General features: G+C 36.5%; 5 protein-coding genes across 5 annotated transcripts in view; 3 read left to right on the forward strand and 2 right to left on the reverse strand.

The window, feature by feature from the left end:
- Nucleotides 1–19844: 19844 nt before the first annotated feature.
- On the forward strand, nucleotides 19845–58374 carry LOC129280665 (uncharacterized). Its single transcript, XM_054916686.2, has 12 exons — nucleotides 19845–20062; nucleotides 27233–27357; nucleotides 27907–28029; nucleotides 28853–29491; nucleotides 36404–36941; nucleotides 38924–38986; nucleotides 41222–41406; nucleotides 46816–46952; nucleotides 48497–48660; nucleotides 51571–51837; nucleotides 52282–52509; nucleotides 53397–58374. The coding sequence occupies exons 3-12, from the start codon at nucleotides 27907–27909 to the stop codon at nucleotides 53501–53503; spliced, it is 2451 nt and encodes an 816-aa protein (XP_054772661.2). The 5' UTR covers nucleotides 19845–20062; nucleotides 27233–27357; the 3' UTR covers nucleotides 53504–58374.
- On the forward strand, nucleotides 37154–38919 carry LOC135157207 (uncharacterized; the record flags this gene model as incomplete). Its single annotated transcript, XM_064112129.1, has 1 exon — nucleotides 37154–38919. A coding segment is annotated over exon 1 (1680 nt), but the record flags the coding sequence as incomplete, so codon positions are not given.
- A 4989-nt stretch (nucleotides 58375–63363) lies between the features above and the next one.
- On the forward strand, nucleotides 63364–77126 carry LOC129279819 (mitochondrial fission regulator 1-like). The gene is made up of 9 exons (XM_054915874.2): nucleotides 63364–63527; nucleotides 66751–66930; nucleotides 67721–67831; nucleotides 69360–69493; nucleotides 69908–70230; nucleotides 70753–70952; nucleotides 71716–71828; nucleotides 72621–72822; nucleotides 73638–77126. The coding sequence occupies exons 2-9, from the start codon at nucleotides 66856–66858 to the stop codon at nucleotides 73719–73721; spliced, it is 1242 nt and encodes a 413-aa protein (XP_054771849.2). The 5' UTR covers nucleotides 63364–63527; nucleotides 66751–66855; the 3' UTR covers nucleotides 73722–77126.
- Nucleotides 77127–78490: 1364 nt separating this feature from the next.
- LOC129280857 (dual specificity calcium/calmodulin-dependent 3',5'-cyclic nucleotide phosphodiesterase 1C-like) lies at nucleotides 78491–96355 on the reverse strand. The gene is made up of 10 exons (XM_064112320.1): nucleotides 96264–96355; nucleotides 95955–96061; nucleotides 93159–93290; nucleotides 92436–92527; nucleotides 91737–91818; nucleotides 91091–91153; nucleotides 90016–90112; nucleotides 89026–89106; nucleotides 86153–87601; nucleotides 78491–84668 (listed from the first exon to the last, which is right to left on the reverse strand). Exons 1-10 carry the CDS (start codon nucleotides 96343–96345, stop codon nucleotides 84313–84315), a joined length of 2541 nt encoding a protein of 846 aa, XP_063968390.1. The 5' UTR covers nucleotides 96346–96355; the 3' UTR covers nucleotides 78491–84312.
- A 14541-nt stretch (nucleotides 96356–110896) lies between these two features.
- The window catches only part of LOC129279919 (3',5'-cyclic-AMP phosphodiesterase 7B-like), a 40556-nt gene continuing 7273 nt past the window's right edge, over nucleotides 110897–144179 (reverse strand). The window contains exons 3-7 of the mRNA XM_064111933.1: nucleotides 137665–137725; nucleotides 128560–128652; nucleotides 123880–124085; nucleotides 118411–118758; nucleotides 110897–115782 (exon numbers count right to left, since the gene is read on the reverse strand). Of these exons, the coding sequence (XP_063968003.1) occupies nucleotides 118657–118758; nucleotides 123880–124085; nucleotides 128560–128652; nucleotides 137665–137725 (462 nt within the window). The 3' untranslated portion in view covers nucleotides 110897–115782; nucleotides 118411–118656. The remainder of the gene's footprint in view (nucleotides 115783–118410; nucleotides 118759–123879; nucleotides 124086–128559; nucleotides 128653–137664; nucleotides 137726–144179) is intronic.

The following is a 144179-nucleotide window of genomic DNA, read 5'->3' on the forward strand; positions in this document are numbered from 1 at the left end:
ATAAACTATATATGCTAGCCAAGTACCATGAAAGTACCATAGAGCAGGGGCGGATCCAGCCTTTGCCAATAGGGGGCCCGGGGGGGGGGAGGGTTAGCCACATTTTCCCAGATCGGCCGCTCGAAGTTGATTTTTGTTTGTTTCTTTAAAGGGGACAAGGGGTGGTCCTAATAGTCACTTCTAAACTTTATCATTATAAATCAACATAAATGTATAATAATCTCATAAGCCTTATTTAGATAATGCGAGCGCGACGTGCGAGCTATTTTTTTTAATAATTTCATGTATTTTCCTAGAATTTAAACATTCTGGGTAAAGTTTGTGATCCTATAAACGCGATGTGTATCTAACTAAATAATTACTGCGAAGGCGAAGCGCGAGCAGAAATTTTTGATATACGTTCCAATGTGATCAAAGAAGGATCTGTTAACGGCTGCTTGTAGTTAGCCATGACGACATTACAATTTTTCCAACAATCAAATAGAGCGAACGCGAAGCGCGAGCTAAACATTTTGATACTTCTACCTGAAGAATGGAAATTCTAAGCACTTTTTGTAATCGTGGAAAGGATAAGTACATAACTAAAACTTTGATGCAAGCGCGAGCGGAAAAATTCGAGATTTACACCTAAAATGGGACATTCTTTTCATGTTTTAAAAATAATGATTAGGATGTAATTGGAAACCTTCCTACATTAATAATGCGAGCGCATATCGCGAGCAGAAATTTGTTTATATTGTGATCTGGAATTGGATGATTGAAATAGAGAGTAAGCTCCCTATCTGAATAAACATGCGCGCGCGTGTTTCAGATTTCTGAATCTGGGCATTCTAAATACCTTTTTTATCATGAAAATCAATAAAGTGAGGGCGAAGCGTGAGCTTAAAATATCTGATATTCCGATCTGAAAAGGGGTCAATATTTAAGCTCTGTATTTCAAGCACTTTGTAGGCCCTTGTGAGGTGGATGTGGATCACACTTAAAAAAGAGCTGATCATGCATGTTTCAATATTATTACATTCTGGGTAAAGTTTTGACATAGGACCGGGATATGCAGTGGCGGATCCAGGTAAGGGAACATCTGGCCCTTGCCCCCCCCCCCCCCCTTTGAGAGGCACCCCTTAGTGGAATATGTCATGCATTCGCAAGTGAGCTAGGGACTTTTTTTTGGGGGGGGGGCGGGCTTGTCATATTTTTGCTGGAACAAAAAAGTAGTAGTAGCAGAAGAAGTAGTAGTAGTAATATATCAATAAAAAATAATTACAATAATGATACTATAAGCACTACTACTAATAATATTAATGATAACAATAACTGATAGTAATATGAATAAAATAACAGAAAATGGGAAAAATGCACATGTGTTCAAATACCTTGAAATCCCCACTAAAAAAATAACAATAATAATAATAAATAAATAAATAAATAAAATAAGCAAAAAAAAAAAAATCCTCCAAAGTCATTAGGGACCAATCGACAACTCCGTAAGTTTGGTAATGACCCGGGGTAATGAAATTAATTGGCTCCTAGCTTTAAAAAGACACCATAAATGACTAAAGAACAAAACATTAACTAGATAAGTTACTCGATCATTCATTTATTTCTTTAAAGGCCCAATCCCTAGGCGCAGGCCGGGCCTGAAGTTTTGGCAGAATGCAGAACTAACTTTAGAACCCGTCTTTACCCCCCCCCCCTCCCCCCCCCCCCCCCCCCCGCCTATTGTGCTAGCTAGGACTAGACTCGTGACGTAGGATATACGATAGGAGCGAGTAGGTAACGGTATCAAATTCAATTTATGCTGCGCTGTCGTCCCACTGCAATCGGCATCGCACCGCCACTGCCAGGTCTATCTCTGGGCTGAATAAATTCGTGTTAATAAATCTTTCCAGCTCACATGTTTTGCCAAGCTTCTTATCTACAACCGAAGGCTGAGCTGAGGTAAGTATTTGATTAAAACAACGGCTTGTAATATTTATAAATCACTGCCCATGTCATAGTCAGTCTCCAATAATTGTCCGTGCGCCTCTCAACGGAGCTGGAGGCTCCTGGCCTGGGTTCATTACCATCCTGCCTGTGGCTGTGGGGAATCATGCCAATGCTGCACACAATTTAAAAAAATCATTAAAATATCACTTTTGTGACCAAAAATACTAATTTCCATACAGTTGCAGTTTAATTTTCATTAGTAACTTGGGGGTAATTTTTGTATTCACCAGAACGCTCGAAAACTTGAATTTTTGGCATATTTTTGTCATGTTTGTGTACGCCCTCTATTGGTGGAAAGTAATATGGCAAGACAATTGTCATTTTTTAATCTCTATTTTTAATAAAGAAAATATAATTCAAAGAATCAAATTTACTTAAGAACCAAGTTATATGATGAATAGCTGTAATGGAAACTGACAGTGTCAAAAAATCAAGCATTTGTCCAAAAGAAAAAGAGAAAATAAGCCAAACATTGCCAACCTTATTTCACCACACAGGGAGTAGTACTAACAGAGAACAAGGTTATATCATAACCTTGTTCATAGAATGAGTGGGTTATATCATAACCTTGTTCATAGAATGAGTGGGTTATATCATAACCTTGTTCATAGAATGAGTGGGCCTGGAGCATAAAAGTCATTTACTGAGGTAGGCTTACTCTCCATTGAGCCTTGGGCGGGATAGACCAATAGCTTCGGTCTCTGTTATTTTGGTTGTTCCGCTGAACTCTGTTGGCTCCACTCACCAAATACAGAGACCAAAGTTCTAGCTCGATCTGTACAGGGACTCAATGGCCATATGTTAATGTATTCAGTTCGGATAAAACAGGGAAGTGAAGCTGCGCGACAGCCGAAATAAGTCACTGTTTTTTCCCCGTTTTGGTGCATTTTAGGCCAATACGGAATAATAATCTTTATTTTGGTACAGTTCTTTGTATATATTTTTATGAAATAAAGACAAAAATCGATGAGCCCCGTTGGGGGATTATGCATTGTTAACCCCCTAATGGTGGCTGCACGATAGCGAGCCTTCTGTGTACAAGGAGAAATACAAAATAAAAAAAATGTTAAAAAACTCCTCGAAACAGACGGCTGCCAGCTGTTTAGGAGCGGGATTGCATTGGCCCACACAAACCGTGTATTTTGGAGACAGCAATATTACTCCAAAAATACTTGTTTTCTTTGGCCTTGTGAGCCCAAACTTATGTAAATGGGCTGCAATAATAGGTTGCAACTTTTAGCCTACATTGATTTGTTTTTATGTTACAATAAGTGAAAATATGAAAAGTAGAGGAGCGTTTTACTTACAGATGTTATTGTCGCCATCTTGTCTTCTTTGTGATTGCATCCTAGCGACGCGTCTATAGAGGGCGGCAAAATCATGAGCAGTGCCAACTTAGATTTTTAAAAATACTTGCATCGGCGGATAAATTTCATGAATCGTACAATACTTGCATCGGAATCGTATATCATATTTATCAGCCGATGCAAGTATTGTACGATTCATTAAAGGGGAATCCAACCCAAATAAAAACTTGTTTTAATAAGGAAAAGAAAAATCAGACAAGTTGATAGGTCAAAGTTTGAACAATATTGGACAAACAACAAGAAAGTTATGAAATTTTAACAGTTGTAAATATTGGTAATCACTATACCCATTGAGACTTCAAATTGGCCGCATATGGGATATCATAGTGATGTAAGGCAAGGACTACTCTTCCATGTACTCCAATACATATTTTGGCTAAAATGTCATTTTTCCCAAAAGTTTTATTTCAAATTATATTTTTCTTTTATGAGGACATAAAACAATAAACTACCTGGGTTATATTTAGATTACTGCCCCAGGGGAATGGGTACTTAGGAGAAAACCACAAATCCCTGATAATAAAGTACATGGCCTATGCGAAAGTTGACCTTGCCCCTTGTCATAATTTACTTACCCAGTTGCCAATTTGAAATCTACATAGTATTAGTGATCTCAATTTTAAAGCAGCTATAACTTTCTTATTGCTTGTCGGATTTCTTTCAAACTTTCACCATTCTGTTTAATTTATTTTTCTACTTCCCAACACAACATTATATGGCCAAGGCTGGATTCCCCTTTAATTAGATTTATCCACCGATGCAAGTATTTTTTTTAAATTCTAAATTGGCACTGCTCATTATTTTGCCATCCTCTATAGACGTGTTGCATCGCTAGGATGCAACCCCCCCCCCTCCCCCCCCCCCCCCCCCCCCCCGGGGACTACATTTTTGTATTTCATTTTATCCACAATGCAGTTCCAGTTTTTCTCGCAGTGAACTGACCAAAATTGGTTAGTCTTATTTCAGGCCATTTAACTTTTGTTTGAGATGGACAAGTACCCGATTAATATCTAGTTTTGCTGTACTGTTCATTGTGACTAGTCAGTCTGTCAGTGAATCAAAGCAAAATCTTTATAGGGATTGATTTTTGATGATTTTTTGATGAGTTATGATTTTAACATGTGAGTGAATGGGGGTCTGTAATACCCATGTGTGCCCTAATGTAAAAGGGTGTTTCTACCTTTATGATGACAGTGTGTTGTGATTTCTAGTTAGCTACAGGGCGCCATCGTGTGGTGAACGGCAATGCAGTCTACATGATTGTACAGTATGCATGTTGGCATGCAAATACAATATGCACCATAGCATATAAACTTGTGATCTACCCAAATACCATACTTGACTATTAAAGACTGGTATCAATTTTCATGTCTAGGGATTAGCAGATATGTAGGCACTTTCATTGAGATAGTACAGTTTACATGTCTGTTGATATAAGGTCAGTGCATCATTAGACACACTATTCTCTGGGCAATACCACATACATGGTCACGACCAACCAAGCAACAGACTTAAATTTTCCATTCCTATGGGTGTTTGTGATAGTTTTCCCCCTCTTTTGTTATTCTCTATATGGGGGATGTACTGTATCACGACACCCCTGCCCCCATTGTAAGTTTCCCCAAGATCTTCATAGAACTTTTACAATAAATGTTTCCAGATTTTTTTTTCTTTTTTTCTTTCTGTGCAGTGTTGACTTTCTGTGCAAAGTCTGTAGGGTCATGCATGAGTTAGTGCAGTTCATTACAGTATTTCATTTTGTAAAACTTTTTGAATTTTGTTTTAATATACTCTGTACTTTGTCTCGCTCTTTTTTAAATTGAATTGAATTGAATTGAATGGTGCATTTATTTCAAATATTCACTGAAAATAGCAGCCAAAGGCTGAATTACATTCAGTTTACAAATGTATATATACAGACATTAAAAAAAATATACAACTTATAATAAAATAGGCAAATATATTAAAATGAAATTGTTCTACGAAATAATTATACATAGGGAATTAATTGAAATACCCAGCATATGAAAAGAAAGCCTCAGAGGTAGAATAAAGTACACGTAGTGAGAACATGTTAGAAGGAAAGACAGAATGAAATAAGAGGAAGAGAGGGAGACAGGATTCACAAAAACAACGTAAAAGAGACCTGTTGGGTATTTAACAAAGATGGAAAAAAAACATATCGGATATAGTAATAATGAAACAAATGGAGAATTGAGGAAGAAACGAGACCAGTATATCATTGGATAATATATTATCATTCACAAGTAACAATTGCGGAAAATGATATCTTTAATAACATTAATTAGCATTGTTTTTACATTCAAGAGCTGTTTATGCAGGAAATAAGTATGAAATTATCCAGGTAGGTATGATTTGTCATAATGAAATAGTATTTTGTTATAAAGGAGTATTTGGATTAAAAAAGAAGTACATGAGTAGTTTTATTTAAAGTATACATCCAAAGAATCAAAAGTATTTTATAATGACTTTATGTGGTCATCATTGTAAAGGGGAAGTATTACTAATCAGATATATAACTTCAATTTTTCAAAATAGTGATCAGAGATTGCAGAAATCAGCTCTCAAAAATGATTTATTTTCATGCCATATTTCTGCCTTCCACCGGTCCTCTTGCGAGCTCCAGCTGAGTGACGTCACACAATGAGCAGTGAGCAGCTGAGCTGACAGCAGCCCATTGGAGACGATCTTTCCAATCAGCGTTTTTTGCTCTTAGAATTGTTTATTCCTCTTAAGATTGGTCTTGTTATATAGATAAAAGTTTGAATTTACTGAACAGTGAAAAAAAGTGCACATTTAACGTATTTTGGTAACCGATATTTAGCTTAGAATTTTTTTTTTTTTTTCAAGAAATATATGTGAATAAACAAAGCATATTTTCACGTAGAAATCACACTTGCGTCACATTAATGTTATAGTCAATATAAAGCATAGACATTCTTCTTTATGACTGAACAAAAATTATGAAATTTCATTAAGTAGCAAAGTCAGGAACCACAAAAAAACATGGCAATATCCATCGCGAAATGACTGAAATTGCAGTTGAATTGCCGAAGCATTATTAGGAAACAGCGGCGAGCGGACTTTCTTTCATATATCTTAAAAATGCCTTCCCGTTAGGTCGATGGTCTGTGGCCAAATGCGTTGGCCATTGTTTTGTCATGTGCGAGGACCCTGGTTCGAAACTCAGATTTTTTTGCTGGGTATTTTTTTTTTTATTCCTTCCCCGTCCCTACCCATCTTTTTTTTCTCTTTTTATTTTCTTGTGAAATTCTATTCAGACCTGTATTTATCAAATCTTGCTTCTTAATTGCTGCTTTTGATTTTCAAGTTCTTGATTAGATTATTTCTACTCTTATTTGGGATGGGAGGGGTAGAGTTAAAAGTCAAGTCCACATCAACTAAAAATTATTTGAATAGAGTAATTTCCCTTGTTGTTTTTACTCAAAACAGTCATATACACAAAACAATGATATGCAAATTAGAGTTGTCACATCACATTCGTTTCTATTTTTTGTGGCATTTTGTTTTTAATTCTTTGCAGATTTGACGATAGGAAACTCTTCATCTGATCACAATAGGTTATATTTACGGAACTGTTAAAATAGTAATTATATAAATTTGAATCAAAGTTTTTATGAAACTTCCTGCAATATCTTGTTATTTTTCTTTAAATTCAAATGAATTTTTGATTGCGTGGACTTCTCCTTTACTCTTAATGTAGGGAATGCATAGCAAAATTTATCCAGAAACAAAATTGTCTTAGAATATGCAAATCAGTAATTGGACACATGTTCACTTTTCTTTCATCCAGGCCACTTCCTCACATCCACCAGGCTTTCAGTCTTATAACAAAAATGATGAACCATCACACAACATTCAAAGTGCTTCACAATAAATATTTCACTTCTGTTCATACATGCAATAAATATTGTGGAAAACAAATAAAAGGCGTACCCATATTCAAATACCGTTTAAAAGGACAAATATATTATACCTTTCGAGAAAAATCAGCACGTTAAATATCTGATAACAAAACATAATTATGGGGCACTGCAAGAAACTTATGTTCAATTGCAAATCAAGCGTAAGTCTTAAATTCAAATTCAAGCGTAATAAGGTCGAGTTGCAATCGCAATTCAACTACATGTTTAATCAAAGGACTTACCCTTGATTTGGGACGTGTGATTGAGTATAACATTTCTCGCAAAATGCCCTAGTAACATTAAAATTGTTCTTTCGTTTAAATTGTGTGTTATTATTTTTGACAAGCTGTATTCCTGTCCAAGTCAAATTTCTTAGTTCTCTCCAAAACTGTGCTCAAAATTGTTTCCAAGATTGATAAAGAAACATTTTCTTTTGTATCATTATCAGTCCACAACTTGCAAACCGTAGGTCCTGGAAAGAGTGAAGAAAAAAATGGCTATACCCAAATCATAGTAAAAGGACATGATGGAATCTCCCAGATTGAGGTAGCAAGCAGAGACCAGAAGTCACCAGAGTCAGCAAGTGTGCAGATCTGTGTGTAGAAGAGAGAAAAAAAAGAAATAATCAAATCAAAGTGTGAATTTAATTATCGTGATGATTGATGACGTGCGGTGGCATGTAATTCCCGGTCAACAACAAATGATGGTAGGTTTAGACAACTGAAAAGTTCCACTCAGAACACTGGTGCTCTACCTCAAGTGATGTTTGTGTAGGCCCCACTCCACTTCACTACCGCTACACTACCGTACATGTACGCCACACCTACCCGGGTAGGTGTGTAGCGTAGTGTAGGCTGTAGCAGTACTCCAGTAGTGAAGTGGAGACTACACGAACATCACTTGAGGTACGGTGCTCTCTGAGTCTCTGTGTCATTACAAAGATTGCATTTATCTTCATTGTTGAAGGCATTACGCATACATATATGCAGCAACACTCTAATCAGAAAGAAACACCAGACTCTAATTTTGGCCCACCCAAGGGTTCATTACATGCTGCCGCGCACAGAAAATTCAAGCCATAGAAGTCGTGGACCCAAGAAGTGAGATCCCAGCACGCGCGACCCACTAGTTAGAAATCCACTGCCAAACGCGGTTCGTGGTTAGTATACTAATACTAACCTCGCAATACGTACTAGTAGTATACTAATACTAACCACTCAATACGTGTGAGTGATTTTGGCCAGGAATCAGGGTAATCACTGCTGAAAATTTGTCTGGCTTCATGACATCGGCATCATGGTGATATAATTCTGTGTATAATAAAAACTTAAACATTCCTCTGAAACAGCAGATTTTCAGCCATGGTCCATACCACTCAGTGCTCCTAAATAATTTAATCGCCTGCCTGAGTCCTGACCAGTTTTAGAAATCTGAAGAAAAAATCTGCTGGAATTGTGCCACTCACACGTATTAAGTATACTAACCTCGCACCACGAACCGCGTTGGGCAGTGGATTTCTAACTAGTGGGTCGCGCGTGCTTAGCCTGGAGGCGTCTGGGATCTCACTTCTTGGGTCCACAACACACGACTTCTATGGCTTGATTTTTCTGTGCGTGGCGGCATGTAATGAACCCTTGGGTGGAATTGTGCAAAAACATTATTTCAAAAATAAAAACTTTTTAATTTTAATAGTAGTTATGCCAAAATGCATGATTCTAAACTTATATCAGATCTGTATCTGTCATCTGACCTGAATGCATCGTCAGAACAAGTACAGTTTCCAAACATGCTTACCTTGACTTTTGACTGGATCAAACAGCGTAGCCTGCAACATGCATCGGGAGCAAGTGAATGGGACCGTGCAGCTTGGAGTTTTTCAATAGTTAGTAGAGCAACACAACGAAGACTGTCGAGTGGACAAAATCGATCTTTCCAGTTCACAATTCAATAAAAAACGGGCAAAATAACACAGTTCTGGTTCCCTTATAGTCTGAAGTTGTCGAAAACAGAATTCGGATGTCACATTACATGAAGAAAACGGTAAATTCGGAAGATATTGAAGAGGTCAGTAAGGTGATTCAGTGTATTACGCACAGAGGGATAATGAGCTCGATTATTGTGTGACGTCATTATTCTCGACTGTTTTCACTGCGTGAACTGTCGGTCTGGGGGCGGCTGGGGGGGCTGAGAAGGGTCTCTAATAATTTCATTTCTTGCATTTCCACGACATCAATAAGACTTTTTAGTGACATATTTGTGTATAAAAAGACAAGACCTTTCCATTCATATATAATTTGTCTATAATCATCACTTGCGTGAATTTTCTTTGGATGTATACTTTAAAATAGCAGATGAGTTCTTGAAAATAACTACCGTACTTGTATTTACCTATGTATAAATCAAAATAAACAAAATATGAATTTCAAATGTTTGTTACAATAGAAAAATTTGGGAACATTCTGTGGAAACATTCCTTTGGGTGTGTAAATGATTATGAATTATTCAATAGATTTACAAGATATGGGATTGCACTGACTCTTTGTCCTGAATATGAATAGTCAGTGCGTATGGTCTAGAATGCCTTTTTCTGGTTTACGAATACATGCTGCACTGGTCATTTTACTTGTTATTGCTATCTAGAACGATCAATTGTTATCTGTGATCCTGGGCTAATGAATACAATTTGATGGGAAATTTTCTGTACCAGTATTAATTTCGATTTGCCAGTCCATCAAGATAGCTGAAGAAATGAATACCCCCGGTATTCAAATTGATGTTGTGTGTGCAAAATATGCAATGAAGAATCTACTCTAGAGTCTGAATTCTTGGTATTTGCTGAATAGGCTCAGTTCCACTTGACTTGATGTTGCCCCTGCCTTAAAGGGATGGTCCAGACTGGATTTATTTATATCTCAATGAATAGAGTAAAATTGGATTGACAACTGGTTGTGCATTAGTTTATTTATTGCCGCAACTAATTTCATCATAATGGAAACACATCATTTACACATTTATGAAAAACAAGTGTTTTTTTTTCATTACATTTTTCATTCAAACATGGTTGTTTCATTACGTGAAACAACCATGATTTCATGGAATAACATTTAAAAAAAAAGGAAAGTGGGGACATGACATCAGCTCAAATAATGAATTTTCATGACGATGTGCATATAACTGTTTTCTCAAAATATTGATAAACTTTAAAATTCAATAACTTTGTTTATTTGTTATCCGATTTGGATGAAATTTTCAGCATTTTGCTCTGTGAATTTTACTCTGTTTATTTAGATATAAATATTTTCAGCCTGGACCATCCCTTTAAAAGCCCAACAAATACAATGTACATTTACCTGATTAGGATAAAATGCCTGTGGTATTATAGGGAAAGCTTTTTTGCTGATTCACTTTGTAAACTGGTACATACCGTATTTAAAGGGGAAGTTCACCTTGGAGTTCACCCTGACATGAAATGTTAAAAAATTGTTTGAAAATAATGAAAATCCATTGATCAAAGAATAACAATGTAATGTATAAACTTTTTTTTAAATAAGAAACGAAACTTTAAAATGTCATAACTCATAACTTTCCTATTTCACTTGCGATTTTGATGAATTTTTCAGTACTTATATATGTACAACATGTAAATGCTTGAGTGATTTTTTTTCTTCTTTTATTCAAGACAAGTTTTTGTTTGGGTAAAGGTCTCAAATTTCCAGTAAATGTATGGTCTCAATATAAATGTACATAAGCCTACTATTAAAAACGAAAGGAGAGTACAAATGTCACAATTTCTTCCCCAACTTTGTGGAAAGACATATACATGTATTATGGTAGGAGCAGATCAAACCTAGTCCATGTGTATTGAAGCTCTCTTTCCTAAGGCTGACATAGAGGGCCTTCTGACTCTCAAGACTATCCCAGCGAATCCCCCTCATCTCCTCTCCTCATCAGGGGATCGAGGTGTGAAATCTGGACTACATGCACGTTAAGCCAACTTATGGGGGGAAAATAAATACGAGAATGACCCTTGGAATAAGTTAGCATACAAGTGTGAATAATTTAAAAAATAAAAAAGATCAAAGAAACAAGTCAATTAAATTTTGAGGGGGGGGGGGTGAAATAATAGTTATGAGCATTTGAACATTGTTGTATCATGAACAAAGAATTTATGATTTCATTACAATGGGCAAAAAATAGATTTTTGTTTTTCTTGGGCATATTTCCAATGTACAGAGGGGAGATTTGTACTCTTGTGACATTACAAATTATGTTGGTCACATTGCCAATGGGATGGTCTCCAGAGCATTAGCGATCTCAACATTCAAATGCTCATAAATTTCTTATCGTTTGCTCTTGTTTTCAGATTTTATCGATCTTATTCTTTTCTTTTTTTTTTCATGGAAGAGGCCTTTATACACGTATTATGTAACTGATGTCAAGTGAACATTTTACTGAAAAGAATGCACAAGAATGTGCATGCATACATGTAAATGCACTAAGTCACTATGAAGGCGCGATAGCTCAGTCAGTAGAGCGGGGGTTTCGGATTCCGTTGACCCGGGTTCGATTCCCAAGTGGTGCGCTAGTGCCCTTTGGTAAGGCATTTATCCTCATTACCAGGTCCCTCGGAGAGGACCTTAAGCCGTTGGTCCCCTGGTTGCTTGCTCACAGGCATTTGTGCTTTCTTAGCAGTCAGGTAAAACACCTCGGTATAACAAGGCCTAAGTATTTATAGTGTATGTGAAAAGCAATTCACATTCACCTTTTTCTGCTTTCTACTTTAGACTGCATCTACAGTGTGAAAGGGGTATAATTTGAGTGATTCACATCCTCTCTGCATTGCTTCTGTATCGTCTGGAGCATGGAGCTACTAGTTTCCTGAACTAATTTCCAATCTTCTGTCAAGTTTAATTCTACACTCTTTGTTATGCCTCAAGTCAGAATAATAGCCTTTCTTCAAACATATACTTAATAATTTATTCAATAAGTTCTTTGTCTTGGAAATATTCCACCTCAAGTACAAACTCTCCAAAATTGAATGATGAGGATCTCTGTGCGCACATTGAATTCAGTGTTGCCGTAGTGTCTTGTTTTTTTTATTTCTGTGTGTAGTAGGCCTTTTATAATATCCAAATGGGACTCTTATGGACATTGTTCAATTATCAATATTCATATTGACTCAAAAATATATAAAACATATAATCTGGGCTAAAAACATAGTTTCAACTTGGGCAAATATTTGACCCTGGGAAGTTCAATTTCACCTGTATAATTGACAGATTTAAGGTTGAAGGTAAACTGCCAAATCTGTGTAACTAACCTGGATAGAAATGAAATATTGAAAGTGTGAAAATAAAATAATGATAGAGTCTTGAACTAAAACTAGTAGCAGAGATTGTCGAGATCTTTGTTCCTTACAAGTGCAAATTATTTTATCCGAATAGGGTGTCTTAAAACTGGAAGTTAAAATTGAAAGTGACAACTCAGAGGCTTTGAACAGCTTGTGATTATGTCATATTCAGTCAATGTTTCTTATTTGCAAAAAAAGATGAAGCTTGGGCATGTACATGTACATAGATGTTTATTTTTGATAGTACATGTTTACCAATTTGAAATGTCACAAAACATTTAAAGCTCTGTGTTTGGACAGAAAGGGAGAATAAGCAAGTATGTCTATATTGAAAGGAGTTAAATCATGTGTACATTCATCGATAATGTAGCTTGTAAGAAATTGTATTTGAAATGTGTACAGTTTGATAGGGTAGTTTCCTGGTCAATATTCTCATGAATACGCAAAATAAGAAGAAAAAAAAAATAATGTGAATCGTTAAAATATTTGTACATAACATGTAGGTGATTTGGAGATAGGTACTTTACCTACTCTACATGTATTGTATCGTGAATGAATGCTGCACAATATTGTATAGGAATACAATGATCACATTCACAGGTTGTAAAGTCCTTTATTGGTAATTTCTCTTCACTAAACACAAACCAGGTGAAATAAATGGAGAAAAAAGTAGGTTATCATTAGGGAAACTTGTGCAGGAAAATACAGGGTACTAAATAGGAAGAAGGTTTTGATTTGTATGTTTTTGATCTGATATGTTGCAGTTTCATGTGAGGCAACCCCCCCCCCCCCCTATCCCATTTTTGTAAACAATATTGTGAGAAGTACATGTAATGTGGTGTGTTTAAATTTCATGATATTTGTTATTAAACATAATGTAATATCACTTTGTTCAGTCCAATACTGTGAAGAATACCATTTAACTTGTTAATGTACATCAGGGGGCCGCAGAACAGTGAGGGGGTAGGCGGTCAATAAAAGTGTACAAAACCATGACCATCTGATTGGCTTTTTGCATCGCCACCCCCCCCCCCCCACCCCACGTTTTAAACAGTTCTGCAGCCCATGTATGTAGCTCATGTCCAACGCAGTCATACACCCCAGGCCAATCGTAGAAGTGTGAATAAAATATTAGTAATTTATGTTTACCGATGGAGTTGTACTGTCAGATACAATACACTGCAAATAGTAATAGCTTCACTCAGTGGACGAGGCTGTTAGGCTACTCAGTCCATTGTCATATTACCTAGCCTAGATAACTCATCTTCTTACGTCTACTCCTCGGTCTATGAATTCCAGTCTGCTATCACTGATCTTAAACAAACCGTGTTCACAAATTAGTTTTACATGTCCAAGTGGGGGCACCGCGGTCTAGTGGTTACGACTCGTCTTTCAATCGGAGGGACGTGGGTTTGAATCCCAGCCGTGGCGTGTTTTCCTTCGGCAAGAAATTTGCCCACACTGTGCAGCACTCGACCCAGGTGAGGTGAATGGGTACCCGGTAGGATTTATTCTGAATCCTTGATGCTTTTATAGTGCCTACATGTATATGCTGGCTCACCTACAGCTGGGGTTATTTCAAGCGCAGTAGAGTATATGCAATGAGTAGCTGCGCTATACAAATGGAACATATTATCATTAATGGGGCTTGGGGCAAATTAGCCCTTGAAACGCCCTTTAGAACCCTGGAAAACTTATACAGAGCCCCTGAAATTCCCCGCATACATTCGTATTTCCGAAGCTTCGTTATTCCGAAGGTTCGGATAATCCGGATGGTTCGTTATTCCGAAGGTTCGTATTTCCGAAGGTTCGTAATTCCGAAGGTTCAATAGTCCGAAAACAAAGTGAGGTTCGTAATTCCGAAGGTTCGTTAATCCGAAAAAGAAATGAGGTTCGTAATTCCAAAGGTTCGTTAGTCCGAAAACTAAATGATGAACTAACCTTATTTCGTTTTCGGACGAACGAACCTTCGGAAAAACAACGAAACTTATTTCGTTTTCGGATTAACGAACCTTCGGAACATCGAACCTCATTTCGTTTTCGGATTATCGAACCTTCGGAATAACGCCACAAATGTTCGGATTAACGAACCCTTTTACGTTTTCGGATTAACTAACATCGAGGTATAGGCAATTTGCGTGTTTCGGAATTACGAACCTTCGGAATAAACAACCTTCGGAATTACGAAGTGTAACCGAAATTCCCATAGGGTCTAACATGATAAACTGTAACAGAATGTACTAGCATGATTGAGCTTACATAGGTGAGGGGGGGGCGATAATTTTGAGTGGAAGAAAATTGGTAAATGTGTGGAATCTGCAAATTGTTCAATGAGGTTTTGCTTTTCAATAGCTCTCCAGGGTTCATTTTTTAATCGGGGGGGGGGGGGGGGGGTTGCTGCATAAATACTGCTATCTACAGTAATATTAGAAACAGAGTTACCTACCTTTATACTGATGCAGACTGATCCATACATGTATGTGAAATTGATGAGTATAGACCTATATTTAACTTTCTCAGGTTTAGCATAGAGATATACAGTATGTAAACACAGATCTTCATGATTTAAGATCTCATCTGAACACTGCTACATCTGCTCCTGTCTCGAACCCACTCGCCATCCGCCAATGACATTAACATTCTGACAGAGGTTTTCAAACATAAACACAATTTTCCTCCCCTCTCGTCCAAGTTGGACAATGCGGCTCTTTTCAAGCAAATGATTTAGCTGTCCACACTTCTGTTGGTCAATCAGGCTTGCCCACACTGAAATAGCAGTCAATACAGTTAAAATTGATTGTTGTGGTGTTTTAAGTTCTTTATCTTTTTGTGGACAAACATAAAAACTTATCAATAATTAAAATGATATTGATGATTAGAACAGAATCATTGGGGTTTATTCTTATTTGAAGGTATTTCACACTGATCATTGTTTCAAATCAATGCTTTGACTTTTAGACCAAAATCTTTTAAAGGACAAGTCCACCCCAACTAAAAAGTTGATTTGAGTAAAAAGAGAAAAATCAAACAAGCATAACACTGAAAATTTCATCAAAATCGGATGTGAAATAAGAAAGTTATGACATTTTAAAGTTTCGCTTAATTTCACAAAACAGTTATATTCACATCCTGGTCGGTATGCAAATGAGGAGACTGATCACGTCATTCACTCACTATTTCTTTTGTATTTTATTATATGAAATATTCGAATTTTCTCCACATTGTCAAGTGAAACAACGGGTATTTCCTCCATGAACATGTGGAATTAGCATTGTTTAATACTATGTGGTTCAGTCAAGTCCTTATTTTCAAATCTGCAAAAAATGAAATATTGTATAATTCAAACAATAGAAAACAAAAGAAATAGTGAGTGAGGGACATCATCGACAGTCTCATTTGCATGTCACCGAGTTGTGCATATCACTGTTTTGTGAAAATAAGCGAAACTTTGAAATGTCATAACTTTCTTATTTTACATCCGATTTTGATGAAATTTTCAGCGTTATGCTAGTTTGATTTTTCTCTATTTATTCAAATCAACATTTTACTGGGGTGGACTTGACCTTTAAATACTGATTTTGACTAGTTCAAAATGGAAAAAAAATCATTAATTCAATTTTTTTTCTTTTACACATTCCTTCAGAAGGTAAAGAAATAGCATAATTTCTTTTCTCTTTATTTCTGACCATATACTCTATTTTGATTTTTTTTTTATACCGAGGTTTTTTTACCTGACTGCTAAGAAAGCACGAATGCCTGTGAGCAAGCAACCAGGGGACCAACGGCTTAAGATCCTCTCCAAGGGACCTGGTAATGAGGATAAATGACTTACCAAAGGGCACTAGCGCACCACTTGGGAAACGAACCCGGGTCACCAGAATCCGAAACCCCCGCTCTACCGACTGAGCTATCGTGCCTGATGAAAATAAACAATTTATATATATACTCTTGAGTGCAATAATTGTCTATAGTTGTCTATCTAAGTGCTTTGATATGGATTTCATGAAAATCGCTTTATACGACTAAGTTATCATTATTATTATCTTCTTTTTTTTTCAACAAAATATCAATATCGGAATGAATATTTCATACGAAATTCAGTTTACAGTTCAGCTTGGTGACAGCCACAATTTGGAGGAAGCATGGAAGTACAATCTTTGTATGTCATGAGTTCACTTATAGTTGAGTTTGTTTTCCTGTATATATATATAGAATGAAGGATACATGCTTTGTTTGTCAGATTGTATTCTTTTCAAGAATAACAAGAGGAAGTAACAGTGAATGATAATTCATTTGAATTGCAAAATAACAACTTCCTTTTATTTTTAAAAGACTCTTTACAATTGAATGCAGAATTATCCATACTTGTTAAAGTTTTTGTTTGTGGGTTGCGTGGGGTATATGAAGTGCAGTTCATTATCCCTTTAAAGTCGGTTCCATTCAATGAGTTCGCAGAAAAAATGGAATATTATCCGTCTAGTATACTGTGAGTCAGGAAGCGCAATGTCTTCCCATTTTGAAATGAACTGCAGAAGTAACAGTACTTGTCTATGTACTTTCTCATAGTACGATCTATGGGTTGTTTAGCTACTGGGGGGAAGATGACATCATGCTCTATGAATGACATCATTGTATATCCTACCCATCAGCCCCCATATAGACTCCACAGCCAGGCTTTTTATTGAAGCTGGATACGCTGTATTTTAATCGACATGAATGTTTCATTTGTCCATTTCTTTTTCTCCATGTAGGATTGAAGCTCACAATTTTTAGCCCAAATTATTTTGACATGGGATATTTGGATGACGACTTTCACTTTCAATTGTTCATGTTTACCGTACTTGTAATTCTGGTTAAATGTGTTCTGTCCACAAAAGAAGGTCACTTTTTCCATTTACATGTAGTTATTGCAGTAGGAATATAGGGCCTTTTAGTTTTAAGTGAAGAAATAGTCCTAGTATTGTATTTGAAATGCATCCTATAGTATTTCTGTTTTAGGGGAATATAATATTGAGGGATATATATGTGCCCAAGTCAGCTTCTTGCTAGTATGTTTATAGCTACAATTACCAAATCTGGTGATGTACATATATTTCATGTAATTGTATTAACTGACAGTGAGATTTGGTAATGAATTCAATTCTTTCAATAAATAATTTGAATTGCTCCCACCCCTCACTCATCGTGATAAATCAAGCTTTACCTTTTTATTGATGAGGGGGGGAGGAGGGATTTTCTAGAATTATGGTCAAAAGGCGGTTTCAAACCGCCTCGATCACAAGAATCCCCCGTTAACTTACGAGAACATTTTTAGGCTAAAAAATACCCATTAATTATTCCTGCATTCACACCGCCCCGAAACATACCCTTCGGGATAAATTCCTGAAGTTAGGAGCATGCGCAGTATGTTCTAATAAGCAGGCAAGGCGCGAGATTCAAAACCACTAGCCCAGCAGCCACCCACGGCGCCCGCGCCCAACGGCACGCTGGGCTAAAAGTTCCCGTAAATTGCTTTCACATTGCCAAAATACCTGCGACCTTGGAAAAATCCCAGCGAAAGTTCTCGTAATTTCGCCAAGTACCTACTATTTAGCGGGTATTTTCTTTCGGGGGAAATTACGCGTAGTTTGCTTTCACATTACCAAAATACCTGGTATTTTCTGATCGGGGTAAATTTCCCGATCAGAGAATACCTGGAACTGACGAACTTCGAGGCGGTCTGAAACCACCTAATGAGCACTTTCCCTATCTGCCCCTATACCCTGGAATTATCTACCGTAAAATATAGAACTGCCCCATCCTTCTTCATATTTTAAATCTATTCTTAAAATTTACATTTTTTCAAAATAATTTTTTATAATGTTCAATATAGTAATTAGTATGTTGTTATTAATTATTGTTAGTATTTTTTTTATTTATTAATTTTTATGTTTTGATTTAATTTGTTCTAATTTGTATAACATATTTTAGGTTTAAGGTTTAGGTTTATTATGGATAATTGAAATTAGGTTTAATGTATTATGTATAAGTTAGTAATTTGATATATTTTGTAAACCGCATAGGGAGTCTTTTGACTATTATAGGATATAAGTTTCAAATATTATTTATTTTAATATTAATATCGAAATTCATGCTTCAAAACAATTTTAAATGTCAGTTGGAGAGTCAAGAAGTTTGCCACTCATCATCATTTGTAAAAATAAACTACCGGTATGCTGAAATACATGTCTAGATTCAAACACATTATTTTTTCCAGTTCGAAATAATATTTTTTTTTATCTACAGGCTGGCAAAATCATGCTTAAAGATAAAGGTCAAGTCCACCCCAGAAAAATGTTGATTTGAATCAATAGAGAAAAATCAAACAAGAATAACGTTGAAAATTTTATCAAAATCGGATGTACATGTAAAATAAGAAAGTTATGACATTTTAAAGTTTCACTTTATTTTCACAAAACAGTTTTATGCACAACTCGGCAACACGCAAATGAGAGAGTCAATGATCTCCCTCACTCACTATTTCTTTTGTTTTTATTGTTTGAATTATACAATATTTCCATTTCTACAGATTTGACAATAAGGACCAGTTTTACTGAACCATAACATGTTGTCATGGAGGAAGAAAACTTATTTCACCTTTCAATGAGGAGAAAATTAACATATTTCATATAATAGAATACAAAAGAAATAGTGAGTGAGTGACGTCATCAGTCCCCTCATTTGCATACCGACAAGGATGTGCATATAAATGTTTTGTGAAATTTAGCAAAACTTTAAAATGTCTTAACTTTCCTATTTTACATCCGATTTTGATGAAATTTTCAGTGTTATGATTCTTGGATTTTTCTCTATTTGTTCAAATCAACTTTTTGTTGGGGTGGACTTGAATAATCAGTGTTAGGTCCCAAGTTTTTTTTTAATATAGCATACAATTTTGATTTCACAGGGAAAGTTTATTTTTCTTTTATTCACTATCCCCCTTTTTTTAATCATGTCAGATGTCTTGTAACTTGAAGACCCTCATGTAGAATAGTATTTTTGTCAGAATTCAAAACCAAAACAACTCCTAACTACTTGAGTCATTGGAATTCATCTTGTGATCAACTGGTAAAGGAGTCTAGCACCCCCAAGTGTTAACTGACTGACAGCTGCAATAGATGGGTCATATCATATACAGTCCTCATATACCATAACATCTACATAGAAAGCAGTGCACTGAACAGAAGAGATGATAGAACGACAGTGGGCCTGTCTGTTCATAACAGGGATATAGTCAGGGAATACTTTACAGTGGAAAGGGATCTTGTGAGATAGACGGCAAAGACTTGGAAGTACAAAATAGACGCCTGGCAGCAGTCCTCATAATCACTTGGATAATTTGGATTGTAATCAATTATTGTATTTTCTGAAAGGTAGGCTTTCTTCTAATGTTATTAAAGTGCATGAATTATGTAATTATACTTTGACTGTTGAGAAGATATTTTGACAACTTCATGAATGCATGAATGCACTTGGGAAGTTTCAAACTATTAAGCTACATGTAGGCTTCATATTTTCAAGTTTATCATTTTGGGAAATGTAGGCCTAATGAAAAATTAATTTGTAGGGCCTATATACATGTATATCAAGAGCTATGTCAAGAAAATACAAATTTTGTTTATAACAAACAAGAATGAACAAAATTGGTAAATCAATAATATTTTTAATAATTGAATGGAAATATCAAGGGGCATGTCATATATTTATATAAATGCAAATACAGTATTTTAATACTTGGTTTTTGTTGTCATTCTTTTAATAATCTAAAGACATTTAACTTTGATGTTCATACAGTGATAAAATAAAAACAAAAATGTAGGGTGTATTTACAAATCTTTGTTTGGTGTTATGACAGATAATTATAATCTGCTGGTGAGTTTCATCATAATGGCGACAAATCATTTACACACATGTATGAAAAAATGAAACAATCATGATTTCATTTAATAACATAAGAAAAATGAAAGTGGGGATATGATATCATCAGCCCACCTAATGAATATTCATGACGATGTGCATATAACTGTTTGCACAAAATATTGATAAAGTTTAAAATTCAATAACTTCATTATTTGTTATCCGATTTTGATGAAATTTTTAGCATTTTGCTCTGTGAATTTTACTTTATTTATTCAGATGTAATATTTTCAGCCTGGACCATCCCTTTAATTCTTTCTCTCACCCACCCTTTCTATATGTTCCTTCTACATACTTTTCTGTTCTCCTATTATCTCATAAACTTATGACATATTCTTGCCAAAGTTATGATATTTATGTTATGATATTTGATATGATATTTACATGTAGGTATGATAAACTTGCCTGAGAGAGAGAGCTTTATGTTCTGTTAAATCTCATTTTAAAAAAAGTTGTATTGAAACAGAAAGTCAATCAAAAAAATACATCTTGATAACAATTGATCATAATGTATATTTAGCCATACAGAGCTATACAGAAATCACAATACCTTTCACATAGTGTATATATGCATAGATTGTGGGTGGATGTACATACATTGTACAGACATGCAAGGCCTATTTTTCTATCGTTTCAATTGTTGATGCATAGGTTGAATGCTTCCTTGTCTATTGTTCATGGTTTAAAGGGCTCTTTAAAATATGCACCATGTTTGGAGTGCTTTCAAGTGTACAAGGAGGAACAGAACACTCAGGGTAGACATGTTAGGCCTACATGTATACTGGTATCATTGGTATGTTTTGCTACCTTGTACAAAACGTACCTCTAACACCTGGCCTCATGGACCCTCCCCATAATCATGAACCTAATCATTTTTCTGAATGAAACTAGTTTATGTCATATTTTCCATTGAATCTTTAATTATTTTGAGTATAATTACAACAGTATGATTCAAGAAGTTTCATATTATAATCATTTTTTGTGGAACTGGGACACAGTGTACTGTACATTGTATTGGCACCAATCCCTCACACTCATGAAAGTTCTGTTTAAAGCCTGGCTAAAGTTTTGGTGTATTAGGGTAGATATTATGAATTAAGCCTACAGTATATACTATAATTATACAAATTATCATCTACATTTGTAGTATTCCAATCTTACCATGTTCAGTGCTGTGCATCTTTTTTTTTCTTCAGCCATTACAATTCAAATCTGGCATTGTTACATATAATGCCCTCTCTCCACAATGTTTATTGTTATATCTATTAAAAGGGCTCCTCTATACTACAATGTATGAGCAGTTGGATATCAGAAAAGTATAGACAAAGATAATGGTCTTCTTCAATTTTCAGCCTATACCATACTATGTAATAATACGAGTAATAGCTTAAATTGGTTTTATATCCAAATAAAAAAAATCAGTCATAGTTCATACACATTTATGGATAATATCTTTAATAACGAATTGGAATAGCGATGAACACATTGGGGGATTATTAAAAGGCTATTAAAGAAAAACAAGCTTTGAAAAAAAATTCAGTTAGATTTCCTCACAATTAAACTGGTCAGTACAAGCAAGAAGATGAGTACATGTACCTTTAACTAACATCGTTTAGATGCTAGCAATGCTCACATTTGTATCTGTTAGAAGGGGGAAGTTCAAGTAAATGTCATTTAACTCCCTGTAGATTCAAGTAGCCAGAGTGAGCCCCCTCGTAAGTAGTCTATCTCACAGACCCTAGTGGGGAGATACTGTCTTACATCTTGTATTCGTCCGTGCTAATTGATTACTGATAATACAATTATTTGTATTCCAATCATTTCAAAACATTGTTTTATCTACAGTACATATTGAATCATGGCAAGACTTTTATTTTTAATTAGGCCTAGGGCTCTAGGCCCCGGGGGGCCACTTCCATTGACGAGTGGATACCATGCGCGACCACGGGGTCTTGAAAAGCACCCTAAACACGTATTTTCCATACTCTGAAAATGCACCCCTTAACAAGTATTGGCGTGTGAAACCCTACCCTTAACAAGTATTGGAAACAAATACTATTGGCAAGTATTCCCAGAACTGAGCCCCTAAACAAGTACAGCGATGTATTTTCCATATTCTGAAAATGCACCCCTTAACAAGTATTGGAAACAAAACGATACTCTTAGCAAGTATTCCCTGAAATGAACCCCTAAACAAGTGCAGAGGTATTTTGTTATGTCACGCGTCCGTCGGCTCTAAACACGTAGTGTTGGGGCAAAAAGGACATCCTTTATAAAACATTTTGACTTTGTTTTATCATCCCCGCATATTTGACCCTAAACACGTTTATTTTTCCGAGCGAAATAGATACCCTTTTTTCAATATTTTGTGTTTTTGAGACCCTTATCACGTTACGTACGTAACGTGCCCTATCTTGAAAAAGACATCCTTTTTACGTGTTTTTGGGGTCGCGCATGGTATCCACTCGTCAATGTAAGTGGCCCCCCCGGGGCCCTAGGCTACATGTATGTTCTAAACTTTCATTGCTTTTGAAAAGGTTTGGTGTCAGTTATTTTGCAATCCTACACTGGCTCCCTATAAAACAATACATCAATTTAATTTTTACATGTAATATTTTTTGTTGTTAACTTTGCAATGTGTGTGCATGGCTCTTCTCCATGCATATAATACCTAATCTCATTAATTTAAAGCTACACCCCTTCAAGATCCTTACATTCCTCCACGTCCAGTACTCGTCTTACAAATAAAACCTGGGGAAAAAATCCACTCATCCTCTAAGTTATGGAACAACCTTCCTGAAGTCATTAAAAGATTCACTTCTGAAACTGAAAAATACCACATTACTATTCAATTCTTTTTTTTTCCTAATCAAAATTCCTTAAAAGCGCCTTGAGCACTCCACATACTGGATTTGGCACAATTAAGGGAAAAGTCGATAGGAACCGATCATTTATGTTATTATTAAGTTGATTTCATAAAAACATAGTGGCAACATGTACATGCAGGCCCTGTATTTATAGCTCGTTGTTTTTTCCATGTGTTCCAAGCAGTGTGTACCTCTATCAAATTGTACCTCTTCCACAAAATGAAATACATTTTTTTTTATTTTACTTTTAATAACATGTACATATATAAGAAGAGAGAACTAGGCATTAAAAAGTATGAAGCAAATCTATGCATCTACATGTACATGTATGTTCCATGGATTTGTATCTATGCTGCAACAAAATGAAGTAAAGGATATTTCTCATAAGAAGTTTTTGGTGAACATTTTAGAGCACCCACAGGTCTAAAAATCAAGACTAACAATATCAACCCAAGGGAAAGTGAATTCCTGAGATTTGAGGATAGTTTAGAAAGAAAAAGAAGATATGTACTGTAGCCTGTTCCCAGCCTTCTTGAACCATATCTATTATCCTGTAAAGATTTGTGATCAATAAATTAGGAATTCTTATATTTGTTCTGTGGTCTAGATTTGCATTTTCTGAAATAATGTTGTCTTTACAAGTAATTATAAGATTAGGTACATGTTTAATCTCTGTAGAATAACTCATAAGAGAAAAATGTATTTTTTTAATGCAGTTTCATAGAACTTCTAAACTTTCAGTCCAATTGAATTTTGATATGATATTTATGTACATGTATAATGCAATATTGTGAAGACTAGATATGCAATCAATTATGCATGGAGAAATAGGAGTAATATTCATTTTACTTTTCTACAATTTATAACATGGTAAAAATTAAGTTATTAATACTGAAGGCTTATACATGTAGGTGTAAGTTGTTACAATAGTAAATTCATCATATCTGGAGTTGTTGATATGAACATGGACTTTGAATAGACTACATTTTTGCAGTTGTAACCTTAGCTGACCTCTCCTCTCTCGATGACCTCTTGATTCTTTGAAATATGTGAGGTCAAGTCCAGATTTGACATTTGTTCAAGTATGCATGGATAATACTTCAGAGAATTGTGATTATATATACATGTACTCTCAGTGAGAAGGGGTGAAGTTGAGTGTTGACAATATTATTTGTGTAATATTGGCCCTTACTAGTGAGATGTTTCTGGTATTTCATAAAATAAGCCATTCAATCATTATCATCTATACCTACATGTACAATGTACCCATCCCCCTTCTCCCCCCCAAAAAAAAATTAATTGAGCAAATGGTATGTACACATGTACATAAGACACTGTTCTCAATACCTTCCTAAAACTAGTAAACTAGAAACTAGTTTAACGTGTAATGAGAATGGTGGAAGCGATCTTCCAAACTGGTTCATAATCATAAATCCACCTCGCGGTGCAGTTTTCAAGATCGCTTTCCCTCGTTAAACTGGTTTTAGCGTAAGTGACGACACAACCGTTCTTCGGGAAGCGATCTTTGCACATTTTGAGCGCGCTACTCCACACACTGTGTGTAGAATGCCTACGCTGCGGTTTCAGATTTCGCGTGAAACGTGTCACCCCACTGATAGCGTTCCCGTAGCAACAAGATCGCTTTACGTCAAGTGATTTTGAAAACCACTTTCGGGTGATCAAATGGGAACGCTAGCAAAGCGATCCTCCAAACTGGTTTCCTGAACCGGTTTCCAGTAAACTAGTTTTAGAAAGCGTAATGAGAATGGAGTCTATGTCACATCACACAGAAGGGCCTGGCTTCAAAAATCATTTTGATCACAGAATGTAACTTTTGATCTTTAAAGGACAAGTTCACCCCAACAAAAAGTTGATTTGAATAAAAAGAGAAAAATCCAACAAGCATAACACTGAAGATTTTATCAAAATCGGATGTAAAATAAGAAAGTTATGACATTTTAAAGTTTTGCTTAATTTCACAAAACAGTTATATGCACATCCTGGCTGGTATGCAAATGAGGAGACTATGACGTCATCCACTCACTATTTCTTTTGTATTTTGTTATATGAAATATGTAATATTCGAATTTTCTCCTCATTGTCAAGTGACACAACAATTAATTCCTCCGTGAACATGTGGAATTAGCATTGTTTAATACTGTATGGTTCAGTCAAGTTGGTACATATCGTCAAATCTATAAAAAATGAAATATTGTATAATTCAAACAATAAAAAACAAAAGAAATAGTGAGTGATGGACATCATCGACTGACTCACCAAGTTGTGCATATCACTGTTTTGTGAAAAATAAGAGAAACTTTAAAATGTCATAACTTTTTTATTTTACATCCGATTTTGATGACATTTTCAGCACTATGCTAGTTTGATTTTTCTCTATTTATTCAAGTCAGCATTTTCCTGGGGTGGACTTGACCTTTAAACATCATTTAGTATTAATGCATTGCATAGCATTGCGCACGAGTTTAACACGCTTTTGCACATGTATGTAACGGTAGTACAGCACCATATTGAACACCAAGTTTTTTACATGAGCCTATGGGATATTTCAAATATCCCATAGGCTCATGTAAAAAAGATTTTGGTGCTTCGTGTAATACCTTTCACAAGTATTATAGGCAAATCTTATGAACAAAATACACATTTTTAAATGCATGGTTTTAAATGTAAGCCTAATTAATCATTGAGTGGGTTTGATTGTTGCACCGAGATCTGCCTAACGAGAGGTCTCAGTACAAGTACATGTACATACAGTAATATACTCCCTACTATAGGCTACATGATTCACAAATAAACATTGAATGACATGAGGTGATGCTGTTATGAGGCATCTTTGATTACAGCATTCCTCATCCCTGTCTGGGCTCCACCGTCATCTACAATGTATCTCCTCGGTATAGGGGGAGGCCAGCGGGTTCCGTCAGTATTCTCTGTCTCATCTGGGTATGATTACATTAGATGTACAAGGAGATTGGCTTGAAGATTGGATCAGACATGCATAGTGAGCTTTCTAAACAAGTCACACACAGAGGGTGGGGAGAGAGAGGGGGGGATGGAGGGGGGGGGGAGGGAGAGGGAGGGTGGGGAGAGGGGGATGGAGGGAGGGGAGAGGGGGAGGGAGGGGAGAGGGGGACTGGATGGGGGAGTGGGAGGTTATTTTGAAGTATAGCTTGATAGGCCATGGAGGTAAAATAAGGAATGAGTACATGTATGTTTGTGTACATTGTACTGTCTGTAGGCCTATTCATACAGTACAGAGAAAGAGAGGGAGAGGTGGGATTAGGTAGGGGGTCAGGATGGGGAAAGGGGCAAGGGTATTTCAAAATGTGATATCTACAAACTGTGTACTGTATGTAAATCGTCATTCATGATTTAGATAGGTTTTTATAGACTATTGTTTCCAATCAGTATGTACATGAACTCCCTCTTAGCCTACTTGTATATTGTAGCATCCCTGAAATGGAGGATGGCAAAAATATTAATGTATTGCCTGAGGGTTCTGGTGCCATGTCAGGAAATAAATTCTTGGGCTGCTGAAAAATATTCTTACAACTGTGGTAACTCTGCCTTATTATTATACTATGGAAACAGAATGTTTTTGGGTGCTGAGCACTGATACCTTAAACCAGGTTACCAGAGTTGTTTATGAAATGGCCCCCAGACTTTGTGGATCACAGCATGGGACCTACATCCAGTGATCAACACTGTTCTTGTTAAGAGTGTTTTAACTTGTCTTTCCAGATATCCCAATGTGTGTAACATTGTATAAAGAGCATCTCAAGCAATGAGTGGGAGGGGTGATCTGAGGACCTGCCAGCTGCCTATCTTCTTCTCTTCTCTTCTATTTATAGACATCCATCTTTCAGGTGAGACATAATATTTCAGAAGATAGGTACAGTAGTAGTAGTTATGGTCTTAGGAGCAATAGCATCGGTGGTAGTATTAGTAGTCGGCAGTATTGTAGTCAAGGCTCAAACCCTCAAGGATAAGGCTTCAATATCCAAGACCAAGGCTTCAATACCCAAGGCCAAGGCATGGAAAGTCAGGCACAGATCCAGGATTTCTTTGAAGGGAAAGCTATTTGTCCAAACTAATTGGACAAGCCAAACAAGGTCATCTTACAAATGCAATGTATTTGGTCTGCAGAAAAATTTGGTAAGCCCCTCCCCCCCCCCCCCCCATGGATCACCAGTCCAAAATGAAGGCCGTTTTGTCTCAAAAGAAAAGATCATCCCATATGAAGTCATTTTATTGGGTGTGCCATTCTTTATTCTAAATTTTACTTGGTGCGCCTGCACCTTTTGCCCCCCCCCCCCCACACCCCCGATCCATAGTACATACATGTAGTAGTCGTCTGATATGAAACAAATGGATGTGTAAAGCCTGGAACCCTGTTTTCCGTTTGAACTTTGCAGATGTCCCAGGCAGTTGGTCGGATGTACCAGCACCCATCCACATCTTTACGTCGTGCCGGTGATATACCACATATTCATCCAGCTAACGCACACCGTTATCATAATTATAATAATGCTGTCCAGGTGAGTTTGAATCTTTACCGATGATGATTGTGATGATGGTGATGATGATGGCGACAGTGATGATGGTCAATGATGATGATGGTCAATGATGATGATGATGATGATAGTGAAAGTGATGACGATGAATTATTAGGATGATGATTGTGATGATGATGATGATGGTGATGATGATGATGATGATGATGATGGTGATGATGATAATGATTTTGTTGGTGATGATGATGATGAGGAGAAGGAGGATGATGATGATGATGCTGATGGTGATAATGCTGATGATGATGCTGATGATGAAGATGATGTTGATGAGGAGGAGGATGATGACAACGGAAATGATGTTGATGATTGTGACAGTGATGAGGATGATGGTGATGATGATGATCATGACATTTTTTTTAAATGTATTTGACACATATTTTACCAATAATTGCTCACAAGTTGTGCCCTTATGACATAATTACTTCTTTACGTTAATCCCTAGAGTTTGATCGACAACAGTTTGCTTGGCACGTTAAATCACATTCTTTTCCTTCGATATCATAATCACATGCAAGCCTCTAAGGATTTCACTATAACAGTAGTCTACCAATTAATCCTGATTGTTTTCTGTGATTTGTTCAGTTTATTTTTCATCTTGAAAAAGTTGGCAACCCACAAAGAGAAGTACATATAGGCCTGTTGATGACGAATGTTGTTGGCACTTGTATTGTGAAAGACAGGAGTTCATTTAGGTCAAATGGTGATGAAATATACCCCAATGCACTACCAAATAAATACAGTGTAATTTGTTTGTATATTATTTTCATTGGATGTTTCATCTATTCAGGTCTACACTGTAACAACAAGAAATAGCAGTCCTCCACATCATCGTCCTTTCCACAGCGGAGGAGGGGGTTACGGGGGTGGTCCCCCACCTAGCCCCCCTCATCACAACCCAAGGGGCCGACGAGGTGGTCGCTACCCTCCCAACAGCTACTACAACTCTCCTCCTCAGCAACAACCCTACCATCATCCACATCAACAACAACAACAACCCTACCACCATCCCCACCACCACCATCAGCAACACGTCCAGCAACAGCATCATCCACAGAGGCAGTCTCCACCACCACCACCGCCTCAATCCCAACAACACCACCATCACCACCACAACTCCAGCAACCCCTCATCTTATTACCCCAAGAATCAGAACCAGACCGGGTATAGCCAGACCCAGCGGGGGTCTCGGGGATCCGGTTACTACGACGATTTAGAGTGGGATAACTACGATCTTGGATCGGACAAAGAGAAGAAGGCAGCGCAGCAACGGAAGCGCAACGAACGGCAGGATGGATGGAGGAGATCTGGGAATGGTTTGATGGGAAATGATTTTGATCTTGAGTGGGATGATTATGATCTCAGACCTAAGATTGAGGAGACGGATGATGGTGTAGAATTAGTCTTACCAGAAAACTATCTTCCATTGGTAAGTAAATAGGGGTTGAATACATGGAAAATAAGACAACATCACAATTTAGATTTCAAGTGAAGTTCAAGTTGTTGTGGTGAATCTAATGGGGCAGGGCAAGACATATTCATTTAAAAATCAATCACAAGTCCTTTGATTGAATGCAGGTTTGTAGTTGATTAGTATTCAGTCACAACTCAAATTTCCCACAATCCCACATTATGCTTGATTTTTTGGACTTGCGTTTGACAGGAAATGCCCCATAAAGATTAAACATGATTAGGGCCCATTTTCATGAAATTTTTTTCTCCAATAAATGTAGTACCAAATTTGCTCCTGGCCATTCACATTCCCAGTTTTCTGTAGCTTATAACATTAGATGTGCTATTAACAATTACCTGGTTTTTTGAATATCAGATATTTGATCTTGTACATAAATGACAACAATGAAGCTTTTGATTAAATCCTTTAAAAAGATAAAACTCCCCCTTATTTGTATACAGCCTGTGGTGTGCATATACATGCAATAGAGTACCGAAGTGTGACATCATCAATTTTACATTTTTTTGCATGTCAGCATTTTTTATACCATATTTTGGTAGAGCATGATGAAAAACCCCTACAACCCAAATTTGGTGGGAATCGGTCCATGGGGCTCCAAGATATGACCTCATGAATAAATGATTAGCCCCATTGAGGTCAAATGTTCTAAATGTTAGGAACCAGGCCAATATTACATTTACTTCAATGGGGCTAATTATGTATTCATGAGGTCATATCTTCGGGTCCCATGGGCTATTTCCCACCAAATTTGGGTTGTGGGGTTTTTCATCATGCTCTATAAAAATACTATCAGAAATGCTGAAATGCAAAAAGTTTTTTTTGTGACGTCATCACTTCGGTACTCTATTGTTAAATTGCAAAATTAAGCAAAATTTAATACTAGTTCGATTCTTCTCTTTATTCAAATTTACTCTCCATATTGATGGATTTGGACTTTAAGGACCATGTAACAATGTGAACTTAGTATCATAACATAACAACAGAGAAATTGACAAAATCTTGATACATGTATGTGTGCATGCTTATATAGTATGGCCCTTTGACTATCAATATGTATTCAAAACAAATGACTCCCCATAGGCCTTTCAAAAACACCAGAATACTGTCAAAATTAAACACTTGTTATTGGTGAGTAATTCCCTGTGAATTAAGTGATCATATCCTTTTTACCTAAATGTCCTGTCTTGTTTATGACTGTGGGTTTGGGGGGCGTGTTGTGATAAGGTTGTGTTAATTGCATTAGCTTGGGTGACATTGGAAACCGTAGGCTTTGCTTGTAGGGGCATCTCCATTAGCCAGGTTTGAGATCCTAGAATGAATCAGCCCGAGTTAAGAAAAAAGAAAACCCCTGATTTGTAAACTTGTACACAACAATGTAGTGACCAAGCTTGAGATTCTAGCATGGATCAGCACAAAATAGAAAAAAAGTAATAACATTGTATTAAATATTCCTTTTCCTCTCAAAGTAATTCAGACTCTTTTTATTGTGGGGGGGGGTTAGAGTTTAATAAGGTAAGGGTTTAATTAGTGCCTCGGGCTCCTTGTTGGGAATATAGCAAATAGTTCATTATTTATATGAATACTAATGAATAGAGCCAAATCTTTTTGAGTTTGTCTTTCTGAATTAGCATGATGTTTTACACAATCATATTTCATTTGTGTTCCTCCCCCCCCCCTAAAAAAAAACGGGCTTCAAATTTGATTTTTACTACGTGTACATGTAGGTGATGCGGTATATGAAACCCCCTAACAGCCCAGTTATCTTCTTTCCATGTTAGCTACAGCTAGCTCAGGGGAGCATTTCATGAAACAACTGGTCAGTGATTTTCACTGAATATTTGTTATAAGCTACTGAAATCCTTGCATCTGATTGGCTCTGTTGAGAACTCCGGGCTAATGATGCCAGGTCTGATGCCACACGCGGGTCTGGTTGCTCCAAGTGACGGGACAACCAGATGTTTTATTGTTAACCTCTGGAGAATACACATTGCTGATCACATCCATGTTAGTCTTGATTAGTTTAAATGAAAATGTGATATCACTGATGACTCCCTGTCATATGTTGTGGTCAGGAGGTTATTTTTCACGTTTATTGTTGATAATAATCATAATACTGGCTTCCTATTTCACGCAAGCCTGTCAAATTGACACTCCTAGGTTTCTCGTAGTATTACTTGGGCTATATAAGCACAGCTGTTAAACACCATGCTCTCATCAATTGAAAATGAACTTTTCAGCAATTTCATATCAATTTCCCTCACCTGGAGAATGTTAAACAAAGCCATTTAACAAAATTACACATGACTTTATAAACAACTGGAATGGCCATATCAGTATTGTCGCCAGAGGTATGATGTTTTCGGGTTGTCCATCCATTGATCCGCCCTGCTTTCATTTGACAGATCCCTTGGCAGATCAACTTTAAAGGAAACCAAAACCCAAGAAGAGAAGCAATCTTATTGGAAAGAGTAAAATGAGAGGAACAATTCAAAAAAAGTTTCATCAAAATCGGTTATGAAATAAGCAAGTTATGGACGATTAAAATGTCTCGTTGTACTCACTATGGGCATCCTCAAATTGGCAAACGTGCTTCAAAATAACTGATTTTGTGGACAACTCTCCATTGGTTTTGTACACATATTTTCAGATTTTCCCCTTTATTTTACATATTTCACATTATCTCCTCCTGACCTTGACATATATGGTGGGGATTATATTTTCCCATGACATATGTTGTGCTCAGAAGGAGGCAAGATGCAATTTGAAAGATAATGAGGAAAATCTGAAAATTTGTGTACAAAACAAATGGAGAGTTGTCCACAAAATCAGCCATTTTGAAGCACGTTTGCCAATTTGAGGATGCCCATACAAAGTAGAACAAGAGTTTTCAAACTCCCATAACTTGCTTATTCCATAACCGATTTTGATGAAACTTTTTTTGAATTGTTCCTCTCATTTTACTCTTTCCAATAAGATTACTTCTCTTCTTGGGTTTTGGTTTCCTTTAAACTTGATTCGTAGGCATTGGGAATGATGGTGATCTCTTTAGATTTGGGGTCAGAGGGCTAAAAATTACAGAGGTCATTATATACCCCCCAAATATCTTGTGGCAATATCTAAAGAACTGTTTAAATATGGATTCACTTTCAAACAGAATCCATGTCTGTATACACATACGATGTATGTGACTGACAATGTGATTAGATTTGGGGGTCACAGAGGTCATTATTGGAAAATTTAAGATATTGTGTGCGTAAAATTTGTCCTTGTCTGGCATTGGCGGAGGCATAGGTTTCAACTGCTTCCAGTTGAGAATCCATCTAGTTAGGAATGTCACAAGGTGTACAGAGATCAAAGGCCTATTCACTAATACGTGAGGTCATTTACTCTAAGATAATCTGACCTTTATAATTGTGTGCACTCCCTGCCGATATACCGTAGATAAATGGGTTACCCCATACATGTAGGTCTAAATATGTAAGGGTGAACTGTATCTTCAATATTATCAAGCAACTTGCTGTGATACCTTACATCTATTGAAGGGAGTGTAGATCAGTGTACTAAAACTATAGGCTATGTTTATTTATTTTCATGATTGTTTGTACATCGTATTCAATGCAATCAATCATCGAAAAATGTTGTACGATCATTGCTAAGCTTTGTGTTACGGGCCCATGTACCATAACCGTTCCCCCTCCCCCCCCAAAAAAAAAAGCGCTATACGAACAAGGTTAATTATTATTATTATTATTATTAAAACAAAACAAACAAACCTACAGCATCAACCAAGATTACCAAACAAGAAAATAATTGCAAATAATGGATGGAACAAGGTTTCATGTATAAATTTTAGTTTTTAAAGGAGAATGAAACTCTTGGAGCAAGTTAGATTTTGTGAAAGCAGAAAAATCAAAGAATAAGATCAACAAAAGTTTGAGTAAAATAGGACTAGCAATAAAAGAGTTATGAGCATTTGAATGTCGAGATCACTAATGCTATGGAGATCCTCCCATTGGCAATGCGACCAAGATCTATGATGTCACAGATGAACAACTCTCCCCTTTTGGACACTGAAAATATACCCCAAAACATCTCTTTTTGCTCATTTTAATCATATGACAAACGATTCATCAATGATATAATGTTATGAAACATCTGTACTTGTCCTCTCATAAAGAGAACACCTCACCTTGTGATAGACTCTATAAAAGTGAGAATATAAGTGAAATAAGTACTAAAGTAATGAGGGAGTTGTACGTGTGTGACATCACAGATCTTGGTCGCATTGCCAATGGGAGGATCTACATGGCATTAGCGATCTCAATATTCAAATGCTCATAAATTTCTTATTATTCATTCAATCTTCCTCAAACTTTCAACAATATGTTTCTTTGATTTTTCTCTTTGATATGGATTCAGCTGGTTTCAAGGGTTTCATTCTCCTTTAATATTACTTGAAATGTGAAAGAAATTTTCTCAAAGAAGAATGCACCTCAGAACTAGTATTTTTTGTCAATTATTAAATTCACCAAATTATGGTAATTAATACTTATCACAATTTTGCCAGCAGGAGTCAGATGCACCGTTTACAATAAATGATATCACACATAACTTGTTGGCAGGGGCGTATCCAGGATTTTCCAAAAGGCGGGGGGGGGGGCACATTTTCCCGTAAAAAAGAGTTTCTTAAGTGGCAAATTTACATTCACAAATTTTGATTATGCCTCTCAAAGGGGGGGAGGCACAGGCCGGTTGTGCCCCCCCCCCCTAGATCCGCCTGAGCTTGTTGGCCTGTCCATGTTGCAAACATCCATATCCATAATGTTTTTTTCTGTGTGAAGCGAGGTCTTGATCAACAATCCACCCTTCCCTCTACACATAGCCTTGCCTTCGTTCATTCTTCAGATAGCTAGCCAGCTAGCCAGCCGGAAGCCTGTGACTCACTGTATGATAAAGGGTGATGACCAGAGGCTTAAGCTTTACATGGTCTGCTATCTGACTATGAAATTGAAAAAATACAATCGGGTTTGACCATGCACTATTTGTTTTCCATGGTCATTTCAATGATTCTCCATTGAGAGTTTGAGACTATTTTATACACAGCAGATTTGTCAGATACATAGATCCAATTTGGCTATCAGCCATTATTGATAATTTTCAGTCACTGGGCAAGTCCAGGGGGGTGTTTCACAAAGATTTGAGTATGACTTAAATTGCACTTAAATGCCAACGCATACATGATATGCAACGCGTGATCTTATTGATAGATACACATTAGTGCGTGTCCTCATTACACGATCTGACCAATGCAGTCAAGCCTTTCATACCGTACGCAACTCGCTATTTAAGTGCGACTCTAAGTCATACTTAAATCTTAGTGAAACACCCCCCAGGACATTGAGATTTTCAACCTCTGAAAAAGATTTGAAAAGCATTTTGATTTTTTTGTGTTTTTATAGTATGATGGATGAAAAGAATATTGTTCTTCAGTTTGATGAGATTTGACCTCAACCTGCATTTCAATTCATTATGTATTGTCTATTACTGGCAGACAGATACTCGATGGGCAGGGTAATAGATCACATAGGCCCGTATTCTGAAGTCAGGTTTAACTTAGACCATGGTCTAACTCTGTGCTAAAATTATGGGAAGCCAAAAGTGTAAAAAATTTTATGAAGCTGTATGTTTCTTATGTTTACTGTGCTCTTTCCTGATTCATCGATGGTGAAGACAATCTATTTATACTTCCTAGACAATTATGAATGATTTGAGAGCCAAATGAGCTGAAGTATGATATCTCTACTCTTAGTGATTTATGTATAAACAATTGGCTATCCATACTTAAACCACAACTTTTAACCTGAGTTTAAGTTAAACCCGACTTCGGAATACGGGCCATAGTAATTAGAGAGAACAGGAAACAAACATTCAGTTCATACTGGCCATGACACACTGGTGCAATCTGCCCTTTCCAATGATAAGACTGAGTAAAGATGGCCTCCTGATGAATGTAAACACTGATAATGTCATCGTGTTCCATCTTATTTCCTCATCCTACAGCCTTTTCCATGCATAAACTATAGAAACTGGATGAAGAAAAATCGATCGGTTATACTGACATCCCAACCTTGGCATGGGGGGGGTCTACATTTTGCAATAGTACAGGGGCTATTTATCTTGCTTCTGGTAGTTATGGGGGGAGTACGACTATTTTGTTGATGTGGAGAATGGGGTAGGCTCTAAATAGCCACTCTCTTCATTCAAGTATCAATCTCAACCTCTCCAAGCAAATATTTATGTCTATTCCATCTTCTTTCTACCTTCTATTTCCACTCTCCAGCAAAGGCCTTACATGCACAACTGACAGTGTTGACTATCTCTGTCAGCTTTTTTCTTTTTCATCCAACTTTTTTGCCTTTCTTTCCCCATCTGTTTTGTCCCTTCTTTTTTCTTGCTTCTCTCCAGCGATCCAATCTGTTTTTACATGTACACTTTAGTACTTCTGTACTGTTACTGCGTTTGGCAAAAAAAGAAGTGACAAATGCAATATTACGTGTGAAAGAGAAACACCATGTCAAATAATTTTCCTATGCCACAGCAGACCCCCTTATACATATTACACAACTCTTTCCAGTCCCGCACCTTGTATTGGTTCCCTGCCTAAAATCTGTCTGGCCTTACAACTACACGTCTTTGTCAAAACTAACTTCATTAGAAGTTTGTACTAAAAACCCTGACTTGTATTGTCTATACATGGATGTTTAACCATGCACTCCATACTTGTAGTAATATTGTAGAAGGTAAAGAAATGATAATTTAATTGACATGTGTGTCATAAATGTTCTTTTTTCCCCCTTATGATTTTAGCTGAAAGCTTCCAACAAAGCCACACTGTCTAGAGGCCAAATACCAATCAGTGCTATCCAGGTCCGAAGACTTCCCCACAGGACTTTCCTGTCAGCCAAGACCCTAGGCTTCAACAAGGACCTTTTGGTTCTCACAACAGACTTCCCAGGTCTAGGTGATGCTAACGAGACCAAAGAACTCTTGGAGGACGCTCTGGTTGATGAGCGTGAGGCTTTCCTTCTTTCTCAGAACAACAACGGTCCAGAGGTTTGCAAGCTCAACGGTAGCAGTGACAAAGGCAGCGTCAGCGGCTCAATATCCGACATTCCAAGCCGCATCGAGGGATCTGTGACAGATAGCGACAGCATCCGTGATCGCAGCCAGGACTTGACAGATTCGGACGACCAGACTACAAACGATTTCTTGGACGACGAGTATGAACTTCCGTGCCATGATCGGCTGGCTGATGTTAACCTGTATGCTCTCTCACCCCATGACTTTGACTCGCCCGATTCTATATTCAGCCGTTCGCTTGCGGATTTGACTGACCTGAGCCTATGTAAGTTTTGGAACGTTAAAGAATGCTTTGCCCTGGCTGCATGAGAGAGAACTAATCCATTATTTAAGACATATCATTTATGAGGAGTTGGAAATAACTGCATGAATTGTTTTGGGAAATGTTAATCCAATCATTCATATGGCATTCATAGAAGGATTCCTGGAGCCTAGGTAGAAGCATTCTAACATTTGCTTGTATAGGCATCACCTCACCATCATTTCATCATACCTCAGTTACTCTTCACCTATTAACTAACAATTGCTTGCAGTGGAAAGCACCTGCTAACAAACGCTGCATCATGTCTAACCAGCTTGCTAAAAATGCCAAAGGCTCAAGCCGCAAGCGTAAATTTGATACTAGAGGATCATCCAGAGAAGCTACATTGTCCACTGAGACTCTATCCGCCTCAACAAGTCCTCTGAGATCAGATTCGGATGAAGATGCAATTGTAGAACTTGATTTTCAAAGTGGAAATGTTTCATTTCACGCAAAACGCCACAAACTATTCATACCACCCTCTGAAAAAACTGCTGTGACTAAAGACCTTGTGTCTGTCATTCCAAGTGAAGAAACTCATGGAGATGATAATTCTACCAGAATGCAGTGCAGACCTCCACTAACATACCTGTCATGTGATAATCTTTCACCCATTAAAAACCCAAGTGCATCATTGCCAGCTATATTAACACTATCTTCAAGTATGCTAATGCCTGCAGACAATCAACTAACATGTTTAGAGAATCAGGATGGGGATCGTTTGCCTGGTGTACTAAAACAATCGCTTAGCTCATCTAGCCAAGAAATACCTCTAGCAACTTCTCATCAAAGTATAGTATGTCATCCTAGCTTACTTTCACCCAGTTATAGTACTAGCCAGTCATCAGGTGAAAAGAAACTTATTTGCAGCGGTGAAGGAAATGTCAAAGAAGCTGTATCTAGTCTTATATTTGTTGATGATTATTACTCGGCAATGGATGTTTGTAATACCGGGGAAGACCTTGTTGGGGATATGCCAAAGGAATCTTTGGGAGAGATGGAATGTGAGCAACTACAGTCTTATAAGACTTCAAATTATGTCCCAAATCCCCTAGAACAGTCGCGTCTTGTTAGGGTTGTTGGAAGTAAGGAGGAAGAACTTTGCGAGGGTTTGAAAATGCATTGTGATGAGATAAAAGCCAAAGACATTGAACTTTATAAAAGTAATGTTAGGAAGGTTAAAGAAGTAACTGATACTGGAGGGTCAAGTGACAATTCTGTCAAAGACATTCCAAATGAACCATTAGTAACTAAGAAAATATCTTATCAACAATGTGAGAACGAGGCTATGATTAGAACCGATGACAGCATACATGTAAGGACTGTTTCTGAAACAAAGACTTCACCAAGAGCTACAAGTTCAAAGGATCACTCTCAGTCTCTTGTAAAACAAACTTTGAAGGGGAGTTCCACTTCAGAATTTGGGAAAATGTTACCAAGAAGTGTTGCATTACATGTACAGAGTGGAAACATTGGGCCAAGTCAAATGAGAAGAGCCATAGCTAGGGACAAAGCCCAGAAAGAACCCAGACAACCTTCTTTGAAATCTGGAAAAGCTCTGAAGGGTTGTAAATTGGGCACGAGTAGCAAAGTCAAAGGACAATCAGTCCCTGTACTAGAGGATAGTGCGACATGTATACCATTGGCGGGTGAAGAGGAGATGGAAGATTCTGACAGTTTATCTTCTAAAGAATTGACAGACAGGACAGGACAAACTATGTCAGAAGAAGATAAAATGGAAACGGATGATAAATGTAGGGTTGATCATGTGCATGGCCATGAGCATGATGTTATAGATTCTTTAGTTACACAAGATGAGATGATGGAAAATGAAGGGAAGAAGGATGAAAGTTTTGATGGGGAAGGGTCATCGATACCAAGGTTACCAGAGTCCTACTCTGATCTTCAAGAATCTGGTCTAGCAGCTATTGATCTCTTTTCTACAGATGAAGAGTTTGGTGTTGAGACTATCAGACGAAGGAGAGCTCTCTTGGGCGGTGACAAGGAGGGTAAGTAGATGGAAATAAATCTTCCCTTGTCTTCACTCACTGGTCTGATTGGCTTCCTGTTGGGATCTGGTGTCCTCATTTGCTAGAGCTCCTGTGAGTAGTGAGCTGACTGGGCTTGTCCCTTGTTGGTGAACCAAGCTGCAAGCAGGAGGGCACCAGGCCCCATCAGGATGCACATGTAGCTAAGACTTCCAGTGAGTGATGCAATATTTCTGGAGTACTAATTAACACTGACGTAATTAGGCTTGCGATTAAACTTAATGGAGGTTTCTTCCCTTGGAACCTTGTAATGACACATTCCTTTACACAGGTAGTAATGCATCTACAATAAATGGAATTCAGTTTGCATACTTGTTGCTATGACACGCAAGCCTCTGGCAATAATTCCCAAATCCACTTCCATCAAAATGCTTGTTTAAGTTGTTCAGCTATTCATAGAATTACAAGTACATATATTCTCCCTAATTATGTGTGACTTTGTCACGTAGGATCAAGTACTCTGTTTGCTTTTAGAATTTCAATTTCAGATGCACTTTGAAAGTCCAACCCAACCAATTGGGGATTTGGTTGTGAGTTTTATCAGTGATTGTCATTTACAAATTTGCTCTCTGCCAATCAGATCCCAGGGTTTTCAGTAGCTTACAACAGCTGTCGGTGAAAATCACTGACAGAACTTTTCATGTAATGCCTTCCTGATCATTCAAATGTCAACTTTCCTGTAAAGACTACTTCCTGATGCACTGAGACCCCAAGACCCCATTTGTGTATTAAAGGATTTGGTAGGGTGGTTCAGAAGGCTTTAGGTTGGTAATCTCTTGTGGTCCTTTGGCATGGTTTCAGCTCTCCATACGTTTGACAGGGGCATTCCATATACATGATGTGTCACTATTTCTGTGACTAACTGCGTGGATTTTTATTGAGAAAGGGGTTGCTTTATAGACTACCCTTATAGGAACACTCTCGAAAGTCTACAGGGAGGGGGAGGGGGGCACCTGTCATTACCAGAGCCGTCCGCACAGTAACGTTGTTAGCGCTAACAGTGAGCCCAGTCGCATCTTTTTGGATTGCGAAGTCAAAACATTAAATTTCAATGTGTAAGTAATCGCTGCCTCATTACAGGTTGTAACAGGGCTTCTGTTGGTGCTAACAACGTTTCTGTGCGGTCAGTACAGATTGTCCAGGGATTTTCTAAGAAGACCCTAACAAGTAATTTTGGTTCAATCTCAAGTACCCTAAACAAGTTTTCTTCACCCTAAATGACGCCTCAAATATTCAGTTTTCATAATCGGGTGAAATATAAACCCTTTCCATACACCATGCCCACAGGGCTGTTAAAAAGTGGGGATTTTTTTCATGATTTTATCACTTTTGATACCCCCTTTTTGTACGCACCTACATTGCCAAAACATGAAAATCTGAACAGTCTTTTGTGCGCAAGCATGGTCGTTACCTTGTAACAACAGTGGCCCTTGGGATTAAGGCACACATAATAGATTATGGTAGAAAGCAGTCCAATAGCAGTGTGTAAATATATATGGGTGATTTTCGTTAATTTGATTCATTATGTTTGCTTTGTTTCGATTGCTAGTCACTTTTTAATTCTTTATAGTCTAAATAAAGCCATTTCCTTTTTTAATAGACACCCTGCATTAAACCCTTATACAAAAAGCAGAAGAGGCCTCCAAATTGATTTATTGTGATGGCTATTTTTAACTTTGAACAGAAATTTGGCTATTGTGTGATGTCATTTCAAATATGTCAAATTACATTGAATGAAATTGCTCTTTCGAGTTTTAATGCATGTGTCATCTCTTTTAATATAGTGCTAAATATATTTTTTAAGTGTTTAGCAGGCATACAGATTTTAAAGTATTTTATATGATAGTGGAGCTGAAGCCATCTCTGCTGTCTGTTGCAGAAGAAAGATTAAAATTTCAACAGAATTGAGGGGTGAGGCATTTCCCTGCTTCTATGCAGTTTTATAGAACTTTATATACATGTACCAGATAAGGAAAATATGAAGTTTTATAGGTAATTGTTTTATATTTATAAGGTAATTTTTTCTTTCTTTCTAGAAAGACATTTAACAACTTTTTAAAGGTACTGTACATGTACAAATGTGGTATGCAATATATATGTATCTAGAACATTTATTTGTGAATATGCATTGCTAGTGGTCTTCATCTTATGATACAGGTATAATATATACATGAATAACCACTTTGTTGACCCCAGGAAGGGATAGTCTCCTGAAAGAAGCGACCCGGAAGCTATCACTCAAAGCAAAGAAGAGGAAGCGCAGAACAGACAAGTCTGGTGATGGGTCGGTGATCGGTGGAGGCTTAGACGACGGAGATGATAAAAAACAGAAGAGAGTCGCTCCAAACTATTTTGTTGCTATCCAAGTATGCAGTCCAGAGGTAAGCATTCTTTACTACACTTTATTGGGCTTGTGACGATAGTCTGGATTTGTGGAGCGGAGGTGGAGTGGGGGTGGCCGCACCTATTTAAACAATGGGGGCTTTTCTCGAAACGGTTGGTTGAGGGAGAGGTTTCAGTTTATTAAACGCACCCTTGTGAATCAATGGGAGAGGGGGGGCATTTCATGAACGGCTGCACTGAGTAGTACCATTTGTTTTTGTGACAGAGGGTAAAGATTGTTGGGGGTGGGTCTAGAATTATGAACATCATCAATTATACAGATTAATACAAATGTACTTGAATTAAAAAAAAAATGCAACCTCTCCTCTTTTCTTGTAATACTGTTATCATTATTTGATACATAATTTTTATAGTAACGACTGATTCATAAAACTTCTAAACGCAGCCTTTCCTGAAAAGTCCACCTTTTAATTCTATTGCAAGCAATTGATTTTAAATTTGAATCAATTGCAGAACTTTATTTTAGAAATAAAATTATCTTGCAAATGATTACTGAGGTGATTGTGCATTCACTCTTCTATAAAAGACTTGCTGACAAAATTCAATCGCACTTTGAAAAGGAAGTGAATTTTTGCCTCAAAGCTGAAAGTGATACCTCCAATATCATATTATTCTCTCTTCAAACTTATGACTCTACTGAAATCGATATAATGACTAAATTTAGCTGCTTTTAATTATAATGTGTGGAACTGGACTGCCAAATGTAGTTATATATCACTGGAAACATCTCCATTTAAAGTGATTGAGGCAAGGCCGTGAACCTGATCATAAAGTTTGTCCCAACACTATTTATTCCATGTGCTCTAGTAGCAGGAAGCTCTAGGAATTCCCAATTAAGGGACAATTTAGCTTGACACTTCTTTCTGTCTTCATTAAAGGCCATAGGAAAGTCACTTTTATTATTTCTATCCTATTTGCAAACAATGCACAAGTTTACGACATAATTAAAGAAAAAAAAAAGATTTGATTTGGAGATTGTATACATTCCTTTAAACCAATGCAATTAATAAAAATTGACCTTTAGTTCCTAATACGCACATTTGTTTGGTTAAAAATCAATATTTGATTTTGATGTTGTGTTTGATTGCAGATATTTCTGCAATTCAAAATTACCAATATTGTTCAAGTTTTGACCAAAATAGATTTTCTTTGTCATCATCACCATCATTATCATTATGATCATCATCATTACCATCATCATATCATTGTCATCATCATCATATCATCATTCATCATCACCATCATCATCACCATCGTCATCCTCATCACCATTATCATCACCATCCAAGTTTTTCATTGTCATCATCAGCATTATACCATCATCAGCATATACCATCATCAGCATTATACCATCATCAGCATATACCATCATCAGCATTATACCATCATCAGCATATACCATCATCATTTTCATTTTCTAAGCTTCCTTTGGGAAAAATAATTCCAGAAAGGATCATTGTTAAGAATTCATTTGACATTCCAGTATCCATATAAAGCTTGGTAATTGAAAGGTTTTCATTTACAAAGACCTGTCAGATTGAGTGCTAGCCAAACTATAGCTGTATAATAGCAGGTGGATTAACATACACAGCCACCTAGGTCTCTCACACAGTGCCCTTTACCCTAACACACTCGGTACTTTCACACCAGCTAAAAAACAAAAATACCACATAACTGTTTCATAAAACTTAAAGCAAATTTGTTTTAAAAGTCTAAAGCTACTGACATCCTTCAATCTGATTGGCTGATAGTTAACTTGTTATAGAAATTGTGCATTTGTTGCTGATAACAAGTCTGTATGAATCGGGACCATAGGGTATTCTCATATCAGAAAATTTACTCTCAATTACCTTGATCAGAAAAATACTATGTATTTTTGGCAGTGTGAATGCAGATTACTCATAATATTCCTGAGAGAAGATACCTGGTATTAATAGAAAGTACAGTAATTTGAAAATTACAAGAACTTTCGCGGAGATTTTCCTAAGGTTGCGGGTATTCATGCAGTGTGACATAAAATTACGAGAGGTTTCCCATCCAGCATGGTTTGCTGTTTGTGAGCGCTCTATAGCGTAGACAGTGTGCCTCGTCTGCTACTTAGTATTGAGCATGCTCGAAATGTTCGAGAATTTGACCAAAAAGTTTTCGGTTCAGGCTGGTATGAACGTGGAACATAATCATGGTATTTGTAAGCCTGAAGTTCTAGGGGTATTCTGGTTATGGAGTTGGGTTTGAAAGCGTCAACATCGATGGCTTTGAAACGTATCTTGAAACGTTAATCTGGTATTTCCTGAGTAGGGGACAAAGCTATCAAGCCCTTAACCACAGAATGATAGAGCCTGGCTTCCTGGCAAACGACCCTTCAAATTATCACAAAATCACTATATTCCCTCAATTGGCAGCAAGGCTTTAATTTTCTCTCCTCTTTAGAAATGTGATATTATACATTAGATACATGTAGGAACACTACAGTGATTCAAAAAAATTGCCTTTTCTGTTTCTGATTTTCAAACTTGATCTAAAATGGAATACTGTTTTGTAACAGAAAATATACAAAGCAAAAATATGAATCCTGCTTTGCAAAGGAAAATTCAATTAATTTTCACATGAAAAGTAAAGAACAAAGACAGATTTTGCATTTTGATTAACCAGTAAATAGAAACTCACGATTCCTGAAATGAACGTTTATACTGAAAGTGTAACTATAATCGCATCTATACAACTAACAGGTTGGCCATGCGTATTTATGTACATGTATTAAGAGTCAAGGATTGAAAAGTTTGTAGTATTTTCATATATGATCAGAACTGTACTCCAATTAATATTTTCCCTACCCAAGTTATTCGTTGGACCATGAGAGGTTGAAGGGGTGGGTAATACTCTACAACATTTGTATAATAACATGGACAAATTGAATATTGCTGATGCTGACAAAAAAATGAAATGCAGGAGTTAATTTAAACTATTTGATAAAAGTAAAAAGTTGTTCACATCGTATGCATTAGCTGCAACTTAAACTTTATAACATAGAGTGCAATCTATACCGTAAAGTTTGTGTTATCTTGTTATTTGGCTGTGTGTATTAAAACAGTCTGTTACAGCTCTTCCAAGGAGTGGTTATTTGGCCTAGCCCACATATAAGTTTATACGTGGGCCTACATGTATAGACTTCACACTGTGTTGGCTAGTAAGGGAACCCGTAAGGGGGTGTGTTTATATATGGTAGTGACTAAGAGTCGATGATCTAGATCAAATGACACAAGGGATTTCAGGTTACATCGAGGGAGATAAATGGCAAGCTAGCGACTCAAGATGGTAATTTGTTTGCATTAGGCTAATGGGCTAATAAGGTTCGATCGCGAACCCCTTTCGCTTTCCCGAACTTGTATCCTGTATTTGTAATCGTGAATTAATACACGATTGTGTCAGGTTACTGGGAAGTGAAGGAAATTGTGTACATGTACTCCATACATGTTTATTTATCAGTGAAACTTGGCAACATGTATTAACCCTAACTTAGGCCGGGCTTTTTTGGCTATTCTGTGGCCGGGGGGGTTGATTCAACCCCCCCCCCCCCTGAGATCTCGGCCGCCGATCGCGCGAGCGCCGCAAAAATTTGCACGCTGGTAGTGTGCGATGTAATCTACAAGGCTGTATGGTAAAATTTTCCAAAATAATGAGATTTGATTTTATATGAATTAATTATGCTAATTTATGCATAAATCATACTTTTTGCTCTAATTCACTAAATAAAGCTCCTAGAATGCTATTTTTTGGTTAAAATTATTTCTTGTAGCATTCTTAACAATCGCAATTGAAAAAAACTTCAGTTTGGAAATCAATTTCTTATGTATTTTATTGTTTTATGAATTTCTTATATATTTCTTTGTTTTTCAACCTTTTGTTTTTCTTTGTTTTTTTCACCAGATTTATTGCACAACCTTTTTGAAGCATAATTATGCTAAAATCAATTGATTTCAGCTGTTTAAAGCAAAAATAATCATATCTTTATGAATAAGATGAGAAAACTCAATTTGCATTGACTTTGTACACAAAATCACGTTTTGGAACAATTTTTGGTCTGACATGCACTTACGAAATGTTGCGTAATTTCTGAACCGCCTACCCAGGTGTCGCAAATTTGGTCTCAAAAGATGCGCAAGACTTGAAAGTATAAACTCTGTGAGTGGCGCGGTAAAACAATTTTGCACGGCAAAATGATCGCAGAAAATGTTGAGGGGGGGTTGATTCAACCTTATAATCAAATCAAGATCCTTATAATCAAATGAAATCTTTTTTTTTTTATGGCCCTAGATTAGAGTATGGTAGCCAGTTTTCTGTGATACAGAAAACGGGATGATTTCATGGAATACGGGAAGAAGAGTGAATTCATCTGCAGAGTTTCAAAGTTCTAAAACATGATTTTCAAGACCCTCAAAAATGAATTATTGTTATTAGAAAACTTAATAATAACCAAGACTCCACATCTGAAGTAAATCCCCCCCCAAAAAAAAAAAAAAAAAAAAAAAAAAAGTTGATTTCAAAGATATTCAAACCTGCATTACATTAAAAATTTCATGAAAATTGGATGTAAAATAATTTTAAGAATTGACATTTTGAAGTTATATTTATACCAAAATTGTTATACATGTATGCACAACACAGTGATATGCAAATGAGAGAGATTTCATTATTATAATTTTTTATAAAATGATTAATTGTTTCTGCATATTTGACAAAAATGAGACTCCACCCAATCACAAGAGTTTACAAAAACAAATTATTCCACATGTTCGGGGGAATCAAGCTTTCTTTCTTCATAGTGTAATGAGGTGAAAATTAAAATATTTTGTATAAGAGAATACAAAAAAAATAATATATGGATGATGTCATTGTTCCCTCATTTGCACATTGACTATGATGTGCATATAACTGTTTTATGAAATTCATAAATTTCTATAATTTTGATAAATTTTCTGAATAATTGGGCTTATTTGATTTTTCTCAATAGTCAAATCAACTTTTTCTTGAGGTGGACTTACCCTGTAAACATATAATGCACATTATATTTCTTGGGTATTAGAATAATAACTCATGCTTGTCACCTTTGAAACTCACAAATGCTGTCCAAACTTTGAAACAGTGTTAGAACTGTTCCCAAGAATCATACCTCATGCGTGTTATTCTCAGGGGCCGCGGAACAGTTTTCAAAGTGGGGGGGGGGGGCCGAGTCAAAGGTGGGGGGGGGGGCTGACCATGCAAAAAATCACAATTGTATGGTCATTTTTACGTTTTTGTACATCCCCAACCCCCCACTTCCGTGGCCCCCGGTTCTTACTAATGTCCTCGATGATGTATTGGTAATTTTTACCGGTATTCTCACCTAGATTCATCAAGCCCTTCACAATGTCCAGCAGACTGTGATGGCCGGGGATGAAAAACTCAAGGATGCTATGGTTCCTATACCAACGCTACATCTTACTATCATGGTCATGCATCTAGCTACAGATGAAGACGTTGAAAGGTATCTGTTCATTTGCCTGTATCTGATTCAGCCCCCCTCCCCCCTCCCCTCAATTTTTCACACTAAATCTGCCACGCAAAATTTTTTCACCATCTTTTTTCAAAGCCTTTATGTATATTTCTAATTGTTTGATGAAATTCACTGAGTTTAAAATTCAGTTTTTCTTTGATACTTGTTTTTGTTTTAGTTGACACAAAGGACAATATTAAACACTTTTAGGTGATGTTATCCTTTCTTTTTTTTTAATGAATTGAAAAACAGAGACAATGGTGTCAGCTGCCGTGCTTCATACTACATTAAAACTAAAATTTGATTGCTCATCTGCTGTTTGGTAAAACTTGTTTGTAAAAACATCTGTTTTGGTTTTTATGTTGAACTGGTGCCTCTTTCCCCCTTCTTTTTATTTTGGTTATTGTTCCCCCATTTGTCAACCAGAAGCCCTCTCTTAATTTCCTTTTCTTATGAAACCCATTTCCTCTGATCTTTACCCCTTCCTTTACCCCTTTTGGACTAGTTGTGTTCAAATGGTCATATTCAACCCACAATCCAGCTTTTCAAGGACGTTTTAGGGTTTTAAAGACAGCTGCAGTCAAGCTGTTGTTGGTTGCTCCTGAATATGAAAAGCAAACTGGATTATTAGCTAAATATGGTGTAGTTTGTTCTTTCTGTAATATTGCTGATGTCAAGTTTATATCATTTAGTTTTATAGTGCCCTTCAATGGAATAAGGCAACAAATGACACATCAGCCAATAATATATTTTCACATTGAATTTTGCAAGTAACGTATTTACAATCAATCACAAATTTCACTTGCAAATTTTCTTCTTTTTTTTTAATACAAAAATCAATCATATTTCTAGTTGTAAGAAACGAACCATCTGTCAATTTCAAAATATTAATCATTAGATTATGATTGATTTGGTTGTCTAGCTTTGACTTGCAATTGATTTTAACATTTTTGTAATATCATCATTGTGTCCTTTTCCTCTGGGTCAAATTTTATTGTGTCACTTATCATTTTTTTTACCATATAAGGAGAGAATATACAATCTTCTTTTCAGACCAATACTACATGTACATGTAGTTATAACACATTAAAGCAAATAACTTAACTAACAAAACCAAGATGAATGAAATTGATTTTATTTGAAATATCATATTATCTCAACTGTTTTTCAATCAACATCAGTTCAAATCAACTTAACTCGATTGAGCCCACACAGCAAGCCTACAGGAAGGCAAAATGTTTTTAAAAAAATTACCAGGGAACTTCTGTCAGTAATGGAGATGTTTTAATGCAAGCCCTGACTAAAAGAATAAAAAGAAATTAAAGTGGATCAAACATGAAGGAACATTCTGTGCGATATAATTGTCTTCTCTTCTTCTTCCAGAGTAAGTGCTGCTTCAAGGTGATGAAGATAAACACACTGGTTGTGTGTGTAACTTTTCACATACTGTCATTTCACAATAGATAAAGCTCTTGTAGTGCAGGTGCAAATATATACATGTGTAAGTAAAAACATTCTCTTCTCTTCTCTTTCAGAGCCAAACTAGCCTTGATGGAGTGCCACAGGTTACTAGGCCCAGAGATCACTCGCAAGAAACTCAATATATGGTTCCATGGCTTAGGACACTTTAACAATCAGGTTATGTTTGCTAAGATCAAAGACATCGATGGAATCTTAGACACTCTATATAATGTAGCAGGTAAGAAACTGAAATATTAAAGGAAAAGTTCACTCTGATGTCATTTTTTAAATTTTTACTCAAAACAGGAAAATGAAAGTTTCTTATGTTGTCATTTTATTGTCTCTATCAGTATGTCATTTATGACCTACTACCCCCAAAGCAACAATGAGCTGCCATGGAAGTGTTTCTGCAAATAGCCAAAATAATAAATTGATCTTTAAAGAGTAAACATTAAAAGATTAGATTATCTCAAAGGGTCATTCTTCATTTTCATTCTGTCGAAACTGGAGTCGTAAAGTTAAATAAAAGACAAAATGCAAGTCATTTCTTAGACATCGTTTTTTACAGACTGCTTGGAAGGTTCATCAAGATTGCAAAGCGTGCACATCTCATGCTTGAGTGAACCCCAAACTTCACACCTTTTTTTTCTAAAGCTCTTGCTCAATTTTCTCTCTATTCAACCAAGTACTTGTCAGGGTTATTGTTGATCAATTTGACAAGTTATGTGTTATTTCAATGCTTAAAGGTCAAGTCCACCCCAGAAAATGTTGATTTGAATAAATAGAGAAAAATCAAACTAGCATAATGTTGAAAATTATTTCCACCACCACCACCACCGTCACCACTATCATCATCATCATCTTCATCATCTTCATCATCTTCATTTGTCATTATCATTATTATTATTATTTTTTTTTACTTGATTATATATATTATAGCAAGTTTTGGCTTGTTAGATTTTGTTCTTCTCTTTTTTATATTATACTTAATTGATACTTTAATAATTTGTTATTGTCCATTCTGCTCATAATATGATTATATGGTTAAAATATGTTTCGGTTTGTTATATTTTTCAAGCATTTTTTCGCTTACTATGGCAATCCATCTTCTGCTATTAATTTTATGCTAAATGATTTATACCTGATTTATTGTCAATATATGTTTGTTACATTTATGTTATATTATATTGTTATGTAGAAGAAAAATAAATTCAAATAAAAAATTTAAAAAATTCATCGAAATCGGATGTAAAATAAGAGAGTTATGTCATTTTAAAGTTTCGCTTATTCTTCACAAAAGAGTGATCTGCACATCTGCATGATATGGAAATGAGACAGGCGATGATGTCCCTCACTCACTATTTCTTTTGTTTTTTATTGTTTGAATTATACAATATTTCATTTTTTGCAGATTTGACAATAATGACCAACTTGACTGAGCCATATAGTATTAAACAATGCTAATTCCACATGTTCAGGGAGGAATTAAACAATGTTTCACATGACAGTGAGGAGAAAATTTGGATACTTCATATTTCATATAATAAATTACAAAAGAAATAGTGAGTGGATGATGTCATCAGTCTACTCATTTGCATACCGACCAGGATGTGCATTAACTGTTTTGTGAAATTTAAAAAAAAATCAAAATGTCATATTTTTCTTATTTTTCCTCCGATTTTGATGAAATTTTCAGTGTTATGCTTGTTGGAATTTTCTCTTTTTATTTAAATCAACTTTTTGTTGGGGTGGACTTGTCCTTTAAGATGTGCTTTTTCAAACTAATTGAAAATCTCAAAAATTATTTTTTGTGGCTTATTGTTGATTCGGAGGTGGGCTTCAAAAAAAAAGAAATTAATTTGTGGTTAAATCCATACATATCTAGACTTGGTTTATGTTAGGCTTCAAATTTCTTTGGTCTAGTTTTGATAATAGATGCGTAACTTTAAGTCTTCCTTATGCAAGAAAGATTGAGAATTAACTTTTTAGTTGTTTGGCATGTATTTTTTTCAAATTGTTCTTACTTGCATACTAGGTTGTAGAGACTGGAAGCAGAGCTTATTAATTTGTCCCTTTTTACTGTTCCATGATTTCTATCCCATCTAAGGTATGGGTCAATGGTGATTGGATAATATCTCTGATACCTTTCTAGGGATGACTTGGTGGCAGCATTGACTACTTGTTTTTGTAGAGCATTCCAATGATTTACACTCCTTACTGAAAGAAGCATTCAGTCTGAGTCTAGTGTTGAAACATAGTTTGACAATTGTTAAAGTTGTGACCACTCATTATCACAATTATTGTAACCATACTGTTATTATTTTTTTATTATTATTATTACTATTATCACTTATTCTAATTTGTGTTACTCTTTCGTTACCTTTGATATTTTGTATAGCCTCCTTTTCCCTCCTTTTAAACTGTCTCCCGTCTCTCCTTTATATTATAATTTTGTAATATACGTACTGAAACTAAGTTACGGGGGCTTGCCTCTCATACAAGCTTTGCTTTTCTTGGCAAGCCCCTCCGTTCTGTTTTATATAGTCATTATAGTCAAAGTTACTTTAGTTCGCATTAGTTCTCATTGTTTATACCTTACTCCGATTGATGTTGTACTTCAAATTTGACTATGTATTGTTTGATTTTGTTGTGCTTTGTGAACGGAAAATGAATAAATCTAAATCTAAATTGTTATTGAGCCTGTACTGTAGCCAGTAGGAAGCACTTGGAGGGAGTACAATCTACTAGTATCGAAGCCTCTCAGGATTTTGAATATTTGTACCATGTCTGGGGTCCGTTGCAGAAAGAGTTGCATTTAAACGCAAGTCAAAAAATCAATCGCAAGTCCCAAATGCGCGCTGTTGATTGGTAGGAAATCAAGTTGCGCATGATTTAAGAGTTGCAATCGATTGTAACTCTTTCTGCAACGGGCCCCTGCCCTTTGTCTTCTTTAAGCCTACGTAGGTAGCTGTAATTCTCAGTCTTTCAGGACGTGCTTTCTGTTTCAGCTCAGGTTTGATTGCCCTACTTGATGGTTTCATAAGTGGTGCTGCTATTGGGAACAAAGCACTCTAATTTTAAAATCAACTTTTATTAGAAAAGGAACCAACATTGAATCTTTATTTTTAAACTTTCCCCTTTTTCGCAGAAACCGTTGAGAACTGTTACCGACGTCACGGCATCCACTCCACCGGGGAGCGAGGGTTCAAGCCCCATCTCACCGTCATGAAGCTGTCTCGTGCCCCTAGTCTGCGCAAGAAGGGCGTACGTCGTATCAAGTCTGAGCTCTACCGTGCTCATAGCGCAACGCTCTTCGGTAATCAACCAGTGAGCGGTTTTCAGCTCTGCTCTATCAACAAACCTAAGAGTGAGGACGGGTACTACTACAAAGCACATGAAGTCCTCTTTAATCAAGGTAATGTACTATGTATATTAGAAAAGGTAAATTCTATATCTGTTTAATGAGAAATTAGTGACAAAACTGCAATTTCAAGAAACAATAAACCTTTTTTGATATATCCTTGAAATAATCCACCTTTTTTTGTAAGTGCTACCCCATTTTCTCCATTAATTCTTACTTGACTTCGTGCACTGTCAAGTCATCACCATTTGAGAGCTCCAATGGCATGACCAACTTCAACCCTGAATATCCTAAACCTAGCATAAAACCCTATTGCAACCCTAACCCTATATCTTAGACAAAATAAAGCCCTGATCAAATGTCGTCACCGATATTGGAGCTACTGATTATTCTTTCCTATTTTTGAGCAAAATCATTGCCATGTAAGAGTATCGTATTAAAAAAGTAGGTTTGCTCTCTTAACAAAATCCCTTTTTGTGCCCCCCCCTTTTTTTTTAGATGTTTCTCCGATCCCTGACCCATTTGACATGACAGGGATGGATGATGGGTCTAAGGAACCAATCACAGAACCTGTCTCATCCACAGTCATAGAGGAAGAACCTCAAGAACCAATCAAAGAGCCCCATCCATCCAGCAACATTGAAGAAGTGCCTAAAGAACCAATCACAGAGCCTGTTTCATCTCCAGTAGAGTCCTCTGAATGTCAAGCAGCAAATCAGACATCTGGTATGAGCATTATTCAAGATTCTTGACATTGCCCAAAAAAGATTTGATTTTTTTTCTCTCAATTTTGTCTGAACTGGAGTAAATTAAAAATAATCAGTTGTGGAATACATTTGTGACCAACCACACCAAAACCAACAGTAATTTGACGGAAGGTTATCTGTAATTAGCCAAAATAGTAATTTGTTTCTTCAAAAAGTAAAAACTTGAAAATTAGTTATGAGGTAATAATTCTTCTTCTTTATTCTGTCAAAATTTGAAGTTTTAAAATTAAATAAAAGACGAGATCAGAGTTTCTTCAACAACACCTTTTTTACTTACTGCTTGGAACTCTACCATCCTTGAGTGGACCCCTAACTTAAAAAATTGTTTTTTCCTTGTTCTCTTAAGCTTTTATTGATTTTTTCATACATTCAATCAAGTACTCGTGTGGGTTATTGTTTGACAAGTTTTTACAATTTTAAAACTTAGGATGTACTTTTTCACGTTCAGTAATAATCTCTCTGGGTTTGAGGTTGTTGATTACATTAAGACACATATATTTCGCTTGGTTGTGTGATGATCTTTAGAATCAAACAATTTCATGTGTCACCTGGGAGGATATCTTGAGATTTGTTTTATCTCTGGGGAGGGGTGGGTTCAATCTTTATTTACTCATGCATGACCCAACCGATCAATCTCATTTTCCCCCAGGAGTTGCTTAATGAGTGTAGAAAACCACCTACGAAATAACATATCTCAAAATAATTCTGTTCAAAAGTTACAGCAATATGATTTAGGGGGGACTTACTTTTTTTGTTGTGTATAGATGAGATTTTTATTTAGTTTTTTTTTCCATTTTTATTGATTTACAAACTTCAATCCACTTTCTTCCATTCATGCCCCTTCAGATTCAAAAGAAGCCAAAGAAGTATCAAAGTCTCCAGACACCGAGCCTCAAACATCACCCAATGCAAACACAGAGGGCGACACACCATCTGAATCCGCACCCACTTGAATACCCTTTCAGATGACGTCTGTGAAAGATACAAAGTGCCTTGGATGCAGCTCAAAGCTTTCAGCTATGTGTTTATTTATATGCAACTGCACAGAAATGAATGAAGTTAATGAGTTGTACTATAAGTATTTTTTAAACGTTTACAAATATTTCCCTATGGAGGGAATGTGTTTGAAGGTCTAACCTAGGTGATGATGTAATCTGTACAGGTCTATGGTATGCTGTCTGTGACAAATATATTATGAAATATGACATGTATGGAATGATAGTGGTGGTGATAATAATGGGGATGATAATGCCATTGCTATACAGGGAACAATAATTAATAATAATAATTGGCATTTATATAGCGCTTTATCAATCTACGACTGTTCAAAGCGCTTCACAATTATTATTACCCGGTCACTGGATTCATAGCATTTCAAGCAGCCTGTTAGGCGCAAACTTGCTAAACCAACCACAATGACGGTTGTTTCCTACCGGTACCCAATTATTAGCACCTGGGTGAGAGTGGCAATGTGTGGATTGACGCCTTGCCAAAGGGCGCTAAGCCATGGTGGGGTTCGAACACACGACCCTCTTATTACAAGGCGAGAGTCAGAACCGCTACACCACGGCGATTCTGTGACAAATATATTATAGAAATATGACATGTGTGAAATGATAATGGTGGTGATAATAATTGGGATGATAATGCCATTGCTATACAGGGAACTAGCCATTAATATATACATGAAGGTCAATAATGTTTATGGCAGATTTTGGCATAATATGAATGAATGGGAAGGTGATCATGATGAGAATGGTCCTTATGATGATGTTGATGTTGTTGTGGATGATGATGGTGAAGATGATGATATCAATGATTATGGTGATAATGACGATTGTGATGATGTTGATGATGATTATGGTGATGATGATCTGCAGCCTGATCCTATGAAACATGTTTATCAAATATCTATTATGTGATGTTATAAATAGGCTCAAATCAATTCTTTGTCAAATATTTTCACAACGCTTCCCATGCTATGGCACTCTCAATCCATTGCGTATGGGAACGAAAAGGCTTGTGTACAATCTTCTTGACAGGCAGGTTATTTCCAGTGTTAATGATATAGACAAATTATGAGATTAAACTTTTCATTTGTCTATTCTTATATTTCATTCAATTTTGACTCATGAAAAGATCTGCCATTTGTGTGTTGTACATAAGGGAATCAGTATCATGATAATTGGACAGATAAATGTACTGCAAATTTCATCATTCTTTAATAGTGGCATGTGTTTTCGTTTCAAATATCTACATTGCACATATACCTCTTATATGAGTTATTTAAGACCTATTTGTTATGAGCCTTGAATCTATAACTATTTGAGGGCTTCATGCTCTCCTGATAAGATTTGTAGAAAGTGTTAACGCCGGATATTGGGTGATTTCAAGTTTGGTGTCAACCATTTTGTCTTAGTATTAGTGTCAACACAGCACCAAACACTAAATGAAGCTAGTCATGTGATGAACTTCACCAGTTGTTTAGCTATATTACTCATTTCATTGTATAACAAACATACGGTGTTGGAGTTTGAGCAGGCTATATTATTTTCCTTCCAAACACCTATTGGTGTTAGTGTTTGGCTGGTTTTTACATCAGCACAGCACCAAACATAAAATGAAGCTATTCCTGGGATGAATGTCACCGGGTTTTGAGCTATCACTAATATGAATTCTACAACTTTATATAAAACTCACTTTAGGTATTGAAGCTGGGTTTGACAACCAGAATTGTGCTTCTAACACCAACACCAAAATTGAACTTGAAAACACACATTAAAGCTATGTTTATACTGATGAAGCCATAAATATATTCAAAGCATATTTGATTTAGGTAAATTACTATGTGAAGGAAACCTGATTTTCCTACTGTTTCCCTGGAATATGTTAGGGGATTAAGGCAGATATCGTGGAAAATCAATTTCTTCCTTTTTTGACAATAACAGTATTCAACAATTGTGCCTTACAATTTATGAAACCTTTGTTTGCCAAGGCATGCTTTGTATTTTTTTAGCAATTTGAAAAATTGAGCTTGAATTGTTCTTGTTTTCGTTCAAAATTGATTTTATTTTCAAGGAAATAAAGCAACAGTCCTATTTATGTAATATATATATATATATGTAGTTTGTGATACAGTTTCACAATTTGTATGCAAACAGTTTTGATCTATGCAAATTTTATCAAGAAATTATTTTATTTTGGTTGCTTTTTTTAAGAATACCACTTATTATATTATTATTGCATCTAAACAAAGGCATATTTTATCAACTTTCTAAATCATATGTTTGTTATTATTTCATTTTCCATTTATTTTAACTTTTCCTATCTTATTAACGATGTCTTGTGTTTGGTCGGAGAAACCTTTGTACATATTTGGCTGAGATAAATTGTTGTGAAATGGAGATCACAAAATCCCAAAATTATTGCATTAATGAAAGAATGTTGTTTCCTCTGCATTTACATGCATGGTGTGAGGGCATGCATTCCTGCACAAATGATCCACAAATATGTGGTATTAAGTTTTGACTATTTTGTGCCGACACAGTAAAATATGGATATTTTTTTTAAAGCCTTTAATGTGATGTTAGTAAATCCACTTTGCTCGACTCTCCCTAAACTTTTATATGGTGTACAAACTGAGTCGTAAAACTGGCTTTAAAGGATACCCTTAGAAAAGTTAGGATTTGAGCTAAAAAGTGTATTGAAGAGAAGCAAGTAAGTCTGTTATTTTAAGGCATTGTACAAGATGAGAGTGTGATTGAAAGCAAATCAAATCTTTTGTTTAATCTCTGGTTACAGTAAAATGGCCACACCTTTTGGGTGGAGTTCCTCTTTGAGATTAAAAGTTTGCAAAAGGCATGTTCAGACATGGTACTGAAAACTTTTTCATCCAAGTTAAGTATTTGAGTTCAGACAGGGGTTTAGATCAACCCATTTATGTGGATGTACATCAACTCATCTCTCAAATGAGAGCTATTTTTTTTCAAAATTCATTCACAAAAGTCAAAACATAGACATTACTTCTTTTTTTTTTATAATGTGATCAAGATCCACAACTTTTTCTTAGCAAGAATATGACTTTGCCTCACCATATCTGAACAGTCTTGAGGAACCAAACAATTTCAAAACTGATGCATAATCTCCAAACTTCATTTTTCTCATATTTCATGTTTTAGAAAAGGCCTACGCATCAAGAACAATTTGTTCATTCTTCCTTTCTTGAAAATTCTCATAGGTTATTGAGAAGCTTTCTTCAACTGTAGTATATACTTATAAATTCTTCTTTTCAAACATGATACTATTGTATATGTTCAATACTTATATACACTTATCTTATTATAATGAACAGTCATGATTTATGCTTTGTATATAGTTGGTGGAAATAGCAATGACAGTTAAACAAAAAAAATTGTATTATGTATTCTGTTGAAATGATTAGATGTTGTATTTATATTATTAATGAAACATCTCATTGGTGTGCTAGTATAGGTGTATTCTGAGAAATACATGTTCATGTTTTAATTTCAATTGCGTGAATTTATTTAAAGGATACCATAGAATCAAGATGGAAACCAGCCAGTTTTTAAATTTATTTGAACTTATTTTATGAGAGAGTCTAATTTGCTTCCACGTAGGATTTAAAGGGAGAAAGGTATTAACAGTTGGTTGGAAAGTTTTCAGAGAAAAATTCCTATTTGAATAATTTGACTTATCAGTTTGACTAGTCCTTGAAATTTTGGAACCTTGTTTAAATGAAGCTTGTTTTCAGTCACAAACGCAGAAAAAAAAATTAAAGATATTTGTGGCAAATCAAATTTGCCTCATATTATTAGCATTTTACTTCAGTTCAATTTATTTCCTCTTGAACAGCACACATCAATCATGAATACATTTGAAAAAATAGTTTCAAATATAAAGTTGTAATTGATAACTGGTTTAATGGCCTGCTATTTACATGCATTGATCTCTTTTATATTAAAAGGGATTATTTAAAGGGTAGCTCATTACCACAGAGCTTTGGCAAACGGTGAAACCGTTGCCATTGACCTTAACTCTGTAAGATTTTTATAAAAATACTTTCTTCTTCAAAACTTCCAAGTTTGTGACTGGCGTTCACCCTCTCCCATTTTTTCTAGGCCTGTGTGTTTTGGCTCGGTTGCTAGAGCCTCAGTCTCACAACCGGAAGGTCGGGAATTCAAGCTTCGGCCGCATCAGACCAGATGTTAAAAGATGGGAGTTGCTGCTACCCTGTTAGGCGTTCAATAATTTAGGGGGAAAAGCAATGGCGATCTGGCGCTGCACAGTGGCTGCCGGGCCCACGATCAATTGGGCAAAATGAATTTTTTGAGCATTTCTATTTCAGATATCTAATAGAACAATGAAATATGGATTACGTGTCTCTTTTCTTTCTGCTGTTATTTTAGCCAATATGGTGGCATGAGTGACTTCCATTAAGGCATTGACCAGGAAGGGGGGATGTTTCATGAAACTTGTCACCAATGGTAACTTCATGGTCCTGTTATAAGCTACTGAAATGGTGCAATGTAATTGGTCTAGAACAAACTTTTCAGAGTCTTGGCATTTTATGAAGCTAACAAACTTTGTGAATCAGTTTCCAGCTTTGTGTACATGTGTTATGTAGAATACTATTGAATTATGACATAGAGGCATTTATTTGATACTGGTATTTTATTGGGAAAAGGTGGGTTATTATTTCAAAGTGTAATACGCTACTATTGTTTGAATTGCTACATTGTAGATCGATGTCGATTTACCAAAATAAATTGAAAAATAACAATGACAAGTTCATGAGGTCTCTCTATGTCCTTTCAATATTTTAATTTGTTTACTAAATGAATGTGTACTCAGGGGTGACTCCAGGATTTTTGGAGGGATGGGGTGAGGGGGGGGGGGCTGATGCCCTCACAGTTAAAGGAAAAGTCCACCCCAACAAAAAGTTGATTTGAAAAAAGGAGAAAAATCCAACAAGCAAAACCTTGAAAATTTCATCAAAATCGGATGTAAAATAAGAAAATTATGACATTTTTAAGTTTTGCTTAATTTCACAAAACAGTTATATGCACATCCTGGTCGGTATGCAAATTGGCAGACTCATGACGTCACCCACTCACTTTTTCTTTTGTATTTTATTATATGAAATATTCTAATTTTCTCCTTGTCAAGTGAAACAAAGTTTTATTCCTCACTGAAAATGTGGAATTACCATTATTTTAACAGTTTATAGTTAAGTTAAGTTGGTCCTTATTGTCAAATCTGTAAAAATTAAAATATTGTATTATTCAAACAAAAGAAAAAGTGAGTGATGGACATCATCGACTATCTCATTTGCATATCGCTGAGTTGTGCATTGAACTGTTTCGTGAAAAATAAGCGAAACTTAAAAATGTCATAACTTTCTTATTTTACATCCGATTTTGATAAAATTTGCAGCGTTATGTTTGTTTGATTTTTCTCTATCGATACAGATCAAATATTTTCTGGGGTGGACGTGGCCTTTAAATCATTTGTTTTCTTACTTGAATAGTATTATACAGTTATCTGTATATATATATGACTAAACCCAAACACCTCAAAGGGGTGTTTTAAAGGGATGGTCCAGGCTGGAGATAATTATATCTCAATAAACAGTAAAATTCACAGAGTAAAACGCTGAAAATTTGATCAATAACAAATAAAAAACTTATTGAATTTCAAAGATTTGCATTATTCCGGTAAAACAGTTCTATGCATGTTTTTATGAATATTCATTAGGTGGGCTGATGATGTCACATCCCCACTTGTTCTTTTGTATTTTATTTCATGAAATTAGGTTTATTCAAAAATTTCTACCAAGAGCTAAATCAATTGCTCAATCACTTTGCTCTGTGAATTTTACTCTATTTACTTAGATATAAACATTTTCAGCCCGGACCATCCCTTTAATGCCCTTCTATATTCTTCCTTATTCTCCTTTTTTGTTTGTTTTCACTACTTGAAGAATCCGGGGTTGTTGAACACCCCCTCCTCCCCCCCCCCCCCCCCCCCCCGCGTCAACCCTGTGTGCAGTAGAGAAATTAGATATTTTATCCATGATAAAAAAAAGTTATATTGAAAGAGAGATGCAGGCCTCTGACAGAGACACAAGAGAAATGGAAAAGAGAAATTGAGATAAGCGTACGTAGCAGCCCGTCATAGCAGGCTGAAAGGGAATATTTATAGAGACGATTAACAGTTCCATAGTTACCTTACGCTCACAAAACCTACCGATGCACTCACATCTGTGCATCATTGATTACCCTTATTTCCCAGATGAAAGAAATAGGACCATATACTTTCAAAGTTATGATGACATGTAAAAAACTTAACCTTGGTTAATATTTCAATGTTAATGTCGCCGCAACCACGTCAGAAAAGCGGCGCAAGGCGCCTAGTCCGCTCAGGGACATTTTCAATTCAATTTAGCACTTATTTCCAAAGATAAGGGGCTTGAGAAATTTTCGACGTTGGTTTATTCTTATACAATGAAAATGGCCTGTTGTGGGTAGACTTATTATGACCAAGCAGCTACCCCCCCCCCCCTCCCCCGTATAAAATATTTCTGATATCATTCGCTCGTTTAAATTGTTTAGTTATTTACCTTTCCTTTTCATAATTACGAAAAGTAAATTTCTAGTTTTCTATTCCAAAAAAAATCAGCTCGCTCTTCGCGCTCACATGAACAAGCATATATAAGACTGAAAATTTCATGTCAGTATACAAATGCCAAGACTGATGACATCGTCAACTCACCATTTCTTTTGTAATATACGAGGTCGCCAAGACTTCCTTGGATTACGAATTCGATTCTGCGATCAATAAATCGAAAAATTGGTTGTACTATGTTTATTTACTGATCAAACAAGTATTCAATATACCAATTATAAGAATATACTTACAAGGGTGATCGGCACAGCAAAAAAGGTATGTTATCATGACCAATTTAATCGCTGTCAAAATGATCTAAAACGAACATGGAATATAATTAATTCTACCCTATGGATCAAAGCATCCAAGGATTACTAAGCATGATAATGCTATAATTGAGAATACAGTTCAAATGGCAAATATTATTTTTCCAATGTAGGTTTTAACGTCGCTAGACATATACCATCAACAGATCACTCTTTTCATAACTATTTGATTGATAGAACGAAAGTTCTTTATTTTTCTATCCCACCTACCCACAAGAAATAATCAAAATCATATCTGGGCTGAAATTAAATAAGAGTGCAGGATTTGATGGAATCGATGACAACCTCGTTTATATATTCAATCTGTCTCATCTGGACATATTCCAGAATCAATGAAAATTTTGAAAATAATCCGGTTTTCAAAAAGGGTGGTGATAGAGAGCTAACAAATAATTGTAGACCCATTTCATTGCTAACAACTTAGTCCAAAATCCTTGAGAAGTTGGTCCTCATTCGTACAATAAGTTTATTTCAAAAGCACAATATTCTTTGTAATACTCAATATGACTTCTGAGAAAAGAGTAGCACTACTCATGCAATACTTTCTTTAGTTCAAAAGGTAGCCAAAGAAAGTGACCAGTCTTCTAAAACGGTTGGTTTGTTCATATATTTTTCTAATCATTTGATACTGTTGATCACGACATCCTTCTTTACAAACTTTCTCACTACGGCATTTGGGGAAAACTATATATTATATGGTTCAGGATTATTATCTTAAAGGGTGCTCCCAGTTTGTTTCACTTAATGATAATTTCTCTTAACACAAGCCTGTCATTTGCGGAGTTCCGCAGGGCACGCTTGGTCCACTTTTGTTTATTATTTATATAAGTGACATTGAAAAGTCGTCTAGGTAACTTCAATTCATTTTTTTTTGCTGATGACTCAAATACATTTTTCTCACATCATGATCCAAAACAATTGACGCAAATTTTAGATAAAGAACTTAAAAACGTTGCAAATTTGATAAAATCAAACAAATTATCACTAAACCTTGATAAAAACTAGTTATATGCTGTTTAGTAATAAATTTGAAGCTTTAACAAATGATGTAATTGTTTTATGATACTGTCGTCCAAAGGGTCCGATCAATTCAATTCATTGGACTAATCATTGATGACAAGCTTTCTTGGAAACCGCACGCTGATAATGACTGCAAAATCATTGCTCGAAATACTTGCATCCTTGGTAAATTAAAGCAATTCTTACCACACACTATTATGTTATCCTTGTATTCTACATGAATCATGTTAATCTTCCTTTACTTAAATTATGGATTTATCGCTTGGGGTAATGCAACATATTGGCTAATCGATAGACTATTTATATTGCAAAAAAAAAGAGTTATTCGTGTGATAAATACAAGAAATCTATTCTTGAAAAATAAAACAAAATATGACGCGTTTGATTTGTATTATAATGTACACATTATATAATTATAAATATTGTTTTTGTACAAAAGAACAATTCAGTCGCTGTATAAACACGTAATTACAATATCAGGAGGGCCATACATTATATAAGTTCTGCCTTTCAGTTTGACCTCCCTCCCTTTCAATTATTTATATTTCAATTTGATAATTGTCTATTGTAATGTTATCAATTTTTGTATATGCTTCAAATGTGATTATAATTATGTTACTATGCCAATTGAATTGTATCACAATTAATTGTAAATATGAAATTGAAAGTGGAAAATTTAACGATTGAATTGAATTTAATAATATTCTAATTTTCTCGTTATCAACAGAAAATAAGCGAAATTTTAAAATGTCACAACTTTCTTATTTTATATCCGATTTTGATGAAATTTTTATCATTATGCTTGTATGATTTTTCTCTGTTGATTCAACTCAAAACTTTTCTGGAGTGATCTTGACCTTTAATGACGTTCCACAGTTACGTTTGTGCTCCTCATGATCTACGCATATTTTACACTCTGTGCGCTGACGTCACTGGATTAACAGTTGATTAATCACTGAGCTGTAGGTATGAGCTGATTTTCTCATTATCTGCACTCTAACTGCAGATCCGATGTGTCATTTAATATACTGGAAATGATAAATACTTTACGCTGCAGTGCTGCAAAGTATAACGAATATGACCCCGAGTTTGAATAAATGGTAGATAAGAGTGGTTTGGAATTTGTCCTCACATACTGTAGATACAATGTATTTGGCGCGTTTTTTGTGTTATAAAAAACACATTTGCTCTAATAAAAGTGCGGATAGTTTGGTGAAAATGACATGGGTTTTGAATAAAGTGCAGCATTAATTGTACTTCTAAAGTTTATTATTTCAATTTCACATTTTTGAGATTGAGTTTTTTTGTTATCTTTCACACCGACAGTGTTGTAAAAGAGTAAACAAATATCAATATAAATAAATTATCCATCTTAAGATACAATTGTTAACTATAATTTGATGACATTTTCATGTATAATGAGTATTAGAGGTTTCAACTCACTGTAGTGATCTCGTGATCGTCTAAAAATACCTTCTTTTTTAATGTACAATTCATTTAGGTGAACTTTGAAGCTATATATACTTCTGTAGCAAAAAATCAATCACATGGTCATGGACCCATGTTGATTTTTGCATATTTGGAATATTTAGGTGCTACATTCTCTACACTACAGTAACTCTGTGCAAAATTTGGTGAAAATGACATGGATTTCATTTTAATTATAGACCATATTGTCCCCCCCCCCCTCCCCCCCCCCCCCCGGCCCCCTATCCATCCATGCATGCGAACGAACGTGAATATTCTCGGCATTTAAAAATGGGGGCCTCTCTTGCATCCTTCTTTCTGATTGGTCAGAGCTCGAGAACAGTCTATTCTTATTGGTCCGTGCACATACACACGCCGCGCGGGCGTTTAAACAGAGAATTGGAACGAAGTCGATAGTTATCGAGCAAGATCTATGCCGAACAAGTTTGCTGTTAGCTGTCAAGATCATTTTAAATAGGTTAGTACATTCAAATATTTATTTTTATTATATTCACGGACATTGAGTCATAGATTATGATGATATTTAAGTGGGCATTTAGGTGCCAAAATACCTTGAATTTCAAGCAATAACAATCGATTGCGCGTGCCATTTGTGATTGTATGTAGTCCCATGTATTGAAGTTTGCGTCAGTGTTAGACCAAAAGCCTCAGAAGTTCAGTCTCTGTATGATGGGGTGTCCAAACTTCGCGCACTTTTCAAAAATATTCATCAGGCTTAATTTTGTTCACAAAATATTCATAATTTATACAAAACCAATTCAAGAAATAGTTACCACATTGACGGCAAGATCGTAAACTATAAAATCATGGACGAAAATGTAAAGTAGGTGAAGGGGTTTCGCCGGTATCGCGATCTCAAAATTCTATTCCGATCGGCAAATGCGGGCTGTGCTGGCAAACCGTTCAGAAAAAGTGTGACCTAACTTCGCGCACCAAAGCTTTTGTGGAGATTTAAACAAAAACTGAAGCTCAAAAAGTAAAATATTTATATGAGATTGATGGCAAAATGCTATGGAATCGGTTAGTACCACATTTAACTCACATTTTTGATGATTTCTGCTTGCAAAATGGTGATATCGTGATGCTTGTTGATTTCTTCAAAATGGGCGCTAGCGGTGGCAAATTTGCCGATCTTTTGCCAATATTTTCATGAATACTGAACTCATCCTAAAGAAATTTTCACTTAAAGGGTAATTTTAGGTCGCTTTTCACGTTGACGATGTCAGATTTTAAGGATATTGGCTAGTTTTTGAGATAATGACCGTCCGCGAAGTATGGACATGCGCGAAGTTTGGACTCACTGCCATACTGTAGTGTAAGACTAGGGTGTCTGGAGAAAAAAATTATTTTTCTTATTTCAAGAAAATATCACATTTTCTTTGTGAATTTGAAGAGAAATGACCTTCAGACTGTCAGAAATGTAACATTTTTGAAAAAAATCCAATTATTGGCTGCAAAAAAGAAGAATGAAATTAGGTCAATTTTCAGCATTTCTCTGCCATAGGCATAGATACTAGATAGACATGATAGACTGTGTAGTTAAGAAATGGACACACACAAATCCAAATTTTTAGCTTCCGAGAGCTGTTATAAATTTATTATTAATGCCAAAAACTTGTCCATAAAGAGTCCAATAGGATCTTTTATGCACTATCTGATGGTATGATTTTTATAAAGATTTGGAAACCAGATCACAATGAAAAATTGCGACAAAGTGAAAAAATTGTGCAAAACAGAAATTCCATTTTCCCATAGAAAACGCATGGAGAAATGGCAATCTCAACACACACAAAAATAAGGGTTTGCAATTTATCTCTAAATCCTTATTTAAAATGATCATATAAACTTGTCCTTACTGTCAAAAGAAGCCCCTGAATTTTCTCTTTCCATACATGCCAAACACAAGTTAATAATCAATTCAGATCACATTTTTCTAGTAGCCTGAACTTCCCCGAAAAAATGTGCCATATTTTTCCCTAAATTAGCCTGTTTTATGCTGACACTTTTCAGTGTGGCTTCAGACACCCTAGTAAGACTGTATTGTGGTATGGTTGTTCCGCTGAACTGCGTTGGCTCCACTCACCAAATACAGAGACCGAAGTTAACTTCTAGCTCGATCTGTACCACCCAAGGGTTCATTACATGCCGCCGCGCACAGAAAAATCAAGCCGGCATAGAAGTAGTGTGTTGTGGACCCAAGAAGTGAGATCCCAGCACGCGCGACCCACTAATCTAGTTAAAAATCCACTGCCAAACGCGGTTCGTGGTGCGAGGTTAGTATACTAATACTAACCTCGCATGTTGTGTGAGTGGATCTGTACAGTACAGCCTACAGGGACTCAATCATGGCCATAAATGGCATATGTTTATGTATTAAGTTCGAATAAAACAGCTACGTACAGCCACGGCACAGGGAAGTGAAGTTGCGCGACAGCCGAAGGAAGTCACTGTTTTTTCCCATTTTATTTTTAATTTTATTTTTCCCCGTTTTGGTGCATATCAGGCCAAAATTTTAATGGAATAATAATCTTTATTTTTGTACAGTTCTTTTTATATAATTTTATGAAATAAAGACAAAAATCGATGAGACCCGTCGGGGGGGATTTTGCATGCCATTACAACATTATTATTATATTAACCCCCTACTTGAAATCAGGCTGGTGTTGGGATAGACCAAAAGCTTCGGTCTGTGATATTGGTTGTTCTGCTGAACTCTTTCATGCCGAAAGAAATTACACTATACATTGTAGATCTTGAGTTCTAGACTTTGGTGGACTGTTTGTTGACAAACGAACAGTGGCTCGTACTGTTGGTTTCTTCAAGGCATGTAAACAATTTTTTTTAAATTGTCAATTTAAATGATTTCCCAAAAAAAGTGTATTCATCACCAATAATCTTTAAGTACATTTTCGAAGTTATTGCATTTATTGGTACCCATATTTTATCAAATAAGGCCACATCGTAGTTTCAGGAAATTCTCATCGATTTGTATGCGCACACTTGTGTACAAAGTGAATGGAGGTGGAAATAGGGAACCATGCGTATGACTGAATAAAGTGCTGCTGTACAATTGTACGAAGACAGTGAACAGTAGTTCCCAATTTCACGATAATGCCATCTATCAAAGGAATTGCACGTACCATGAATTTAGACACAGTTCTAAAACTACCGACGGGCTGAATTTAGGTTGTGAAATTTATTAGCACCACCATCGAGCTTCCTTTTATTTCCGTGGAAGAGACATGAAGAACCACTTTCCAGGCGGAGACTAGCGATTTTGCTTTTTTTATTGAATTTAAATGTAAAAAAAAATATATATATAATAGTATAGCTACTCACCGGGAAGAGCCCTGGTGAGTGGCTGGAGCAAGTTTTGGCAAACATTACTTCTGTTCTGTAATGAAGTGATGTTTGCCGACTTGTCAGAAATCCACACCTAAACACGGTTGGTTGTGCAAAGTTAATACAGCTAACCTTGCAATACTGTATGCGTGAGTGACCAACATTAGACTCTAACGTCAGACTCTAGATCTACCTTGTTAGTTATTCTGGTAAAGACAAGTTGGGCCTACATATTCACTTGTTCACTCACCTTGCCTCTGGGGGATGTACATGTAGATCTTTGCAGTATACGACACACATTTTTAAAAATTCATTAGAATATCTTTATTATTTTCCAGCATTTTTTCTGGTAATGATGAAAGTGGAGTGAGAAGGCCAATCAGCGTGAACTGTGGGAAGTATCATCTTGATATTCTGTGAATGTTAATCTGTACGTTACCCTGATGTTGGATGCAGCGATCCTTCATGTCATCAGAATGGTTCTACATATCCTTGGAAATGCTACAAATGTTCCTCCGGTGAGTCAGAAAAAACAAGTTTACTATCAAAGATTAATATTCAGTGTTTTTACTTTTGCAACCTGAATATCATAACCCTGGCATTTGATATTAAAAGGATAACAATCAATCCTGAATAGTGATGATATATGTAGGAATATTAAAATTGAAATCCTAGGCTAATGTGAGCCTCCTTGTCTAATCGGAAGGAGAGACCTGCAGCTGCAGGTCAGAGATTCAGTTTGCTTTTTTACCTCCCAGCCTCCAGGTATCAGGTGAAGGCAAATACTAATTCAATTCCAAATCATAGTCATAGCAATCTTGCTATCTGCTGCAATTAAAAACAAGGCTTGCACTATAAAAAGTATGTTATTTGGTTTTCCTAGCATTAAAGTGAACTTCAATTACATGTAAGATGATTTTATTCTTTTTAGCTTTCATATTTGATGCGAAATGCTATTTGGTAAAAAAAGGCTTTAGAAAGTAAAGTTACAAATATTTAAAATTAAGTAAAGTTATTTGTACCAGGCTCTCCTCATTCTCATGAATTCACTTTGCATGTGTACAGTACATGTATAATTCAAGTATACAAACAATCTAGAAATGATTAAAATGCTGAATCAAAATAACATGAAGAATAAGATACCGTGTAAAACAAAAGAAAACTGTATTAATTATTGGTGTTTTGCAAAAGATCCCACTCTTACAAATTTATTGGTCAAATGTTTAACCTCCTTCTTGTTTCTTCAGTGTACTGTAGAACACAACCATCATCAAATATTGAAGAGTATTTATATCTTTGTATCTGAAGGCCATCGGAGCAGAGGGAGAACGTCCCAAGAAGAAGCGGAGGAGGAGGAGTCTTGTCAGAGCTATAGGATCTAGTCTTCCTTTGGCCCCAATACAAAGAGTACACTTCCAGGTATAATAAGGTTTCTTTCCAAGGAAGAGCAATTTGACTTGTTTGTGTGGAGGGGGGGGGGGGGGGGGGGGGGCTGAATGCAAAGTTATTTCTGACTTCCCTCAATCAATAACAGTGTCTGTGATTAGGAAGTTCTCTTGTCAAACATGAGATCTGTAGTAATTCATCACTTTATTAACATTCAAATCGTTCAAACAAAGGAATAAAATATATACAAACATAGAAGAAAGGAACGCCCAGGACATATCTGAGTAACAGAACAAGCAGGGCATACATAAATAACATAGATTATATTAACATAATAGCGTATACAATACATTACTATAATTACCCCGAATCAAAGTATTAAAACAAGCATGAAATTATTATAAAGAAGTACAGTATGTAGAAGAAAAACGGGAACTAAAGCAGTTGAGAAAAGAGAGGTAGAAATAAAAGAAGGGAGAGATGGTACATACAAAGGTGAAATAAAAAATAGAAGAGAAGGAATGAGAAAGGGGGAGAGTAAAAGAGAGAGGAGAGAGAGTGAGAGGGTGAGGGCTGGTGGGAGAGAGAGAGAGGGGGGGGGGTGTGAGAGAGAAAGAGAAAGAAAAACGACATGTGACTTCCAGGGCATTACATAAATTTAAATGATTGCACATAATTATACCCCGATACAGGCAAATGACCAGATTACGTTTCTGTCTTCCTTGGATACATATACATATAAATGGATATTTGTTTCCCTCCACACATCATACACTCTCAGAAAGAAGAAAGAAAAAGCATTGGGCTGGTCAACACATGAATCCACCAACCGCTGGGCAAAGAAAATTGCACACGAAACGAATGCATTTTATCAATCAACAGTCGGAAGGCCCATACGCCCACCAACGGCAATACATTGAACAAAATATCCCCGAGAGTGTATGCTATGGGGGGGGGGGTAGTATTTTTTTGTTCAAATTATTTTTTTTTTGTCTTACGGTATTTGGTTATTATTACATTATTACATTAGTGGGTTATGACATTCCCATACGGGTTCCTCCTTGGCCGAATATATTACAAATGAAGAAGTGATGGCAAGTGACGCAAGTACATCAAAGTACATGTATGACACTTATGACTAAATGACAAAACCTGACAAACATATAATTGTGGAAAAACAATGTTTTACACTATAAAGTTCTGTTATGCTTCTTACTAGTGGAATATCAATTTATTATATACATGTATTTTCAATCCCAAATTGTCTTGCTATATGTCATATTGCAGTAACCTTACAGTTACAAATAGCTTTGTGGACTTCTCTCCCCTTTCTTAATAAATATTGATGTAAATTACAAGCAATTTATCAAAATACTGAACCATAATCAAGTCATCAAAATAAACTGCGAAAAATAATTAATTGTGCCTCTTATAAACCCTGTTGTACACATGAGCGTTCATAATTTACATTTTAATTTTTTTTTTCCCTCTCTGATATGTGTATGATGTATCTACATTGTACATGTAACTTGTGCTATGACATTATCATCCCTTGTTTCAGATATTCCGTCGATCTGACCCTCCAATATCCCGTCATCAATTCTACGAAGATGATTGTGAGCCGGCCTTTATCCCTTCCCTATCAGATCTACCCTGGATCGTTATGGCAACACCAGACAAAGATATTAGGTCTAGGTAGGCTGCCATTTTTTATACACAGTATAGTAAACTTACCAGTTTTGCTGTTTATGATTTAGTGTGAATTTTAAGCTAGTTAAAGTCTTTAATTGTGTGATAAACTGCTAAATTTATTTGATATTCTTCTTTTCATAACCTTCACCCCTTTCAATTCAAGAAACATTACCTCACAATGTACTTGACAATGACAGTATAAAGAGAACAACTAGAACCTTGGAATACACATAGAAATATCTGATTTCTTCATTGTTTATAAACTTTATTGCAAAAACAAAGTTCTATTCTCTTCCAAACATTGAAAACTATTTTCATAACATTTCATTTTTGAAAAAAATTATTTCTCAACTGCCAAAATGATACATGCACTTTGATTTTCATGTTACGATTTTCTCCCAATTACTTTCCAAACAGGTCTGAATACCGTCCAGTCAAGAACAAGAAGAAGCGACGCATCACAATGACTGTCCGTCCCCTTAACCACACCCCGCCCAAATATTCCACAAGCCCCTCCCCTCGACTCACCCCCAGCACCCTGTCACCTCTCCCATTCACTACAGAGCTACAGACACCACCTCAACAGGGTTCACCCTGGTCAAAGGACGTTGACCCCGCTGGAAAGGTTGATGACCCTGTAGCCCAGAAGAAGATATCTGCATTAGAAACAGAGCTAGAGAAACTGAGATCACAGATTGCTATGATTGTCACCATGCAATCACAGCTCCCACAGCAAGCAGGTACTATACAGATCATCGGAAATGTAGCTACTTTTATAGAGCTCATTTTGAAAATAAAAGAGTAATAAAAACCAAAGAACTATGTTTAGGGTCCTACACAAGAAATTGGAAAAAACACACACGTAAAATACTTTGAAATGATGGTACTGCATTTTGTAAGTAATAATGTATACAGGGAGTTTGTAAACCAGCAATTTGACAATTAGAAGCATTATTTAGTGATTCAGAGCAACTTAGACTCAAATTTCACATATAAATTGCAATAATTAAAGCATTATTAAGGAAAGTACAAATTTTTTATAATGTTATTTAGTTGCAATTATGGGGATAGCATCATGGGCTGATTTTCAACATGATCACCTAGTGGACAGCCAAGATCCAGAGGGGGGATCCCAGGCTTGACTCTCTCAGATAAAGTTAAAGTCTTCTGACATCTCTTGTCTAGATTTCTTTCTGTATATAAATGAAAGAGCTTACATGTTATATCAATTAGATATCGATTTCAATCTATTTTTATTCCAGATCCAACTCAAACTCCCTGCACACCTGTTAGTCGGATGAGCATAGCACCGATGTCTACGATCCCCCCTCCGCCACCCCCACCGTCGTTTGGGGCTGCCCCTCCCCCTGCACCACCCCCATGTGGGGCACCCCCGCCTCCACCTCCTCCTCCCCCACCAGTCGCAGCACCTAAACTCTCAGCTATTGATCTCATTAAACAGGTAAGCTGATTGAAAATTGTTCTTTTGGTATTGATTGCCACTGAAATCAACCTTGGTTTTAAATATATTCTTGAAATTATAAATTATGCTAGTTTTTTAAAAATGCTCTTAAACAGAATCCAAAGTGGCCAACCTAGACTTTATATATAAATGAAAGATGGGTGCCAACTGATCCTGGAAAAAAATGTGTAATTGTAGGTAAATAAGCAAAATGAGCATGGAATTCCAGCCAAATGTCACAAAAAAAAAAATCCAAGTAATAATACACTGTTCCACATGTGCTTATCTGTGTTGGTGATCTTCAGCGTTACAGTTTTTCTAAGATTTTACTAAGTTCTGTTTTGTGTTAAACTACCAGACCTACATACATGTATATGGTGACGGTGACAATCATGTGTGATTTTATAGAATTTCTCATTCAATAACTGTTTGTTGCAACTACATTTTTATTATCTTTAAGTACATATATGTATATAATTCAAGAAAATAAAACAATTCTTGTTACTTTCAAATTCTTTCCATTATATTTGGGACAAATGATATTAAAAGTATGGTTCACAGCAAAGGATTGCGCCTCAAATTCTATCACATTCATTATATTGACTGTCACAGTGAAGTGTATGAAGAATGGTGGTCGGATGTACCAAAAGTTTGATTACTTTATGGATTTTGCCAAAAGTATTAATTTGATACTCTTTCAAATTTCAATTAATTTGATACTCTTTCAATTTTCAATTTGATACTCTTTCATCTTGAATTACAGAATAGGAATAAAAACAAGAGCAAACCAAACACAACAGGATCATCTGAGGGTATGCCAAACATGGCTGATGTTCTAAAGGGATTAGGAACGGTCAAATTAAAGTCAGTAGCAAGGTTAGTACTGTATTCTCATATCCATTTAAATTCCTTTATATCAGATGGCTGAATGTCCATAAAACCTCAGTTCACAGAGAGCAAGACTGCAGAAAGACAGCTGAAAGAGCAAAGAATCTTGCTTGATCTATCAATTATCTTTCTATGATCTTCAACATTCCACTTCAAATCTATGTATGAAAGGTTCACGGTTGTTTATGATTCCTGACTGATTTTCAGTCTAGTGCTTTTCATAGTCTCTCAGTATACTTTCAGGATTTTTTGTCTTTCAAGGTGTTTGACGCTATTCTACAGAGACACCTAATACCCCTTTCACAAACCCAATTATGCGGATAATATCCGCATAATTTGGTTGTAAAATCGGAGCGGGACCAGAGTTATCCGCATTATTTTGATGCTGCAATTATCCGCATAATAGCAGCATCGGGACCAGATTTTGGCTTTGTGAACGCATTTCCAAAGTAATGCGGATAATTGCCATGGTGCGGTCACAAAAGGTCACCCTTTTCCAACACAACCCCATCGGAGGGGGCGTGTGCAGTTGCCATGACAATTATCCGCCTTTTTCAGGTCGGGCGCTCGTAAAAAATAGTGCGGATTATTTTCGGAGTTTGTGAATGCAATTTTTATTGAATTATCCGCATTACTCTTAGGCGGATAATTGGAGGATGGGTTTGTAAAAGGGGTATAATTTCACTGATCTCTGAAACTGCTAAAAAAAACCTTGCTGATTTAGATTGAAAGTGGTCTTGCATCTTAAAGGTTATCATTACTGATGTTGTTTGTTTACAGGTCGCCCGGTGGTACTCCAATCAGGAAAGCTCCCAAACCTTCAGATGCCAACGATCCAGCGTCTATCATCGCTCGGGCCCTCAAGAAGAAGTTTGCTCAAGCTAGACTCAGCTGCAGTCCAATAGCAGCGAACAAAGAGAATATCAACACCTCAGGATCACCCTTGGCTAAGTGCAGTCCTGTCAGGCATGCCAGTCCAAAGGTACATTATATCCTACTTGGATGATCCCATTTTCTCTAATGCTAACTTTATTCTTGTCATACTATTGTATCCACGCACCAACAAGTCACCTTTCTTTTGGTCTGGTAGGAGGGCATCAAAACTTGCTCACAGCTCCACACTGTGCGGGAGCTTGAGCTAAGTCCTCTTGTCAGCCATGCAGGAATTAAAAATCATGCGCACATACAGCCTACCATCCTGCCAGTCAGGCAGCGATATATGAAAGCTTACGTGAGAGAATTAAAAAAAAACGTACTCATGGAAAGTGGTCTGAGGTTCCCACCAATGACTTGTGTACAGAAGGCCCTGAAATTGAAACAGCAAGTTTTATTTGTGCTAGTCTTTGTGTGTGAAGACCCACTTGTTGAACAAACCTAGCAAACAAAGTTTCAAACAGGGTCTGTGCCTATAGACTAGCAACTACCATCATAGTAACAAAGCTCTACAGCCAATCACATTTTAGTTTTTGATGGAAGTTATTAGTGATGGAAGTTATTATATTGACAAATTTACAATAGTTGCAGGGGTTGTACATCTTTATGAGATGAACCCCTGAGGTTTATGAGATAATATTAGTTTGATTTGTAATATGTCTGCAATGATAGATATTTCAATATATTCGTAGAAAATATGGACTTCCATTTATGTCAACATGTTGACTGTGGGAATTAAAACATCAAATAAATATCTCTTTATTTTATCTCTCTCTTTCTTCCTCCCTGCTTTTCTTTCACTTTGGCTGTCTTCCTGTCCCACTCTCTTACTCTTACTCTCTTTATTCCTTTTCCTTCATTCAGTTTGGACAGCATTTGCTGAAATCTTCAAATAGAGCACAGCCAAACATCAGGCAATCCCGTCCTCTTTCAGACATCAACGCATGAAGGACACTATTAAAGATGAAAGCAACAGTACGTCCTTACTCATTTGAGCTCTCAGAGCTACCGCGTATGTTGTGTTTGGTCGCTTTTTGTCTTGGGTAAAGTGTACCATTGACCAGCCATTAGAAAATAAACTGTTTATATTGCCTGTAAAGCAATATTATCATCAGTATCTGGGAAATCTGGATACTAGTCACATGCTTATATGCCCAGTATGATGAAGAGAAAAGCATTGGAAACATACTTGGCATTGAAGCTGCAAGAGCTCATTGTTTACCTTCATTTTCTTTTTACACTTACATGAAGTCCACACTTTGACCCATATCCCTGGGCTCCGTTGTCTAATAGTTACTATTATTCATGGTAACTTTTACGCGACGGGGCCAAGATATGAGTATGGTACACTTCAATGACAAAGCATGGACTAAGAGTAAAAGAAAAAAAAAATGATTGAGAGAGGAGGGGAGGGGGGATAAAGAGAAAGAGAGCAAAATGGAAAAGAAGATAACAGTAGCGAGAGAAATAGAAAGAGATAAAAAGGGTGGGAGGGTAGAGTGAGAGAAAAATTAAGAACAAACTGCAATTCTCAGAACTTTATAGTATCCAACCTATAAGTTTGTTCAAATATGAACCAACCAGGTATTGATAAGTTCAAGTATAAACCTACCAACTATTTTACAAATTTACATGCTAAATGAAATGGGATCTTTTTAACCAATTGTTCCGTTGGTAGGTTAATAACAAATGTATAACAATATCTGAAAGTGCCTTACTTGAATGTGTCAAGAAAAAGAGAGGATCAGTGTGACCGAGATTTGATGGCGCTAGTAAATAGCCAAGATGCTCTGTTTTATCCATCAACACCTTTATTCTTTAAAGGAGAATGAAACTCTTGGAGCAAGTTAGCTTTTGTGAAAGCAGAAAAATCAAAGAATAAGATCAACAAAAGTTTGAGTAAAATAGGACTAGCAATAGAAGAGTTATGAGCATTTGAATGTCGAGATCACTAATGCTATGGAGATCCTCCCATTGGCAATGCGACCAAGATCTATGATGTCACAGATGAACAACTCTCCCCTTTTGGACACTGAAAATATACCCCAAAATATCTCGTTTTGCTCATTCTAACCATATGACAAACGATTCATCAATGATATAATGTTGTGAAACCTCTGTACTTGTCCTATCATAAAGAGAACACCTCACCTTGTGATAGACTCTATAAAAGTGAGAATATAAGTGAAATAAGTACTAAAGTAATGAGGGAGTTGTACGTGTGTGACATCACAGATCTTGGTCGCATTGCCAATGGGAGGATCTACATGGCATTAGTGATCTCAATATTCAAATGCTCATAACTTTCTTATTATTCATTCAATCTTCCTCAAACTTTCAACAATATGTTTCTTTGATTTTTCTCTTTGATATGGATTCAGCTGGTTTCAAGGGTTTCATTCTCCTTTAACTGTTTTCATCATGTAATGTCTGTTATTCATTTGAGTTGGAGAATTTAAACAAATAAATTTTATATTTTATCAATTTGATCCCTTTTAAACTTTTTAGCTCTCATTACACCTGTTTCTTTTTAACATGGATTATGCATCTGAGATGGCCTTACCATATTATTCCAAAGAACTCAATCGCCTACTAATTTTACAGAATATTAAAGTCAGAAAAAAACTACACCTCACAAACCGGCAATTTACTGAAAAACCATGTCCCAAACACAAGACTCTTTTATGTTCTGAAAGTGTATCTTTAGAATAGTGTGATACCATTTTTATGTGGTATATCTTTACACTTTGTTAATAAAGATGTAAAAGCCCCCCCCCCCCCTGGTGTTTATGACATCTTTTCTTCATTGAACTGGATATTAACATGATCTAAAATGCCTGATAACGGATAAATTCTGTATGGGTTACATTACAAATATCAACTGTCAATAGAGGATATTTCTGGGCTTGTGTACAGCAATATTGTTGAGCAAACCCGTTTTTGGTTCACTAAATTTTTTTAACTTCTCAGAATGTGCCTTTATCAATCAAACTAGTGCACAGAACAATTTATTTTTCTATTTTGTTATGTTCAAGCATAACTAAGCATTACTGGGTTTGCATTTTGATTTGAGCAGTGTTTTGTGTAATTCAAAGAGACTGTAAGATAGATACGTTTCAACAAATGTTTTATATGATAAAAACAGAAAGATAGAGACAAATATTGACAAAGGTTTGACGATTATTGAAAAGGATACTTGAGATTTTTATATTTTGACATATATGTGAGCAGCTGCCTCATACATGTAGGTTGTGTAATGTAAATTCTGTAATATCTCAATTTTAATTATGGATGACTGAATATAATTTTTCTTGTAGAAGTGGGTATGAAATTATGTGTCTAATGATATATTGAACGCAGCAGTAAAAACATTCTCTCTTTTTTTGAGAAAAAAACATTTTATGGAATTCATATCACATGACACAAGGTTTCTACTTCCATGTGACATCATAAAGTAAAAACATGCTTTTTATTCTTTGACAGAATTTACAAAACCTTCGTATTTTTTCATCTGCTTTTATTTAAAACCAAACTTTACATCCTTGTGAATTTCCCCTTCAAACGAACATAATCTACCATCAAAGTATTGAAAATGTTTATAAATGTGCATTGTTTGTTTGAGTTATCTGACATTGGCCTGAATTCATGAAGCTACACTGTATTTCACACCATGTCTTATGCAGATTTTTATGCATTGATTATTCTTTATTCTCACCGTGTGGGTGTTTTATAAAGCCGTTTGCAAATTACGAGCGATTTTACAACGACTGGTGATCTTTTCTTAGGAACAAAAATCAACGTCAATGGAAATCTGGTGGGTATCATTTAGCTCAAGAAGGGATCACCGGTCTTTTGTAAAGTCGGTTGTTAATTCACAAACACCGGGAATACCGAGAAAGGGCCTAGTAATCTATGCACACTTCTATCACAGCATGGTATTGAAATTGACGCTTGTTACTAAGCATTACTAATGTAAATAAATTAACATAAAGTGAACTTGTTAGAGAGAAAAAAAGTTGGTTCTTTAATGCTGTAATCTTAGTTACAAGCATGAATTTAGCGTGCTGCAATTTTAGCTCCTTAGTTATGGGACGCTTTTCTCAAACGCTCTGAATTAATCATAATGAGTTCATGAAATCTGCATAAATCATGGTTTCAAACCACAGATTTTAAAATCACCTTTGTGAATTCAGACCATTTTGTTTACTCCTTGTTGAATTTATCACCGTTTTGTTTTATTGTTTGAAATGCAGGATTATTCATCTGTACATTTTCATGTCCACTCAAAAGAAATAAGAAACTTTTATGTTGTAAATATTTCTGATATCTTAATAAATAACTTGATAATTTTAAGTGAAAGTGTATTTCCAGTGTGTTATTTTGCAGTTTGTGTAACATGACCAAACCAAACAACCCTCAAACTTGTAACAATAAGTCGTGAAGGGAAAGTAAATGAAATCCAAGAGTTTCTTTGACATTATTTCTGGACTTTTTGAAAGTCTCACTGAGATTGCACAGAAATCATTTCATGCAAGAGAAAACCCTGAATTCAAACCTTGTTTTTCCTTTTTCTGTGAACCTGTTACTGAGTTTCTTCTCTAAACTGTACATTTAAGAGTAATCTTGCAAGTTATTATTGATCAATTTTGACAGATTGTTTGAATTTAAAAGAGGATACATGTATGTTTTTTAAAGCTTGATAAAATACTTAAAAATAAATTAATTTTGGTTTTAGGGTATGGTAGGTCACATGTTAAATGATTATTGAATACAACAAAGTAATCCTACTGAAATTACTATCACATTACTCTGCATGCATAAAAGGTAATGTGTGTAGAATTATTCAACATCCCTTTCATGAACTGTAACAATTTCTTTTTACAGATCTTATTTGCATTTTACTCAAGATTCGATCGATAATATTCTTTCATTTTTCTCTACTTACACACAAGCGAACTTGTTTCACAATTTTCATCTTTAAGCACTATGCACACTCCACAATCCGTTTGCGATTACAAAAAATACAATAACACTTCCAACTTTTAAAATCCTTTAAAGGTTCTACATAGAGGTATGAATATAAAAATCAAAATTCCTGTTGAGATCCTCCCTTAAAGAATAAAAGCAAATTCAATTCCAAATCATAATGACATCCTAGCAATATATTCTAACCATAGTTTTAGCATTATTCTGAACAAAAAATAAGATATTGTTACATCTTTTCTTTTTTAAGTCATAATGCAAAATTCAATTTGTTCAAAAATCGGGAAGTAGTTGGATCGCATAGTGTGTGGTGGGCTTTGGTCTCTCTCACACACTATATTTCTCTTTCTCTCATATACTATCCTTGTCCGACTTTCTCTTTACTCTATAAATTCTTTAGATTGAAATAGATTGCGATCAGGGACCAAACCAAAGTTGGATTGAAGTTTGCAATATTATAGATTTAGAACTCAATCTTGTTCGTTTGAAACTTTTAATCTAATTTTGGATTGATCCCTAACCACAATGTGTTAGATTGACTTTCAATCTACGGAAATTAGAGAGTATCCTACTCTGTTGACCCCTTATTTCACCCCCTCCAGCTTTCACTATTTCTTTGCTCTTCCTCATGCTAAATTACTGGGAGAAGAAAGACAGGAAACAAAGAGAAAGAGAGATAGAGCAAAGGGAAAGAAACAACTAAAAGTCAAATAATGGAACTGATAATATTCATCTTCATTTTTACAGTATTTATTATTATTTCCTTTTAAAGGTCAATGCAACAGTGAAATTTGATATGTTTAATGTAAATTGTCCAACTCTTAATTAACTCTTATGAAGTTCAAAAACAGGGGAAAACAGACCGAAAAGGAAATTAAATCTATGGAAAATGTTTGAGATAAAAATTTTCTTAGGTACTCTCTGTTCTACACAAACGTAATTTTAAATAGATATTTACAATATTTGTCATGATTCTTATCTAAGTATATTACAAACAGTAGAACAAGCATACTATGATTATGTACATTAAATGTAAGAAGATTATATACAGTAGCCTTATCACTGGAATGTATTAAGATTCTTCATCTATCATCAATATATTAAACCACATCAACAATTAATTCAAAACAAGATAGAAAACATGTATAGTCTTGCCCAAAATACAATACATAAATACAACTTCATATCTTATACACAGTTTGTCATAAAAATGGGTTCCTGAACTCTCAAAGTTCTTTATATACCACACAGTGCATACAGTAGCAACAAAAATAACATAAATGGTGAACATACACATAAAAGCCAATACATTACAAATGTATTGTTCAGTATCAAGCGTGAAAATTTCAGTTCAAGTCACTAGCTTGTCATATATATATTAATCAGCATTCATTTATTTTTGTCAAACTTTTGTATTTTATACTCGGATTAGAGTAGAAATGTAGCAACCGTGCTGAGGACAAAATACTGAAATTTCTTACTAAACACACAACATAATACATGAACTTGATACATTGCCATAAATGCATATCTCAACGAAATTAAGTAGCAGATAAAGCTTTAATTGGAAAACAACTATCGATGCAGAATATTGTGCAGTTTGGTTAAAAATCTGCTTTAAAAGACCAAAATCAATGTATTGCTTGGAATCCAGTGCGTATATTGACACACAATTTACTGTAAATGAAATTTAAAAAACACACAAGGAATAAGACAGAATATGGGACATGTTGATTAAAAACAAAGGTAATAATTAGGCATATAGGCCGAGAAATCCAAGTGACGAGGCCGCTAAAGAGAGACCCTTTTCCTATAGACTTTGTGCATGTCACTCGGTTAGAGACTATGGCAAAGACAGGCAAACTATTATGTGCTCGGGGGTGCAAGAGCGCATACCATATGTTGTCATTTGGGAAACTCAAAATGATAGAAAACGTACTTGAATCAAATTCTACCTATACCCATTCAGGCTCTCACTTTGCACAATAAGTCTGAATTGTAATAGTTTTCATCATGACATTTCGTATCTTTCTTTCAAGTCTTGCAATCAATCTCTCAAGACCAAATTTATGATGACAGAGCAAGCTTCTGAAGAAAGATTTCTACATGCTCATCAGATGAAAAATGGCTTGAATGTGTGTTACAATTCTAGAATTCCTACACAAATTGTGTTTTCAGTCAAAATTAATATCAGTATGGTTGTTTTTGCTATTACTGAGTAGAATCAATTAATTGCATAATGTTTAGGATTGCAAAAAAGTGAAGCTGACATATTAATTTAAAATGACTATGAAAAACAATTACACAGTCAAAACAAACTTGAAGAAGTACATGGAAAATCAGGCAATAAAATACATGAGAAAATAATTTTGATATGATTTTTCAAAGGGAGATTTGCTAAACAGACTACAAAAATATCTAAACCAAACCAATGTCTCACTTCATGAATTACATATGCATTAGCATAATCAATGAAATCACAAAGTCAATTAACAAGTTTATTACACATTTAATGCCATGGGTGACTTGCATGATGACAGCAAAATGCCGAAGATGGCAAAGATAATAACTGAATAACTGAATGAAAATCAGCACATTAATCAAATAAAATTAGACAAACTGTGAATTTATACGGGTTTTAATTCTCCAATGTGTATATATCTACTCATTAATACTACACTGAGTAAAGTAAATCATGCAGCATTTAAAAACAAATCTGAATGTATTTTATCCTCATGACACAATCATTGTGGATGTTTAATAAAGCAAACAAAAGAATATACCTAATACAAAAGTAAATAGAGTTTGTAGAATGACGAACATATTGATTTATTAATTCATTAATCTACACAGCAAAAACTGTGGTGTTAACCGGTGTACATAAGAGGACCACACCAGTTATTTTACACCGGTGTTAAATTGGTGGTGTTAGTTTTACACCTATAGGTGTTATTACAACACCTATGGTTGTTACATTTACACTCTTTGGTGTTATGTTCAATCTCTAGGGTGTTATTTTAACACCTCAGGGTGTGGTCCTCTATTAACACCAATTGGTGTCAGTTTTAACACCACAGTTTTTACAGTGTATTTTTGTTGTGACCAGCATATCAAAACATAGTACCGATAATTGATAAAGAGCAGCCCTTTCCCGTCTAATAATTATTACACACATTTGTAAACAGTTTTGTACAATAAAATGCAGCTTTTTTGTTATAAACTTGTACCATTCCTGCAGTAAGTCCAGAGACTAAAAGACATCGTCTCAATGTCTCAATAATACTAAAACACTAGCACTGATTGTAAATTTAGACCGGCCAGCAGCAACTATTTATGTGTACTTGTATAAAACAAATAACAGAATAAGTAATTAGAAATCGGTTTTGATAAGATACTATTAAACTTTCCTTGATTTTATTATCAAAAGTGATCATTTAATATCCTTTTGAATAATTCTACACATACAATAAGAATATAATAGTCTATCATAATGTAATGAAACAAGGAAACAAATTTGGAAAGTTTGCATGCATATGATTCCTGATATATATCAACAGTTCATGAAAGCTTAAAAAATGAGAGGGGGAGTTGAGAAGGAGAAATGGATAGGATAGAGAGAAGAAAGAGAAAGTCAGAAAAAAGATCTGCAGAACAAAAGGCAAGAGATGAATAAAGGTAGAGATATGACAAAATGCCTGTAATAGATAGAGAGGGGGGGGGGGATGAATGGAAGGGGGTTTAAATGGGGGGGGGGAGGGGGGTGATGTGAAAGAGTGGGATGGAGAAAGAGAGACAAAAGAACCCTTAGGAGGAAGGAAGACAAAGGTAAAAAAAAAAGAAGGAAATGAAGAGAGAGAAAGAAAGAAAGAAATAAATGTATGTTTAGCAAATGAATGAGGTGAAAATTATGAGTGGATATTAAAAATACAAACACAGACCAAGAAACATAGTAGGAAGCATTTGCAGAGCATTACAAACCAATGGAAGAAGAAAGGGAGGGGAAAGCATAGATAAATTCATTCAAAACATCTTCTCCTTTAAAACAGTCTCCCTAAAGTTACAAAGAGACTATGTCTTGCAGGTTCTTATATCAGAACTTGTTGACCTAGCTATGAAAATGGTACAAACAACTACGGAGGCCATGGAAGCAACTACGATACTATATACGCTTGCATCTGCACTGGAGCGTTAACCTTCGGTCTATACTAACACCTAAAAGCCCTTTGACGAAGACGAAAAACACACAGCAACATACACCGGCCGTATACTTGACACTTGCTAACCTAACTAAAACATCACACATTTCAAATGTTATGAAATATTTTAGTTTTTATCAAAATTGGATCAAATTGACACAAAATGTTTTACAGATTTACCCATTAACAATTAAAGTAAACAAATAAATCCCTCACTTGGCTTACGAGGTACAACATCACAATTGCCGTTTTACAAATGAACAATCCAATAGCTTTCTAATGTATATATTGAAAATCCTCCAATTCATTGTACATTGTACATAATGTTTATCTCACTCTTGAACACACTCACTTCCTGTGGTCTGTTGCTACGTACTCTTGCAGCAAAAGATATGCAAGTCTAAAGTGGTAGCATTCAGACAAACATCACAATGTACCTCCCTAAAGTAACATGCTCTAGACAGTCCCATCATAGACCGCACAGAGATATTATTTGCTTTGTTGTGTGAAAGGGGAGGAGGTACCCAATGAGTAAAAAATTCAGAAATATTATCAAGAAAAAAAAATCTTAGGACAATACAATTTCAAAAATTGACAGTTTTAATTGAAATTGATCAATTTTGGCAAATAGATTGTGACCTAGTCACAGTTGAAATGTGACATAAATTTGACAAGTCAAATTAACTCAGCTACGCACATAACAGTTGCCATTCATATGACTGTCCAAATGTAATATACCTGGCGCACATTTTTGCCTCAATCACATGATCAAGAATAACCCCAATGACATCATATGGGTCACCCGCAGTGGGAAGCAGAACACCAATCAAAGTGCAAGACAGCAATTTCACTATATTTAAGTTACTAGCTTGGCAACATGACTACCGGTATTATAGAACTTAATAGACAGGTGACTAGGTGATAATTATGTTCTGATATGAACTAATATTGTTTGGACATTCATGGGTACCCCAATAAGCATACCTGTATCAATAAATCCAGTTTTTATTTGATTTCCTTTCAAAACATTCAATGTCAACAAATGTTATTGCAAATATCTTCACATCTTGGGCAATACTCTGACCATTCCATAAAGCATTGAATCTTTCTTAATTTCACAATAAACTCATTTTCACTTCCCTGTTCATGGGATATAACTCTATACTCAGTAAACCATTCTATCATTTCTCATCTTATCTACCTATTCCACACATTAAAACTAAACACACTGAAATCACAAACACCTATCAGTTATTAACCCAAAGAGGCACCCAGCTTTCATAAGATCAAAATTAATCCTATTTTCTCCCCAAATTGGCAATACTGATTTATTTTCATACTTCATGAAAAAATATAACGTGGATATCACATGAGTCAAAATTACTGATATAAGAACAATTTAAGAAAACATTGCCAATTTGCATTTTTGAATAGTGATTTTGTTATTTTCATCACATTGCCAATTTAAGAATGTAATAATCGACTAAAGTTTAAATGGCTTTTATTCAGAAACGGCACCACATACTCCACTCGGAGAGGCATCAATTTTTCAGCAGATTTTTCTCTTTCAAATATTTCATTTGTCATTACTTGCATTTAAGATAATGATAAACTGTAAGTTTGTCCTAATGGAGACATTATACCTCTATGGGTAAACATTACAATAAAACTCTAAACTTATCCCTATAGAAAAACAGGCACATTCAAATAACAACAAAAAGATCATCTTATATTTTTGTCTCTCATGCCTCTTCTAACTTCAAACTCCTTTCTCAAAAGATCAAAACATTGTTTTTTCATTCATACAATTCCAGAATAATAAACAAATCGAATCAGTTCATTCTTTATGATTACTGCTGATATTTATAACATTCATATACCATCCTAAATTTTGAGCTACAGTTTCTATAGCATGATATCCAATAGCATGCACTTTCCAAAGACAACAGTCTGCTATCTGCAGGTTAAGCCATAACTTGGGGTTGATGGTAGTACGACAAACAACATCTTGCCACATGTAAGATTATCACACATCCCTCTCAGAGCACAAACTATGACCTAACTCTCTCTCGTTCTATCCCACCTGGATGTAACAGTTTACCAAATAAATCAATTATGAATATTTTAGCAACGATGATCAAAATTGTCCCTTTCACTTTCCCCAAGAAAGCAAGGTGTAATCACGATATCCCTAGAACTGAGTTGGGTTTTTGTATCACTTATCAAAATGAGCTGTATAACTGACTCATCACATCAACCTTTATTCAACATTTATTTGGCACAATAAACAATCCCTCTGAAGATACAAATCAAATGCAGAGAGAGTTCAAAGGTTATACTTCCTCCTATATCATCAAAGATCACCTAGAGAGTTCTGCACTATCATGGGTGCTACCTGTGCCCGACTTAGACTCTGTCTCCCTTGTACCAAGATGGCGCTGTACCCGTGGACTCCGATCTCCTAGAGCCTGGACGTGGCTCATGGATGCAGTGGAGGACGACGGAGACGGCTGGTCTCCAGTCTGCATCTGTTGTCTACGCCGAGCGATAGAGGCTAGTTGATTACTGGTGAAGTCTTGAAGGAGTGGGCTTAGGGCGGCTGGTACCGAGTACGGTGGTGATGTAGGGGTATGGTCTGACGGAGGAGAGGTAGGAGCATAGATATTCAGCATACCCCTTGGTGGCACCCGGGGAGACAGACTCCCAGAACTGATTACTATAAAACAAGAAACAAAATATATTGATAATTATTCAAACTCTCCAAGTGAAATTAACATGGTGGAGGAAACATCACACAGTTCACACAATACATCACATCCAATCAACAACGTTGCTTCCATATCAAGAACAGAAATCTTAACAGTCTTAACATTCTGAACAGCAGTATCATTCAATTTACCATCAAAAGAAACTTGTATGACCTTGCACCTAGTATCGTCTAGAAAAGGCATTATATACAGTTGAGGCCAGAAGTTTTCATACACCCAGGAAATTCAAAGAAGGGTTGACACTTGTCAAACATCATAAAATTGACTGTATCTTAAAAAAATATTTGTGCTATCATGACGAATTTGTTACCAAACAAATGAGTATGTCATGCCCCTTCATCACATTGCTTTATCAGCAGGAGCTGAAAAATATTCAAGGTGTCATATTCCCCTAAAAATCTTCATATTTTAGACAAATCAAAAATAAAAACTTGACAAAACCATTTTATATTTGTGCTAGTTACTTCTCAAAACAAACATTTAAGATTACACTTTTTCTTCAGTGGTGACATATCATGATAGAAAATGTAATATACATCATTGATTTGACATTTATATATTTCTATGAAACGATGTTTGAAAATATAATGACAAACAATAGAATACATTTGGCCCGAATAATACTATTTTTTCTTCAAAAAAAATTCTACCTGAAATATACACTTTAATCCCAACGGCATCCCAAATCACGTGAAAGAGCTTAATATGCCCTTTCATTTGATACCAAATTCTTCATGGTAATATTCATATTTCTGAAGATAAAGTAAATTTTACAATGTTTGGCAAGCTAACAAATTTCACTGAATTCCATGGGTGTATGTAAGATTTTGGCCTCAACTGTATATAATTAGTATAAACAGTTGTAGTACCTAATCAAAAGTCAGAGCGATGTCTTTCCTGCAGGATTCTTTCAAACGCTCTTCGTTACCAATCATCACATTTTATCACACAAAAAACAATAGGGAAAACAGGAAAGCTGCAATGAAGAAATGCATAGCGCCTTCACAGAGGGATTCTTGCTAAAAAAAAAAAGATGGCACCAAATTTTGAAGAGTTGCCTTAATATCAATCCTAAAATTTAAAACCTTCTGACCTTCAAAAGAGTCAGCTGGATGCATAAAGCTTTAGATCTGAAAAATATTTATAGGATGAACATCCAGGCAATTCTTTGAACTACACTTTGCATTTCTCATAAAACCTTTACTGACATGACTTACAGTTGTGCTAAAAAGTCAGTGAACCTCACCACAAAATGTACTCCTTCATCATGCTGAGTGAAACTTTATTAAATGTAATACTTCATCACCTGAAGTCAAAATTAAATATTTAAAACAAGGCAGAAGTTGAACACTTTCAATATGTCCATTTTCTGATGGTGTTCACTAACTTTTAGCACAACCATAAACATGAGGTTGATGGATGATGTCCTTACCTGGAACTTGGAGATCTCTCTTTCGTTGATTCTCAACGATGCGTTTCCTGATGAATGGTGATCCTTTCTCTCTAGGTCTTTCCTTATTCCCTGATGAATCACTTGGTACCAAGAGAGATGATGAATATCCTTCTGTTCTAGAATGCTGTGTGGTGGAAGGGTTAGCCAGTGAAGACCCTCTACCTTCGTTAGGTCTCACAAGGAGACTCGTGGGTGTTGCTTTAGTCCTATGTTCTAACACATTGCCTGTGTCCCGGTTTGAGCTTGAGGGCGACAGAGCTGCTTTTAAAAAGTGCTTGGAGTTTCGTGGAGACACGGAGTTCTGTTCCGAGTACATCAGAAGACCTCTCTCCTGCCAGTACACTGGCTCGGAGCCATCATGCTGCTTATTGTGCGACATGTTATGATGGAGCAGTGATGAAGCGGATCTAACGTCTACAGGCATAGAAAAATCCACATTGTTGTTGAAACCATGTCCAAGCTTTGCTATTGCATTATTGCCTTGACCACCTACACTGTGTAAGCTACTGTCTGATAAACCGGGAGATGTGTGGCTAATTCTCAGGGGATGACTGGCACGTTGGAGTAAAGGCGATTCAATACATGGTGGCGGGCTTCCTACGGGGCTACAAAGGTCTCCGCTGGGGCTCCGTGGTGACCGCGGTGACTTTTCGATCTTTTCCCAAGGGTCATCAAAGCGCAGCTCCTTCCGCAGGGTATTTGGAGAGCGGGGCAGACGTAAACTAAACGATTCCAATCGTCTGCTGCCCACGAAGCCTCCTTGCAGCATGTTCTCTGTTGCACTTTTGCGTTTGTTGACCTTAGGAGACCTACTATCTCTCTGCTTAGCTTCCATGGCGGTCCGCATTGTAACCGCACTTGTTGAGCTGGCACTACGTAAATTATCTGCACTGTGGGAATGGACACCAATGGTGTTGGAGTCTGATAAAGTCACATCGATGGCTCTGTGCACACCGAGAGCACGATGCGTTTGAGGTGAAAGCACTGCAGAATGAGGACGCACCTGTTCCTGATGCGCATGCACCTGGACCTTGTGAGTACGTTCCCGGATTGCACTATGTTTGTGTTTCCCAGCAAGGGATACGTTCCCACTCTCCATTGAAACCTTCTCCTCTGCAGGGCTCAGCTTCAAAGTCTTTGTCTCCAGTTCTGCAAGATCTACGCTCTTCGGTGAGCTCGCTTCACGCTCACTCTCCGTCACCATCGCTTTCTCTTCCACTTTACAGTCCTTTTTCTCATTTGATGAACTTTGAATTGCACTGTTTTGTTTGGCTGTGGTTTGGGTTGAAGCTGCCTGTTCTTTTTCTTTTCGATCCAGCCATACCCTCTTGTTCTCTCTCATATTGTGAAGCATCGACTCTGAGAGGTTTGATGGCATGAAACGAGCCCAGTTCTTAAAGAGAGGCTCAACCACAAATCCGATGAACCCTATGAAATAAAGAATTTTAAAAATATATTAGTAAACAAATATTGACTGTGCTTGAGGATGACAGTATGCAAATAATGCACGTAAGCGCGTGCATGCAGGGCCAAATAATGAACGATGTGCGAGAAGAACCAATGGATATACCGCACCGAGGTCCGCAGGACCGAGTGCGGTATATCCATTTGGCGAGTCGAGCACAGAGTTCATTATTTAGGTCCTCTATGCACAAGAATGCGTGCATCGTTTGTTTTTTACAACCCCCCTCCTTTCCCCATGTTACTGAGTTGTCCCGAATGCTATATTTGATCTAAGTTCTAGATATTTCTAGATAATCCCAGACCTCGCACTATCCTGCACTCTGACGTCAGAGTGCAGGATAGTACTTTCGGAATGACGTCAGAGTGCAGGATAGTGCATTTTGGATGCAATAGTGCGATTTGCTGAATATCATGTGATCCGATTTGGACCAATCAGATTACAGAACATTCTTGGGAGTTGTATAATGTCAATTAATATTCATTACCACCCTCTGCTATCACCCCAAGGCCTTGGCTGAGGGATGATAGTAGGGCCGGTATGAAAAGCACTGAGGTAGTGATGATTTTCACTGTCACCCGAATACAGAGCAGTCCACATTTGTTTCATATACATGTACCTAATTGATAATCACATAACTCTATCCCCAATCGATTAAATTTCAGGACCACTAGTGTAACATTTATCTCAATTTGATTTGCTAAATTTAAACGGCTACTCTGCTGCATGCTGGCCAGGACAACCGATAAAGTCATTTTGGCTGCGCGTACATGACCGAGCAGCAGCAGCGCAGCCAGGTAGCTTGAGCAAGCTAGATGCGCGCGTAGAAATACAACTCGTGGCCCCGCCCTCAGGGGTTACGTGTACTATCAGAGGGTTTGATAGAAGAAATTTACAGTAAGTCAAACCCCTGAGACGATGATAGACGGAATAAAACCGCGTCACATGATGCAGTTTTGACCAATCAGAGATACCAATGTCAGTATGAGGTATATAAAACAAAATCAATCACTTTGATTCAACTTAACACTGCACTCAAACTTGTCCAATTTGAATGTGAATCTGCTAGGACCTGATGAAACAAGTTCCATGAAATTCAACCATCAGAAATAAAACTCAACAAATAACAAGAAAGAGGTAATTTTTTACTTGCCAGAGGAAAGTCTGTGATATAATTGTTCCCCTTTAAGAATAACATAAAACACCACATACTATTAATTTTCAAATAAAATCATTAGCTGGCATCTTTACATTTATGTTAGTTACTCTATTAGCTCAAGCGACTGTATTGTTTTGAAAACGCTATATAAATTTAGCCATAATTATTTCAACAATGTGTTTCATACGTGTAAAGCAAAACCCTGTTACAATTGAGTGAATTTGAACTTACCGCATTGTATCTGTGGTATAGTAGTTGTGTCTCTATTGCAGTTCATTGAGATTGGTAACTCTTCAGCCTTCTCCCTATCACCTACAAAATCAATTAAATACAGAATTAAAAAATACCCCTCAATCTCTCTACAGGTATATGTAAGTACCGGTATACTTTGCCTATAAATTTTGACTTGTTAACCTGTGTTCGATGTTAGAAACTTTTAACAGCAAAATAAGCATCAAATTAATAAATGTTGTTGTGCTGCATCAGCAATAGTGCCAGCTACGACGTAGGTCTGACCAAGCTTGCAGCCTAGCAAGTGAAAGCTTACCAAAAAACAGGTAAATTTTGTGATTGTGGGATAAAGAACGTTTTCTCATGTCATAAATGTGGCGTATTTTGAAATTTCAATAATTGATTTGCAATAGAAATTTCCCACTTTCAACTTTTTATTTCGAGTTTGAACCATTTAAATCTCCTAAATGATTCTGCATTTCTCATCTATAGGCTATGGATTGAAACTAAGTGCATGTAGTCGCAGCGAACATTGATTTTATAAGAAATTCTTTAAAATAACTATTTTGTCGATATAGATAAGGTTCATTTGCAATAAATAATTAACCTAGCTCTTTGATATCAAGCAAATGTTGGACACAGTATATCAGTTGCTTGGAAAAAGACAAGACTAAAAATGCCATGCTTCTTTGTTAAATGTAACATCAATCGCACAGTTCCTACCACAATCAAGTGACAAATATTCTTTATTCTTACAAACACTTGGGTAGACTAGTCATTTTATTGGATTCTGTTCAAACTCATTTTTATTCATTTTATTTTTAATACATGTACCATAAGTGGCATTTATCTTTAACCTGTTAAATACTGAATTCTTTATTTCTCATATGGATTTACAATGCCAATGTAGTTCCAGAACGCAACAGGGTAGTGATATGTTGATGGGTTTGTCCTAGAGGACATCCAGTTTGACCAAGAGGGCGCTCTTACCTTGTCTGAAGAACTCCTCGGACACAACATTGCCCCACTTTTCAGTTACCTGCCATGGTCGGCAGGGATTACAGATATCAGCACACTTTAGAGCAATCTAAAACAAGGAGAAAGAGAGAAGTTTATCGATAATGTGTCTCAAATTTGTCATATTTATTTCAAACATAAGAGAATTTATATCCTCATTAGTACTGTTTTTCACAATCATTCTTGTTGATATAATAATCATATTCATTACATCATTACCCTCCCCCTCCTAATCACCATCATCATCATCATCACCATCATCATCATCATCATCATCACCATCATCATCATCATCATCACCATCATCACCATCATCATCATCATCATCACCATCACCATCACCATCACCATCATCACCATCACCATCACCATCATCATCATCATCATCATCATCATCATCATCATCATCATCATCACCATCACCATCATCACCATCATCATCACCATCATCACCATCACCATCATCACCATCACCATCATCATCATCATCATCACCATCATCATCATCATCATCATCATCATCATCATCATCATCACCATCACCATCATCATCATCATCACCATCATCATCACCATCATCACTACCAACACCATCACCGTCATCATCATCATCATCATCATCATCATCATCATCATCATCATCATCACCACCACCACCACCACCACCACCATCATCATCATCATCATCATCATCATCATCATCATCATCATCATCATCATCATCATCATCATCATCATCATCATCATCATCATCATCACCATCATCATCATCATCATCATCATCATCATCATCATCACCATCACCATCACCATCATCATCACCATCATCACTACCAACACCATCACCGTCATCATCATCATCATCATCATCATCATCATCATCATCATCATCTCCATCATCATCATCACCACCACCACCACCACCACCATCATCATTACTATAACCATCATCACTACCAACACCATCACCGTCATCTTCATCATCATCGTCCTCCTCCTCATCATTGTAAACTATCCTGGCTATGATTACCTTGATACATCAACTTACTTGTAAAATAAATTTCCTAGTTTCATGTTTATTGAGATTCAGATCACTCCCTTCAAGCATATTCTGCAAAAGAGAAAAAACAAATAATTGTCAAATTTCCACCAGAATTTTGAATGAAATAATATATGCTCATGATGGATGATTTAGAATGTAAAAGAGTAATATTTTACAACTTTGATTCTATATACATATATTTGTTTGTTACTGTTACATTGTGATAATACCACTATATATCATATTGTTCAGGATTAGTATGTTATCTTTTCTTTAAATAAAAAAGTAAAATCATATAGGATTTGTATAGCATACATATCCACCTTGCTAGGTTCTCAAGGCGCTCCTATATTACCCCGGCTAAGCTAAGTCTACCTATTCTGGTGCGCAAAGCTTTTTCAGGAATTTCTTCCTGCCGGTACTCATTATCTCACCTGGGTTGAGTGCAGCACAATGTTGGTGAATTTCTTGCTAAAGGAAAACATATATAGAGCAAGATGGTTGCTCTATATAATATGCTCTTTTTTATTGTTGTCTTGTTTGAATTATCAAGTTCATTTGCATGCATCTTTTATTGTAAGATGATGGAAATAAATAAATGAATGGCTTAGGGATGCTCGGATAAAGAAATATCAGAAGAGGAGGAACCTACCTGGAATTGTGAAAGGAACTCTTGTTGCCTGGCGATGTCTGTCGCCAGGATTAACGATCGTATATGATCCACAAACATCTTCCTGCGTGTGGACAAAGGAGAAGTTCCATCATTATACACTTGTGACTTGCAATTCTTCTATTCAATCATAATATTATTCTGCTTGAACATAATGCTTACTTTATCTTGTGATGCTACAGCAATGTGTACATGTATGCTTGTTATTGTGTGCGTATAATTGTGTTTTTACAGACATGTATAAATCAGATGTTTCGGGCTGACCTTCAACGTCACCACTCAAAAGACGTGACCCTTCAACCACGAGCATTTGACGGCAGAATCGTGTGTTCTTAAGGCTTTATATCACTGCTATATTGATATTCTATCCCTCCACATCACTATGTTTTTCAATATCCAATTTCAGGAATGGTGGAGGGTATGTTTGCAAATACATGTATATCCCAACTTTTTTCAATTGATATTAAAGACTCAGCAATCTTTACAAATAGTTATCTTCATGAATCATTCTATGATACTTTCCCCATTTCAACCAGCTAATGAAAGGTCATACACATTTTTCAAGGAATATCTAAACAATAATCTGAAACCAAGCACATTTCAGACATTGCTTATGAGACAAAAACTGTGAATTGTTACAAGTTTGAACCATGAGGTGCAGCAGCCAATGAGAAGACGTACCATTCCTCAGGTGGTAGATGATCTAGAAGGCCCGTTTCTGTGAGAACTGAGATACCAACCCGCCAGTGATGGTTCTCAAGAATCGAAGAATTCTGAAACAAAAACAATCAAAACAAACTCAACTAATTGTGAAATTGTAACATAAATCTACTGATCAAGATATCTGTATTGGTAAATTAACCAGTAGTGTTGTTGTTGTTGTTGTTTGAGTTAAAATTATGTTTCAAAAGAAAGATGATTTCACCATTCTAAAAAAAAAAAAAAAATGCCTACTTTACCAGACTGTCAATTGAGACAGCTACATAAATACCCATTTCCTACGTTTATTTTCATCGATATTGTCAATGAGAAGATTCAATTTCATCACGGGTGAAGCGAGCAACATGGAGATAGTATTAACACTGCTGCATAGATGCAGCATTCTCCACTCCATGGGGCATTATGAAGAAAATTCAAAGTATCACATTTGCCCACAAATGATGTATGCACTTTACAATGCTCAGATGATTATCTATAAATGGCAAAGATACATTATGTTTGCCACACAAAATATGTACATTCTCTACTCCCTAGGGAATTATGAAAAAGAAATATGTTTGGTGACACAAAATATATGTTTTTACAAAAACTATACACACACTCCCCTCCCAAGTGAAAGGTCATTACTCATCTTCACAAAGAATGCATGCATTTCTCCACTCCCTGGGGAGTAATTAAACCAACCTGGTAAAGATCAGCAAGATGGTGCTTTGAGTTGATGAGGTACTTTTGATTGACACCAGGATGATCTAGGTCATGCATCGCTGACCCCAACAGCGCCCCCATTATCTCAATGGGTGTCAGGGCTTCTCGCAACTGGAAAACAAAAATATATTTACATAATTTTTGTTTCGATTAGCTTGTTTGCCAATTCTATTCTAAAAACTGAATGACCTACAAAATGGAAAGATGGTACAGGTTAAGGAGTCAGAACCACTAAACAATAATTTCAAAAATGAAATTTGAAGTGATTAAAATCTCGCAAAAAAGGGCATTATCAGGTCTACATTGTATACCACTACCTTGCTACCCCCACCTATCCATCCTGACAAGCCTATCTCACCTAGCCTGCTCATTCTCCACTCCCTGGGGAGTATTCCAGCCAGTTGCATTAAAGCGCACACAATACTGGATAAGCTCCAGTTACTTTCACATTCTACCGGATAACCATTTTGGAACCTGGGTGAAGAGTGGCAAAGTATGGATCAATGCCTTGCCCGATGATGCTAGGCCACGGTAGGATTCAAACACACGACCCTGTGATTACAAGGCGAGAGTCAGAACCACTACACCACAGTTCTTCGATGGTTTGTGCCCTCAAGCTGGATACCGCCCACCCCTTTCCCTGCCTAGAGTCCCCTAACCCATCTCATCATAGAGCAATAGGAGATCCTTGACGACAGCCTAGGACTGCAGATTAAAGGAGAATGAAACCCTTGAAACCAGCTGAATCCATATCAAAGAGAAAAATCAAAGAAACATATTGTTGAAAGTTTGAGGAAGATTGAATGAATAATAAGAAAGTTATGAGCATTTGAATATTGAGATCACTAATGCCATGTAGATCCTCCCATTGGCAATGCGACCAAGATATGTGATGTCACACACGTACAACTCCCTCATTACTTTAGTACTTATTTCACTTATATTCTCACTTTTACAGAGTCTATCACAAGGTGAGGTGTTCTCTTTATGAGAGGACAAGTACAGAGGTTTCACAACATTATATCATTGATGAATCGTTTGTCATATATATGATTAGAATGAGCAAAAAGAGATGTTTTGGGGTATATTTTCAGTGTCCAAAAGGGGATAGTTGTTCATCTGTGACATCATCGATCTTGGTCGCATTGCCAATGGGAGGATCTCTATAGCATTAGTGATCTCGACATTCAAATGCTCATAACTCTTCTATTGCTAGTCTTATTTTACTCAAACTTTTGTTGATCTTATTCTTTGATATTTCTGCTTTCACAAAAGCTAACTTGCTCCACGAGTTTCATTCTCCTTTAAATACAATAAAGGGATGTGAGTCAAGACTGCTTCCCAACCACGTGCCTTCAAATCACCACCATCCACTGAATCACGCTCACCAGGTAAAGAGATACTCATTAGAAAAACAAGACTATAGATGCTACGGTTGAAATGGGATACCGGCGGAAAAGTGGTAGGGGAGAGGGAAAGAGACAGAGATAAACAAAGATGTCAAGATTGCTGTTAAAGAGTGTAAGAGAGATATGGGGAAAGAGAAAGAGGAAAAGACACAGAGAGACGGAGGATAAACAAGAGAAAATGAGAGAAAAAATTCACAAATAAAGAGAGAAAAAAATAGATAGATGGAAGACACAAATAAGATATCACAGAAAGTTGTAAGGATTTAGAGTGTGAGTGAGAGAGAGGCAGTTTTAAGGCAGGTGAGAGAGATGCAGAGAAAAAAAGTAAAAGTCACAGAGAGAGATAGAGAGAGGGGCAGCAAGAAATAGATAGATGGAAGATACAAATCGAGATATCACAGAAAAATATCTTCGGGCAAGTTTGCAAATTGGATGTTCCAGATTTGGCGGGATCAGATGGGAGATGAAAAACTTCAAAGCTTCTATCACGCCAGATAATGCCATCTCCCGTTACCAAATGATCCATATACTCATTAGGAATTGGAGGATGACCACACGGTCTTTTTGGAGTAATCTCTCAAAACACCTTGATGCATTTTCAGTTCATCCTTCGTTCCACGCCACTTTCAGGTGAACTAGAAAGCATTACATCATCTAAACCTTACCAGATGCCCTACATGAGATATAAGAGTTCACTTCCAGATAAATCTGGGTCTGCATTTAAGCAACCATTTTCACCCTAAAAGCAGTTTTCATAGACATTCGGTTGAAAAAATGGCACTAGCGTTCATTTCATTTTGTACAGCTTGTAAAATTGCCACCTGAGTGAGAACATTTACTTTAAAAACGTTAAAAACACTATGTTTAAAAGGCAGTTAAGGTAAACCAGCAAGGGGACCCCCCCCCCCCCCCCGCCCAAAAAAAAAAATCCCTCAAAGTTGCTGAATTTTCACATTTCGAATCTTTCCATCCATAAAAGTTGCTTGAAGGCAACAGAGATCCTAATGATTCCAGGACAAATGTGGCTTGCCTCTTGTCAAGACACAATGTTTGGACACTGTCATTTTCATCATCGTCTTTATCATCAACATCTACCATCATCATTAGCATCATCGTAATTATCATCATCATCATCATCATCATCATCATCATCATCAACATCATCATTATCACAATCATCATCATCATCATCATCATCACCACCACTACCACCACCACCATCATCATCATCATCATCATCATCACCACCACCACCACCACCACCACCATCATCATCATCATCATCATCATCACCATCCTCCCCCTCCTACTCCTCCACCTCATCCTTAACCTCATCATTATCACTCTTATCATCATCAATTCTTACCTTCTCTTCTTGTAAATAACAGTGCATAGCTTGGCAGACGTCTGCTGCATGCATAGAATTGTGATATGGGTTCTTGCTTTTATTGTAGTATGCTTCTTCAATCAATTCTGTAATTGAAAAATATGTAAATAAAAATAATGAAAATAATAATCATTTCAATATAAATTTCTTGAATCTCGTCTCTTCATACTTGATACTCTTCATACAGCCTGGTACATGAAACAGTTCACAACACAATATTAAACTGGAGTCATTTTAATAAAGCTGTTTGAAAGTTAAGCAGGTATAATAATTATATTTATGACTTACCAAAGCTCTTCATAAGCCTACAGCTGTCCAGCTTAAAATGTCTGGTCAGTCCATATTGCTCAAACAAGTGAAAGAGGACCATTCTCAAAGAGTGACCTAGGATTATCAAAACAAAAGATATGAATATTTAGATACAAAATAGTTTCAATAATTCATGTTTACAGGGGAATATGCTTGTACAAGAGCTATATTTTCATATACCATTCATTGAACATATTTTGATATACCCATTTTTCTATAGACCATATCATGTATGCGTTGTATCAGGTGTCAGACCCAATGAGTACAGCAAACAATTTCAACTCTCCGATTTCTCAACCGGATGTTCAAAGTCCTGTTTTGAATTGTGCATTCATAAAACAAAGATTTACAAAATATTGATAAAAAGGTTGATTGATTGATTGATTGCATTTATTCTTTTTCATTCTAAAATTCAACAAAAGTTACAATGTAAGGCAAAACACAAAAATATAATATACAGATATGAAAAAAGGGAACCCACTGGAAAGCAAAGCTTGTTAGTATGGGTTCCCTGCATTAAATAGTTAATTAAAGTATATATTTGATCAATGAAATTCAAATCGTAAATTAAAAATTAAATTGAAAATCGTTAATTAAATTATAGGTTATAAACACAAGTAATTATATGATTTGAAATATATGCCTACAAGTAATACATATTTTTTGACTAATTGGGTCTTGTCGAACATTGGTCTCTCCCAGAAACTTATTATGAAATATATTAATTGCTCTTACATGTATCTCATTCTCATTCTGATGGTAATGCTTGATATGATATGGGGAACTTGATATCATCATGTTCACTCATACGTGAATCACATTTATCAGTTATTCTGTTATCGAGACATTGTCAAATTTAGATCAAGCAATGATACCATCATCAATGTCTCTATGCTCGACCACTGATAGCAATCATCATCCTGGCCCCGTTGTACAAAGAGTTACGATTGATCTGATCCATCGCAACTATGGAAAGCCAGCAAAGTCAACATATGAAATTCATGTTTGTTAAAAAAAAATTCTAGATATGAATGCATATCCAAAAATTCATTGATTTCTTGACAATTTGGGGTTTTCTCCTTTGATTACAAAGGACATTTTGCAAATTTCCTGTAGAAAAAATTATGACACTGATGGATTTCCATAGAGTTACGGTTGATCGGATCAATCGTAACTCTTTGTACAACGGGGCCCTGGACTCCTTTACAATATCATCATACTCATTCACTCTGACTAATATCCTCTTTGGAATGACTGAGCTAGTCAATGGAAACTCACTCCCGGTATTTTACCTTCCTTCTTTCCAGGGGAGCCTTTCATGACAAGATTTGTCAGTGATTTTCATTGACTAATATGCTGTAAGCCAATCAGATGCAAGGATTTCAGTAGCTTATGACAAGAAACGGTGAAGGCTATTTGTTTCATGAAATGCCCTCCTGCCTTGCAGTCTTTCACTGCAGGAAACCTTGTAACTATCAACTATCATGTATTCTGGGTGTATCACTATGGTAACAATCAACATCTGAGTAGAATGCAGTCCACACCTGACAGATGGCTATGGGTGGGACTACAGAGGAACGACTTCTCCCTCAACTGAACTTGTCATTCTTGCAACAAACTGATTGAAGGTGATGGGGAGGTTCATGGATTCATTCGGTAAACATACAGTCCCCATCTATTCATCTTTTGAATATATTTATTAAAGTTTTTAATAAAAAGCAGTAGCATGATCACCATTATAGTTATTATCGACATCATTTCTTATCATCACCATCATCACTTTTCACTATCATCACTGTCATCATCATCATCATCATCACCATCATCACAATTACTATCAAATTTGTTATCATCAACATCATTACCAACACTATTATCACTGTTGTCATCATCATCACATGACTATCATCCTCGTATCTGACTTCATCTCTCAAATCCATCCATTGCCACAGATCTCGTCATCAAAATCCCTTCACCGTCAAAGACTGCCCCAAACACAAAACCCACTTCCCCGGAGACGCTTTCAGACAACCCCCTCAGCATTAAGGGCACATTAAGTAACCACCATCTAATTCAAATCTGTGATTTTGATTTGCTGGTGAGCAAAGACATCTGAACATGAGAAATATCAAAATTGTCAGTTGGTCTTCAACAAAATGGCACAGATGATCATTACAGAATGAATGCAATCAGATGCAACTAAAAAAAAATCAAACATGGCTTGATTCTCAACCAATCAGAAGCAGGCTACGGGGACTTGCAATTAATCATTTAAGTTGTATTTAAATAAACTTGTTATGCAACAACCACTGGGACCCACCTAGCAAACCTAGGTCTCCTAGCTAGCCCTACTAGATTGGCTTGCTCGTACATTGACCATTGCTACACCCCTTGTATTCTGTCATAGCTGGTTAGAGGTCCAGGTCTCCTAGCTAGCCCTACTTGATGGCTCTTACGTTGACCATTGCTACACCCCTTGTATTCTGTCATAGCTGGTTAAAGGTCCAGGTCTCCTAGCTAGCTCTACCAGATGAATCTTACATTGACCATTGCTACACCCCTCGTAATCTGTTATAGCTGGTTAGAGGTCCAGGTCTCCTAGCTAGCCCTACCACATGGCTCTTCCATTGACCATACACCCCTTGTATTCTCATACAGCCGGGTAGAGGAAATTCATGAGAAGAGTACCAGCCTTAGGGTCACTTCCGCTGCATGTCTGTCATTTCCTTTGACATCTGTTTAACTCAGTTTTGTATTTCCTAAAAACAACTTTCACAGATCATCAATGAAACACTCCCCACCTAACCATTTTTTTTACTCTGAAACTTAAAGCAGCGTTCAGATTATCCCCCCTATTCAATTACGACCGGTGACCCTTTCTTATACTAAATGATTTATCCCTATGTAGCAGACTTGGTATCTAAGAACACTTTCCAGTCATAATGCATTGAGTCAAAACTTTTTCAAACAGCAATGAAAATTTTAAAGAAATGGGGCCGTGATCCCCCCCCCCCCCTCTGCATAGTGGGGAATATTAAAGTAATGTGGATGCTTGATCATAAAAAGACAGGATTCCCCCTCCCCCACCCTTCCCCCAGGCCCAGTAAGCATGGGATGATCTGAATGTGGGGTTAGACCCCTTTCTGTAAATTGCTATCAATAGCTTCATACCTCTAGTCTACGTTACAAATCTTTCAAAGTGTAACATATTTGATAAGAGCTCATGTGAACTACTCCACTTCAAGCTAAGTGGTTGAAAGTTAAACATCCTCAAAACAAAGTACAGGGCAAGGACAACACTCGAACATTACAGGCACACATGAGGAGCATTCATAATAAATAGTGTTTTCATTGCTTATTGTTATAAGCTATTGAAATCCTTGCACCGGATTGGCTCCAAGCACCTTGTCAGTAAAAATCAGTAACAGGATTTCTCTCATGAAACAGTCCCCTGAACTGTTTAACTTTGGGGTCATTAAAGATAGATAATGAAAAGTACAGCATTGCCTGTAAACGTAAAACAAATACAAAGGCATTTGAAACAGAAAAAGAGATGTTATACTGTAGGATAACTGTATCAATTCAATTAGTGCTTCTATGACTACCTGCACAATAAGCAAAATATTTGAAGTAACCTCAAAGCTTATATCAACCCTAGTCCTTCACCACTCATTGTTATGAACCCCTAAACCAGAACGACTCATACCTAACTAACATAACTAACAATAACTGCAGGTGAAAATGTCTCATCCCCTGACATGAATGTTGTAAGAGTGTGCAACGACTTCCCACATGCATGTAGTCATTTGCTCACCAAACTCAAGTCTATGACATCCGAATGATCACGTATTTTCTAGGAATTATTGAACTTGATAATCAGAAAGACCCTAGTGCCTCAGACAACTCATAATTCTATTTTGACCCTGGGACAGCTTCTCTGGCTTACTGTTCAGTCATTCCAACCCATGCCTGGCAGACTGAATACCCTGGATGTCAAGAACTCGTCCCTTGGAAACTATAACCCACTCATTTCATACTGGGCTGGGTGAACCTCGCTCTCACCCATCTTAACGCTTTTTAACCCTCTGAAAATATAAAAAAATATACGGCTACAACATGAGTCAGAATTAATGGAAAAGTAAAATGGAATCAAAATACATAGCAGAAAAGCTGGTGATTCTCGGGAGTCATGTCCCTCTTGGAATGTTAAAGCCATTCTCATTTGTTATCATGAGTAACATCTTTCAAAACACATGAACATGAGACATAAATGCCTTAAAGGAGAATTAAACTCTTGGAGCAAGTTAGCTTTTGTGAAAGCAGAAAAATCAAAGAATAAGATCAACAAAAGTTTGAGTAAAATAGGACTAGCAATAGAAGAGTTATGAGCATTTGAATGTCGAGATCATTAATGCTATGGAGATCCTCCCATTGGCAATGCGACCAAGATCTATGATGTCACAGATGAACAACTCTCCCCTTTTGGACACTGAAAATATACCCCAAAACATCTCTTTTTGCTCATTCTAATCATATGACAAATGATTCATCAATGATATAATGTTGTGAAACCTCTGTACTTGTCCTCTCATAAAGAGAACACCTCACCTTGTGATAGACTCTATAAATAAAAGTGAGAATATAAGTGAAATAAGTACTAAAGTAATGAGGGAGTTGTACGTGTGTGACATCACAGATCTTGGTCGCATTGCCAATGGGAGCAACTACATGGCATTAGTGATCTCAATATTCAAATGCTCATAACTTTCTTATTATTCATTCAATCTTCCTCAAACTTTCAACAATTTGTTTCTTTGATTTTTCTCATTGATATGGATTCAGCTGGTTTCAAGGGTTTCATTCTCCTTTAAAGGTGCATTAAAAAGTATAAAAGGCAATTCTACCCTACTCAACCCAGCGGAGGTCCAGGGTGAAAATTTATTCCTTGTGACGCAGTGTGTGTTACAGCCTAGGGTAACTATGACCCCTGTTACATCTGAGAGATTCCCTACCTCGGGCCGGCCCAGGGCCTACCTCGGGTCGGAAAGAAATCAGATGTAAACATCCCAAACCTACCTCGGGCCACCTTTTAGCGAACCTACCCGAGACCACATCCAGAGGTAGTCTCGGGTAGGTATCGGGCCGGCCCCAGTCCACCGATTCGTAGATGTAAACGCACACAAACTTTCGAACCTATCTCGGTCCTTTCGCCAGCTGTCAAATTACGTCATAGCGCGCGCTATCCCCTCCCCAGCCCCGTCGTTCTTTGAATGTTTTGCGGCATGCGACATGTGAATTGTGATTGATAAAGTCTTAATTGATTTGAGTGGAAAGAAGGAAGCATTTTAAACATATCCTTTTTTCAAGTCGATTATATCTTCAACGACTGCTGGGATCATCAGCATTCTTCCAGAATCTCGGGTAAAGGTAAAGGTAAAGAGTCATTTCGACTCTCTCTGGATGATCGGCACATGTTCCACCCTCTCATTTCTGTGTAGCAGCCGACAAGTGTAACGAAATGTAAACAACTTCAATTAGCGCGCGCAAATTATTCAGAGCCTTAGATCGAGAGCGCCCTTTGGTGTCAGCAATCGGATACCGCTCGAAACCGTACCGATAGGGAAGGGAATGAACGCTGTGATGTAAACAGACCACATTTCGGACTTGGTCCGTTCGCGAAGCTAATCCACCAATAATCCAGTCAAGGTTGCAAGTGGACTCGGTCAGGTCTCGGGTAGGAAACTTTCAGATGTAACAGGGGTCTATGCTGCATTACTGTAGAACACTTAAACACTTCTAATAAAGTGTCAATTTACCTTGATTTAAAAAGACTTTTTCATGAAATCATAGTTTGCTGCAACTACTGTCTTTTACCTTTAAAGACCCTGACCGGTGTAAAAACAATCATATATCAAAATAAAGGTAATGATTCATACAATACGAATATACCAAAAATATTACATATATCTCCTTCCAATAGTTAAAAATATTAAATAAAAATCAAAGAAACTGCTCCTCCAAAGTACGCTTCGATTGAGCACCCCCACGTTGCCTGGAAATGATGACGTCACGTTGTGTCAGGAGGGTTGTGATTCCATAGGTTTGTGTACAAAAGCATTGGGTATTTTCTTCCATTTCCATGTTATGAATCCATTTTTTTTTCGTTTTCAGATGAAAATGGCACTCAAAATTATTCACTGTTCAAATTGTTGTAAACCTACAACTATTCACTACCTTTTTTGTGATTTCTTTGTTTGGCTCTTATTGGGCCTAAATTGCTATGACAGGAAAAGTTGTTATACATAATCTAAATGCAGATAGAATTGAAATCTGCGCCAAATAAGCAGGAAATAAAATATGGCAAAAACTAGTTCAAAACTGCAGATTTCATAAATTCAAGCTTGTGGGTAAAAAATATATGTGATATCCCTCTGTGATAGAAGTGAAGAGAATGAAATACGTTATCTGGAAAGCAAAAAAATCACCCAGTTTTTCTGTGTACAAACCTATGGAATCACGACGCTTCTTACACAACGTGACGTCACGGTCTCGAGGCAGGTGAAAAGCACAATAAAGCCTATTTTCTAAGCGGGGTTCGAAACCCGATAATTGGAATATTCTTAAGCAAAATACTCAGCTGGGAAACGGTGAAAATGCATAAAGCATACCTTGGTGTATTTAGTAGCTTATAAGCTTTCGATTGGTATATAATTTATCAATTTCATTTTCGGGTCCGGTCTGGATCTTTAAGAAAATGTTTGAAAGTATTGAATACTGTACTTCATCCGGCATGGGTCCATCTACAGGCCTTGCACATTACCTTCTTTAATCCTAATTCCCATTTCAACTTTGATAGGGGAATGTGATTCGCATGATTCATGAGAATTAAATGTGATACCCAGACAATTCCTCAACCTTTGTGTGAAGGTGAAGGTTGTCTTGCCTCGAAAAAAGACTGTAAAATCACGTGCACCAATTATACAGACAGAGATAACTAATGGTGAATGGAAAAGTAAAGAAAGTACATTCCTTGTCACTGGGACCTTTATTAAATGATGTAGTAGTGGTAGTAGTAGTAGTGGTAGTAGTAGTAGTAGTAGTAGCAGTAGTAGAAGTAGTAGTAGTAGTAGCAGTAGCAGTAGTAGTAGTAGTAGTTGTAAGTAGTAGTAGTAGTAGTAGTAGAAGTAGTAGAAGTAGTAGTAGTAGTAGTAGTAATAGTAGTAGTAGTCGTAGTCGTAGTAGTAGTAGTAGTCGTAGTAGTAGTAGAAGTAGTAGTAGTAGAAGTAGTAGTAGTAAATGTAGTCGTAGTAGTAGTAAATGTAGTAGTAGTATAGTAGTAGTAGTAGTAGTAGTAGTAGTAGTAGTAGTAGTAGTAGTAGTAGTAGTAGTAGTAGTAGTAGTAGTAGTAGTAGTAGTAGTAGTAGTAGTAGTAGAAGTAGTAGTAGTAGTAGTAGTAGAAGTACTAGTAGAACAGTAGATGTAGTAGTATATAGAACAGTAGATGTAGTAGTACAAGTAACAAAATGGTGATGATGATGGAGCATTAGTTGATGTCAATGAGTATAAAGATGATGATGACAATGATGATATTAATAAAGATGAAGGTGATGATGGTTAATCATCTCTATAGTCTACTCCATGTACACTTTCATTCCTCAGGGACAGGAAGCAATTAGCACTAACGAGCCTTCAAGTCAGGTGAGGTTTAGAATTCTATGGTGATTATTGCGCAATATGTCTCATTCAATTCGATGGGAATGTTCACAAATATTATATGTATCATAAATCTTACAATGGATGACTAACGAGAAGCCCCACAATCAAAACATTTTTCCCAGGTGGAATTCTTCAATTTCACGGCCTTCTTGTTTATATAAGTGAATAATTAGTGTAGATCGGTGGGTGATGGTGATGGGAAAATACATCATTTCCACGGTGATCAGGATGAAGCTATTTCTCCCAGAAGTGGAGATAACAAAGAGTGTGCCCATGTAGTTCCAATGAAGTGATAGGACATGTGATTGCTTATATCAAAATGTGTAATTCCCTTTATTATATTCCACTTAGGAATTACTGAATCTTGTTACAGAAATGATCAAGGTTATTTCTCCACTGATATGACTTTTTACCTAAATTCACACAAAAAAACATCAGAATGCTTATTAGACAATTTCACATTTTTTATGACAACATTGTAGAGAGGAAGTGTGAACTTTAGAAAGAGCATAAACATTGTGGTTAGTACTTGAAAACATCCAGGGAGATTCAACATTGAATTATATCATCATTCCATGACAATAACAGCATCATCGTCTTTAGATCAAACTCACACCAACTCTCTAGGTGGTTTCAGACCGCCTCGAAGTTCGTCAGTTCCAGGTATTCTCTGATCGGGAAATTTACCCCGATCAGAAAATACCAGCTATTTTGGTGATGTGAAAGCAAACTACGCGTAATTTCCCCGTAAGAAAATACCCGCTAAATAATAGGTACTTGGCGAAATTACGAGAACTTTCGCTGGGATTTTTCCAAAGTCGCAGGTATTTTGGCAATGTGAAAGCAATTTACGGGAACTTTTAGCCAAGCGTGTCGTTGGGCGCGGGCGCCGTGGGTGGCTGCTGGGCTAGTGGTTTTGAATCTCGCGCCTTGCCTGCTTATTAGACCATACTGCGCATGCTCCTAACTTCAGGAATTTATCCCGAAGGGTATGTTTCGGGGCGGTGTGAATGCAGGAATAATTAATGGGTATTTTTTAGCCTAAAAATGTTCTCGTAATTTAACGGGGATTCTTGTGATCGAGGCGGTTTGAAACCGCCTTCTGAAACATTCCCTCCCTTGACCTTTTCAAAAAGCATCTGAAAACATATCTATAATCTATAATTCATTTATGCTACAAACAATGGTTTATATCCTCTGGAGAAGGTGCTACATAAATCACAACATTATTGTTATTTCTAAATTTCTACATGACCTCATTGCATGCAGAGGAAAGCGATTAAATATTATGTTTCAAAGTTTGAAAATGTGAACTATTTCCTGGTTTAAATGAACTATGTACATGTGCATTTGATACAAAAGTTACAATTGCCAAATTGAAATTATATCTCTTTATGTTACACCTACACAGTAATGACTTACAGCAGTTGGTGTCCTTACGGGACCACACCTTTGAGTGTTGAAATTACACCCTAGGGTTAGAACCTTTCCCCAAATAATGTTCAGATAAAATACATAATGACCAAAGGTGTTGAACTAACGCCAGCGGTTGCTGAACTAACACCACAAATAAGTGGTTGGTCCAGAGCTCGATCAGTTAATGCCACAATTTTTGCTTGTACACCTAGTTACACCCCAAATGTCATAGGTAGTGTCAAGAATATGTACTGTAGCATATGCTGTACTGTGCCCCCCCCCCCTCCAACTGAATTTTTCAATGTTATACAAGCAGCGCATTGGACCCGAGGCTGACGACTACTATCGGTGCTGTAAGGGACTGTCAAACTTGTTTCCTTCATGTCAACGTTTTATCAGGAAACGTGAATCAGAAGCAAGGCATAGCAAGCTTGCATTGACCAGCATGAAATGATGTGTTCACACTCTCATTGTAACATGCTCTGAGATATCATTATTAAACATTATGAAGATTTCAAGTCATTAAAACTCATTTTGTATTAGCAGAAGTAGTAGAAGTAGTAATAGTAGTAGTAGTAGTAGTGGTAGTAGCAGTAGTGGTAGTAGAAGTAGTAGTAATGCTAGTAGAAGAAGTTGATGTGGTAGTAGTAGAAGAAGTAGTAGTAGCAGCAGCAGCAGCTGTAGTAGTAATAGTAGTAGTAGTGGTGGTGGTGGTGGTGGTGGTAGTAGAAGTAGTAGTAGTAATGCTAGTAGAAGAAGTTGATGTGGTAGTAGTGGTGGTAGTAGAAAAAGTAGTAGTGGTAGTAGTAGTAGTAGTAGTAGTAGTAGTAGTAGTAGTAGTAGTAGTAGTAGTAGTAGTAGTAGTAGTAGCAGCAGCAGCAGCAGTAGTCGTAGTAGTAGGCGGCAGTAGTAGCAGCACTAGAAGTAGAAGTAGAAGAAGTTGTAGAAGTAGTAGTAGCAGCAGCAGCAGCAGCAGCAGCAGCAGCAGCAGCAGCAGTAGTAGTAGTTAAGACTTGTTCATTTCAAATAGTTTGTAACATGAGATGTTTTATTGTTGGGGAGCAAGGTGTATAAGAGTGTGATACACACAGCATGTAATCATAAAAAATTGTTAAGTGTATACTGCAAGACTCGCCAATGATTTATGAAAAACTCAAAATATAAGGATTGGTAAGAGTGCATCAATACTTCATCGTCAAGGTGTCTGAATACCTCTTTCACACAGCAAAACTGTGGTGTTATCTGGTGTACTATTATAAAAGAGGACCGCATCGGTCATTTATTCTGGGGCAATTCCATTAAATAATCAACCTTTTTGTACTTCCGACCCCCATTTTTCTCAAGTTGAACTTCACTTTATAAACTAACCAAGTCATGGTCGTTTGAGAGCATTACAGACTGTCAAAAGAACAAAAAATCAGAGACAGAAAATTTCATGAAGGTCCCACAAATAGGGGGTCGGACGTACATAATTTATGGAATTGCCCTCTGGTGTTCTCTTAGGGACTATTCATAACACCCTAGTTTTTGCAGTGTAGACTGAAAATAAAAAGGCTCTTACCAATGGACTGCACACACACAATGCCCTGTTCCTATTAGACCTAAATCCGTTTTAAACCTGATGAACTTGATGAACTACAATACATATCTGCCTGATCAAGGACAACAGAAACAGCTATCACAGAGCTCATATTTAGAGATGTTGTGGCTCAGAGGATAAGTCTCCTGATATTGAATCACAAGGTCCTAGGTTCAAAGCCCACTGCAGCATTCATATCCTTAGGCAAGGCAATTATCTACATGTGCCACTCTACTATCAGGTGTAGCAGGTGCACCCAGTAGGAAGGAATTCCTTGAATACTTACATGTAAGCACCTGATCAGGGTCTACAGCCAACTAGCCATACTTAAAGGAGAATGAAACTCTTGGAGCAAGTTAGCTTTTGTGAAAGCAGAAAAATCAAAGAATAAGATCAACAAAAGTCTGAGTAAAATAGGACTAGCAATAGAAGAGTTATGAGCATTTGAATGTCGAGATCAGTAATGCTATGGGGATCCTCCCATTGGCAATGCAACCGAGATCTATGATGTCACAGATGAACAACTCTCCCCTTTTGGACACTGAAAATATACCCCAAAACATCTCTTTTTGCTCATTCTAATCATATGACAAACGATTCATCAATGATATAATGTTGTGAAACCTCTGTACTTGTCCTCTCATAAAGAGAACACCTCACCTTGTGATAGACTCTATAAAAGTGAGAATATAAGTGAAATAAGTACTAAAGTAATGAGGGAGTTGTACGTGTGTGACATCACAGATCTTGGTCGCATTGCCAATGGGAGGAACTACATGGCATTAGTGATCTCAATATTCAAATGCTCATAACTTTCTTATTATTCATTCAATCTTCCTCAAACTTTCAACAATATGTTTCTTTGATTTTTCTCTTTGATATGGATTCAGCTGGTTTCAAGGGTTTCATTCTCCTTTAAGTTGGGATACAGTATACAGGGTTTGGAAACATTGCATTACGCACTATAAAAATGTTGCATAGAATCATTATGTCTACATTATTCATTCACAACATAATATGTGTGGAGGAGACGTGGTGTAGTGGTTCTGACTCTCGCCTTTTAAACAGAGGGTCGTGTGTTCGAATCCCACAGCGGTCTGGCGTCATTTGGCAAGGCGTTAATCCACACTTTGCCAATCTCGACCCAGGTGCTAAATGGGTACCCGGTAGGGTGTGAAAGTCGTTGTAGCTTGTCCAGTACTGTGCGCCTCACTGGCGACTGACTGGAATACTCCCCAAGAAGTGGAGGGTGTGCAGGAATGACTGATTGAATCCGATGACCGGGGTAATGATATATCTGTAAAGCGCTTAGACACGTTGTTCCGATGTATTAAGCGCTATATCAAAGCGGATTATTATTATAATATCATTCTTTCAATGTGATTCTTCACAAACATTCAGACTTGAAGAAGTTTTTTAGATTCTAGCCTCTGGGCACTGATCCAAAATGCCATTCTTAAAAAGAGGACACAAAGAGGGAAAATAAGGTCTTTTATTTCAGCGATTAAATCAATTCCCCGGGGAGCTCGTAAGCTTGCACAATTTTCCATATGGGAAGGGCCAAATTTTTGACTCATCGTTTACGTCTTTCTCCACTCGTTAGCTTGTCATCACCATGGCTATTTATGTCCCTAACCTGGACAAGGGATATCTTAGCTAACTTTTGACTTTTTCTAGCCAGCTGTCTCCTAACCTTATTTCCACAAGGAATATTTCATCAATGACAATTCCTTTGAGGAAGAGTGCTTTCTGAGAAGGTCAAAATTTTGTGCTGCAAACTTTTCTCATTTATGGTACACCTCAGTCACTTTGACTAAAATATTCGTTTAGAAATGTTTAATAATAATATTGGAACATATTTATGGATGAGAGAAATTTATTCGAATTTCTTAATATACAGATACACATCTTTAAAAGCAAATGGCGTATGAAGTTTGTATAGCTATGAAAAATTTGGCAAAGAGCAAGTGGGAAATTATCCATACATCTATATAATCTTAAGAAAATTGGGAAATTAAAATAAATGTGCACTATGTCGATTTTCAATCATTTTATCTACATATGGAGCTATTACACAATGGTTTCTATCTCTATTATGAAACAAGACTCGAGGGGGGGGGGGAGGGGTACTATGGCTCTCAACCGATGAAAAATTTCACTATATACTGATGTCACATCCTATCTTTTGGGGAGTAAAAGTGTTTCCAAATGACAGTTATCCTCATGACAATGATCAAAACAAATTCAGACCGATTAGCTTCCTTAGAATGCCTATGTGTCACAAGACAGCTTCCTAGTCTTGCATACACAGACTCTTCATAATAATAATATTCAACATTCATCTAGCCCTTACTACAATGTTTCAAAGCCCTGCTTACTTCTATTAGCATGATACTGATGGGAGCATTGTGGACTTGTGGTTATGATTTACGTCTTTGATTCTGAGGGACGTGGGTTCAATTCCCAGCCAGGGCATGTTTTCCTTCAGCAAGAAATTTACCCACATTGTGCTGCACTCAACCCAGGTAAGATAATACCACCAGGAAGTAATTCCTCAAAAAGCTGTCAGCACCGGAATAAGAAGACTAGCTAAGCTGGGGTAATATAGGAGCGCCTTGAGCACCTACCAAGTTGGATGCGTGCGCTACATAAATCCTGTATTATTTTTATATTATTTATTGCGTCTTAAGCCAGCAACCCTAATTGAGCTCAAGCATTCAAGATTTTTTTCCTACAGTTTATCTATTTACTATACTTGGATGGATAGTGACAAAAGTAGATAAATGCCTCCGAAAAGGATGTGAGTACTGAGGAGGAATTTGAACACTGATTTTGATAATTGTGATTTAGCAAAGCACAAGATCTATCCTTTTTTAGTTCATCAAAACCCACATAAGAATGAAGTATAATCTTTGCTTCTAACACAGATCTGAATTTATTAACGTGACTTCATTCCTTCATTTTGATTTAGTACAACTTTGAATTCAAAGTAACTTTGATTTTGATTTCACTTAATACATGTTATTAATAGAACAACAATATACAGGAATCTTAAAGTTTTTTTAGTAGGTCCTACAAAAGTGTTCTAGAACTGTTCTTGAGCCTTTACCAAAGCTCTGAACTGTACTTACAGATGCTTCATAATGCATTCTTATACAATATTTATCTCTTCAAGGGCCATACATCAGTACCCCCATAAAATCGCTCTAGTCAGAACTACATCTCATCAAATGAGGCTGAATCAGGCCTGGGCTGAATAATAATACCCCTTCTCCTTTGAGATTGTCCCCTAGGGGAGATGGTGCCCCATCCCCCTTCCATCTTCAAGTTGAGTCATTCGACAATTTATTCTTTTCATTTGGCCGACTGTGCCCCTCAAAATGACCCCCACTCATTTACCCCCACCTGTGCACGGCATTGCTATGAGAATGGCCGTACATGCGACTCGCTGCTTCCACGAGGTATAACACGTGACAGATGCACACTCATTCTGCATGGGCATCGAAAGGGGGGAGATACAGATTTCTTTCATTGTGGATAAATGCACTTTTACTGAAATCACTAAATCCAATCCTTAAATTGGCAATGAATTCCCAGCCTCGGATGCATACAGCTCCTGATTATATAGGCCTACTACATAACATAGGGGCTAAGGAAGGGGTTCACCTTCACCATTAATTTCCTCTCTTTGCATGGGGGAGGCTGCAGGTTTCATAAACTGCCCCTTGGAAAGTACCCCTTTGATCGCATGGGGACCGATGCTGGTGTCCTCAACTTAATAACCGATACTAAAAATTGATAGAGACAATGGCAAGGGCATGTAATAGGAAAGAGATGTCCTTCATCATGACTTTCTTGTTTGTATGTTCACATAAGATGGCTTGTCGAGATATGAACTATAATCTCACGTTCAAGAAAGGAGAGTTAAATAAAACTATGTTGTACACCACGCAAAGCACCCACATCTCTAACTCTAGAGGGATATTTTTTTTCATTTTACTGAATGTTCCAATTTCAAGGAAAGAACTTGTGACTTTACTCTAAATGAAAATTGTGTTTAGAAACAACTATTTATGCATTTGCGATAGACATTATTCAATCTTAGATCAAAAGAAGTTGGATGAATAACCCATTATTCTTGGCTGAAAAAGTCGTAACTTGACATCGTTAGCAATAGACGCAGTAATACCTTCAAAAGTCTTTACAATCAAAGTGATTGGAGTAGGTCTTGACAAATGTCAATGAAACCAAACAGAGTGAAATAAATGGGAAAAAGGTTGTGCTGGGAAACACTGAAAATACCTAACACGAATAAGCACATGTGGGCATGTGTTATATCACACTTTGAAGAAAGACTTATCTTGTGAAGATACACTTTTTTTAAATTAAATCACCGATTCCTGAGCGATCTTTTTTTTCCCTATCAAAATAATTTGTCATAATATTCAACTACAAATATACAATTTTCAAATGCTTGTTACTGTTAGATATTTGCTGGATCTTAATAGCATTTGTTCCGTGATCGTTAACAGACCTGGATTCACGCTAACATGTACCACACAGAGTACAGGACAGCAGAGAAAGAAATCAAATTGGACAAGAGATAGCATTGCTCGGTTGAAATGAAATTACTTTGTGGTTAAGCGTTTGCATGTAATTACAGCCTCTACAGATTTCTACTAAAACCATTTACGGGCCTTCAGTACTCTTGAATTACTATGGTCATGTTCAAACACAGAGATACAAGCTATCGATTTTAAGAACGTATAATGTTACTCGGCTTCAATATTTGGCAGCAGTTAAAACCATCATGCTCCATTGTTGACATTGAAACTGCCCTCTATTTGTTTCAAAGGCAAGTACTTTCTTACCATCTCCAATACCACATTCTCATCTACATTCTTGAAATTGTTTCCTTAATCAGTTTAGGAAACTATTATTATTATTATTATCATATTGGGAACTTGGAAGATATGACTCACAGGTCACCTGTTTTAAAAAAGAAATTAAATATATTGTCATAAAACACAATTTTGTAAATTTATGATAACATCAACAGATATAACAAAGTCAATAAAAAGCATTTGTTTCACCTACATGAAGTTCAAACAGGATGAATCATCGAGGAATGAACAAGAAATGTGAAAATAAATCAGAAAGTAAACCTGATTATAGGTCAGTCTGAAATTCTGACCAAGTGTTCTTAGTGATGAACGATGGCCGGAGGGTATCCCAGATTGGATGCACAATATTATCCATCGATACAAAACAAAAGAATCCTATAACGGGTGACTGGATTTAACCTATTCATAAGGCCAAATTGGCAACACTAAATTTGATAATAACTGAATTATATAGGATCACTAGTCATAATAGGCCATCAGCAAATTAGATGAGCTGTATAGATTTTCTATGCACAGAACCCTTTGAGTACTAAAGCTTTTCATTTTTTCCCTTCATTCCTTTTACTAAATAAATGAGATTTTTCTGTTTAGAAAATGCAAGAAATCTCCAGAATTGTGTAAAATTGTGATAATTTCTTTAAGCAACTTAGAAGTTGGTTTCAGATATGAACCCACCAACTTTTGGTTAAAACAGAATCGCATGCAAAATAAATTGATTGTTTTTAAACAACAAATGGGATGTTAATGTTTAACTTTGGGTTGGTTAAAGGCATAGGCTAGTTTTTCGAAAAACCTATTAAAAACATTTTCAAACCAAGATGAAACGTGTGTATGAGTACATGTATTCCAACTAAAAACCCAAGAAAACAACCATTATTGAAAAAGAAAAGATATACTATGCAAACCAAGATTTTATTATATAATTTCATGCCTTTGAGTCGTTATTAGAACACATATGTGATAACATTAAGATGGTTTTTAGGGACAGTGATTTTCTGTTTAAAAAAGTTGCCTTATCTGTTTCAGAAAATCTTAAATTCCATTTCAGCATGTCAGAAAACAGAAATTCTGTTTCCCGCATAGACTTTGTGTACATGAAAAAGTGACAATTCCTTTTACACAGAATATCAATACGCATTGAGTAGCGATGTCACAACACTTGCGCTGGTCAAAATTTTTATCTGCTACTGTACCAACAACGCAGTAGAATCCGCTCTAATCGGATCTATCTGGGTACACAATATATTTTGACAAACACATTTAACATAAATACATCCTCACCTTTTACATTATTAGCATTATTTTACGGTTGAATGAAATTTTATTGATAATTTGGGGGGGTTTTTTGACATCGTTTTGAGTAGTCAATGATTTCGGCCTATCCACTATCTTGGATTTCAAGACTGCGATATCATGCTGTTACATCTTCGAACTTAGAGGGCAGCAACACACAGCCATATTAAAATCAAACAATAGGTGGTTTCAGACCGCCTCGAAGTTGGCCAGTTCCAGGTATTCTCTGATCGGGAAATTTACCCCGATCAGAAAATACCAGGTATTTTGGTAATGTGAAAGCAAACTACGCGTAATTTCCCCAAAAGAAAATACCCGCTAAATAGTAGGTACTTGGCGAAATTACGAGAACTTTCGGTGGGATTTTTCCAAGGTCGCAGGTATTTTGGCGATGTGAAAGCAAATTACGGGAACTTTTAGCCCAGCATGTCGTAGGATGCGGCGCCGTGGGTGGCTGCTGGGCTAGTGATTTTGAATCTCGCGCCTTGCCTGCTTATCAGACCATACTGCGCATGCTCGTAACTTCAGGAACTTATCCCGAAGGGTATGTTTCAGGGCGGTGTGAATGCAGGAATAATTAATGGGTATTTTTCAGCCTAAAAAAGTTCTCGTAATTTAACGGGGATTCTTTTGATCGAGGCGGTTTGAAACCACCTATTGTATGCATATGAATGTTTTCGATACGGCCAACCCCGCCAGCCGAGGGCAGGGGTGAGGGGTACGATCGAGTGTGATGATTTCGAGTGCAGCACTAAATAATGATTTTTGGATGTGATTTTTTTTTTTTGGGGGGGGAGAGGGCCTCATTTTTGTATCATATCAGACATACATGTATTTGAAAAGTGGGGCCTTGCAGCTCAGTTTTTTAAGTCATATGTTAGCATATTCACATGTAGCTTTTATTTAAAGATTACTCAGAGAATGTATCAGGTATTGTAAACTGAGAGTTGACAAATACCAAGAGGAAAAGATTTAGGACTGTGAAAGAAAGGGACAGTGAGATCTAATGAATAGGGCACATATAAATACAATCAACCCATCATAGGGATAACAGTTGTCCAAAAAACACCTGCAGAGTAAGCTTGTTATTGACGATGGCAAAATTCATCACCACAGTTTCCATGGCAACTAGCAACTTGCTCGTTTTCCTGTTATCTTCTTGTCCATTTCACCATCTGATGGTCGCGATGGAAAGAGTACGCCCCCAGGGCAAAACAGCGAAGAGAAACACAGGTGAGATGGCAGGGGGGGGGTGTTCAATCAAACTGAAGACAGACATTGTCGTCAGCTACTGACGACAATGATGAGCTGATTTTAAGAAAGATGTAACAACAATGCATTTATTATGCTTGTTAAGGCCAACCAATCCACCTGAGACTTATACCACATTGATGATCGTCTATCTGTTTATGCCATCATTCAACCATTTTCAATCCTTTCATTAATACGTATTAATGTTGACTGCTTAATATTCTAATGCAGACTGAACATTTGAAATGAATAAGGCAGAGTGAGAAAAAAGGAGTTAAGCATGCCTTCTTCAGAAAGACTACACAATCCAAGTATTTGCATCTCTGCCATTAGTTTGAATCCTATCCTAACACTAAAGTAAAGGGTAGGAAATCATTTATATTTTTAGGCGCTACTTTTTCCACAAGTGGGGAAATTGCCGAAGTTTTGGGGCTATTTCTTTCATTTCAAGGGCTCCTTTTTAAAAACTTTTTTAAATATTGTTTGTGGCAAACTTTGGGGTAACTGCAGAAAAGATGGTCACCCAAAACATTCAATTGAAGGAATTTTAGGGGGCCATTTAGCTTGCCATGGGGGCAAAACTGCCTAGTGCCCTCATTTCATACAATGTCTCCAGTCACAAGAATGAAACCAACTCCTTCTTCTTCTTCTGATAAAGTACAGTCCACCGACTGGTGTATTGTCATACTATATTGGGCAGGTCTAGGGCCTGTTTCATAAAGGACTTGCAACTTTGCCATTATGGCGACTACCATGGAAACCTTGATGATGATTGGCTGCTAAGCCCTGTTACAATGGTAGTTGCCATCACGTATGTACAGTGCCATTTTAAAAGATTCAACAAAATTACTAAGACACCGTTCTCATTACGCTTTCTATAACTAGTTTACTGGAAACCGGTTCAGAAAACCAGTTTGGAAGATCGCTTTGCTAGCATTCCCATTTGATCACACGAAATTGGCTTTCAAAATCACTTCACGTAAAGCCATCTTGTTGCTATGGAAACGCTCTCAGTGGGGTGACACGTTTCACGCGAAATTGGAAACCGCAGCATAGGCATTCTACACCTGTAGTGTGAAGTGGCGTGCTCAAAATGTGCGTAGATCGCTTCCCGAAGAACGGTTGTGTCCTCACACCAAATCCAGTTTAACGAGGCAAAGCTATCTTGAAAACTACATCACAAGGTAGTTTCATGAACTGGTTCAGAAGACCTCTTCGACCGTTCTCATTACACGTTAAACTAGTTTCGGAAGGTAGTGAGAACGGTAGCAAAGCAGGGTGCTCTGTACCTCTTGCTTGAAGAGGCTAACAGAGGTGAAATTAGGTGGTTTCAGACCGCCTCGAAGTTCGCCAGTTCCAGGTATTCTCTGATCGGGAAATTTACCCCGATCAGAAAATACCAGGTATTTTGGCGGTGTGAAAGCAAACTATGCGTTATATCCCCGAAAGAAAATACCCGATAAATAGTAGGTACTTGGCGAAATTACGAGAACTTTCGCGGGGATTTTTCCAAGGTCGTGGGTATTTTGGCAGTCTGAAAGCAAATTACGGGAACTTTTAGCCCAGCGTGTCGTTGGGTGCGGCGCCGTGCATGGGTTGCTGCTGGGCTAGTGATTTTGAATTTCGCGCCTTGCTGCTTATCAGACCATACTGCGCATGCTCGTAACTTCAAGAACTTATCCGGAAGGGTATGTTTCAGGGCGGTGTGAATGCAGGAATAATTAATGGGTATTTTTCAGCATAAAAAAGTTCTCGTAATTTAACGGGGATTCTTGTGATCGAGGCGGTTTGAAACCACCTAGTGGGTAATTCATCTGGCAAGGAATGCTATGACCTGATAGAGTCTGGGAAAAAGGACTTCAAAACCAGTCAAAGCTATATCATTATTAAAAATAGCATATCATTTGTTGGATTAGAGTCTGAGATGAGACTGCATCATTTGAATAATCAGAGAAAAGGATTTAGTATCGGATATGAAGGGAAAGCACCTCATTCCATTATTCATGAGTATTTCTTCATTATCATCAATCCTTATTATCGCAGGATGAAGGAGATATTCAGTCTACTCAATCCCAGGATGAAATAATAGCCTTTTCTCACGACGGTTTCTCAACCCCAGACTATCCTTAACCCCATACTTATTTTTTGCAAGGGTCACATTTTCTGCCTAACCCTGCTTAAAGAGATACTCGCGGAACTCACCTAAAAATCAGTAATCCCAAACTAGTGGTAACCATTCGTCAATGCTTGTCTCTGATTGGACGACAGCTCTGGCTCCGTTACCACTAGGGCATACATGGAGCAACAAAATTGAACATCCTTGTTTTCTCACAATTAAACTTAACCCCAGATTTTCACACTTATAAACACTGCAATAGCCTAGCTAACACTGCTATGCAGAGCCAAATAAGAATGGGTTAGTCCACTTTGCAAAAAATGTTACGAGAAAAGAAAGTGGACTACGCATAGGTGGATCTAACTTGCCATTTAGCCCCACCTATAGTACAAGGTTAAGGAAAATTTTGCAAGTGAGAAAAGGGCATAAGAAGATTAGCTGTCATCATAAGGTATGGTGGGGGGGGGGGTGATTTAAACTCAGAATACAGCAAGCATAGCTCCCTCCTGGTAATATATGCTAATCATCCACCATATCTAATACTGTCATGATCCAACAATGATGAACTGCAAGGATTACAGCAAACTAAATGCATAATTCTTACGCATAAAAAAAACGATCAAGTACCTTGTTGAATTAATTCCAGAGCAATGTGGCCCAGTGGATTTGTCTCTGGACTTTGAAACAGGGGGTTTTGGGTTCAAATACGAGCCATGGCATACTATCCTTCAGCAACAATTAATCCACATTGTGCTGCACTCAACCCAGGTGTGGTAGATAGTAACTAGTCTGTTGTGCAGACCCTTCACTTGAGTTTAGGGTCTGAATGAGCAGCCTATTAATGCCTTGTGTACTGAAGGCACTCTCGCTCACAGTAAGTTTTGTATGTGCTAGTCTTTGCATGGGGACCCAATTGTTGATCAAACTTTCAATAAGGCAGACTTAATAAATAACCTGGCAGGAATTTATTCCTTGAAATTCTTCCACAATGTTAAAGACTATGCGTTAAAGCTAGGGTAATAATATCCAGATCTTTTGGAATTACATAGGGATGTAACATCATAATGTAACAAGGGCTCTATGAGACCTCTTTATTACCATCTATCATTCTCATTAGTTGACCAAAATTGGACAAGTTTTCAAGTTTGTTAGCTAACATGGTCAAACTCATTGAACATGGATTGTTTAATTTGTGGAAGTGGGAAAATGTGAATATTTCCCTTTGTCAGTGGACACAAATCTGAGAGCTAATTTTACAAGTTTTTGTCTCTTTAATGGCAATACTTTTTATTACTGCTTGGTCCCTGTATTCCATACACCATATGTAAGGCTCGAAACCGCCTCGATCACAAGAATCCCCGTTAAATTACGAGAACATTTTTAGGCTAAAAAATACCCATTAATTATTCCTGCATTCACACCGCCCCGAACGTACCCTTCGGGATAAATTCCTGAAGTTAGGAGCATGCGCAGTATGGTCTAATAAGCAGGCAAGGCCCGAGATTCAAAACCACTAGCCCAGCAGCCACCCACGGCGCCCGGCCCAATGACACGCTGGGCTAAAAGTTCCCGTAAATTGCTTTCACATTGCCAAAATACCTGCGACCTTGGAAAAATCCCCGCGAAAGTTCTCGTAATTTCGCCAAGTACTTACTATTTAGCGGGTATTTTCTTTCGGGGAAATTACGCGTAGTTTGCTTTCACATTACCAAAATACCTGGTATTTTCTGATCGGGGTAAATTTCCCGATCAGAGAATACCTGGAACCCACGAACTTCGAGGCGGTCTGAAACCACCTTCTGTACCTTTTGAATAATCATTCATCAAACATTCTTTTCCCTATGCCCAGACTTTATTAAATCCCTTCAACGATCTTATACATATCATCTCTCAATGTCTCAATACACACATCTTTCAGTCAATTCTCTTCAAAGGCATTATTATCACACAATCATTCCTTCTATGATAAAATCTGTCTCTTCATTTATTCTGTAACTCTTTCCTATGTGTATCATCCTACCAATACTATTTATATCCTTTCCTTTATCCTCCACTTCACACGTCAATCAGATTCATCTTACTATCTCTTTATCTTGATCAAAAGCTTTTCTGTTTCATCATATTTATGTTCTTACCATTGGAAATTTCATCAAACTTGAAAATGTTGAAGTCCCACTGCCCAATATTTTGAAGCATGTGCTGAAAGAAAAAAAAGAAAAAAAAAGAAAATATTAATAATGATGAATTAATTCAAGTGGTCAGTTGGAATATAATGGCAAAATAACTCAGGAATATCTTTATTAAATTTTGAGATTAATTGAAAACTTTCAGGTTTCAGGCCCAGATTCTGCACTTTTCAAAATAGAATATCAAACTCAGGGTATATTTCATAAAACAACTTCCAATAAAAGACATATTTCATTGTATTTTGTTGACAATAAGAGGATCTTGACATCATTGTCTATCTTCAGTCAAGCGAGGGCTCTAGGCATATAAAATAACTTGATGTTCAGTAATGAATATTTCATCGTTCTTTCACTGTTCGGCCTAGAAAATCAGAGGGGGAAAAGAGTGGGTTGGTTAATGGTTTTCTGTTTATTCTTTTTTACATGGTGCATGAGGCGAGGATATTTACTATTCTCACAATGAATGCCAGTCACACAACATTTCAAGATTCCAATTACTGAAATCAAATATCTAAAAATTATCTTTGATCGGTAAGGGTAAAAAGATGTCCTAATTTTTTATCATAGCTCCATAAATTACAGCACATGATTAAACTAAGCCAAAATTCTGTCTAAATAAAACATGGGCCTGAAATCTAACCTTAGAAGTAGCTAATTCAATAGTGGTTAACATAAAAATATTGTGTCCAAGTACCATGCTAAGTCTTTAAGGTGTGAATTTGAGTACTAATATTTTGGAAGGCTACAATGCAAAGAATCATATCCCATAAAGAAATCAAGCAGCACTATTCCCATAATTCCTTACCAGCAAGGCTCATATGCTCACTGGATTAAATGCATCATGCTGGTTGTGGTTGTGAATCTTTCCGACATAAAATGAAGTCAAGTTATATTTGCGGGCATGCTTCATTACAATATTGGCAATGAGCATACGTCTATGTGGGGTACTTTTCAAGATCAATAAACCCAAAGCCAGTCACAATTTGCACTATAACTAAGAACTAGATCATTTGATTGTTTTTCAATTGTTTACTGGGATAGTTCAATGAGAACAACATGATAAGTTGTGGTATGACTTCAAATGACCCTTATGAGACAATCCCTGAGTGGAGTTATATTTATCGGTCAGTTGCATCTAACCTTTCTCTCACTGGTCTGCTCAAATCAGACTGTGTATTACAGGTGAGGCAAGGAGAAGTTAGTCTGCAGGAACAGACTCCTGTATGTCAAAACATGCAGTGATGATCTGAATTTTTTAGAATACCCCCGGGGGGGGGCACTCGACAAAAAAAGTGGTAGGGGTGTACCGCGGGCGAGGCAAAAAACGGGGGCCTTGGAGCGGGCTTATTGTAAAAAGGAGGGTCCTCGGAACGGGCTTCGGAATTACAAATGTTTGTGAAAACGGGGGTCCTCGGAACGGATCTCCGTATCTCTGTGAGTGCGTATGCATCCCTATGGAACGGGCAATCGTGCATGACGCAGCTAGCGCGGCCTCCGCCGGGTGCGCTCGCGCTTAGGCGATGGTCGAAAAGCGCTCTACGGCCGCTTTTCACCAAAATTGTAGCAGATCAATGCGACCGGAACGGCGTAACGAAAAATATGCGAAGCTTTGGAGCTGATTTCTTTCTTCTTTTTTCTCGATAAGAAGGAAATGCTATGCCTTGGAGCGGCTTTCTTTGTTCTTTTTCTCAATAATACAAAAATGCTATGCCTTGGAACGGAAATTTGAGTGTAAAAATGGGGGTCCCCTCCGCGGCACATACCCACTATGCATTATATACTGAGTGCCCCCCCCCCCCCCCCCCCCGGGAGAATACCTAAGGTAAATAGGAATTGTGTACTGAATTTCCTCAAACATGAATTAGCACATACTTGTCAGATCTTGTACTAGACTCCTCTAAAGGTTCACTTGATGATCAAAGTGCGATTAAGGGTCTGTGCTTGAGACTAAAGATGAGGGTAACCAGATTGTAAGTGCAGAAAAGGGTATTCACCTAAAATACACCTCAAGAGTCTAACTGTTGCTTGCTACAAGCTTTATGCAACGTAATCATGAATATGAATAGCTGCACTCTGCAAGAGGACCAATTATTGATTCTCATATACAGTAAAAACCGCTGTTTAAATTATACCATGCTGTTTCCTATACAGTAGTTGTTTAATAGTTTAAACAACCATGATGAATTTATTGAGAATTAAGTATAAAAATTTAAACTTTTTTGTTTAAGATTTTATACACTTGTAATAAACATTTTAAGCAGTTAGTGTAAGGTTCATATAGTAAAGAGCATCGGATAAACATTTTAAAAAGTGTTTTTACTCCGTATATACATAGAATTATAAAAGCAAAAGCAAAGACAAGCTGTCTAAGGTCTTTGTGAATAAAATAATTATATAAATCATTTTTATTCAAAATGAATCCCACAAACAAGTGTCAGACAATAAACCAATAAATCAAAACTAATAAAATACCTTTAACATTGATATGAATACCAGTTACTTGGGGTATTTTAATCCTTATCAACCATATAGATACTGTAAAATTGCAGCTACGTTTATTCAGAAGACAAATGCCTATTGGTGAATACAGTCACCAGGTTTCATATAGGCCTTGCAGGGTTACAACACAAACTTTAATATGAAGAAGAAAATAAAAATGTCAGAAAGTTCTACTTTATTTAAAAAAAAAAAACATGAAAGTACATTAAAATAAGCTTCATTTTTCTATATTTATATCATATTAACAAGCATTTTGTAGTGACGTCATCTATCAAACTGTGCAACAGTACATTTTGGACGGTATGTGTGTGATGCTACAAATATTGCACATTCAGCCTCTCTTTTGCTTGCGTACAAGCTAAGTAGAAGTTGTACATTGTTTTTCATTTTCAATGCCACGGTTACGAGTACCGCAGCTGGTAAGCGTTGTTATGCCTAATTGTATGTAACCCTTGAAAAGGTCATTGTTCATACAGTAATCAATGTCAATTCCTTTGTCTCAGAGAAAATGAAAACACCACACACCTTTATGTTTTATATCAAACAAAGTACTTCAAGTTGTTCTCAGAGGCACCGGAAGCGGGGGGCTCCTGCCCCCCTCCCATTTTTTCCAAAACCGTGTGCAAAAACGTAAAAATGACCATATGATTGTGATTTTTTGCATGGTCAGCCCCCCCCCCACTTTGAAAACCGTTCCACGGCCCCTGGTTCTATTGCTTATGTATTTCATTGTCTTCAAGAATGAAAAAAAAAATCTGCTCTAGATAGTTAAAGGTATTTTAAAAATTCTCAAACCAAGATGAAACATGTGTACAAGTGCATGTATTAGAACTAATAAACCCTGAAAACAACCATTATTGAGAGTGAAAAGCTAAAACTACAAGGCAAACCCCGATTTTGTAAATAGGCGTCTTATAGACGCCTAAATAGTACACATAAGTGTATGGGATGAAATTAAGATGGTGTTTTCGGTCACTTTATATTTCAATTTTTGAAGCACTAAATAATTATTTTCGAACGCAATTTTTTCTGGGCTTCATTTTTGTAACATATCACAGACACAGGTGACAAGTGTGACCTTGTAGCTCAGATTTTTTTAAAGTCAAATTAATGTTAACCAATCACTTTAAGGAAATGGACGGGGATTTTGTTGTACTTTGAGATATGTGTCCTTGACTACACCATAGTAGACAGCATGAGAGTGATACCACCTTGAGTCAGGGAGAATTTCCTTCAAGCCACAAGATTGTATACCACATATCAAAAAATCAAGGTAAAACAAACTTTTTTAGTGATAACCTGAAGAAATGACCAATGCCCTAAAATTACAGTCCTTTGTTTCATTAATTTTTTCATTTTGATTGAAATGGAACACTAAGAATTTCAGAAGTGTATCATCATGTTTTGGTTATATGATAAAATACAAAAAAATATAGGTGTTCCCATTTGCTAGCTCTGTAAATTTGTGTTTGAATTGTGCTGTTATTGAGAATAATTAGGACATATCTTAGCCCACTCCTCACCCCCACTTACATGAAATATTCCCAGATAATTCTGATAAGTGATATTATCACCTGTCCCTCTTTTCAAGTAATATATTGGTTCTATTCTGTTTGCAGCCAAATCAGGAAAGCTTTAACAATGAAAATGAAATTGGGAGTTGGGATTTCTGGAAGGGGAGATGATTTCACTCGGCCCATTGCCAATTGTCTTTTCATTTACTTTTCCAATTGAATCTGTGAACTGTAACTTGGAAACATATCACTATCTATAAAATTGAAACCCCATTGAAAAGGTTTTACTGGATGAAAACATTGCCAACGGTGCTTTTGGTCTTTGTTTCAAAGATAACCTATAAAGGAAGTGCTATATAAACATAGAAAACATACTGGTCTTATTAAGAAGGAAAAAAAGGCAGGACATAAGGTCAATTCCAGGCATATACCCAAACCACAAAGACAGTCATTTGTGACGAATCATCACATTGTCTTTGGCAAAGTTGATATTGACGTCAACAAGAAGATTGTTTTATCTTTCACAGATAGGCATCAGAAAACACAAAGAGTATGTGTAAACATTAGAGGTTTGAAAGAACTACTCATCTTGATAAAGTATGGCTTCCGTTACAGTTTTTCTCATTGAATTAAGATATTAAAGACCAATAGCAGGCCCTTAAATGACCTTTTTGAGTGTCTGAGCCTGGTTCCCATACTACGGAACAGACTTCCTGAAGACATCAAATATTGTATCTCTGTTGAGTCCTTGTTCTTTTTACTTAATTATTTTCTTTATGTGCCTTGAGCATTCTACAGAATGGATTTGGCACTTTATCAGCCACATGTATCATTATTATTATCAATATTGAATCCTTGCATATCACCTTACTGTTGAGCATTGTTACATAATGTAGGTTCCAATTATCTGATAGCAAAATGACATTTGATATTTGTAACTGTTATACGATGGCCCCCTTGAAGGTAGAATAAAATGGTGTGGCTTAACATGCGAGTGTGTGCACGCACTTGCAATACTTGGGCCTGAAAACGTATCGGGAAGAAAATACCAAACACGAAAAATAACTGAAGCATAATTTAGCATAAATTTGCATATTTTAGCATATATTAGTTGGTCTTACATGTGCTTTCCCATGGTAGGCAGCATCAAGAAGTACTGTAGGGTGAGTGCGATGTTGGGCAGTAGACGATTTCGCCTGGTCATCGTTACCGTCATCATTCTTCGTCTGCTTCGCCTGCGAAGCTGACGTGGATGTCGGGGAGGGTTCAATGGCCGCCACCGTGGGCGTCTGCAGGCTAGTCCGCCGAATCTTGTTGTTGGGCAAAACTATAAAACAAAAAAATATAGGACGAATATGGTAAACACACAAAAGTTGTATGAATTTAGACATTTGCATACATGATATGTAAAGAGGGCCAGAAACTAATTATGGGGATAAATTTAGTTCATTTATTTATTAATTTTTGTTTGGGGGGGATTTGGGAAAGTTGAAAAGATGATTAAATATAATTTTTGAAATGATAATGGTACAATGTCATTTGGAATGCAGAGAGAGACTGCTGATGTCCATAAAATAGTGATGTTATAGATGGCCAAACATTAGGAAAAAAAGAAAAAAATGTTTTAAAATGTTTTTAATAGATTTTCGCATCTTGGGTCGTGTGAAAAAGGTATATACTAGAAAAAGAAGGTGCAGATAAAAGTTTTGTAGCACAAGAGAAAGAAAGAAAGAGACAAAGAGAGAGGGAGAGAGAGAGGTGTAATAACCTACAAATGAACTTATTTGTAAAAAACACAAATTATACTTAACCCCCTCAGCCAAAGTTTGATGAAAACATGCTTAAAGGGATCTACAACATCGTCACAGCGAACCGCTCTATATCTCATAATACAGGTCATCAAAAACGGGCTTCACAAACTTATTGCTATGGTTACAAAAAGATATTAAACAGGACTGAGATAAAGTATGACGTATTGTAATGATGTCATCATTAAGAGGAATTGAGTCCTCAGGCATATGCTGAATTTTTCTATAATTTTGTATTCATCACTTGCATTTATTTCTTTTGATGACGTTAATCAGATGCTCTCTTTATTCATACTTTACATTTTTGTGTTTGAAACACTTGCTTGGGCTTTATATGCAAACTTTGTTATTCTTAAAATTCCTGCTAGTTATATAGCTCTTTATCATCTTCACATTTACTCCTCTTCATATCTGTATTCCTCAAATTCTTATTTTTCCTCATCCCATCTTCTCTATCTCCTTCTACTTCTTCCTCTCCTCATCTTCTCAAGTCCCTCCCCTTCCTCCTTCTTTCTGTCTTCCTCCTCTTTCTAATGTCTATTGACACTTTTGCAATCTGATTTTAAATATTCCTTCACATAAAGTGAGCTTCTGTAATTCAATTTGAAAACATGAAGTTGTATTCAATCTAACTTATCAAACAAGCAAAGCCTGTGCTTGTTTTGTATTAGCAAGAATAATCTTTCTGCATTAGGTGAAATGTGCTTGTTTTTCTCATTTGCTTGGGCCAAGTGCTGCGCCCCTTCAAAACTATCGAAACCCAATACGTGTTGGGTTACTGCGTACGCTCGTCACATTACTGAGTTTCCAGAAATTCAAGAACGGGAGGAAATCCACAACTATCCTTTATGATCCTCTCTGCTCCCATCTTGTCCTCCCAAACTTTCCCCCTTCTCTATTGCCCTTCACTCAAAACCATATCGAGAGTGAATATTTGCTCTCGACTCATCAACGATACCCAGAATTAAATGACAAGGACTATGAGGAAGCAATCGGGCACTTACGCGAAATGTGGGAGTTGCCACACTCATCGTAAATAACAGTCAATGTTTAATGATTTCATTTTGAAAGTGATAATATATTCAAGACCTAGTAGGCAACAGGAAACAGGAACAGATAAAGCAATCAATTTTTTTTTAATGTTTAAACCAATAATTGTATCATAAAAAATCAAATCATGATAAAGCAAAAACTATAGCCTCTCTGCATAAGAGGATATTGTGGTCAGATGTTATCTCTGTCAATGACAGAACAATTTCTGCTCTTTCATAGCATAACATATTGCATTTAGTTAACTATTTTGTGATTTCCATCTTCTGTTTATGATTGATAAAACAGTTTGTTATGTTTCTAGGCGTGATCTTTATGAGACAAAATCAGAAACCCCTTCAATCATTTTATAATATTGAAATATTTTCAATAAAAACTTGAAAGAAGTTACTAAGTTAATGATAATATTAATAACAATAGCTATCAATGTATTAGCGCTTTCATCTTTAAAAAATAGTTCATACATTCACATAGCGCTCATCACACTTTGTTTCTAAGCGCTTTGCATTGTAATTATTATTACCGCGGTCATTGGATCCTGACATGCCCGCACACAATGTATGCACATTTTCCACTCTCTGCAAGACTCGATTGCTAGGTATACTAAAGATGCGTTCGCATCCTACCGGGTACCCATTTAACACCTGGGTGGACTGACGCCTTACAAAAGGGACACTAGACCCACTGATTTGCAATGCGAGAGTCAGGACTGCTACACCATGACCCATTTATTGCATAAAAATTGAACTTGAATGTTAAGATAAAAAATCGTAGGTATTGGTCACACCAACAAATCTGATTCCAAAACATAATCAGAAATAACATAATACATCTTTGACTGATCTGGGGTCATTTATTCAGTGTGACAGAAACAAAAGGCTACATGTTTTTCATGCTAATCAGAGCTGTGCATTGGGGAAATATGTATTTGAATATTAGTTCCGTTCAAATGTAGGTTTATTGCAATACAGACCCAAAACCAGCGATGCTCAACCGTTGACGATCGGACTAGCATCAAATGTAAAGTGATCGTTTAAGACATTTCTATGTAACACGAATGAAGGTTACGTTCTGACTCAATCACAGAATTCCTTCTTTTTCTTTGTTGAATTTCTTAATTCTCTATTTTTCTCTTCAATATTCGATGAAGTGGTTCTCAACAAGAATGAAGGAAGGACCTTGAATGATTTATAGATGGAAATGTGGTCACTGGGGTACAAAAGGTTATGGGTCTTTTGACTTTCCTTCTCTTTAGGTGGTTTCAGACCGCCTCGAAGTTCGTCAGTTCCCGGTATTCTCTGATCAGAAAATACCAGGTATTTTGGTAATGTGAAAGCAAACTATGCGTAATTTCCCCGAAAGAAAATACCCGCTAAATAGTAGGTACTTGGCGAAATTACGAGAACTTTCGCGGGGATTTTTCCAAGGTCGCAGGTATTTTGGCAATGTGAAAGCAATTTATGGGAACTTTTAGCCCAGTGTGTCGTTGGGCGCGGGCGCCGTGGGTGGCTGCTGGGCTAGCGATTTTGAATCTCGCGCCTTGCCTGCTTATACAGACCATACTGCGCATGCTCGTAACTTCAGGAACTTATCCCGAAGGGTATGTTTCGGGGCGGTGTGAATGCAGGAATAATTAATGGGTATTTTTTAGCCTTAAAAAGTTCTCGTAATTTAACGGGGATTCTTATGATCGAGGCAGTTTGAAACCACCTTTTGAAAATCATTTCAAGTCTGTCTAGCTATTAACTAAGAAGCTGAGACAAATCGCATCTATTCGATGAAGCAAGAGATCAATATGTTATGAAAGCGAAAAAGGAAGCAAAAGGATGAAGATGGAAGTCGTGCATGAATCTCATCCGCATCAGTTCTTATGAAGCCTGACATTAGAGTACCATGGGGGTATCAAGGGGGGCAAAGCAAGATGAGAAGACATAACTTGATATCATTGCAAAACATCGTAAATAAACAGAGTGGGGGAGGGGGGAAGCTAAAACAGTACACTCTAAATTCCAAGGATTTAAAATAAATCCAGATCGGCTGTGAATAGTGACCAGCAAAATATTAGATTTAGAATGAAACCTTGTTGATTTAAATATAAATCTAATAGATTTGAATTTAAATCGTTTGAGATTTAAAAATTAATCCTTAAAATTCAAAATTTGGCTGGTCACTATTCACAGCCGATCTGGATTTATTTTAAATCCTTGGAATTTAGAGTGTATATCTGTATTAATTGTCAGTTAAGTCAAGAGTGAATTTGTAGTTACTATGACGGCAATAAGACTGGCTCATTTGAAAGTGAGAGAATATACTGCTTTGTGCGTTTTAATACAACACTGATACTTTCACAAATGTAGAATGAATATCTTAAAACAGCTTAGAAACAACTGAATTTCAAAATAACTATTTCAATCTACAATTGGTAAGAACCAATCTATCACATCAATCATTAAGTGATAAGAGATAAAAGAGGAAAATTCATCTAGAAAAGGTCCATTTATACACAATTTTCTTCCTTCTACGTGTAAAGAACAAAAATATATCAGGACACCACTTGCCAATAAGGTAGCATCTCTGAACAAGCTTTTGACTTCTGGATCAAAAAATTCCCAGACTTTGTACAGGGATCATATGTTTTCAACCGGCATTGGGTTAATCTGTTAACTATCATAAGAATCAGATATTCCTATAGGCTTTGTACAGGTACCTACCGATTCCAGTAGGCAATGGGTTAATTTTGAAAACTGTCCTGTTTATTGACACTTAGAGTATAAAGTATCAAGAGATCTAGATACAAGCCCAAGGACACAGAATGGGGGCTTCAATAAACGTCCACATAAATTGAAAAAAAGACCAACTGATTGTATTTTAAACATGGTCAGCAGACCCCCCCCCCCCCTCACCTGGAACTTTAAAGCCATTCTGCGGCCCCTGCAAACTTACTCTGTGGTGCCTTATATTCATTTTCGGGGACAGAGCCTCGGCGGAGCGGTAAAGGATCCGTTGTCACCAGCTTACCGTGGACTATCACATCACCTACAAGATAAAACGTGAACATTACATGTTATAATGATGAAAGTATGGTCAATACAGCTCTTCTGACCACAAAGTAAAAAGCCTCATACGAGAGTTGTTGGTGCAGAGTTATTGAGAATGTTCTCTTCATTCTGTTCTCGTGAGTCATTAACTTCAGTTTCACCATCACATGTTTGGCGGAGTGAATGAGACATTCATTATTAAAAGATGTGTTTGGTTGCTATTGCCATTGGAAGCAATCTAAAGTAGGTTTGATAATGATACTGGTTGTTGAATGTCAAAGACTGGAGGTTTACGCAATTGAAATGATAGCTTTAGAAGAGATGGAAAGCAAAAGTGAGGAATTGCTCACTTGCTAGTAGACTGGTAGTCACATGTTTTTAGGTCATATTAATAGGGGTGGCAGTGAAATGGTGTAATATGTACAGTTGTGCTCAAAAGTTAGTGAACCCCGCCACAAAAAGCACTCCTTCATGCTGAGTGTTGAATGTAGACAGCAACGCCGAAGTACAATGTTTGGTGAGCCCAGAGAAACAAACTTTATTGAATGTAATATTTTATCACCCGACTTCACAATTAAATATTAGATATTGGCTGAACATGGCTGAACTTGAACAATTTAAATATGTTCATTTTCTGGTGGGGTTCAATCAATTTTGAGCACCACTGTATGGTCAGAGGAAGTGACACGGTATAAGGATTAAGGGGGCACGAGGAAGAAATGTGACATTTTTTTAAATGATTTAAAAAAATTGTTCTACGACCCAGCCTTCATTTCCAATACTCTTTAAATGTTCCCATCTTAATTTTCTTTTAATTATTATTCATCACTTAAAAAGTAATCGGGGGGGGGGGGGGGTATTGTTAGTGGAAAGTAGATTGAGGAGGCATAGAATAGAGGGTAGTAGTGGGTGGAGGAGGGGTAGGGGTAGAGTTGAGGTGCGGCAGGGGTATATAGGGATGAAAGATCAAGTGATGGGTGGACCAAATAATAGGCCTAGACCTAGTGGGTTAAGCCACGATGGTGCAAGACAATCTTGGACTTAGGCCATCTGCGAGGAGACCGTATGAATACAAACGAATGTATCCACAATGGTAGTTTAAATTGCATGAATTGTCAATTTGTCATTGTAGCAATGATAATGGTAGTTTTGGTCATATTTGTATGGCTCTCATATAGAAGCAATATAGTAGAGGTATTTAAGACAGGATGCACATTTTAGACACATAATGTACCTTTTAAAAAAAACTTTTTATGCAACAAGAGGTTATATTTCATTGCAACTCTTCCTACAAGGACACCTTATGCATTCCAACAACAATACTTTCTACGTTCTACAGTACATTCTAAAGATGGCCATAACTGAGCTTGTTTATGAACTTGACCTTGCCTGACATAACAATCTAAATCCTACATCTGTCATGATTCAAATCTAAACAGGAGTGAAATAATCCCTTCTTACATCAACAAGATAATAATTACCTTCCCTCATTCTGTAACGATTAGTGAGAATGAACATCTTCCTAATGTCACATTGGGTTATACTGAATATGCTCTGGGAAATATCTCACCATTCCTACATTTAACCCCAACATTGAACAACAAAATACCTCATACTCTAAATCTAACACTGTCTCTAATACCACTGACTTTATAGCTTGCACTTATACCCCTTTCATAAACCCAATAAAACCCAATTATGCGGCTAATAGCAGCATAATTTGGTCGTAAAATCAGAGGAGGACAAGAGTTATCCGCATTATTCTGATGCTGCTATTATCCGCATAATAGCGGCATCGGGACAAGATTTTGAGTTTATGAACGTATTTCCAAATAATGCGGATAATTGCCATGGTGCGGTCACAAGGTCACCCTTTTCCAACACAACCGCATCGGAGGGGGCGTGTCCAGTTGTCATGACGATTATCCGCCTTTTTCAGGACGGGCGCTCGTAAAAATAATGCGGATAATTTTCGGAATTTGTGAACGCAATTTTTATTGAATTATCCGCATTACTCTTAGGAGGCTAATTGGAGGATAGGTTTTATTGGGTTTATGAAAGGGGTATTAGCTTACCCCTCTCTACAAACTATACCTGAATAAATCATGATAGATTTTTTTCTTTTTAATCTTTTTTTTGGATCAGCTCTATACTTTTGCAATTCTACCCTCAACAATACAACAGTCAGCCATTCCCTATGAAATAGGGGATTCCAAGAACATTTCTTGTAAAAGACAATTATATCTTTCAGAAGAAACTCATCCCACATGAAAGTGAATCAATTGTCTTTCTTTCAATTCATTTGCTTCATTGCTTTCATTAAGAAGAAATCACATGCACAGTCTGTAGTGAAACTGTCCCACGCAAGTATATTACTAATTCTGCATGCCTATAATATTCTAAACAGAAGTGTTCAACAATCTCTCAATTTCATATTCTTAGCATTATAATTATGTACCCTACCATGTAGCTTCATGTATGGATGTGTGAAGATTGAAAAGATTTTGGATGGAATTATTTTCTCATTTTAGCATGCTTGTAAAGAAGGAACATTAGAATAATCAATCATAAAGCCCTCAAATTAATAAGTTTAATTGATTAAAAATATATTTTTTTTTTCATGATATTTTGCTCATATTTCAACAAAATTTACCCTGAAAATTTGCTCTGAAGCAACTATATACAAGAATTTCAGTAGCCTATAACAAATAGTCAGTGAAAGTCATTATTTGTTTCATGAAATACTCCCTTCTTACACATCATTAATCTAATCAAATAATACATCCTTTGAGTAGACAAACCATTCCACATTTCACACACTGTAATTGTACCAAAATAATTTTGGGGAAAATAAACCACTCCCCCCCAAAAAAAAATCAACACTTGAAAATCATGCAGGAAATAAAAGATAACTGTTAGGTCAGGCAAGCTCCTTGGGTCAGGACTCACATAGAACCAAACTCTACGGTGTGAACTCTTATCTTTGCAAACATGTACGGATGTGTTTGACTAATGACTACCCTATTTAAGAGTGATTTCCATGCTTTTAGAAACTGTAGTCAATCTAGCAATAGCTCTGCAAGACAGATGCAATATGTATGAAGCAACTAATCTGAATGTAAGATATATAATCTAAAGAATTACAATTTAATCCAAATTCTTTGAAATGCATATAAATACCACAGATTGTAACATTTTTCTGATTTAATTGGTTATTCCAGCTTGGCATTATGCAGCTGAATGCTGTCCTACCTAGGTTCCATAATAATGGAACACAAACAGACATAAAAACAGAAAAAAATATTCCATTTCAAGTACCTATCAAACACTAGATGTCTTTAAATTAAACTAAAACAAATTTGAATCCTGTATTTGACCCGACATGGAGAAAATGGTTTTAAAAAAACACGAAGAAATATATCTTTGGTAATTAGAGTGCTTTGAAATTTTGTTAAAATATTTTGTTAAAAAATACAAAAAACTAAATTATTTATAAACTATGTTGTAAAGTAAGGCAGCTTTGCAATAGCAGAATTCCCATTGTTATTGTCAATGTTGGAATGGAAGGGTAAGTGAGCTGGTAATGACACTGAGTTGGAATCCCACTTAGAATTTCTCAGTGGCATTCTGCAGCATTTCCCATTGTTTTGTCTATGCTGAAATGGGAGTATACATGAGAGAAAGACTCTAAAATTGTTTAAAGGTATTTGCTAACATTGATTTGACTTTAAAAAATCTGAGCTGCGAGGTCCCACTTGTCACCTGCACCTGTGATATGTTACAAAAATGAAGCCCAGAAAAAATCGCGTCCGAAAATCATTATTAAGTGCATCAAAAGTGAAATATAAAGTGACCGGAAATACCATCTTAATTTCATCCATACACTTATGTGTTCTATTATTATCGGCACGATAGAAATTACACAAAACCATCAATTATAACGTATATCGAAAGGATTTCTTTCGATTTTTTTGTTGTTTTAGAGTTTTTAGGTTGACAGAAAGGCATTCATGTACATATTTCATCTCTCCTTTGATATTTTTTTAATTACATGTCTACAACGTTAGCATATAAGGGTTCTTACCAAACAGGTTCCATGGCATTTGCTCCTGCGATTATTGCTCCAATGGAAAATCTGCTCATTAAGCCAAACATGAAACCTAACCTCCAAAACTAAATCAATCCTAATCCATATCTTAACATTCTTCTGAACCAAAAACTCTATTACAGTACAATGCTAACGCTAACCCTATGCTCTCTGAGATATTAAGACCAGAGCAAATGTCGCAGGAGCAACTGTCGTGTCACCACCAAACGACACTCCTGAAAGTTTTTTTTAAGTGCCTTTAATGTTTGCATGAACATGTGTGTTCACATGAACAAGCCTTCAAGCAATAAAGAGAACCTGCATGAAATTAGGTTAATACTAGTAACAGAATCGGTTTCTATACATCAGAAATATATTTTTGTTAATGCATTGCCACAACACAGCTTAAAATAGGCAATGAACTTTTGAGTTTACATCAGAATACTTTCTGTTCTTCCATACCGAGTTGTACTATTTCATAAGTGAAACTCTTTGTTAGGTTTTCACAGAGTAAAATGAGGCAGGTTGGTTTTGAAAACTCCTCATTTTAACTGGTTCCAAAGTCTCAGTCTTTTAGGCAATAATGTTAAGAAAAATTTGTCCCCTCAATACTGTTAAGTATTTCAAAAATTAAATAGATTGATGATCTCAACAATACACTAATTAAATTTTAAACAAATTTTGGAAGAAATATATATATATGTTGAACTCTATTGGCTGGTCAAAAAAATATGATCAAGTCAGTCAACAGCTCCAATGGCATCTTTGAAAAGCTTAGTAATACTGATTTTCAAAGTTTGAATCCATTATCAGAAGAATTTAAGGATTGTATTTTGTATTTATACATGAAACATTAATGATACACAAGGCAAGTTCAAATCTTCATCAAGGATGAATAGATAAAAATGAATAACTTTCACTTGTAACATTCAATTTCCTGTATGAAAAAGGTCTCATTAAATGGATGCTCCGGGCTGAAGATATTTATATCTCAATAGATAAAGTTAAATTCACAGAGCAAAATGCTGAAAATTTGATTAAAATCAGTTAAACAAATAACAAAATTATTGAATTTCAAAGATTTGCATTATTCAGGCATGTCTTCATGAATATTCATTAGGTGGGGTGATGATGTCATAACCCCACTTGTTCTTTTATATTTTATTATATGAAATTAGGTTTATTCAAAATTTTCCTACCAAGAACTAGAACAATTGGATTGACAACTGATTAAGTGCACTAGTTATTTCTTGCTGCAACTTATAATGGAGACACATCATTTACAGATTTATGAAAAAATGAAACAATTATGATTTCATGTAATAACATAAGAAAAATGAAAATGCTTGAAGGTGGGGGGGGGGGGAGATGCATCATATCTTCAAGGTAGCAAAGAAAGTTGCCAACTCTGTCATTCTTCTTTTGAAGAATGATTTGGGTCACATTTTCAAACAGACAGCCTGTTTTGGGAATCGCTTTATAAATGAGTCATTCGTTTGTTTGGGCTGCATTGTGTAAAGTGAAAAATCAATAAATATGTCCCAGTTTACATGTTAATGGGTTAGAATCTAGGTGTTCGCAATAGAAGGGAAAGGGGGAGGGGGTATTGATGGGACCAAATAGCATTCATGCCTTGTATAGGTGTCCACAAAAAATCTATTCACTGACTTAGGGTGTGTTTATGCTTCCATTGCGAGGACAGAATCAGCGTTTTCAAACGTCGATTCAAAACGCCGATCGTAAACGTGGTTCTGGGAGTGCTGTTTTAACTTTTCAGAGGCGAAATCACGATCTCCAGCTGGCTTCGCATCGTAATTTTCGTTGAGCAGGAAAGCGAGGTCAAATTGGGCGCACCCTTTTTCGAATTTTTTTTTTTTGAGTGTTGTTATGGGGAAGGTACGTCGACTGTTATATAAACATCGAACAATTTCCGATAGTCATTGCATGGAGCTTCTTGATATAACCATATTATATGGTGAGGATAATAATAAGAAAAAATAAAGAATATTAAGTATACAAACTAATAAAATATATATTTGTTTATGGTACTGGGGCATCTGGCGATGTCTCCTCATTATAACTCATGTTCCAGGGGTTCTTTTGGTGTAAATCCCTCAACGTTCATCGTGATGACAAATTGGAAGGGTATACTAGTAATAGTACTACACATGCAAAACAAGGGATATAAGAGGTAATTCCGTGGAGGTAACATGCGACCATGGAGCAATGCGACTGTATTTGCCCGCGGATTTTCATCTCACCGGAAGCATGTACCAAATGACGTCATTTAAACACGTTTACGATCGTGGTTCTGTTTATACTTCCCCAGAAAGCCTGATTCTGGTCAAACGACGTTTACAAACGCATCTTTTTGTGAGTTTACGATCGGCGTTTTGAAACAGCGTTTAAATGAAAGTAAGCATGGACGCAACCGTGTTTTGGACTAATCACGTTTGGAAACGCTGATTCTGGCCTGAAAAGTGGAAGCATAAACACGGCCTTATATCATTCACATTCTTGTATATGATTCTTACATCCTATATTTTACTTTTTCTTTGACCTGTCCAGGAACCTGGACATAGAGGATTATTATTTTATTAATGGAGGTGCTGAGAATTGTAAGAGCATCATCCCCAGAAACAATAGATAATCCGGCTCCATGACCAGGTCCCTGGGCCTATCAGAATATTCTCTACACCCCTCCCCATTGTACCAGCAGAGAAAGCTGATTTGCCTGCAATTTATCGGGTGTTGGGACCAGTCAAAGGCCTTTAGAGACAGAAGGGCTTTAAAGCCTGCAAATGGTCAGTAATGTGAACTATCCTCCAGTATTGTCCAACATTCCATTACTGTGGAGGTGCCGTGGCCGAGGGGTCTAAGGCGCCTGGCTATACATGAAAAAGTCTGGGGTTCGATCCCCGGCCGCGGCAGCTATGCCCGTGAGCAAGGCATTTAATCTACAATGCTCTTTTATCCTGCTTTCAAATAAATGGAAATGCTATATGCATTATTGGTAACTAGGTGTGAACTTGTTTGAAAAAAAATTACTACAATAGTTTAATGGTCATTGTATGTTTTATCAGCCATCAGAATTCAAATTGATACGTCAGTCACATTCGCTCTACGGCGGCCATACGGCGATCAGCCGTTTTAACATTTTCTTGTAATAGCGCCATACTGCCACCATAGAGCAAATGTAACTGACGTATGTATAATTAGCATTTTTTTCAGCCATTGCAACTTCAAATTTGACATCTGGTACTCTATCTGCATGATATTTTTATAGATTCAAAATAGCACTTTAAGCACTTATTCTACAAATTTAGTAATTGGATACTAGAAGCTACATGCAGATAGAGATTATATCCAGATATGTTCATCCTTTTCTATGTCTGCAAAAAAGGTTTTGTATGAGCAAGACAAAAATATGCAAATATTTAGTTTGATCAGGCACCTAAACAAAATAATATATGTAAAATTTGTAAATTCATCCAATGAGGCATGTTTATTTTATATCCCTCACATCATTAACATTTTAAGGCACACAAATTTATATCATCTAGTTATTAAGTGGAATATTAACATCGACATTGTGGGGATTACAATAACTACAGATGTGCTGTAACTCTGAGTAACAGGCCTAAACTGTAAAATGTATGTGTAATTTTTGTTTATATTTAATTTATTAAGTCAGGATATTAAATCAAGAGGGGAACAAGAATGATAAGGTAGGTGGCCGTGTTATAAGCTATTGAAGGCAGAGTCATTCATGGGTTCATGTGAATTGGGTCAGTAGACAGTTGGTCAGTGACAGGAAGGCGATAAACCCTCTGGGTAATTAATATTAATTTGCTTGCCCCCCCCCCCTAAACCCCCAAGTCAAGTTTGACAGGTCAGGCTTTATAACCATAGTGGAACTATTAAGGGGGTTCAAACAATTATAACCTAAACAATACCAGCATATAGGGAAGGACTCTGCCAAAGAATTTGAAGGGGCATCCACTCAAGTTTACGGGAGGGGGGGTAGACTTAGCGTTTGAAATGTGTTTAGTATCAACATCTACATGTAGGTATACTTGTGTCTTTTCTTTGCTTTTATGTCAATATTGATTCAGAATGCCGACTGTAAATGCACAAACATGTGCATTTGGGTGGGTGGGTGGGTCGGATGGTCGGTCGGTCTGTCCGATTGATTAATTGATTGGGTGGGTGGGTGGTTGGTTGTTTTTATTTCTCATGAATAAAATCACAAAAACAAAAAATATATTCAAACAACAGAATTACAAAATCGAAGTAATTACATAAAACACAAGTATGAATGTGAAAGGAATCAGGTAATAAGATATATTATAAATGGGGAAAATCAAAAGCTGCAAAGAGCTTGAAAAGGGGTCATTCCACTATGGTTGCAATATAATAACAATTTTAAGAGCATCAATATAAAAAAAAAACATGTTATACTACAGTCTGTCTTTAAAAGCTTTGGCACTACGGGTTCAATACAATCAAAATGTACATTCGAAAGTTAGAATCAACTGACTGGTTCACTATTAAAGTTTTTAGCCTCCGATACATGAATCATATATGAGGTTTCCAATGAAATGAGTATATTTTTAGGATTCATGGTCATGTGATATTCATTATCTCGTACAGAATCTTTCCAGAGGCCCCCGTACTTCATTTATCAATTCAAACTGAATGCTGCTTTGAATACAAGTTTCATGTGGAATAAATGAAATGCATAAAACTGAATTAGTAGAAGACAAAGATGGGGGAAATGGGGCGGTAGAAATAGAGAGGGATGGGGAGAGGTTCAGAGGGGGAGAGGTTTAGAGGGAGGGTATATCGGGAGGGGAATAGTACGGATTGAGAAGAGAGTGAAATGTTGAAATGTGACAAGACAATTTTCTCCTCCATACTCACCAAGCATTCGAACATAAAGAGCTGTCTTATCTGCACGGTCAAATGATATCCCACCACGCCTCTGAAAGAAAAGAAAATTAATGAATTTAATGCTAGACTAATATAATGACAAATGACATCTTAAATTCTTACAAATTTGTTAATGATTGGTTGATTTCTTCCATGTCAGTGGTTGATTTGACCTCCGCTTCCTGCGTCAAACTCACTGACGTTCCAAAAAAGGGAGGGAAAACGTGGTACAATTTCATTATCTCCTAAAATATCAAACCATATTTTGTGATTGTGTTTGTATTTTTATATGTGATTTTTGTTTGTGATCTTATCCTTTAGAAATTTTAGTGAACATATCCATGGTCAAACCTAAGGCAGGCCTTACAAAAAATAATAATAATCAAGACATTCTTGGTACCTCCTTATCTACCATCCTTCATATGATAGCAATGGTGTCACAAAAACATGATCATAAACATGAAGGGTTTCCCCGAAGTAAAGGAGGTTAATATCATTGTAGACAACTTGTCTTTTGATTTGGCAAGCATGTATCCACATCCTTCCGGCTCAAGTAGCGGGCTGTTGGCATTGTGTGTTCAAGGAATGCCGCAATGGCGCCATGAGGAAGGTTTATGGGGTATGATGCTCGCATACCTCATACCAATAGAACAGTTTGTAGTTACTTCATGGACAATTTTGGTCAAATGACCTTTCATTTCTTTCGTTATGATAGGCAGATTTCAAAGCAAGATCTTACGTAAGCTTGCCTTACATAGCAGGATGAAGAAATTGAATAGACCCGGTGACTAGAATAGCACACCAATGAACACTTTAAGAAGGTATTTGTTGCATTCCTACTTTGAATGCATATCATAGCATGTTGCACAATGTACTTGGCAAACTGTGAACTACCAGTTGTTCGTTGACGCATTGTTGTTTTTTGTGGATGTAAATGAAAACCACAATTCAAAAGAATATATGAATAATCAAGACATCAAAGTTGGTGCTTATCTCATTAGATTTTAAACCACCATGTCACTTTAGTACAAATGACCTTCCTCTGATCATGCGTAGAATCTTTTGATCATGCGCAGAAAGGAACTGGCTTATTGTAATGTGGTTCGTTGTTCATTTACAGGGCAATGTAACGTCAAGCTTAGCAACTAATCATAGGCCTATGATTTAATTGCACTGATTATTGTGTATGATTAATCATAAAACCCAGCCTTATATAATCAATTGCTACGCTTTATGTTAACAGGCCCAGTAGAAGACCTGCCCTTACTAATCAAAGACTTCAGCCATTAAATTTATAAACAGTTTTTTTAGGTGAAATTGAGAAGAATGGGTCATTGAAAATCTTCACAATAAAAGTATAGGCCTAAACTTATTTATATATGCTAATAGGACACACAAAGTAACTCTTATGTAACTCAAATATCACCTTTTATATATGAATATTTTTTTCATATGCTATTAATAAGACGCATAAAAGTAACTTATGCCATATTTGCTCTTATGTATAAAAACGTTTTTATATACTATTAAAAAGATATACAAATAAGTCTTATATCATATTTTTCTCTTATGTTATGTTTTTATGCTATCAATAAGACAAATAAATTTTCTTGTGCAAATAGTGGAAGCTCATCATTTAATCTTAAAACATGAGGATTTTAGTAATCATATGATATTCTAAATGTTTAAATCGAACAAATAAAAATAGTACACATGTACATGTAGTCAACTTGATACATTTGCTTTGGCCAGCAATTTATTTTAGTTTGTGAGATATATGAGGATTTTCACAACGATGCCATACAAATTTTTGATACAATGGGCAAATGCCATTGGAAACGTGTAAAGTAGCATTGAAATCAAACAGTTGTGTGCTCTTAATAAGGTGTAATTTTAACACCTCATGGATTGGTCCTAAACCCAATTGGTTGTCAATTTTAATGCTCCAGTTTAACAGGGTAGAATGTTTAAAAACATGATCTTGTGTTACTTCACAAATTCACAAATCAAAGTACATACTCATGTTATATCACTCTCATCTGTTTCAAAACAAATATTATTTTACCCTTGATCTTCTAAGAGAATTGGACTTTAAACACTTCAAACCAGTTGTAAACATGTTTTCAAAGTTGGCAAACATTCAACGACATGATAGCCAAACGGACATAGAGACAATTAATTGCACTCTGCTTCTCCGAACTGATCACCGTACTACGTAAAATCAGAAAATCAAACAACAAAAAACCTGGCGAGAGATGCCAGGAATCGCGGATGGGGGTGTGTTGTCTGTTGGCGACGTCATCAAAATTGGAATTTTTACAAAAAATTACAATGATTAGCTAATTCACCTAACAGGGTGAATTTTGTGCAAGCTAGGGTTTGGAAAATAGGAAATAGAGGAGTATTGACAGATTATAACCGACTGATTGTTTTGTCGGATGAAATTATTCCTTTAATTACATCACTTTGAAGTAGTCTGTATCTATTGCCCTACTGTGTATAAGATATAGAAAAGTGCCAATATAAATCGTCTAAATCACTGTCTTTCAAAAATGTGGAGTAGCCACATAGACAACTCCGATTCACTGATGTCGCCTGATTATGAATAAAAGTGTTCTTTAAAACAAGTCATCATTGTAAACGGGTAATTTTTGGCTTTTACTACGTCTTTTAATGAAATATTGTTAACTTATCATACGAATAAATTGTGCGTTTATTGATAAACAAGTATCGTTATCATCAAAGCTAAGTCCAACCAAATACATAAATGAAAATTACGAATGTATGTTTTAGGGGGCTTTTTCCAGGTTGTCTCATGAATTTCACTTTCAGAACGCAACAATATTCCTGCTAGTGTGAAAATTGGAGGTGAATATAAAGCTTAAACTTGAAAGCATATGTTCAAGACAAGACAAACTCTGCATTTAAGATCCAATCAAGTTCATGTACAAGAATATTAGCAAATAAACACAATTCTGCATTATCATGTGTTTTATCTAGAAATTCTCAAAAACAAAGACTTCCATTTCTCCATCACGATGATGGCAATTGATGGGACTTTGTGAAAGCAGCTCTAATGATGTCTATCCTGTTAAGAATCCATCTACTTCTTTGGGACACTTTTGCATCATCGCCAAACAATTGTTTAAAAAAATGAACTTCCTATTGTTTTGAAGTCAGCTTTCACTTCAAACTTTTCACAACTGTGCAAAACATCTCCTGTTTGATGTTATTCTTCACTCGTTCTTTCTGTTTGGGGGCGGGGAGAGTATGAGCTAAGCTTCAACTCACAAATAATTTGTTTTCAACGTCATCATGGACGCATATTAATGTGTCTGAAAAGAGACTTAGTCAGCATTTTTTTAAAGGATAATAATATTGACTTGTTCAATGTGCAAAAGCAACATACAAATGACCTTATGACAGTTTCCAAAAGTAATCTATTACCCAATTGAGAATGGGGCACTTAACTTTATTGCTGTTAAAAAGTATAAGTACATGTGACCAAAGGATATGTGAAAAGGAAGTCTTTGCTGGCATTGACTTGTGATCAAATTAAGATGTCTAAGCCACTCCACATTTCAATCAAAAAAAAAAAAAAATAGATGAATTAAATAAAAAAAGAGGGGCAATATTTCAAAGAAAAACAACCAAAAGAAAAGTACTTTAATAATCATAACCTAGCAACACTGGAAGACAAAACAACCAATAAGGTACACGCATTAAGATATCAGCAAATTGAAAATATAAATTTTTTTTAGCAAGAGGTATCTGTAAATGTTAAACATTATCATGGTTCAATTGAAGCAGAATGAGTTCTGCAATATTTGACTCTCATTTTTTTCCAACATCCCCCCCCCCCCATCTCTCTCACTCTTCTGTACTTTTCCCCAGAGGTTAAAAGTTTACGGATTACAGCGCTTTTAATGCTGACAGATCTAAGGATCTATTCTGTGGGGAGCGGGAAGATTATGACAAATAAACGAAGCTCGACAGCGAGCTAGCTAGCTAGCCTTACCGGCAAACTGATTAAACATATCAAAATACAGCTTAAAGACAGTCTAACGTACTGGAATTAAAAACAAATAGTGATTTGACAATAAAATAACTTGTGCTGGCTGTTTCTGAATCCAATTTAGAAATGGAAAATGACGATTTCAAAAGCCAAGCTGAGCTGTAGAAAACAATATACCTGAGGCCATTATGGGTTAAGGGCATCAAATTTGGATTGGTCTTGAAAGAAGTTCTAGGATTGGAACAGTGGTGCAATAACAGTAAACAGAACATGGGAAAATATGACATTATGCCTTATCACAGTCTTCTCAGAAAGGGTTTTATTTTTATTTTTTCCTTTACCTTTCCCCTGCAAAAGGGGGCCATGACACAAGCCCCCCCCCCCCCCTTTCCTGGTCAGGAGTTGAACCCTCAAGCTCTGGATAGAGAGTCGGGTGACTGTACCACACCTCCACAGATAATTGAATAAACTGAGAAACTAGCTTGCAAGGACAAATATTCCAATTATGTAGATCTGAAAATTTGACTGCTTTTTGCCTGGGGTATCAGACATTGTCATGTGTGTTCATAACATACCCAGGTCCTCCATGTGATATGGAGTGCTTCAGAATTTAATGAGAATTTCCTTGCTTCCATCACAAGATCCGTCACATACGGATGAGGGAAATAATCTACCCATTAATTTATCACTACTAGTGTTGAAATTTAATAACTTAGTCACAAACTTATGCCAATAACTTACTTTATATTTAATCCTATATGCATGCTCATTCATCGTTCTATTTTCACCTCTCTCATCCAGGCTACCCTTTCTCTTCTCTAATCCTCTATCTATCTTTCCTTCATCAAAAACATTTGGTGTATAAGACAAATTTGCAAGTAGCAAGGACTGTATCACAGAGTTTGTTAATGACTGCATCATAATGCCATTAAAAATGTGAAAAGGAAATAGGCACAACATGCTAGTACGGTTTGCTTTGGTTTAACAGAAAAAGAAATTATTCATGATACTAAAATGAGAATTTCAATTTCAAAACCTATAATTTGGGTCTAGTAACAAAATAAACAGCATCAGGTGCAAAATTATTTGTAACTGGAAAGATATTCCAAGCTAAACTATTTACAACAAATCACAATCAATAGTAAAATGAATATGGGCATGATGACAAAAAAAAAATTAATATTATAAAAGGGGGGAAAATGAGGAAAAAAAAGAAAAAGAAATAATTGTGTAGAGCTGTAGAGCACACACAATGTCCAAAAACAAGAGAGATAAATTGGGAGAAAGGGTGTTGTAATGGCCAAAAGGAAAAAATTATAAAGACAAAGCTCAAAGAAGCCGGGGAGGGGGGGTGAGGTCTGATGCACTTCAGCAGTCTTCACACATCAGCTCTCAATTGCCTCTAATCGCTCTCGATTGAATCTGAGAAGTACAACGACAGAAAGAAGCATCGGACTGCCCCCAAACAGAACAACGACTGACACAAGAAATACAGGAGTCACGTTTAGCTTGCCCTCCACTTGATCCCCGCCAGACTTTACACACTCCTTCATTGGTATGTATTACCCTATCCAGTCTCTGAAGGATTCCCAAAGCTTAAGTTGGAGGGATTAACTATGCTTTTATGCCACTGGAGAGACATTGGATGCGCAACTGTAACGTGCCTCATGAACCCCTCTAGAAATTGTTAATGCACGTAGGAATCCGCCATGTGAAACACTTGAAGCGCTTGTTGGATGAGGGTGGGTTAATTGAAATTAGAAGATACACTTGTAGTGTCTTTCTACGGCAATCAATCCACAGGTAGTGCGGCTGGCTTCAATTGCCCTCAAGATCTCTTTACATCTACCGACACTTGACATTAAAGAGCAACTCTTGTACTTGTACTTACTTGGTTTCCATAGCAACAGAAAGTTAAATCGAATAAAAATTTGGTTTCCATGGAAAAATTTCAAAAATGCTACTAATTAGATGGAAAAACTTTCATATTTTGTTAAATTTCCAATCAAATCATTAATTATGTTTTATGTACAGTGTATCATGCAACCCCTGTTCTTCACACAAAATGATTTGAAAGAGAAATCATATCTATAGAAATTCAACAATCGAATATTGGGATTACTACCATTATGATTCAAACTATTTCAATGTCCTTTTTAATTGGTTTGGCAATTTTTCTGAAATTTAGTCAAATAACAAAATAAGTTTAAGAAGCATGCTAAATCTATTTCAAAAGACATGCACCACATGTTACTACTACTATTAATCGAACGCTCCACACTCAGAGTTTTCATCCCAGTGACAGGAAAAGTGCCAAAATATATTTATAAAGTGCAGAAGTTGAGAAAAAATAATTTATGGACAGTTTGAATTAGAGTGAAACTCAAAATTAAAAATATTTACAATTTAAGGCAAAGGCAAAGTTTGTGATGAAAAGTAAAACTGATAATGATATCAATACAAATCCAGACACTCTTTACTAATTCAATGT

Source organism: Lytechinus pictus, chromosome 17 (genome assembly GCF_037042905.1).
Source record: "Lytechinus pictus isolate F3 Inbred chromosome 17, Lp3.0, whole genome shotgun sequence".
Taxonomy (NCBI): Eukaryota; Metazoa; Echinodermata; class Echinoidea; order Temnopleuroida; family Toxopneustidae; genus Lytechinus; species Lytechinus pictus.

Excerpts from the sequence above, each read along its gene's own strand:
- LOC129279819 (XM_054915874.2), top strand. The coding sequence starts at position 66,856 with ATGTTGGATGCAGCGATCCTTCATGTCATCAGAATGGTTCTACATATC. Across the intron at positions 66,931-67,720 it reads ATGCTACAAATGTTCCTCCG|GCCATCGGAGCAGAGGGAGA; the intron begins GTGAGTCAGAAA and ends TTGTATCTGAAG. Across the intron at positions 70,231-70,752 it reads ACAGCTCCCACAGCAAGCAG|ATCCAACTCAAACTCCCTGC; the intron begins GTACTATACAGA and ends TTTTTATTCCAG.
- LOC129280665 (XM_054916686.2), top strand. The coding sequence starts at position 27,907 with ATGTCCCAGGCAGTTGGTCGGATGTACCAGCACCCATCCACATCTTTA. Across the intron at positions 28,030-28,852 it reads ATTATAATAATGCTGTCCAG|GTCTACACTGTAACAACAAG; the intron begins GTGAGTTTGAAT and ends TCATCTATTCAG. Across the intron at positions 52,510-53,396 it reads AGCAGCAAATCAGACATCTG|ATTCAAAAGAAGCCAAAGAA; the intron begins GTATGAGCATTA and ends ATGCCCCTTCAG.
- LOC129280857 (XM_064112320.1), bottom strand. The coding sequence starts at position 96,345 with ATGGTCCTCTTTCACTTGTTTGAGCAATATGGACTGACCAGACATTTT. Across the intron at positions 91,154-91,736 it reads AGTTCCTTTCACAATTCCAG|AATATGCTTGAAGGGAGTGA; the intron begins GTAGGTTCCTCC and ends TCTCTTTTGCAG. Across the intron at positions 87,602-89,025 it reads TATACCACAGATACAATGCG|GGTTCATCGGATTTGTGGTT; the intron begins GTAAGTTCAAAT and ends TTTATTTCATAG.